Raw genomic sequence first — 144179 nt, 5'->3', positions numbered from 1 at the left:
TAGATATGCCACACAAGGATTGATATGTAGGGAAGACATCTAAAAGTAGAGCAATCCCTATGAATCCTCAATATCAAAATTTTGTGAAGAAGAAATAAAAGGACTTTTTAAGAAAGGGTTTATTAGAGTATCACATAGTCAATGGAATTGTTATGGATTATATGTTAACAAAAAAATTCAATAGATTAGAGGTGTCCCAAGATTGTTAATAAATTTCAAGACCGTGAATCAACTTCTAGGAGATGACACCTGCCCCATAGCACATTACTCCAATGTTGTGAAGAGAATTGTTGGAGAAAAGATACTTTCAAAGTTTAATTTAAAATATGGATTTTGGAAGGTAGTTGTAAAGGAAGAATAAAAATTTAAAACAACATTTAGTGTTATAGAAAGCCACTATTAGTGGAATGTTATGCCATTTGGTCTGAAGAATGTTGCTACTAAATTTCAAAAAGTTGTGGATAAGGTTTTGAAGACATAGTTTGATTGGTTGATTGTAGATATTGATGATATTCTAGTATTTTATAGTTTCGTTGAAGAACAAATGAATCATTTGAAGAAACTATTACAAGTTATTAGGGAAGTTGGCTTGGTGATTTCCAAGAAGAAGATGGATTTGTTCCAAACATCTATCAAGTTTCTCGGACATACAATTTTTAATGTCAGACTATGTTACAACAACATGTTGTTGACTTTGCATATAAATTTCCAAATAAAATCACTCACAAAACAAAACTGCAAAGATTTTAATGTAGTCTCAATTATGTAAGTCATTTATATAAAAACTTTGTTGCAGACAAAAAATATTTGAATGAAAGATTGCGAAATGATCTAATGCCTTGGTCAGAAAAAACATACTAAACTTATAAGAAATATCAAGGATAGAGTTAAAGAATTGCCAATACTTCATGTTGCGGGTAATGATTTACCTAAAATTGTAGAAACATATGTAACCAAAATTGGTTGGGGAGCTTTCTTAAAAGAAGTCCGACCAACAAAAGGGAATAAGAATGAAGAAATAATTCAACTTGCATTTGGAACATGGACAAAACTAGAAATGAATTATGTGACCATTGAAAAAGAGATTAATGCCCCATTAAATGCGCTTGACAAATTTGAAATATTTCTTATAAATCAATATTTTTTATTAACAATTGGCGTTGCAACAATGAAGAAGGTATTGCCCAAAGAAGCAAAGAAAGCAGGTGAGGAAAAATTTGCAAGATGACAAGCACTATTTGCAAATTTTCATATTTATATTGAACATATTAAAGCCAAAAAAAATCCAATCCCTAATTTTCTCAGCCATGAACATCTACGAAATCATGGTGAAGGACAAGGGAGCATGGTAATAACTTATCAAGTGAGTTAGATTCAAGCAAGCAGGGAAATTCAAAATTAGGTGAGCGTGGCCAATGTATGGTTATTATTGTGGAATGGGATAATGACAAGTAACGAGTGAAGAAAATTCCTAACAATATGGACTGGTAGAGATACAAAATGGAGTGGAAACCCATGTGGCAACTTTGCAGTACACAAATCTTAGATATGAATCTCTAATATAGTGTTTCACTAGTCCACTTAGTACTTGAAATTCGTAGAAGGTCCACATCCACATGAGAAATACCTAACATTATATATGAGAGAACAATTAAAAAAGTAGTCCAAGTTGAAAATCACTTAAGGAATGGATCCTAAGATATTATTTTCATATGGCAGCATGAATAATGGAGATGGCCTACTACATCAATACCATAACCTAGAGATACCTAGGACTCATAATGAATGGTGAGGAAGAAATCCCACTCTCCAATTCCCATGAACTGATTATGATTATAATCAATCAATTTTTTCTATGGTCGGATTTAATATACAAAGATAATCCAAGAAAGTCGCAGGGGGCAACTCATTTGGTGATCAAAGTAAAGTGAAATGTATGAAAAATGATAGATCCAAGGTTCAAATCACCCCAATTGTGACCCTGTTTACAGAGAGAAAGACAAGATGTAGACTCCCAAAGATTTACTATTAGTTAGGTGTCAATCAGGATATTGGGTTCCTTTAAGATACACAAAAAAAAATATGAGGAAAAAATATACTACATTGCTAAAAATTACGTTAATAAACACATTACCTTCCAAAATTTGTCTTCAATTCCTATTAGAATGGTGGAAAATATTTGGCCTAAATTGGAGCACAGTGGAACCGTACAATTGAAGTAGATTACGAAGCTCTTGAGGTTACAATCACAAGGATTGAACATCTACATCAACGAGACGTCATAGATGAAAGTCATGTTACATATGTCTTTATCTCTAGTCATCACGAATGGCTAGTAAAGATGAAATTATCTATACCAAATCTACAAGGAAGACCTATTATAGTGCATAAAATATTTTCTAAGATGTGGGATACATTGTAGTAATGCATTTTGATTAAGAAGAGGGGTTTGTCCTCTTCAATCAGTCTCATTTAAAGTCCGCATAACATTAATTTCCACATGATTCCTCTAGGACTTAGAGGACTCCTCTGACTAAGGGTGAGGATTGACCCACATCCTAAGAAATCTAAAACTAAAAATAAAAAAATTTGAAGAGTTTCTATAGTCTGTAATCTGCTACTTTTAGGACGAATCCTATGTACATTGTCAATATGCCATAATCTGAGGAGATATCTCATGCTTTCTTCACGATCTCTAGATAAGGAAGAAGATGTTCGTTCTCTTCACTCGATATCAGTCAATTCTAAGTTTTTATATGCTCTGCAAGTGCACCTCAAGCAATCTGTCTGCAACAGAAGCAAACTCAAAGCCAATGTAGTCTTGATTTCGATAAGCCTGCGCATGTGCAAACCTAAAGTAGTGGGATTTTTAGGAATTATTGAGTCAAGAGTCTATGATTCTATATTTCTAATATGTAACTTTATTCAAAAATAATATAAATTTTATCTTTATTGTCACTCTATTTCTGAATTTCTTCTTTACTAGAGGTTTATTGAATGTTTATATGAGGTTCACTTAGAGTTCTAAAAGAGTTCCTCGGGATTAATCTCGTGAAGGCAAGAGAGGCCATGTAGGAAGATTTTGCGTGAGGAATTGAAGAATTTGCTTGAAAGTTCGTGTAGGAGTTCATAGAAAGAAAGAACAAATTTTTCATTCAAGCTTTAGTCTTCGTCGAACGAATTCTCTAGTGTAACAAAATGGTACGTCACATATATTTATTTATATGTTTTAAAGCTTTACGTCACATACACTTGTTTTGGATTATAACATGGAATCTGTCTATTTCATAAGCATAAAATTTTCGCATGCTTCGAAATTGATTGATTTACCAGCTTAATTATGCTTGTATTTTACTATCATAAGATTATTCCAAATACAATGAACGATGAGAGTTTTCGGAGGGTGCAAAACTTTGACGCTACTTATTCAGAACATATTTGTTATAAATTATTAAGCAAAGAACAGAAAAAGGGTGAACATCTCTAGGCATACGTATTGAAAAGAATAAAGCGTAATAAAAAAATGGTAAGTAACCTTTAAACTATAATATGTAGTTTCTGTTCCAGTTTCATTGATGAAATTATTCAGTCTTCATCTAAACCCAATTTTTAACTAAAGGAATATTGTTTGAAAGAAGTAAAATTATACATGTGCACTGGAGTTTTTATCCATACCTCATTCATAAAAAACCTAAGTATTACTGTTTTCATATAACTTTAAATTCTATTTAAAATTAAAAAAATTAATTATAAAATAATTTTTAATGACAGTAACGCTAAAATTTTAATAATATAAAATTATTCAATTTGTTTAAGAGAAAAAATAATTAGTTATTAAAAAAACGAAAAGTGTAAAGATCTTGAAAAAAAATAAACCATTAAAACTAAAATAGATTATAACACAACTTAATCTTTTAATCTTTATAAGTGTCTCTTATCGGTTCTCTTATGCGCAAAACCTATCTTTCAATTGTAAGTTCCGTAGATCCATAATCTATCTTCACGTAAGCCTTCATTGCATCTTCACATATGATTTTTTTTCTATTTTAAGATAGATGGATGTTTCATAATTATACACTTTTATTTAGGAATGAAATATAGTAGCATTTAGAAATGTACTAGTATTTGTATCGTACTTGTATCATATGTGGTAAAGAAATACCATAAGACAATGGTATAAGAAATAATAGCATAGAAAAAAAAAGTCAATTTTATGCAATTTTGTTTCTTTACTCTTGTTTTTTTTTTATCATATGTTATGTTTCAAGGAGATTCCAACAAAGGATATGTTCAAAGTGAAGGTAATGTTCAAAATGAAAGATTTAGGAAAACACTCTTCATTAAAATTCTAGAACCTTTATAAGTAAATGATTTAAATCAGAGATTTTATAACAAAGTAATCTCATATCAACTTAATTCACAATGCTATGGATAATAGTTTTTGTTCATTAGAAATTGAGTTAATTTTATGAAGAAAGCTTAATAGAAAGACTTTAGTAGTAAGGGGAACATTAATAAACTCCCTCATCATTTATTATATGATGTTGTTAATTTAGTTACTTGTTGCTTCTTATCCTTATTTTACTCGTGTAAAATGTCCAAGCTATAAAAGAATGGTATTATTTGTTGTCTCTTTGGACCATTGTATTTTATCTAACTGAATCATTTCCATAGCCTCAACTAGGTGCCCATCATTCTCCTTCCATAGTGATTAAATGTCTTCAAATGCATTTCATAAATTTGGTTTAATAAATGTGGGTGGAAAACCAATATATTTGACTTTGTAGAAAGGAGTGTACATTGGTTGGGGTAAAATTGTATTGTTCTTACGATGTAATTATGTCATCTAAATCTTGAATCTTTCTCGCCACTTATGAAATTCCCCATTCTAATTATTGCTTGACCATGGTGATATTGGAATCATAATCCTTTTTTGTGAGAATAACGTTTGAGAAGTCAATGATAAGTGGCACAATTGGTTCCTCACAATTGTGAAATTCCCCATTCTAATTGTTATTTGACCATGATGATATTGGCATGATAATCCTTGTTCGTGAGAATATCATTTAAGAAGTCAATGATAAGTGGCACAATTGGTTCCTCACAATTTTGAAAGTAAGGGACAAATTCATTCACATTATGTTTGAAAACTTTATACTAAGAGTCTTGATTCATGAAATTTTGTATCCTCCTTTTGTTGTTCTAATTTGTGTCATCTCAAAAAAAATGTTCCTCCAATAATGTATGTTATTTATATCTTCGTAGTGACATTGCCATTAGGTTTGCTTGCTTGACAATAAGTAGAACTAAGTTTGTAGTTTCAATTGCAAATTTCATGCCTCCATTCCATTTTTGTTATAGAAGGCAAAGATCCCTAAAAACTATAGATGAATCCTCATCATGAAAGCTAGGAGATAGCTCATTAATCATCTATTCATCCAATGTGTCATCGTCCAACCATACCCACAATTTCTTCCAGCAAAATTTAATGCTCGCTTCTTTCTTTCTAAAGATGCAGTCAATTTAATATTTTTAATATTAGCATTAGGAGTTTCCTCCAAACTTAAATTCAGAGCCTCTGCAATGGAAGCCTACAACTATTCAGTTTCAAAGTTCCCACAAACTATAAACTAAATGAAGAAAAAAGAAGACAACTCACCTCTTTTTTGTAGGTATTGTAGATGATTTTAAGGAAGAAGGTTTTGCCCACACCCCTCTACTAGAGACACCAATTACACGAGCTCCGTGATGAGCATCTCCCAACCATCCTCATCATCATAATGTAGTGAGTGGACTATTTCTTTTAGCATTTGTATTTAATTTAATTTCATGTCAGCCTATTCTTTACTTCTAAATAGGATTTAGTTAGGCTACATTTCATATTGTACACTTGCATTGCATTGTTAGCTGTATTTCATTTTTATCTCATCAATCCTAGATTATGGTAGTTGGTTCATAACCAACGACCTTTCCATTTCAATAGTTGGGCATTTTTCCCAATAATACTATGAAGCTGACAAGGAACATTTCCCATGTCAACAAGACCATAGAAGAAAATCAAAGCCTTGAGATATGAATCTTTTGAGATAATGGATAAGGTAAGAAATATTGCTTACAGAGTACATGACCCATGTTATATGTCCATTTACTTAGTCAGATATGTATATAATATAATATAAGTTTATTAATGTCCACAAAATGACCAAACTAGGTAACGATATTGTTTATTACATGAGTGGCAATATAAAATGGGAGTTTTGTCTCACTGTCAAGGGTGAAACTCTGTCTCAGTACAACAAGGAGAAATTCAGTAATCAAGATTTGATGTAATCACAAGAAGGGTCTCTCTTTGTTAAGGAGGTAGATGATTAGGAGAAGGTAAAAATACTTTATGGCCATAATGATAAGCTTGCAATTTCTTTTGGTTATCAACAGATGCCTAGATCATATACCTAAATTACCAACAACCTTCGTGTTTGTGGTCGTTACCATAATGCCACAAAGATCATTCCAATGATCACCAAGGAGGGAATTGTTGTGAGAGATGCAAATTGTTTCCATGGTTTCTTGAATGGACTATGTTCTTGCACTGATTATTGTAACACTAACTGAAAATCAACCCATACAAAACTGCATGAATTCAAGCATATGAAATTACTTTCCTTTTGTGACTAGTATGTGTTTGACAAAGAAAAATGGACAAAGGAAAAAGTAGAGGATATTAGTAAAAGATTTGATGTGTATCAGCTTCTGTTCGATGTATCTAGGGTGCATACATAGCAAAAACATACATGGATAGTTAGTGACATTTTCATAAGACAACTCGAATTTCTACCTGACTCATTTCTTCATATTAACCATAATTTTACAAAAAATGTCAAATAGGGTTTACATTGACTGTAATATTGCCAAAAATTTGCATAATGCAGTGTTGTTGGGTCGTATGCCAGTGGTGACACATAATATGATCAAATGACACTGACATAGATGGTATTTCGGGCATAGTTATTTAAGGTTGTGTGTAGAAGATTTCTAGAGAAGCTATGCATGACAGATTATCCTTGACCTAACATAATTCATAGAAACAATACAAACTTTATCTGAGGTTGATTTATGTTGGACAATGTGATTTTTATATGACAAGGCATGCATTGGGCTTAATATTGTAAAATATCTCATAACCTTTTCCAATATAGTATAAATCAATGCCAAGGAACACTTAACATAGGGAATAATAAACATGCCTAGAAGCTAGGACATTCATATAAATTTGATGTCTAACTACCGAGAACATATGCTTGATAATCCATTTTGTCGCATTTTTCTCATTTCAATGAATTAGAACTTGCCAGAACTCTTTTGTCGAGGCCTAAAAAGAATGGGATACCTAGAAATTTAAATATCTACCTAAATTGAATATACAACCAACTGACATTATTTAATTTAGAAGCTCATTAGCATTGTTTATATGATATAGTTTTGGTCCATGGAACCTTCAAACCTTAAGGATATATGAATTATATCTAGGAATTTCATCATATTTTTTAAACACTTAGTCTCCTTTTTCTTGTGAGGAAGGGGGATCAGCTAAAAAATGAGCATGACTTAGGTCTTTGAAATTTTCCCCAAGAAATAGATATTTGTTCACATTACCTGGTCAACTTTCCAATCTAATAGGTATCCAAGAGCCTTTATTGAGAAGGGCCATGACCCAAAAAATTGGAACAAAACAACCCAATTTTAAATAAAATGGTTCATTATTATTTTTTCAAAATTACCATAATGAAAATTGTTGATTTTTAAAATAAAAATTTGTTTTTTTTTTTTTTTTTTTTTTTTTTTGTTTAAGACTTAAGATAACTGGAAACAGTAACTGAAGATCGAGACAAAATGAAAGGAATAGCGCAGCCGCTACCAAGACAGTGACCTTTAAACAGATTGAACCAAGATAGTGACCAGAGAAATAGGAGATAGCTTCCCACATAGGGGAAACCAGCAAGTGCAAAATTGAAAAAGCCCTAATTCTGAGAACTAAAAACATGAAATGGCTATGAATCTGGAAGGGATTGAGCAACTTCTTTCAGCAATTGAACAAAAACCATAAGGTGCAGACCTATTCAGTCTTCATGCAATGTTGGAGGCGATTCTTCAACAATGCGGCAGCCAAATTGGTCTGGGTCTTCAAACTCAGAGGGTTGGCCCTCTTTACTTGAAGGACCCCCACCTGCAGGAGCGCTCGGACCGGCATGGATGGTCACATCCAGAGTTGCAGAGCCGCCTTGGGCCTTTCCCTGAGTATTCACATTCTGCGAGGATTCAATCTGGTCTTCCATCCTTGGTTCCAAAGGATCTCCTGGACTGACAGCCTCCAAACCCACAGAATCCTCACACAACTCCACAGTAACAGATGTAATGAAGGAGGAGTTTCCAAGGGTGCAAGGGAAGCAGAAGCGAGCAGTATGAGAATTTGGATGGTGACAGTGCACTTCGAAGAAGAACTGCCCTCGACCCCTGCAGCGACCGCTTCTGGTCTCAGGGTATCTATCAAAACAGAAATTCGAAGCCTCTGATGAAGGGTCTGAGGTTGTGGAGGAAGGCTGGCGGGAGACTCAGCCTAGGGAGTTGCCTCCTCTGTAGCTCATCCTTGAGCGCACTCTGGGCATCTTGAAGAATGCTGGGGGAACCGAACAAACAGCCATGGAGGGGACTGAGAGGGGGCGACCGAGGGAGATGCAAAGAGGATTGTTTGAAGCATGAAAGCCCATATGAGTGTCGATGCCTTGATACTGAGACAGACAATACCCAGGACTATCTTCAACCTTGCTAAACCAGCATGTGTGCAAGGGAGGAGCAGGAAGGAATAAAAAACAGAGCATCATTACCAAAATACTAACACACTTGCAAGAGGGAGTGAGCTGCGTTATTGCAGCATTTAAGTTGATGGACTGTGACATTAATTCAATTCTCATGTGATGCTAGCTAGCACTTGTGATGAGCCACGCGCCCTTCCTCCTCGCCGCCAACGTACTGTTCTCTTGGCTATGCACCCGCATCCGGGGGTGATGAATCCTGTTGCACCAGAGAAGTGCATTCTTGTTTGAGTTGTGCATCATTTGAATCGCTTAAAGGACCTGAGAAAAATAGGAGCTGCTGATTGACTCCCTGATTAGCCAATCTGTCTGCTACCCTGTTGTCTGATCGCTAAATATGTTTGAAAGTAATGCTTCTGGAAGTCCTGAGCCATTCCTCTATTTGTTCCAATCCACTTAGAAGCCACCAACTCAAGGCAATCTTTGCTGCTGAGGTACCTGAGTGAATCCTTATGGTTGCCACTATTAAGATTTGAGAATCCCCTTCTACCTCAAGAGGGAAAAGGGTTTCCTTTTCTCCTATGCATAGACCTTTCCATAAACCTTCAAGTTCTGCTGAGTTGTTGGTATCTTTGCCAAATGACCCATGATATATGTACAGTGCTAAACCAACTTCGTTTCTGAAGACACCCCCATAGCCAGCCAGCCCAAGATTTCCCGTAGCAGCCCCATCGAAGTTCAATTTGTAAGATTGGGAAGTCGGGGGAGACCAACTGTGGTGAGAATCAGTGCTGATTGGGGGATTAGTCTTGACTCGAGCTAAGAGAGGTCCAAATTCCAATCTCTCAAGATGAGGTGTTCCTGAGGAGAGTTTGGCAGGTCCGAATCTTGCCAATGTCTTAGAGAAAGAATTTCTTGCAGATTTTGTTTGAGAAGGAGCCATAGGGTATCAAGTGGCTTGCTAAGATTGTTGAAGATTCTATTATTTCTCTCCTTCCATAAGATCCAATAGACAAAGCTTGAAATGAGGCTCCAAAGGGAGTTGAGAAGAAGGCTTTGGAAAGGATGCCGAGGCCAGTTTCTGATAGTGTCTATGATATTTCCCACACATCTGCCCATTCTTCTATTGCACTGAGCAATTCTCTCCCAAAACTGTGCTGCTAGTGGGTAGGTATCCAGGAGATGCAAGATGGTTTCTGAATTGAGATTGCAATTAGGACATCTAGAAGGTCCATTAAATCCATGCTTTTGTAGATTATCCCAAGTAAGGATTTGCTACTTGCTCAGAAGCCATAGAAAAGTGGAAACCTTAGGCCAGATACTAGGTTGCCAAATCTAATCCTTTGTTGTTTGCATGGGTTGATAGAGGAGTTGGTATGCTTCCTTGGTAGTGAACATACGTATCGTTGTGTGACCCCATCGAAGTTTGTCCTTAGAATTAGAGTATTTAATTTTCCTAAGATTTAACTCCTGATCGATCTCTTCATATGTTTCCCCCTGCCAATTTGCCTGCCAGGTGCTGGTTGATCTCCAGAGTTGAAAATCTTGTGGGGAGTGTCGCTGCCAAAACTGATGAACATGGATTTGGTTAGTTTGCTGCATCGAAGCTTGCTAGGTGGGTTTGTAGAAGAGAGAGGCTAGTTTGGGGAGTTGTTGCCAAGAGTCCTCCCAAAATCTAGTTGTAGTGCTCGAATGGATCTCCCAAAAACTGTGCACTTGAATAAAGGCAATATGTTGCTTGGCAACATTCCAGATCATCAAGCGAGGAGTTCTTGTGTTGATTCTGATGAGATCATCCCATTGACTTCCTAGCGCGTATTTGGCTTGCCAAAGATGTGCCCAGGGAGTGTGCGGTTTGGAAATCCAATTCCACCAGATACGGGCTCCCATTGTATTGTTGTTGTGAAGGGGATCCCTCAAACCTAGCCCACTAGCTGATCTCTGTAGACAGACCTCAGTCCATTTGACAAGAGCCCATTTCCTATTGAGTCCAGCAGACCCCCAAAGAAAGTTTCTTTGAAGATTGTGGATGTTCTTGAGAACCCATTTAGGAGTTGCCAATATAGAAAAAAGATAAAGGGGCATAGCTTGGAGAACGGATTTGATTAGGATGAGCCTACCAGCTATGTTGAGTGAGCGGAAGGTCCAAGAAGAGAGCTTGGTTTCTAGCTTATCAATGAGGGTTCTCCAGGAGGCGTGTTTAATAGCAGAGTCTAGCAATGGAGATCACAGATATTTAGAGGGAAGCGCAGCTATCGGGAAGACCAGAATCCTAGCAATGTTCCTCTGAGTCAGGGTGGGAGTATGGAAGAAGAAGAGCTGGGACTTGGAGGCATTGATGGATGTTCCTGAGGCTTCTGAGAAGAGATTGAGCAGGGCTTTAAAGGCGGAGGCCTCTTGAGCTGACGGGTGGCCAAAAAGCATAGTGTCGTCGACAAACTATTGATGGGAGATAGGGGGAGACCATGAAGGGAAATTCCCTTTAGAGAATGGGAGGAGATGGCAGAATGAAGGAGGCGACTGAGGCCTTCGGCCATGAGAACAAAGAGGAAAGGGGAAAGGGGGTCACCTTGTCGAATGCCACGGGAAGGACGAAAGGGAGCAGAAGGTGAGCCATTAAGCAGGATGGAGAAGCTAGGTGAAGAGATGAGGTTCATGATCCACCGAGTCCAAGTAGCGCTAAAGCCAAATGGCAGTAACATATTATGGATATAATTCCAGCTAAGTTTATCAAAAGCCTTGGAAAGATCTAGCTTAAGAATCATACCTGGATAACTTCAGAGAGAGTGGATCACTTCATTTGAGAGAATGATGTCGTCCATTATCTGGCACCCTTCGACATATCCGGTCTGCTCTGGCGAAATGAGAAGAGGGAGAAGAGGTTTAAGCCTGTTCACCAAGACTTTGGATATGAGCTTGTAAATGACGTTACAAAGTGCTATGGGTCTGTATTTGTTAGGCGCATTGGGTTCATCCACTTTAGGAATTAGCGCTATGAAGGTATAATTTAGGGAAGGAAAGATCCAGTGCATCGATCTTGATTCCTCCACTATCTCCCAGACCTCTGTGTTAACTAGCTCCCAAAACTCATGAAAGAAGTTGGCTGTAAAGCCATTAGGTCCAGGTGCTTTGCCATCCTTAAGTTGAGCCATGGCATCCTCCACTTCATATTTGGAGATGGGCTAGAGGAACATTTTGTTCTGGTCCTCCATAACAAATTTAGGAATATGCTGTGTGAGTGATCAAATGGCTTGATCCCTGCATCCTGGTGGCTCATGAAGAATATCCTGAAAGTACTCTTTGAATTCCTATTCCACTTCTTCATGCACCTCTAATCTCTCCCCTTGTCGATTATTTATGAAGGTGACGTTATTGTGCATTCTCCTTTGAATAGTAGATCTATGAAAAATTTTTGTATTTTTCTCCCCTTCCTTTAGCCAATTGATTCTAGATTTTTGTCGCCACAGAAATTCTTCTTGCTTCCTTCATGCTTCGATCTTGGTTAAGAGGATCTACTCCTGTTGCAAATATTCATCTGTTCTTCCCTCCAAGATAATTCTCTGTTGTAATGAGTTCATCTGTTGCTCCAGTTGTTTCCGATTTTCAAAGATGTTACCAAACTGAGTGTGATTCGATGATTTGAGAGCTTGTTTGATATGTTTTAGTTTTTGTTGGAGCTGGAACATCTTGGCTCCTGCAGGGGGATTGAAGGACTTCCAAGCCTCTTTTACTACTTCTTTGAATTTGGGATGAGAGAACCAAAAGGCCTCAAAGCGGAAAGGTCTATTGCACTTTATGCCCGGACGCGACCACTGAAGCATTATGGGCCAATGGTCAAAGCCCACTTGAGGCAAGATGGAAGCATGAAAGTCCCCACCTAGGTGTATGGTATTATCTGATATAAGGAAGCGGTCCAGCGTGGAAGCTATATGCTGTGGTCCCCTTCTTTTATTGGTCTAGGTATACATACCATTGGAAGTCTGAAGGTCCATTAACTGATTACTGTTGATGAAGTCTTTGAAGCCAGTGCTGTCAGCTTCTAGCTTCGATCTAGCTCTGGATTTTTCCTCCAAAGTCGTGATTATATTGAAGTCACCACCACCAATCCAAAGGGGGAAGCACCTATCTAAATTGAGAGCTGTGAGTGTGTCCAGTAGTTCCATCTTTTCTTGTAAGTCTTTTGGAAAATATACATTAGACAGATGGCCATGGGTATTGGTCCCAATTAGGTGAAAGGTTGATTGAATGAAGAAGTGTGAGGCATGAAAGTCTTGAAGGGAGAGTACCTGCGGGTTCCACAAGATTGCCAGCCCTCCAAAAGCGCCAGAAGTGTCCACTGAGACTGAGCGACATCCTGACCAAACCTTATTTAGAATCCTTTCCAGTATAGTGCTATTTCCTTTTGTCTCTTGAAGAAAGACAATTGAAGGCTTTTCTTGCTGGATCATATTTTTTAACATTCTGTGTTTTGTGGGGCTATTAAGCCCTCTCACGTTCCATGAGATGAGCTTCATGAGGAACCGTGGGGGAGAGATTTGAAGAACCTGGTCAGCTTGGGGAATCTACCAGAATCCACCAACATTTCTCTGATGATAATTGTCCTTTGCAGATCCATCTTATGCCCTCATTTCTTCGTGTCTTTCAAGATTTTCTTTCCATCCCAAGGACTGTCGGCCTGAATGCCTAGACATTTATTATGCTGTGCTCTGGCCAGAACTACTTCAAGCCTTTCGATTTCCCGGGGGGGTATTGTATTAAATTCTTTTTGTTTGCACGTTGTTTCCAGTTTGAGAATATCTAGACCTTCCAGATCTATGCTCTCTGGTTCCTCATCCATGTGGATCGGGGTATTCTGATCTTCCTCATTTATCTGTTGGTGAATGCTGAGAGCTAGAGCTGCATCGATTTCCATAGTGGAAGACTTCTGGGTGGTCTCTGGATCTATTTTCTCAGAGGAGGTAGAGGCGGGAAAGCTGGTAAGAGTTGAGGCAGATTTCAGAACTACAGATTGAAGGGGCTGGGGGGGTGAGGAAGGAGAGGGATCTGCAAGAGGGATTTCAGGGTGATCCTCCGTAGTATTTTGAGAGGTCAGAATTTCAAATCTGTTCTGGGTTTCAGGATTTTTGGAGGTACCGGGAGCTGCCAGAGTTTTCTTGGCATGCCTTCTGTGACTAGGGACCTTTATAAAACCCTCAATGTCTTTGCTTGTCTCATTAACTGGGGCTTTGGATTTAAGATTCAGAGGGCAGTCCCTGAAGAGATGGCCATGTTCATGGCATTTTGTGCAACGAAAAGGTACATGGTTGTAGTATATTGTTTCGATCCATTCATAGTCATCATGAAATAGACTTAGCGAGTCCATGAGTGCTTTAGTTAGATGCATGTGAACACAGATCCTGGCACATGAGGTGTATATCGATGTTTTGGTTTCCTCAAAAGCTTTGAAGAATACCCCCAGGCTGTTTCCTATGTCCTTTAAGGTCTCCTCGTTCCAGTATTCCAGTGGAAGAGAATACATGCGTATTCATACTAGAGCCCAACTGAAATCTTCCTTGTCTGGGTTGAACCTTTCTTTCCAGTCACATAGGTACATGCCTGAAGAGTTGAAGAAATATGGGCCTCCCTCGAAGATGCGAGTTTTGTCTTCCAAGCAGTTGAAAGTGGCGGTAAAGAAGCCTTTGGGGCCAAGCTGCAGAGTAACTTGTCCTTTAGGCTTCCATTTGGAAGCTATCCAACCATGCAAGGCCTTTTCAGTAGGCTAGAATCTAAGGAACTTGCCTATGAGTGCATGATCCCTCATATATTGGATTTCGTTGTTGATTCTATGACTGGGGAGATCTACTTTGATTCTTTCTGCAGTCTTTGGAATGCATGTTGTAGAAGACGCCTTTGGCTGTGATGTTGTGGTCTTTTGGTCATTTCCTATATCATTTGTTGCCACCGAACCTGCAACACGGTCCCCAATAGCATTTGTGGCAGGTTCAGTGTCCTTGTTGGTCCGAGGGAGGGCGCCTGGATTGATCAGAGGGTCTGTGCATTCTGTCTTATTAGAAGACAGACCGATGGATGAAGGGGGGTTGAGCCTGCCCCTCCAAAGGGTGAATCCATGGTGGAGAATTCAGCAGGAGTACTAAGTCAGGATCACCAATAGTACAGAGTAGAAAAGTGAAAGGGTTAACGCTTGAGACCTAGCACGAGAAGCATTCGATATCCATTGTCATATGTTATCCTGAAATAAAATAACAAATTGTTAGAAGACAACAAGAAGCACAATTCATATGTAATGCTTATATGGATTTTAGACATGTTTGAAATCTTTATGCCACATAAAAAATGTTTTAATACCATTTAGTAAGTTTTGTATCAAATTTCTTAAACAAACAATTATGGGCATAATATATAGAAGGGTAACACATTTCTATCTAAATTAGTAAGGGAGGATCTCTTACTAATTAAGTAAGAATAAACTTGGGCTCTAAAAATAAATCTCTTGAGACATAATGTGGAGCTTCAACATACGAAAAAAGACACTAAAATAAGAAGAAAACATTATTTGATTGAACTTTGAAGATAAACATTATCAGTAACTTGTCATTAACTTCCAAATGTGTAGAAACATCTTTTAACAAAACACTAATCATTCTTATAAACTTTCTTCAAATATTAAATTTTAGATTTTAGATTCAACAAATTTTGTCCTTTAACTAAATATGATCACCCTAAAATTTTCTCCAAATATTAAATATATTATATCCTAGCATTGAAAAAAACAAACCTTATCTAATCCTATCAAAATATTATTCAAAATCTATCAAAATTCTTGACAAAATCTATCAATACTAAAGCAACATTGTAATCAAAATTATTCACCTAATACATTTCCTCTTAACTAAGAATCAAAGTTCTAAAATGAATTCTCTCATAAAAACAAAGCCACTTTGACAGGAAATAATCACCAAGGGTTACACAATTGAAAATTGTAAGAAACATTAACTATCCATCATATGGCTTGGGAATATATTTAGCAAGACTTCTTGATCTAGGTATTTTTTCACTTATAGATGCATCATAATTGACATGAGTTACAACGCTTAAAAACCATAAAAAAACATAATCATGAAAAATGAAGACAAAGAGACATCATCACAGAAGATAATTACACAAATATTTGATTATGGAGTTCGTCCAATTTGGACTACATCTCCAGGCCTTGCTCAATAGTGGGGAGGCCTTCTTTTATCAAGTGGCATGAAAAGAGAGAAGTACAAGCATATTAAAACATAAAAATCCTCATACCTCCAATATGAAAGAAAACTGGCAAATGGAGAGCCTAACTCTAGAAACAGACAATGCCACTAACTTCCTGGTGAAAAATACTGCAAAAACGCCTATCCAAACACCCCATTTGGATAATCGGGCCTTCTGCAACCTTCTCGGAACCCCTTGAATTGTTGAGGAATGGTTTCGGCCACCTACCAGGAGTAGGTGCCATTGTCATGCTCTGCAAACCTGCTATACTCTCTGCTCTCCTCCTTTCCTCTAACTCGAATGGTCCTTTAAATAAGCTAGTGGAAAAATCCCTCAAAACCTAGGAAGTTCTAACCATAGGCCAAGTTAAGAAAAAGGGTGTTTTCCAATACAGGTTCTCGAGCCTGAATAAGGCACAGAAAAAAAGCTTTTTCAAATAGGGAAAACTCTATCGAATAGTCAAAACAGATTGTTCATTTGAAAAATCAAAATGATGGACAATACAAAGAATTGATGTTTCTCCAAACCTGACCAATTTTATAAAGAATCGGCCTTTTATATATCGGCGGATAGGCCAAGCCCAAACATCAACACTCTATGATACATGGACCCTCCACAATTATATAATATGACATATAAAATATTTCATCTGATATTCCCCATTGCAATTGCAATCAGTGGGAACCATTGTCATATAGATCAACCCATGCCTCAAAGCTCTACAATATGACTGACCCGTCGGGATTATAAAACACAACATATGAAATTTTGCATCGGGTAGTCCATCACAACTCGTAATCGATGGCTTCCATCAGTGGATATTCCAAAGTCTGCATAACACCAACCTGCTAGGTTATTGAATACAATTTATAAATATCGCATCTAGGCAGTCCTATCGCAAATCACAATCGATGATTACAGTCGGACCACTTCACAAACACAAACCCTTTTATGCGATTTTGATATGTGATACCTATCGCATCGCAATGAATTCTTGACAGGGATGATCTTAAACCTCTCCCGATTTGAAATCATGATATGTGATATCGCATTGTAGCAGAGTCCTTTCGAGGCCGATTCAAAACCTCCTCCGATCTACAATCACGATATGTGATATCACATCATAAAAAAGTCCTATCAGGGTTGATTCAGAACCTCCTCTAATCTACGATCACAATATGCAATATCAAATTGCAACAAAGTCCTAACGGGTCCGATTTACCTTTCTGTTCTTCCTCCATCCTATGATATGCGATATCACAATCGCAGTCGGGAATGCCATGGGCTGATTCTTCCTTAAGCACTCCTCCTTTATTCTGATAACTGATACGTGGGGCCCAATGCACCTACCATGTGGTGCACCCTCATTCACTGAAGCTTTTCCATGTCATATTCTTCTTGCTACCTTGATAAGTCAAAACAAAACTTTGACTTGCTCTAACTTTGTCATTTGGACTCAGATTTGAGTGTCGTTCACACCATTGGAATTAGGCCAATGAGAATTTCAATCTGATCCTGATTTCATCCAGAATTTCCCACATTCAGTTTTGAGCCTTTCTACCATTCCACTGGTACTTTACTGAAGATCCACCTGGATTAATCCTCCCCACTAAGAGAAGCTTTTGGTCCTCCAAAAGAATTCATTGATTTCCAACTATTTTGTCCTTTGTTTGCATCACAAGTTTCCTAACATTTCATCCTTCCTTCTCCTTCACCTTTGTCCTTTGGAGCCCTAAGAGATGAGATGACACTTGCATCCCCTGCAAAAGTGTAGTACAATATCTTGCAAACTACATGTTTAGCTCTATGACTAAAATGATTCAAGCATCCCATACTTTCTAGGAGTTTATAACACATACTTTGTGGTCACGTTTACATAAAAATGGAAACAATACTCCAGATATCAAGACCAGGCCAAACATCATTATTGTTTTAACAAGTGATGGAAAACATATCATCACTGCAACACATGATTTACACAAACAAGGCCAAACACTATTGCTTCTTATGCAAGTGATGGAAAACACATCCTCACTTTCATAGTTTAAAATGCAACACAGAATAAGGCCAAGTATCATTTTTGATTCAACAGGTGATGGAAAACATATCATCACTTTTACAATTTAAAATGAAATACATGAAAAAAATTAGACCATGACATTCTACCACACCTAGAAAATCCACATCTCACTTATCAACATGAATGGATCATCTCCCTGTGGCGCGTTAACTAGTTGAACAACTATTTCACCTATTTCATGCTTGGATGCTCTTTTCCTTGAAACACTACTCTAGATGGAGCCTCCAACATGTGGGTCTTTGATGACCACCTCTATCGCAATGACTACAATCAGCCTTCACCTTCTAGATCTGCTTGATCTTCTTCTTCCTCTCCTACTATTTGGAGGATCTTCTACGCCTCACCTTTTTCTGTACTATCATTCTCTTCCAACACTTAGCAAAAAAATGGTTATGAAATCCACAAAATTTTCAAGTCCTTCTATGCCATGATCTACATCCATTATTAACAATGTGATTGTAATCAAAATGAAAATTAAAATACTGATACTCGTTATAGCTTTTATGTCGGTCTCTGTTATGATCATGAGAATAATAGCTTGCCTCAGCTTTGTCTCTTCTATGCATACTACCATAGGTTGATGGTAATGTATTCCCATCATCCTCTTTCCTTGACTATTTCAAAAATGTCATGGAAGCTTCTGACATCTTTGAACATTGTCCTTGGGTGCATGCCAACCTTGCAAATTGAGGTCTTTCCTCAACCTCCAATGGCTGAGTTATTTCTTGGTTATTAACAACAAGTCCTTCCTCTTCCTTGTACCTCATCCTGGTAAGAAGTCTCATGTTTTTCCCTGAAATTGGTATCTCCACATTTCCAATAGATATTAAACTATGTGAAGATGAAATTGAAGGGATTTCAACATCTTTTACCTCCACTGTCAATTTGGAAAAATTTAATGAGGGCTTCTCATTATCTATCATTGATGGTTCAATAGATGTAATTACGCTTTTCTCAGATTCCCTCTTGACATACACAAGTCATGTTTGATAAGATGATTCCTCTACCTTGATGGGATTGACAATGCCTTGGATATTAATGCCCAAAACTTTTCCTTCATATCCCATTTTCTTCAATAGTTTGGAGCCAATTCACGTGGTATGATTTTCAAAAGTAGAGAATTCATCATCAAGAAACATGAAATAAGTCGGAGAGTGGCTTTTTACCTCACGGGAGTCATGCTGCATCTACTCCATGGCCTCGTCCTTAGCTTGCAGCTGGCATAGCAACCTCTGTTTCTCATATTCCTCTTTCTATAGAATCCTCCTTAATCTAGTGAGCTCTGCTTCAAGAATCTGGCCATTGTGCTTCAATTCTTCTAGGCACTTATACGTGGCTCACAGCTGAAGCTGCAATTGCTGCCTCTACTCATTCGCTTTTTGCAGGAGCTTTCTTAGCTTAGTGTTCTCCTCTTGAAACCTATGGTTAATTTACCCATTCGAGGAAGGTGATGATTGAAAATAATTAGAAGAGGTAGATGATATATCACTCTCTGATCCCTAAGTCTCCTCTTCTTTGCCCCTCTTAGATGATGTATACATAATATCCACCATTTTGGACATACGTAGGAAAGCCTCACTCATTCCCTTTTTATGCTCCATGCCTGCACACTTAATCATTTACACACATCTCTGTCATTTTCACACACTATGTAGTATACCTATGGGGGATAGTACGGGGTACAGAGAGAGGTACCCAAGGGTATAATATAATAATGGGATGGGCCATAGTAATAAATAAAGTGGTTAACATGTATCATATAAGGGACCACAAGTAGTTAGCAATAATGTAATAAGCCCATTGTATTAGATAGATGGCATCAAGGGAACAATGGTAATGACCCATGGTATTGTATGTATGAGGCTATATAGAGGCTAGAGACACCCCATTGAGGGAGGTCAATGATTATTGTATGGACAAGCATATGGCTTATGGAGTGTTCTCCTTCCTTAAGGAGTGAATGTATGGTGTTTCCCTACCTTAAGGGTTTGATCAATAAAGAAGCATTTCTATCTATTTCTATCTTATTTCTGGGTATGTTTTTATTGTCATATATTTGCAGGTCAGATCCATAACAAGTGGTATCAAAGCACTTTCTTGGGAAAAGTGGATTATTTCTTTTGCAGGAACTATTTGGGGCTACGAGTTTGCAGGTCAGATATGTACATTCTGGTACAAAATTTACAGAATCTCATTGCATATCTGGATTCTTGGAAAAAAATACCCAATTTGAAAAAAAATGGGCCGAATCGGGGTCCGAATGAGGGAGATATCGCTGATTTAAAAATTAGCTGTGTTGTAGACATCTTTTGGGGCCGTGAGTTTGTAGATTAGATTTGTATGTTATGGTTCAACATTTGCAGAATCTAATTGTAGATCTAGGTTCGTTGCCAAAAATTATCCAATTAAAAAAAATTCGGCCCAATTAGAGTCCGGATGAGGGAGATATCACTGATTTAAAATCAGCTCTGTTTTTTAGGAATTTTTGTGACGGCGAGACAGTTGCAGCGCGAATCTAAAATTCCAGTACCTAGATCAGTATTTCTATCACATGGGAAGATGTAAAATTGTCATTCCATTTCTGAAAACATGTCATAATAAAGATTCTGAGAAATATTAACTGAATTGTGGCCACTTTAAATTTTCGCCAATTAAGTGTTTTTTTGTGTCATCTAGCAAGATGTTTTTTTACATGAAAAGATGATAGCCCTACTATTGAAGAATTCATACAAAGTCAAAATTTCACATATGGGAAATATTGGAAATTTTTATTATTGCTTGGTTTCCAAGATGAGGGTGCCATATGGTGGAACTCACTTGACAGCAAGCAGTTGACCAAAGTTTCGGATGAAGAATTTGAAAAACTCCTTTTGGACAAATGGTCTCATGCTAGAAAACAGAGAAATGAGAGATGTAAGGGGTTGTTTTCTATTGGTATCTCATTGTTACAGGTTCATGAATGTATTCAAAAGGAGAATATCATTGTGTCTATAAATCCTAGTTGCAAGCAAAATCTTATAAATGTTAATTTGGAAAAAAAATTGCAAGTTCTAGCAAAACACATTGAAAACACATAGGTTCATAATGAGGATGTTCAAGTTTATAAAGATTTGAAGATTTCTATGGATAAGTATATATTGCATTTTAATTTTTATGCTTCAGATATGGATAGTGTGGATGTTGTTTTGGGATACCCTTGGATGGAATCTGTTGGTACTATCAATATTAACGTGCAGAAGAAATTGTTGAAGCTCTGGTATAAAAATAAGAAACTTACATTGCAGGATATTTTCATTAAGACCCAAGAAGATACTATGGAGGTAGAATCACAAAGCTCTAATGACACTGACACATCATACGATGAGCCTTTGATGGTTGACAAGAAAACACAAACATCAAACCAGGTACAAGAAAAATAGGGAGTGGTTAGGGAGGCTGAAGTAGAAAAGGTTATAGGTACTGATACATTAGATGAGGACTCAGTGGTTGAGGTAATATTGGAAGAAAAGAAACAATAGCAAGCACCACAACATGTACCAGATACCAATCAGGCTGCATTAGGTGGTGAATTAAGAAAAGATACATCGTTGGTTAAAACTTTAGCATATCATCACCCACATCACCCCGCAAGAAAATAACCAACACGTTGGCAATGATTTAGCAACAAGGACAACAACCCCCTCATGACAGATAGAGAGGGGTGACGATCCACCCACAACACAACAACACAGAAGAGCCACTAGAGTCAACTTCCATCTCAAGCAAGAAAGGCACCAGCTAGATTGAGGGTTCACATTTCTCTTGGATGGCTAAATGCATGCGCATGGTACCAGTGGACTAATCTTTTGAGTAGATATTATTATTTGTGTTCTTCTTATGTTTTGGGGATGAAAAATGTTTAAAGGCAGTGGAATGTAGTATACCTAGGCAGGATAGTATGGGGTAAAGAGGCAGGTACCCAAGGGAATAATGTAATAATGGGATGGGCCATAGTAATAAATAAAGTGGTTAACCCATATCATTTAAGGGACCACAAGTAGTTAGAAATAATGTAATAAGCCCATTGTATTAGATAGATGGTATTAAGGGAACCATGGTAATGACCCGTGGTATTGTATGTATGAGACCTATATAGAGGCTAGAGACTCCCCATTGAGGGATGTCAAGGATTATTGTATGGACAAGAATATGGCTTGTGGAGTGTTCTCGTTCCTTAAGGAGCGAATGTTTGGTGTTGCACTACCTTAAGGGTTTGATCAATAAAGAAGAATTTCTATCTATTTCTATCTTGTTATTTCTAGGGTATAATTGCATTATGATTTCCTATATTTTTAGGTCAGATATATAACACCCTCTAACAACAATTGATCGTATCTCTCCCCCATGCCTTAATACTCACCATGCCATCTTTTTAAGATGCTTGTCCTCTGAAGCTTATCTCCGATTAGCGCACTCATACAATTCACATCACTTAAGCATTACTTTGATACAACTTGATCCAACATTTTTTTCTCTTATAGATGCATCGAAATTGAAATGAGTTACAATGCTTAAAAACCATAGAAAACATAAGCATGAAAAATGAAGACAAAGAGGCATCATCACGAAAGATCATGACACAAAGATTTGAATAGAGAGTTCGTCCAATTTAGACTACATCTCTAGGCCCTGCTTGATAGTGGGGAGGCCTTCTTTTATTAAGTGGCATGAAAAGAGAGAAGTACAAGTAGATTTATACATAAACATCCTTACACCTACAATCTCAAAGATAGTTGGCAAATGGAGAGCCTTGATTTAGAAACAGACAACACCACTGAATTCCTAGTGAAAAATAGTGTAAAACACTTATCCGAACACCCCATTCGGATAATCGGACCTTATGCAACCTGCTCAAAACCTTCTGCATTGCTGAAGAATGGTTTTGGGCACCTTCTGGGAGCAGGTACCATTGTTGTGCTCTGGAAACATACACTTCTCTCTACTCTCCCCCTTTCCTCTAACTCAAATGGTCCTTTAAATAAGCTAGTGGAAAAATCCCTCAAAACATGGGTAGTTCTAACCATAGGCCAAGTTAAACAAAAGGTTGTTTTCCAATAGAGGTTCTCGAGCCCAAATAAGACACGAAAACAAACCTTTTCAGATAAGGAAAAATCTATTTATCATTCAAAAGAGACTATTCATTTGAAACCTCAAAATGGCGGAAAATATAAATAATTGACGTTTCTCCGAACTTGGTGGATTTAATAAAGAATCAGCGTTTCTCATATCGATGGACAAACCAAGACCAAACAACAACACTCTGTGATACACAGACCCATCGGACTTATAAAATAAGAAATATAACATATTGCATCTGATAGTCACCATTGCAATTGCAATCGGTGGGAACCATTAGCGTATAAACCAACCCATGCCTCAACACTTCATGATACGGTGGACCCGCTGGGATTATAAAACACAACATACGAAATTTCACATCTAGAAGTCCATTTCAACTTGCAATCGGTGGCTTCCGTCGGTGGACAAACCCAAGTCTGCATAACACGGACCAATCGGGTTTATTGAATACAATTTATAAATATTGCATCTAGGTAGTCCTATTGCAAATCGCAATCGGCGATGACAGTTGGATTGCTTTGCAAAACACAAACCCTTTTATCCGATTGCGATATGTGATATGTATCATATCACGATGAATTCTTGTTCAGTGTATGATCCAAAACCTCTCCTAATCTGTGATCACGATATGCATTATTGAATTGCAATAGAATCCTGCTGGGGCCAATTTAGAACCTCCTCCGATCTGTGATCGTGATATGCGATATCACATTGCAACAAATTCATGTCGGAGTCAATTTAGAACCTCCTCTAATCTGCGATTATGATATGCAATATCGCACTGCAAGAAAGTCCTATGAGGGCCAATTTACCTTTTTGTTCTTCCTCTGGCCTCTAATATGTGATATTGCAATCACAGCTAGGAACGCCAAGAGTTGATTCTTCCTTAAGCACTCCTCTTTTTCTTTGATAAGAGATATGCAGCACCTAGTGGACATGCCATGTGGCATGCCCTCATTCGCTGAAGGTTTTCCATGTCATCTTCTTCTTTCCACCTTGACAAGTCAAACTCAAATTTTGACTTGCTCTAACTTTGTCATCTAGACTCAGATTTGAGTGTCGTTCACACCATTGAAATCAAGGTGACGAGCACTTTGATATGATGCTAAGCTCATCCAGAATATGCCACTTTTAGTTTTGAGCCTTTCTACCATGCCACTAGTACTTTAGTGCAGATCCACCTAGATCAACTCTAGTCAAAGCGACACCAAATATAACCTCTTCCTAGAACTTCAATATATCCTCTTTGATAAAATACTAAAATTTGATAAGATGAAATGAATTAACGGAATGGCTATGAAATTCACAGTAATTTATGGGCTGGATTTAGAACAAATTTATAAGATATGTTTCACCAAATATAGCCTCTTCATAAAATTTTCATAGACCGTTTATAATTGGATCAAAATTATTTTGATAAACCCCGAGAGGAATACCATCAACACTAGGAAATTGCCTCTTTTTTAAAACCAAAACCGCCCTGCTAACATACTCCCTCTTCCAGAGAGGGAGAGTCAAACAAGGTCTTCAAATGAAAAGGCTATCATTTGGAAGAAGTGGCTCTACATGGTGGAGGATGTATGTCTTCAGCTAACAAATGCTGCCACTCTTTTGTTTTTTTTACGAAATCAGGAAATACTAATCTTGTAACATTGTCAATTTTTTTTTTTTTTTGAAATGTAAAAATGGGTAGATTCAAAAACATGCAACTATAATTTCCGCAATTTTGAACCAAATTTCAACTAAAATCAACTAAAAACTCAGCCTAAGGAAAGGGGGAAAATTACATGTTTAGACTACTGCCTATTTTATCTTGAGAGTTAATGAATTATCCGTTAGATCAAAACATTTGATAAACGTCCTTTGGTGTTAAATCTTAAGAACTAAGACAAGCTCTTACTCTCCACCTATTTCAAATATCCATTTGATGTGTCCTTAAATCAACTTTAGCTCCATAGTGGGGGTTGTCCTCAAATTCCCATTATCAAGGTTATTTTGCAAAGAACCCTACACCATATAAAACGAATTATTTTCCTTCTGTGCGTTATGCATAGAGAAACGCTTATTTCTCAGAAATGTCTAGTAAAAGTGCTGGTAGCATTAAAAACTCCATGTTATTGAGCTATAATCAGATAGAAAAGTTCATATTAGGTGTCATCACCAATTAAAATAAATTTATAACTTATATATGTCTTTATTCATGTTTCTGTTAAGGAAATCAATTTTAGATACCAATGATCTGTAATAATTAGTGTGTTTGGGAGCATCTTGAAGTACCATGCTATGTTTTTCTATAATGTCTATGGAAATATTTAACTTTTAATTTCCTCTAGATTTTTTTTTTTAGTGGAGAAATAGTCTTAATAATGATTTCGCCTAAAATTAACTTGGTCATCAATGTCTAGCTCAGACCTATCACTGACATGCTTATGATTGTAATTGTGCTGTCATAACTTCTGCAGAACATACACCCCCTACTCACCACTTATCAGCAAAATGTCACTAAATTGAATTGTGCTAAAGGTAAATAAGAGGAAGCCAGTTCAAAAAACATTTTCTTGAAATATTCTCCACCATTAAAGGATGGTGTAAACAATTATCCCATAATAATATTCATCCTAATTTTTGTGAGAAATGGATTAGAATTACCTCAAGCTGATGAAGAAAATTCACAACATAACAACTTTAAGTTAATATGAATAACATTGCAAGAAAATTTCAACCTTATTTATGTGACCAAGGCCTTAGCATCGCCTCAAACTGATGAAGCAAACTCACAACATAAAAAACTTGAAATTAATCCTAAGAAACATTTTAGAAAAAGGGCAAAAATATACACTATTTCAAGTTAAGTGAACAACAACAAATAGATGTTTCATGTTGTCCGAACTAAATAAATGAAAATAGATAGCAACCATTGTATATCATATTCATTTGTGATATACAAAGTAAATAAAATTAACAAGAAGTAGAATACATATAAGATAAATATACAATCATGAATCTTTAGGCTCCCATACATCCTAAACTATGTTACAACATAGAGCTTGAGTTGTTCTCATCCTGGGGATCTTGGAATGATTGTATGGTGCTATCAAAATAAAATGACATATTATTCTTACAACAATGGAAAAAGCATCAATAGTCTCCTAAGTCTCATATCTAGTTTTTTACATAGAAGGAATTGGAGAAACAAAATTAGGTATGGTTGTGTTGTGGCCACCAACAACCCCCCTCCTTATTTAGTATTAGCAATAACACTATGTAAGTGGAGACCCTTAGTCAAAAAATTCAAAAAATCAATTAGTGCTCATATATGTCACTCCTTAACAAATATCGCATCGCACAGAGAAAGATAGGGTATTTTCTTATGAGTTAAGATGATGAAATGCGATATTGCGACGCGAAATCCATCGCATCGCATGCATTAAGAAACACTCACATTAGAAAACCTTAAAAAATTGCTGATATGCGATATCGCATATCGCATCTCGTAAAATTGCATAGAGGACACATAATGATTAAGCGATCTGCGATCTTGCGATACTGCGATTTGCGATCTTGCGATAGCGCGATCAAGCAACCTTGTGATAGCACGACACAATGAAATTGCGGTAATGTGATACAGCGAAATGCGATACTACGATGCAGATCGTAGAAACATTCCATCACAAATTTTCCTGGCTCAATATTCAAGAAAACGTTTTCCATAAACCAAGAACTGGTTACGCGCTTTAATGATAATTAATGAATTATATGCCAGTTGTTAATAAAATATGATTTTGTGTTGTTCGAAGAGCCAGTTCACGTCAGGTGGCGTGTTTTTGCATATCCGTAGCATTTAAAGCTTTCCTATCGTTATTTATTATTATTACTCTCTCCTCACTTGTGAACTGCAGGAACGAAAAACAAAAGTTACACAAAGCAATATGCGGGAAGCTATGAGGAAAAAGGGTAGAGCTCCAATGTTAAAAGACAGAGAAAAGATGCCCTCATAAACAGATACCACATGCAACAGAGCCGCAGATTCACAGGATGCTACTGAGCCATCCATTACAGATCTTTCATATACAGCCATGGTTGAATGAGTACTGAACGATGCTGATATCAACAGGCAATTTAATGCTCAGGGTCAAGAGCTCACAAGGTCATTATTTTTACAAATTTTGAAGCTTTATACTCGATAAAGATGAAGAGGTGCAAAAGGAGAAAAATGCATCAGAGAAGCTCGGATCAAAGAACGGAGGCAGTAATCGCGCATCACTAAGAAAATTGTTCGAGAAGGATAGCCTCTAACTGCTCAGTCACCTGTAAGCCCGAAAAGTGCAAGAAAGCAATGGTAAAAAACAAACTGGAAATAGAAAGCTAAAGAAAAGGCAGAAGCAATCCAAAGGGTTAACCATGTTGAACTGAGATTATTACTGGGCATACGCGGTAAAGCCACATAGTCAGGAGATGACTCTCGAGTATATCATCGATTTTGCTGAGAAGGTGATGCCAGCTCTTACCAATTCTGTTTGCTTAGCTCAACCAAAAGCGGAAGACAGCCAGCCGACTCTACCTAGGCAAATACTGAATGCTTGCAATGTTAAGGAGCAAATGCAGAAATAGTTAGATATTTGATTTAATTTTTAGAAATAGTTTTGTTTTACTTTTGCTTAGAAAAAGGGTGGTCATTTAAACCGTATCCTGAATCTGTGTAATTAAGTTATTTAGTTAGTAGTATTTAAACCCTTCTCATGCATTTAGAGAAGGGTCCAGAAATTTATCAAAAACTTGTTCTCAGAACATGCACTTTTGCACCCTCAGAGGAGGTTTTGGTGAATCAATGGAATAGGATTTGTTGATGTTTACATTTGATATCTGCTACTGATGTTGCACTTCTGTACTCTTAGTGGATGTTAGAGCAAAGAGAGATAAATCATTGTCGCCTGAAGCTCATGAGTAGGACTAGTCATAAATGGTACTTTTATCTCTTGACCATTGCTGCTTATGTGTTAAAGTGATATACAGTTTTTAGATGTTTATGTATTATTGCATGAATCCCTGAGTTATTATTTGGCACTTTTGTACGGTGATAGCTATTTATTTATGCTTAATGTATGAATAGCTCATTATGCGATATGTTCTTCACAACTGTTTCGTCTAACTTTTTACGCGAAGTGGTTCATCCTTATTGATTTCTTTTCTCATAATAACTAAATGATCTTTATTACCAATTGTTATTTGAAATCTTTTTAGATCGCATAATAGAAGAATTACATCCTGGGTTAGTATAGACTTAGATGTTGCTGCTTATTAGATTATAATAGCATAGCATTAGATTACAATTAGAATTAGAATATCTTAATTAGGAACTGTTAGACCAGGAACATCAAATTATACACACACACACACTCATAGATTGGGAAACTGGTCCCATATCCCCAGTCAGACCTGCTATACCAAATGGATAAGGAGCTGCCAACCAAGGTTCAGACCGAGTGGGTATCCCCCTTGTTGTAGACCCGATTTTTGGGGCTTCAACATATTTGGCGCTAGAAGGAGGGCCTGAACTATGAATGGAAAGTAAATCTAAATCTGAATACCATTCTGAGACTAAATCGCCCTCACCATCTCCCCCGACTTCTCCATTACACTTAAATCCAGAGTTAGAAGTCACTCGAGTATCAACCGCTTCTACAAACCCTGACATTTCAGAGAAATCTACTATTGAACTTCCCGAAGTCGAAACTTTGATTCACAAACTTCAGCAATTTTCCGTTTCTCCTCAAAGGTCTGATAAATCTTAAGGCAACGTGACTTCGCAATATAACCCTGCTCATCCCCTGACCAGGTTAAAGAGTGAAAAATTTGGCGTTCAGCCAACCGAATTACCTCTTCCCACCAGGAAAAGAGCAAGGAAATCACCTAAAGAGTCTGACAATGAGACTCTTTCGTCAGCATCATCCATCTCAACTTCTTCACCATGAAGTCAACCATCCACTCCGCCACTTCAGATCATCGTCCATCCGTCCACTAGAACCCCCACAACTCTTCCTCAATCATCTACAATCGTAGTATCCTCATCTTCCCAGCCACAGGGATCATCTTCTGCACTTCCCAATGTTAGTAGTACAACAATGGCCTAGTCTCCATGGAATAACCCTGGGGCAGTCTTAATGCCTACACCCTTGAGTCAAATACCGGCCCATCCTGAGAAATAGCTGCCTAAATTTAATCCCGAGGCAGGCATGCTAGCAGAAGAGCACATAAACAACTTTATGCTATCCATTAATCTCAATGGGGTTACTAATGAAGATGTTGTTGTTCGACTCTTTCCTTATACTCTGTAAGGAACAACCAGATCATGGTATTTTTCATTACCCTCTGGATTTATCACTAGTTGGGATATCTTCCAGGAGCAATTCCTGACCAAGTTTGGTGATGACAGGTCTATGGAAATGTTAATCAACGACCTATCCAACCTTAGGGCTGAATCTAGAGAGCCTATCAAAGATTTCAATTTACGTTTCAATAAAATCCTAAACAAAATTCCTACTACTTCCTAGCCCAGCGAAGAAGTACAAAGTGAATGGTATATCACCACTCTACCATTAAACATAGCAATCTTCGTGGACAGGGCTAATAAAACAACCTTAGCCAAAAACATGAAAGAAGCAATAGCAGTAGAGAAATGTATAATAGCCCTGGAAAAGAAATCAGTGATAGAGGAACGTAAATCCAAGAAAGTCACCTTCAAGGAAGACTCCAAGAAGAAACAAGCAAAAGATCCATTCGATTTGGAAGGATTTTAGAATGTTCTAAAGACCATGTCCAATGAAATGGTTGACATCAAAAAGAAAGTAGCAGAAACTTCTTCAAAAAAGCCCTACAGAGCTTTTAAAATAGGCCCTTCAACGGATTCAAAGCCACCCAATGCTATTTCAAATGCTAAATCCGAAGAAGAGGAAGAGGAAATTACCACTGAAGGGCAAACTCATGAAGAAGAGGTTGTGGAATTACAAGGAATGTGGGATTTCATCCTCCCACAAGAAGAATATCAAGAAGTATTCCCAGTTAGCACACGAAGTAAAAGTCAGCTTGATCCTGCCCAAACTATCCCTAAGCCAAAGAGCGCAAGCTCTGCAATAAAGGATAAAGTCACAACAAAGAAAACAACATCTAAAGCGACTCAAACCAGCCCAGTCCAAACAGATGAATCAACTCCATCTAAAACACTGATTGTGTCGGATGAAATGGAGTACAATATTATAGAAGATATGAAAAATACTAGGGCCAACATCACCCTTTACGAACTGATCAAGTTAAAGCATCAACAAAAGATAATGATGAAAGAATTACATGTTGTGCCAGTTGCACCTTTGCCTGCCGCTGTACTTTCTCAAGCTTCTCATAACATGGGAAGACCTCTAACTAACGCAATCAATAAGATTAATCCAAATGACATCGCTCTAATTGGAGGAAGATCGAGATCTCATACTCCCCCGGTTCTCCTTACTTATGAAATTTTCAATAAAAATGTGCACAATTGTTTGGTAGACTCTGGTGCTTCATCTAATATTTTACCAAAGTCCATATGTGCCAAGTTAAACGTTCAACCACAGAAATCCGCTGTGCGCATAGTTCAGCTAGATCGATCTCAAGTCGAAGTGATTGGCAAACTAAATCAAGTAACCATAAGGCTGTCATCCAACCCAAAGGTATGTCAAGTTATTGACATTTTAGTTGCTAATATTCCAGAATTCTATGGCTTAATTCTTAGCAGGGATTGGTTAGAAAAACTTCATGGATACTTCGCAACTGATTGGTCGCACATGTGGCTGCCCTACAACAGTAAGCTGAATCAAATAAAAGTTGAACGAGAATTACACCAGAAATATATAGTAACGGAGCTAGAGGGGGAAAATGAACCAGTTGCATATAACAGTAGCGTTATTGGCAATTAAAAAGTAGATTCTTTCCTCGGCAATTTCAATGCTCATGCGTCACACTATTTAGAACACTCTATTTTGTCCCAAGTCAAAAAATTTTCTCGAACTGATAGTTAGAAATGTATCAATTTTTTAGATAGTCCTGTAAATAAATCTTTGTTTTGGAAACTATTTTTTGATCGTTCTAGATCTAACGAAGGAGCAGGAGCACGATACATTTTGATTAGTCGAGAAGGAGATAAAATCATGCTAACATGCAGACTCGAATTTGATTGCACCAACAATACAACAAAATATGAGGCTTTGGTCCAAGGGTTGTACAAAGCAATCAGGTTAGACGTCAAGTACCTTCAAGTTTTCGGAGACTCTAAGATTGTGGTTAAATAGGTACGTAACACTATACATTGCTTATCAGGTCATTTAACACATTATCAATCCTTGGTTCAAGATCTGACTAAGCATTTCATAGCATTTAATATCTCTTCAATTCCTAGACTCCAAAACGCAAGTGCAAACCTTTTGGCTAACGTAGCTTCTAAGCTTATTCCTTCAGTAGATTTTAGTCCAGATAGATTCTCAATAGAATTAATCTTTAGACCATCCATTCCTGATAACATCACAAATTGGAGAGTATTCAATGACAATCCTGATATTGTAAATTTCCTCACATCTGAAGGATCCTACTCCAATCAAATAATTGACAAAGACTAACATGATCGACAATTGCAACAAGACAGAACTAACAATGCTATACCTAAGTCGGTAGTCAAGTTAGAAGACTTGTATGATTTGAAGGATCGGTTTAAAAGGTCTACCAATTCAAAACTTCAAAGTTCAACCTTGAACTACGAATTAGTAAACCTAGGAACCGATGCCAAACCACAAAACATTAATCTAGGTCTCAGCCTAGCCCCTGAAGAAAAACTAGCGTATATTCATCTTTTGAGACAATATAAAAATGTTTTTGCCTAGAATTATGATGAGCTTAAAACATATGACACTTCCATCATCCAACATACTATTCCCATGATCGATAATGAAAAACCTGTCCAACAAAAGATGAGAAAGATCCATCCCAATTTAGAAAATCAGATAAAAATTAAGCTCAATAAGTTATTGAAAGCCAGAATAATATCTCCCGTCAGACATTCCAAATGGGTCTCCAATATGGTACCTGTTAGAAAGAAAAACGGAGGTATTAGGATTTCCATTGACTTGCGAAACCTTAACAAGGCATGTCAAAAAGATAATTTTCCTTTACCACCTATGGAACAGATATTGCAGGCAGTGATGGGCTCAGAATTAATGTCTTTCTTGGATGGATTTTCAAGATATAATCAAGTGTTGGTACATCCTAATGATCAATTGAAAACCACATTCAGAACTAAATGGGGCACATACGCATATCGAAAGATGCCATTTAGATTGATTAATGCTGGTGCCACATTTCAGAGAGCCATGGACATCGCATTCAAAGGTTTAGTCAATAAATTTGTAGTAATTTATTTGGATGATATAAGTGTGTATTCCAAGAAACGAAGCGACCATCTCAAAGATTTGAAACAAATCTTCCAACGGTGTTTAAAGTATGGAATTTCACTTAACCCAAAAAAATCTTTTTTCGCATTAAGTGAAGGGAAACTTCTAGGATTCATAGTGTCAAAATCTGGTATTCACATCGATTCCGACAGAATCAAAGAGATTTCTGAAATATCCTTACCTCATAAAAAAAAAGCCATGCAATCTTTCCTTGGTTAGATCAACTTTTAAAGAGATTCGTTCCAGATTTTTCACAAATCGTCTCTCCTTTGGAAGCCATGATTAAAAAGAACTCAAATTTTAAATGGGGCCAAGATGAACACGAAGCATTCAACCTGATCAAGCAAGCTATTATTAATGCTCCATCGTTAGCAACTCCGAATTTTTCAGAGCCTTTTATTTTATATACATTTGCCTCAGATAGGTCATATGCTGCGATTCTCACTCAAGCAAATCAAGAAAAAGCGGAAGCCCCAATTGCGTTTTTCAGTTCAAATTTACAGGGTGCTGAATTAAATTATCCAGACGTGGAGAAACAGGCTTATGCTGTTTTCAAAGCAGACAAATACTTCAGACCTTTCTTACTCAAAACCCATACTAAAATTATAGTACTGTTTCCAGCGGTAAGGAATCTTCTAGTACAGAAGGATGTGGGTGAGAAAAGGGCCAATTGGGTTACTACCTTACAGGAATATGACATTGAGATTAAACCAGCAAACATTGTAAGAGGCCAACGCTTTTGCAAAATGCTGGCTGGAGCATCGCAAATTTCTGAAATCCCATCTGCAAAGGTACAAATATGCGAGGTAAGCCTAAATGATGCAGAGTCATTATATGCTGATATCATTTATTATCTTAAGAACGGGTATGCTCCTTCACACCTCGATCATACTAAGAAAAGAGCTCTAAGGTTGAAAGCTAAACAATATCAGCTCATAAATGATATTCTTTTTAGAACAAATTATGATTCTATTCTTCTTAGGTGTCTTGAGAAATTTGAAGCTGAAAAAGTTTTGCAGGAACTCCACGATGGGCCGGCAGGCATACACTATGCTGGAGATGCTACTGCACATAAAATCTTGCGCGCAGGATATTACTAGCCCACGTTATTTAAAGACTCGCAAGTTACGTGAGGAAATGTAAAGTCTGCCAAACTACTGCTGGAAGACAAAAGAAGCCTTCCTTGCCACTACAACCGGTTAACATTGACCAACCTTTCAGTCAGTGGGGATTGGACATAATAGCTGAGATCGTTCCTCACTCTTCTAAGCAGCATAGATACATCTTCACAGTAATAGATTATTTTACTAAGTGGGTAGAAGCAGTTCCACTCAAGACGGCTAATGCTAAAAATATCATCAAGTTCATAGATCAATTTATAATCACCAAATTTTGATTGCCTTCCGCTTTAATGTTTGATAATGCATCATACTTTTCTGGAAATGCAATGACTGAATTTGCACTTAAAAGAGGATTCAAACTTAAATATTCGGCCAATTATTACCCACAAGGCAATGTGTTAGCTGAGTCCACAAATAAAAACCTAATCAGGATTATCAAAAGAACAGTTGACCAAAATCATAAAAATTGGCATAAGGCTTTGATATATGCTTTATGGGTAGATCGAATAACGCAAAAAACTTCTATCGACGCTTCTCCCTTTAATTTAGTTTATGGGAAAGAAGTGGTTCTTCCGACTCATTTAGCAATTACCTCTTTGTCTCTAGTTCAATACATTGATGAAGTACCCACTTCCTCCTTATAGCTAAGACAAATGGAGATAATCAAATTAGAAGAACAACGAGATCAGGCTAAGAAAACACATGCTCATCATCAAGCACTAGTAAAATCCTCTTTTGATTCAAACATAATGACCAGAAAAGATTTTCAGATGGGAGACTTAGTTTTAAAATGGGACAAGGCTCATGAAGAGAAAGGCAAACATACAAAATTTCAAAGAATGTGGCTTGGTCCTTTTCAAATTGTAGAAGTCATAGGTCCATCAACGTTTGTGTTATAGGATTTAGCAGGTAAAAGAGATTCTTTGTCTGTTAACAGACAAATTCTCAAGAAATATTTTCCATAGAAGATTATTCTTCTATTTTTTGTAGGGTAGTGGTTTTTCTTTTCATAATAAAACTAGTTGTGAGTAGTCACATTAGGCATCTACGAAAAAGACACCAATTCTCTTTCAGATTTTGAACTTTTCGCTTGTATAAATAGCAAATATTTTGGAAAATTGACCTTTATTATTGATAGATACAGTTAAAGACTCTAGCCTAGATATGATACTAGTTTCAACTTCAAAAAAGTTTGATGAAAACAACCTTTAGTCAAGAAATTGTTTTATCTCAGTACAATGAAAGGTATCAATAACAAAATAAAGATTCTCTGTAGAATAGTTGTTTCCAAAAACTCTATTATTGTCGTCCAGAGCTATCTTAAGGAAACAATGACTTCCTCCCTGCTAAGGAAATCACAACTTTCAGAGGAACAACCCAAGGATACACTTTATCTTGAAGAATAAGAGGTCTCATCACGAGCCGGCTTATCATAATCATAGATATTATAACTTGCTGACTTTGCCAATACTGTACACCACAACAGGGCAATGACTCAAGATTGTTGCAATTAAAATACAAGGGGTCTCATCACGAGCCAGCTTGTTCAACAAAGTTATAAATCAAGTGAATGACTGTGTCATAATTTGGCTACCAAACCAAGACATTGTTCTTTATGAATAAAAAAAAAAAATATCAAAGCAATAAGTGTGGATATGGATTTTTATTCGAAAAGTTGTAGGCTGCCTTAAGTAGGATACAGGATCATTGCTGGGTAATAGGTAACCCTGTCGAGGCTATAAATTCCTGCTGGTAGCAGAGGCTCTACCTATGACAAATGTGCATATTTAAAATTGGTTTACAGAGAAGACTTTGTTTTATCTTTACAAGACCAAGTAATGACTAATGTAAATACAAGGACTAGCCTGAGGAAGCAAATAATCAAAGTTGAAAATAGTTGAAACAAAATATCATTGACAGGATAGAGCATAATGTACTTTATCTTTCCATAATAAAGTTTAATTTTCTGAAAAATTTTCTGTTTTGGAAGTTTAGAAAATTCAATAGAAAAACAGAGATAACTGGTTCTTCCAAGTGAATCACCAATTGTTGTGGCCACCAACAACGCCCCTCCTTATTTAGTATTAGCAATAACACTATGTAAGTGGGGAACCTCAGTCAAAAAATTAAAAAAATCAATTAGTGCTCATATATGTCACTCCTTAAGAAATATCGCATCGTGCAGAGAAAGATAGGGTATTTTCTTATGAGTCAAAATGATGAAATGCGAGATTGCGATGTAAACTCCATCGCATCGCATGCATTAAGAAACACTCGTGTTGGAAAACCTTAGAAAATCACCGATATGTGATATCGCATATCGCATCTCGCAAAATTGCATAGAGGACACATAACGATTAAACGATCTGCGATCTTGCGATACTGCAATTTGCGATCTTGCGATAGCGCGATCAAGCAACCTTGCGATAGAAAAGCACGATGAAATTGCAGTAATGTGATACAGCGAAAAGCGATACTGCGATGCAGATCACAAAAACATTCCATCGCAGATTTTCCTGGCTCAATATTCAAGAAAAAGTTTTCCATAAACCAAGAACTGGTTACGTGCTTTAATGATAATTAATGAATTATATGCCAGTTGTGAATAAAATATGATTTTGTGTCATTCGAAGAGCCAGTTCATGTCAGGTGGCATGTTTTTGCATATCCGTAGCATTTAAAGCTTTCCTGTCATTATTTATTATTATTACTCTCTCCTCACTTGTGAACTGCAGGAACGAAAAACAAAAGTTACACAAAGCAATATGCACGAAGCTATGAGGAAAAAGGGTAGAGCTCCAATGTTAAAAGTTAGTGAAAAGACGCCCTCATAAACAGATACCGCATGCAACAGAGCTGCAGATTCATAGGATGCTGCTGAGCCATCCATTACAGATCTTTCATATACAGCCATGGTTGAATGAGTACTGAACAATGCTGATATCAATAGGAAATTTAATGCTTAGGGTCAAGAGCTCACAAGGTCATTATTTTTACAAATGTTGAAGCTTTATACCCAATAAGGATGAAGAGGCGCAAAAGGAGAAAAACGCATCAGAGAAGCTCGGATCAAAGAACGGAGGCAGTAATCGCGCGTGGCTGAGAAAATTGTTCGAGAAGGAAAGCCTCTAATTGCTCAGCCACCTATAAGCCTAAAAAGTGCAAGATAGCAATGGTAAAAATCAAACTGGAAATAGAAAGCTAAAGAAAAGGCAGAAGCAATCCAAAGGGTTAACCAAGTTGAACTAAGATTATTACTGGGCATACGCGGTAAAGCCACATAGTCAGGAGATGACTCTGAAGTATATCATCGATTTTGCTGAGAAGGTGGTGCCAGCTCTTACCAATTCTGTTTGCTTAGCTCAACCAAAAGAGGAAGATAGCGAGCTGACTCTACCCAGGAAAATACTGAATGCTTGCAACGTTAAGGAGCAAATGCAGAAATAGTTAGATATTAGATTTAATTTTTAGAAATAGTTTGTTTTATTTTTGCTTAGAAAAAGGGCGGTCATTTAAACCGTATCCTAAATCTGTGTAATTAAGTTATTTAGTTAGTAGTATTTAAACCCTTCTCATGCATTTAGAGAAGGGTCTAGAAATTTATCAAAAACTTGTCCTTAGAAGATGCACTTTTGCACCCTTAGAGGAGGTTTTGGTGAATGAATGGAACAGGATTTGTTGATGTTTGCATTTGATATCTGCTACTGATGTTGTACTTCTGTACTCTTAGTGGATGTTAGAGAAAAGAGAGATAAATCATTGTCGCCTGAAGCTCATGAGTAGGACTAGTCATAAATGGTACTTTAATCTCTTGACCATTGGTGCTTATGTGTTAAATTGATATACAGTTTTTAATTGTTTATGTATTATTGCATGAATTCCTGAGTTATCATTTGGCACTTTTGTACGGTGATAGCTATTTATTTATGCTTAATTTATGAATAGCTCATTATGCGATATGTTTTTCGCAACTGTTTCGCCTAACTTTTTACGTGAAGTGGTTCATCCTTATTGATTTCTTTTCTCATAATAGCTGAATGATCTTTATTGCCAGTTGTTATTTGAAATATTTTTAGATCGCATAATAGAAGAATTACATCCTCGGTTAGTATAGAATTAGATGTTGCTGCTTATTAGATTACAATAGCATAGCATTAGATTCCAATTAGAATTATAATATCTTAATTAGGAACTGTTAAACCAGGAACATCAAATTCTACATACACACACACTCATAGATTGGGAAACTGGTCTCATATCCCCAGTCAGACCCGCTATACCAAACGGATAAGGAGCTACCAACCAAGGTCTGGACCGGGTGGGTATCCCCCTTGTTGTAGACCCGATTTTCGGGGCTTCAACAGGTTGGTCAAGCAACAAATGTATTAATAGAGGTCTTCCTTAAGGAAATGGTTGAATGAGCATCCTCAAATTGCTTAACATCATCAACATTTTCCTCCACAAATACACAGGGAGGGGTAAAAGCCTCCACAAATGAGGACAAGCATGGAACTTCCTCGACATCGTTGCAAGGCACCTCCATGGAAGTGATAAAGAATGAGGTGTAAAATAATTTATTACAAACATAGCTAAATACCAAAGTTACAAGTGGATGTGGAAGGAGCAAGGGCGAATAATAGAATTTCTTGATTTAGAAGTACCCAATCATTATAATCTGGGAGCTGAACGAAGCTGACAAACTCCTAGTGTCCATATCAGGCCACATATGCCCATTTATCTCATAAGACTCCACATACACATGAAGTTCCTGCACTCACCAAATAAAAAAGGTCATCTGCATAAACAACACATCAAACTTTCTATTTATTTACCTTGCAACAATGGATATATGAGCCTCAACCAATTCCTTATCTTCTCTTATTATAACAATTCTGGTTAAAATGGAATTTCAGGAAACCAATTTCCATTTGTTAAAAAAAAAGAAAGTTGTGAGACAGAGAGAGAGTCACCCAATTCCGAAGCACAAACCATCCCACAATGAAGTACACAAAGTAAAGAGCAAGGATCATGGATCAATAACAGAATAACATAGAGAAATGGTGATAATCAACATGTCATTTGGAACTCTTGTAACATAGCCAAAATCACCAGGAGCGCAATCCTCTTCCACCTCTTCTTCAGTATTACAAAGAAACTTCCTCTTGATATGGTATATCACTAGTGACAGCAAGCGATAAAGTTCAATCCCATAGCCTACAAAAAACTTGTTAAAAGGACTATTAACATATGAAAGAAATTATACATAAAGACCTAAAGAAAAAAACCTATCTCCTTCATAGAAAACCAATAACGAATTCTTTCAGAGATTGAAAACTAGAAAATGGATTCATTAAATTGGAAGGGAAGGGAAACCCATCTTACTTGAGCGTGGAAAAACTAATGAAGAAGGTAGCATTGGGAGGAAGAGAATTTCCAAGCAACATAATGATTGATTTAGGTTGCTTTTCAATCACCTTGAGGGACTCAAACAAGGTGCCACCTAATGTAACTCCCAGGAAAACGTTGAACATAATAAAGTAAAAATACTTTCCAGAGGAAGCTCTCATTGCATGGCTTTCTGAACGAATCCATTCAGCCTTGGAGAGAATCATGATAATTGTGGCCAAGAAAGCCATAAAGACAAGCAGAGCATGTTGAGGCATGTAAGGTTCAACGATGATTTTACATGCCTTTTTATCCACAACCTATTTCAGAAAAGGAAGAAGTTTGACGAGGCTCAGGAGTAACCATTACAGTCCATTTATCAATGAATTGTGAATTCACAACCTGAGATGTAGTTGCTGCAGCAGGCTTACTGTTGAAAATTATAAAGCTTTCTGAGGTAAAGAATATGAGAAGGTTTTAAGGTTCTCATCTCTAGTGGATGGAAAATTTGTTAGAACCATTTACTTTGAGAGTTTAGAATTCTATCATATCTTAAGAGCTTGGAACAATTAGATGAATCATATAGAAAATGAGGCTTCCAAACACATTATGGCAATGCTAAAAGGGGTTGGGGTTTGACTGCAATCAAGTGGCTAGGCTAATATAAGAATTGTAGTTATAGCTGGACTTGATATCTTTCTTCTTAGGGTCTTTCAAGAAGATTACCAGATCAACCTCCATCTAAATCCTACTAATTTTGCCACAAATATATTGACAACGAAAGGACAAAAGCAACTCCATCTCAATCCTATCAATTATAATAGGAATATATTTAAAATCAACATAGATCAAGTTGTAGATTCAACCAATCATTTAACTCAAAAATACTTTTAAAGTGAACAATCATCATGAAGTATACACAGTGAATATATATTTATCGTTTATTACCATCCCATGCCCATACAATGTCTTTGAGGCCAACATTTAGATCCTAAATGTAGAACTTATTGTATTCCAGTGAATCCCCTCCGATCTTCTCAAGCTCTACCAACAAGGGAAAGGGCGTGACTTCAAAAATTTCGATGTCAATAAATAAATCCCTCTTCCGCCACTGCTCCGACCCCTACAACTTCACCTTAGAGTTTCCCCTTTTCGTCAATCCAACTGAAGAGCTTGTTGCCCTCCACATACTTCATGATGAAGTAAATCTTGGACTTGCTCGCCATGACTTCATAGAGCTGAACAATGTTGGGGTGTTGAACCAGTCTCATAATCGAGTTTTCCTATTTAATTTTCTCAATCATGCCGACCTTGAGGATATTTTCTTTATCCATGACATTAATGGTGATGCTCTCACCACTCTTTAGGTTCTTGGCATAGTAGACCTTGGTGAACATCCCTTGCCCCAGTAGGTGCCCTAATTCGTACCTCCCCATCAAAATATTGGGCTTCATCTCCATGGTTTGTGCTAACAAGAACATAGCCAAAAAAATAACAAAATTTGAGTGCCTTTTAGCTGCGCTTCAACCCTCCTCTATTTGTTGTTCCTACGAAGTTTTTGAACCGAATCCTTCATCTTCAATGTGCACTCCATTCCCGGAGTACAAAGTGCTTCTATTGATTCTTTGCCTCTACTCTTTGCATGGGATTTGTGCTAGAGCTAGGCGATCCATGACCTGCACGATTTTCGAGCTCATCTTACAACATTCTTTGTATATTCCTAATATTTTTGTGAATATATACACAATAGAGAGAATCCATAATTGACAATGCGCGATAGTGTCCAAAGCACCTAAAATTATGACCTCGCGATTTGTGTGTGGATTGAGAGATTAAGGGTTTGCTTCGACTATCCAAATGCGGTGATTGTTGCCCTGTTTGGCGAGAAAATGAAGCTTGAAGATGACATCTTTGCCTATCCCTAGAATCAAATACCGGTCTACATTGAATTCATAACTACCTTCTCCCAATCGATCGATTGAGCATTTTTCAATCGTCTAACATATAATCTTACTACGCACAATGATGAAAAGTGGTCAAGAGGGGAGTTGATTTCAAAGGGAATGCCTTACAACGTAAAAATACATGCGACTAAAAGAAAGTAATGGTATATTGTTAATATTGTCATTTAAATTGAGCAAACTTTGGAAAAATAAATATTACAATTTTTATAATTTTAGAGCATTGAAAAATAAAATTTTACATGTGTAGACTAGTTTTTATTATTAAACTTTTTTTTATGTAAAACTATTTTTGTTTTTACTCTTTTGTTTTTTATTTAGTTTTTTGTTTGTATATAATATCTATTTAATAATTTAAAGTTAGTTAATAATGATATAAAACTTCCTTTACTTCACATTTATTTATCACTATCATAATCTTAAAATGGAGTCATCATAATTGAGAAAGTGATAAAAATGTGCACAATAATATCATGACATACTAAAAGTAATAATGTAAAAAGAACAAGACTAATAGTTGGAATGAAACATAGTATCTGTCTCTACTGCTATATAATTGATTAAGGTTTTTCAGAGTGTGGAAGAGCCACAAAGAAATCTTCCTTCACACTTTGACACCTTGCGCAATGACATATCACCTAAAGAAACACCCAACACAACACATAAGACAATGAACTTTCACTTAACAAAAGCATTCATGCGGCTATTTATCCAACTAACAAATGTAACTATTATTGTGGCCAAACACAAGAACGTTATCCATATCATTTCTATGCATTAACAACTAAAACAACTCACCATGTAGTGGTAGAATCGAGGATTACCAGTTAACATTAGTGTTAATCATTACAAATAGAGCACTAATTGTACTTTAACTAAATATGATATCACGAAATCTTTGTAGTGACAAAATCTGACATGCAAACTATTAAGAAAATTGTATTTAGAACATTACAAGCATGCAAGGTAGCCATATATGGGAAAAATATATCAAGACGGAAATGTTTGCAAAGACATAGGAACCTATAGTGGCTTATGTTGACTACAATGTAGACAACTCCACACTCAACAATAAAAATTTAATTAAGGCTTATCCATACTATTAATATGTGTTCAACAAAGCAGCCTCTAATCAAGCAATCACTCTAGTGCTTAATACCATTTACTCTCACACATTACATAATGATTACTAGTTGTAAACATATCAATAAAATCATATGTATCAATATTAAAGTAGTTTCGGCGTTTTTTTGGGAATCAACGCGTAATCAACACATCGCTCAAGTCAAAAACATGCACAAGTCTTCATAGTCAGCATTTTTCATAACAAATCGAAATGATGTGTGGATCGCCTTCGCACACTTCATCCACACATTGCATCATTTATTGATAACATTTTGGTGAAATGTTACATAGACTCAATCATCCTCCCTCTGTGTACTTCATTCTCACATCACCTCATATGATGGACATGGTTTAAAAAAATGTTACATAGATTCAATCAAACTTCCATGACATAGATCAACATATATATAAAAAATTAATAAAGACTCAATTTTATGATTAACAGAACCTTCATTACCAATTATTAGCTAGTATTAAAAAAATTTAATTCATGCGTAATACTACGACTAACAAATTCTCTCTTTTTAGTAAACAGAAGCATTTATTCCCTGAATCGATAAAAAAATTAGAAACCATTCCAATGCTTAATAACATTTACTCTAGTGTATTGTGTAATGATTATTGCATGTTAACAAAACAAGAAAATTGTATTTATTGATATCATAGAATAGTTTTTTTAGCATTTATTCAGTGGATTGACGCGTAACCATGACATCGTTCGAGTGCTTAATAGTATTTAATAGTCGTAAACAAATGAAGAAGGTCTAAATGGCTTTTTAACCAGTATCCACTCTGGAAAATGGGATGGATGTGTGGAAAAGAGATATGTGTGGTAGAACTTGTGTTCCCCTCATTTAAATAGCTTTGCATACATTACCCCTCTACATATATCAACTTCCCCTTGGTAAAAATTCTATATATTTAAAAACTTAATTAAGGCTTAATCTTATGATTAATATATATCTTTTTAGAAATTATGATTAACATAGATTATGTGAATAAAATCTTATTGATTTTTTCTACTCGTTCTTTTTTCTTGGTTTTTATTTGTTCATCCTACAATTTTCCCATAAGACATAAGGAAGACACAACGCAATCATGAATAAAATGATGTTATGGCATCTTACTTGTATTAATTAATTTTCTAAAATTTAATGGTTATATTCATTTTAAATAAATATTGACTGCAGAGGTGTGGAGGGAGAGCAATGAAAGCTTCCTACACACCTCCACACTCCACAAAGAACTTACTTCATTTGAGTGTGTTGGGTCCCTATAATACTAGTGATTACCCCATTACTATTGTAGTTATACCCCTTATTTATATTGTTATGCCCCCATTGCCCCCATATTGTTATTAATGTGCCCATAGAATCCCTCTATTGTTATTTTTGTGGCTTTATATTATTATTGTTAGGTCGGCTGGATTATATTGTGACTCCTTAGACTCCTATATATAGAAAGGAGGTTTTGTCATTTGAAACATCCAAGAATTGTTCATTTATGTAATGTAAAGGAGGTTTCCCCCTCGAAGAGGCTGAATTATAAGGCGTTGATCTATCTTTTCTATCTTTTCTTGAGCTGGTTTCATAACATTTGGTATCAGAGCTTTGGATTCTAGGGTTTCGCTGCTCCAAACAGGTCATCGTAGAATTTTCGCTATAATTTTTTTTCTGTCACGTTTCAGAAGTTGTAAACAAAACCCATTTGAGAAGAAATCGCGCTGAACCTTGGGTCTGAATTTCAGAGCTTTTCGCACGATATTTTCGGAGATATGATCTGAGGAAGTTGGTCTTTTTGCAGACTCCTGAATTACACTCAAAACAGGTGACCTGGGGAAAATCATCATAAATTTCTTTCTGAGCATCGGATTGAAATTTCGTAAGAAGGTATAGAAAGAGGACGGACTGTAGTTTTTTTATATATATTTTTTAGAGTAAAAGGTTGAAACAGTGACACGTGGCACTTCATACAAGTTCGCTCTATTGAAATAGTCTATAATCCGGTCACTGCGGGAGATTTTGCATAACTCTTCCTTGAAGAATCCAATTTGGATCAGACTAGTGGCATTGGAAAGAGGACATAGAGGGCTACTATAGGTCACAATTTCATAACTGGATGATTCGAAATTACAGAGATACATCAGATTCAATATCAGGCTTCTACGAAGTAAAAAACGTTGTGTAGTTTTTTTTTTAATTTTTGCATAAGCTTGGTTTGAAGGATTTCAAAGGGCATAGTAAAGCATTATTATCGATAACTGATGCCCCAAGGAAAGAAAATGCAAACACCTAGTAAGGAACCTGAAAGCTCTAGCAGGATTCATGAAGAAGAGGAAGAAATGCTACATGATATATCAAAATTACAAGAACAAGTGCAACAAATGTCACGCTCACAAAAGCTAACGGATGCTAAGATAAATGGCGTGGAATCTAAGATAAAGGGCATGGAAGCTAAGATGGATGATCAGAAGGCAGATTTGAGGACAGATTTGAAGACAGACATGGCAGATTTGAAGACAGATTTGACAGATTTTCTACAAGAAATACTTACTAATGGTGAAAAAGTTGTAAAGGAAACTCATGATGTGAACAAAAGAAATGTTAATCATGATTCCATAGACTCTAATGTTGGATCGAAGACCCACCATATTCCAAAAATCGATATGAGGAAGTTTGATGGCAAGGATCCCGCCACATGGATATTACAGATGGAGCAGTTCTTCGATCTCAATAATGTGCAAAACACACAAAAGGTACGTATGGCAACTTTATATTTGGAACCAAATCAGTTTGTATGGTATCAATGGCTTTGCTCTTGTAAACAATTTATCACTTGGGCAATTTTTACGGAAGAATTGATAGCACATTATGAGGATACAAAAAGCAACACTTTTTTTAGCCAATTGATAAGTCTCAAACAAAAGGGTTCAATAATGGAGCACATTGAGGAGTTCCAAAAATTGAACATAAGGGTAAAAGATATTCTAGAGGAGCATAGGATTGATGTGTTCATAGGGTCTTTAAAGGATAATATCCAACATGATGTTCGACTTTGGGAACCTGATTCATTAGAGAAGGCATTCGGGTTAGCAAGAAAAATGGAAAGCAAAATTATGGCAACCAGGAAGCATACCACTCACAACTATAAAGATGGAAGTGCAGTTGCCCCTAGTCTTCCACAACCTATAAGGTTGACACCACAACAATTGGAAGAAAAAAGAGCAAAAGGGCTTTGTTATAGTTGTGATAGCAAATACACTAAAGGTCATAAGTGTGCTGAGAAGAAATTATTCTACATAGATTGTGAAGAGGAAGAAGAAAAGGAGCAAGAAAGGTCAAAAGAACAGGATATGCTCCAGGAACAAAGCCTAGATGAAGAACAAATAAATCCGACCATATCTTGTAATGCATTGGCGGGAATTACCACTCCTCAAACCATCAAGATAGAAGGACAAATCAAGAAGAAAAAGGTAATAGTGTTGATTGATTCAGGAAGCACCCACAATTTTATTCATTGTAGGGTAGCAAAAGAATTGAATTGCTTCCTATATCCAGAACTAGAGTGTCAAGTGATGATTGCAAATGGAGGAACAATAAATTGCTCTGGAAAGTGCCATAATATCAAGCTATCCATGGGAGAATATGTATTGACTAGCCAAATGCTTTCCATTCCAATGGGAGGTGCTGATGTTGTACTAGGAGTCCAATGGCTACAATCCTTGGGTACAATAGCTTTTAATTTTCAAGAACTTTTCATCAAATTTTCTACGGAAGGAAAGGAAGTTGAATTAAGGGGTATTGCAGGGAAACCAAGAAAGATAATCAGCTCTAATGGTATGACAAAGCTTCTAAAAAAGGAGCAAAGGGGTGTAATTGCACAATTATGTTCGCTAGATGTTTCCACATTAGAATCATCTATTTCTCCAGATCTCCAAAAAGTCCTGGACAATCATTCCAAGGTATTTGAGACTCCCAAAGGTCTCCCACCTATGCGTGATCATGATCATGCTATTCATCTGATTCCAGGAAGTGTTCCTCCAAACATCAGGCCGTACAGATATCCCTATGTCCAAAAAAGTGAAATTGAACGTATGGTTGCAGAAATGCTAGAGGCTGGTATAATTCAACTGAGTCAAAGTTCTTTCTCTGCTCCAGTAGTATTGGTGCACAAGAAGGATGGATCATGGCGCATGTGTCCGGATTATAGGGAGCTCAACAAGCTCACTATTAAAGATAAGTTCCCCATTCCTGTCATTGATGAATTACTGGATGAATTGCATGGATCAATTTACTTCACCAAGTTGGATCTTCGTTCAGGATATCATCAAATCAGAATGAAGATTGAAGACATTCCAAAAACGGCATTTAGAACTCATGAGGGTCATTATGAATTTTTGGTCATGCCTTTTGCCTTACCAATGCACCTTCAACATTTCAAGGTTTGATGAATTCAATTTTCAAACCATTCCTTAGAAAATTTGTGTTAGTATTTTTTGATGATATACTTATCTACAACAAGTCTTGGAAGGATCATGTTGAACATGTTGACATGGTGCTACAACTATTGGAGGAGAAACAATTATATGCAAAAAGATCCAAATGTTTTTTTGGAGTCCAGGAGGTGGAATATTTGGGTCATATTGTATCTCATGAAGGAGTTAAGGTAGACCCTAGCAAAATTAAAGCCATTAAGGAATGGAAAATCCCCACATCCATAAAGCATTTGCGAGGATTTCTTGGGTTGACAGGGTATTATCGCAAGTTTGTTAAGAATTATGGGAGAATAGCAGCACCTCTAACGACATTATTGAAGAAAGATGCATTTTCATGGACTCCGAAAGCAACAAAGGCCTTTGAACATCTTAAAGAGGCAATGTGCCAAGCACCAGTCTTAGCTACACCGGACTTCACAAAAACCTTTATTGTGGAATGTGATGCTTCAGGAAATGGAATTGGTGCTGTTCTAATGCAAGATGAAAGACCCATTGCTTTTGAAAGTCGTCCAATCAAGGGAAAGTTTTTAAGAAAAGCTATTTATGAGAAGGAAATGTTGGCAATACTCCATGCACTTAAGAAATGGCAACCCTACCTAATGGGAAGACACTTCAAGTTAAAAACGGATCATGATAGCCTTAAATACTTTTTAAAACAAAGATTATCCTCTGAAGAGCAACAAAAGTGGGTCACAAAGATGTTGGGTTATGACTTTGAAATCATCTACAAAAAAGGGAAGCAAAATGTGGTGGCAGATGCACTCTCAAGAAAGGATGAGGATGTGGAAGCATTGTTGTGTGCTATTTCTATTATCCAACTAGATTGGATAAATGAAGCAAGGGAGGAATGGAAGAATGACGAAGAAGTGTGGGAACTTATTCGAAAGCTACAACAAGATTCCAGTATGTCTGATACATTTAGCTGGAAAAATGATTCGTTATGGTACAAAGATCGCTTATACCTCTGTAAGAATTCCCAGCTAAAACAAAAGATTCTTATGGAATTGCACACTTCTCCCTTAGGAGGGCACTCAGGATTTTTAAAAACTTACCACAGGGTTAAGAAGGAATTTTTTTGGGATGGCCTTAAATCAGATATTCAAAAGTTTGTGGCAAAATGTTTGGTTTGCCAACAAAATAAAGTTGAAACAATTAAGACACCGGGTCTATTACAACCTTTATCCATTCCAAGCCAACGTTGGGAGGAGGTTTCAATGGATTTTATCATAGGTTTACCCAAGTCTGAGGGAAAGAGTGTCATCATGGTGGTAGTTGACAGACTTACCAAGTATGCACACTTTTGTGCATTATCACATCCATTTAAAGCTAGTACAGTTTCTACTGCATTTATGGAAACAATTCAAAAGCTACATGGAAACCCAAAGATTATTGTAAGTGACAGAGATCCCATTTTCACTGGAAATTTTTGGACAGAATTATTTTCTCATCTTGGTACTCAGTTAGCTCATAGCTCATCTTATCATCCTCAATCTGATGGGAAAACTGAGATAGTAAAAAAATGTTTGGAAGGATATCTTCGTTGCTTTGTATCTGATAAACAGACACAATGGGTCAAATGGTTGCCTCTGGCTGAATGGTGGTATAACACTTCCTTTCATACAGCAACAAAAATGACCCCATTTATGGCACTTTATGGGTATCAACCACCATCCATCACATCATATTTAAGAGAAAATTCTAAGGTTCAGGCAGTGGAACATCACATCGAACATCAACAACAAGTCCTCCAACTCTTAAAGGATAACCTCGTGTTGGCACAGAATAGAATGAAACAACAGGCAGATCAACATCGCAGTGAAAGAAGTTTTGATGTAGGTGATTGGGTATTCCTACGACTACAACCATATAAGCAAATGTCCCTCAAGCAAGCTAAGAAGGATAATAAATTATCACCAAAGTATTATGGTCTGTACAAGGTGTTGCAAAAGATTGGTACTATGGCATACAAATTGGAGCTTCCTGCAGCTTCTCGATTGCACCCAATTTTCTATGTTTCATGCTTAAAGAAGGTTATAGGCGACAAGCTCCCAGTTCAAACAATGTTGCCAGAACTTGACGAGGAAGGAAAAATTATATTGGAACCGGAAGCAGTTATAGAAACAAGAACTCGACAGCTACGAAATCGATCAATTTCAGAGTACCTTATCAAGTGGAAGAACTTATCCGCTGAAGATTCCACATGGGAGGATGAGAATTTTATGCAGAAATATCCAGAACTACTCAAGCATTGAGGACAACACTTTTTTGAAGGAGAGGGGCATGTTGGGTCCCTATAATACTAGTGATTACCCCATTACTATTGTAGTTATACCCCTTATTTATATTGTTATGCCCCCATTGCCCCCATATTGTTATTAATGTGCCCATAGAATCCCTCTATTGTTATTTTTGTGGCTTTATATTATTATTGTTAGGTCGGCTGGATTATATTGTGACTCCTTAGACTCCTATATATAGAAAGGAGGTTTTGTCATTTGAAACATCCAAGAATTGTTCATTTATGTAATGTAAAGGAGGTTGCCCCCTTGAAGAGGCTAAATTCTATAGCGTTGATCTATCTTTCCTATCTTTTCTTGAGCTGGTTTCATAACAGAGTGCTCAATAAAATTTAATTTGATGCATTGCGTAGCAATTACTTGCAAACATATCAAGAATATTGTACTTATCCATACTTTAAATTTGTTATTTCATAATTTATGCGACAAATCAATGTGTAATAAGCACATCATTTGAATGCTTAGTAGTATTTTCTGCTTGTAAACATGTCAAGAAGATGCACAACACTCCATAACTAATATTTGTTATAACATATTGAAATAATATGCACACCCAATTTTCACACCTCTTTCACAAATTGCCTTATTTTTTGAAAAAATTTGGTGAAATGTTACATAGATTCAATCAAGCTCTTGCAACATAGATAACCGTATATAAGAGAATAATGGATACAAAATCAAGGCATAATTCAAGTGCTTAATAACATATTAAAATAATAATTGAGTCTTAATCCTAGAATGAACAAAAGGTCCCTTCCTGGTTAATGTAAGCATTTATTCGATGAATGAACACATATTCAGGACATTGTTCCAATGTTTAATATCATTTACTTTAACACATTGTGTATTGATTACTACTTTTTTCACAATTCAAGAATATTATATCCATTCATATTATAAAATAGTATTTTCAATATTTATTCATGGAATTTATCCGTAAATATGGCTCTACAACCAATGTTTATTCTAGTAAACTGGAAGGATATGCTAAAGAGTGATATGTGTGATAGAACCTTTCTTCCCTATTTTCTAAACCTCTACAAATGTTACCCCTCCACACATATCAAATTTCCGTAACGCGAATTAGAGGATACTAAAAACTTAATTAAGGCTTAATCTTATCATTAACATATATATGTTCATATGTTAATGGAAAGTACTATCAAAATAGTAAGAGTTTGTAGCAAAGTAAGGCTATAACCATCATATCTTTAGAGCTTGTATGAATTCAAGCTTATTAAATTTTTCTAGTGGTCCTTGTTTCTTCATTCTTGTTTATTCATGATATAGAGTTGTCATTTTTTTACGTTTTTATAGTAAGAAGAAACTGTAGCATGTTCCTCTTGTTTAAAGGTTATCTAGGTCATGATGAACAAGAAAAGACATGCTAATGGAATATGGACCCTTTCTCAAAATCTAGAAATGAAATGGAGGATGAAGTTTAAGTATTTATGTTTTAGTGTTGCAAAAAGCAGCATGGCACAATAGGCATCACTCACTAAACCCATAATATTTATGATATCAAAGGAGAAATTTAGGTACATAGGAAGGAATGAAGCAATGAGTCTAATTGACATCTCTAAGAAACTTATAGAGTATATGTGCACTCTTTATCGTAAGAGAATTTATAGTATTTTTTTCATGCCCACTCAGTTATCATCTTGTTGTGAACAAGGACAAAGAAGAATTCAAGAGACCTCTACAATGAAATACAAAAAGAGGCAATTGATTCAAACTGTCACATCTTCAATGCTCAAATATAGTAGCCTTCAAAGGTAATAAATTTGAGAATGGGGTGACAACAACTCCAATATTTCTTTAGAAAAATACATTTTTGTAAAGGACTTAATGTAATATATGTGTTTACATAGGTTATGCACATATGAAGAGAGGCTTCTGCAACAATGTAATCATGATGTTCACTTTAAAAATACTACCTTATAATATGTGTATGCAGATCTCTATCTGATATAGTTTTTACTTCAACATAATCACATTAAATATAATAAATAATCAACTGTAATTTGTCAAAATTTCATGAATTGTGTTCTTTGTTTTGATTGCATGTAATATGTTAATTTTTACTAATTTTTCTATCAATATTTATGTCAATATTGAAATTTTCAATGATTATAGAAATACAAACATTATGAATTGCGTTTTTACCATTGTAATTGTTTCTATGACTATTAATGCAAATAACAAAGCATGTAGATTTATTATGCATATTCGACCTTGGAAATTTAAAAATGATAAAAACAAGTTGAGTTTTGTTACTGTATTTTTGTGAGTTGAAGGAATGTTGAAATCCATGAAAGAATGCATAAATAATTTTAGAAACATATTTATTTCAGTATCTTAAATTAATTATTTCATTAAATAAATAAATAAATAGCCTATTAAATTGTATTCTTAAATTTTGGGAAAAATCGAAAACATCTAAATAATATGTGCAAAGTGAATTTTTATTTTTTTCTTTCATCCATAGTTTTGCATCTCCGCACTCTGAAAATTGTAATGTGGGGCGTAACCATTTCATTACTAAAATAATGTTAACATAATTATAGAAGGAGATATCGTAGGAGACATAGTGAAAGGAGAGAAAAATAGGAAAGAAACAAGAAATACAAAAATTAAATTAGGGAAATATTTTAAAATTAGAGAAATATATTTTAGGAAAAACCCAGAACATTTAAATGATATGTGTAGAGTGCAAAGAAAACTTTATTCTGTTTCCTCTATAGTCCCAAATCTCTACACTCCGCAAATTGCAATGTGAGACATAACCATTTCATTATTAATATAAATTGAGCACGATAACAGAATCACAAATAGCAAGAGACATAATGAAAGGAGTAGAGAAAAATGAAAGAAACATAGAAATACACAAAGCAAATTAGGAAAATATTCTAAAACTAGGGAAATATTCTTGGTTAACAAAAAAATGGGGAAAGTAATTTGTACACTTAAAGATGAGAAATGGCTAAATCAGTGATGATCTACATTGACGTAAGGTATAGCCAACGAATTAAAAGGAGGTATATATATACATACATACATACATATATACATATACATATATATATCTATATATATATATATATATATATCTATATATATATATATATATATATATATATATATATATATATATATACACACACACACACACACACACACACATTTTACTAGTGGGAATTAAATGTAATTTATTTGAAAAGTCCAATAATATGTTATTTTGTTGTTCATGAGAGGGAATGCAGAGAACTATGCACCGACCACATTCTAGATTCTTAGCTTGATAATAAGGTAAGGTGGAACACTTATTTTCTCTAGTTTCATTTGATCATTATTGTTGTATTTTGTTTTACTTCTTTCTAACCAGGATGTTTGATTATTTTCTGTTATTATTTGGTGGTATAATGATTTAAATATTTTTTTATTTTTTTTCGATTTTGAAGGTGTGACCTGAGTAGGCAGTTCGAGGACACTGGCTTTATGATTGTGTTTTTCTATTCTGACTAGCTTCTTTTCGTTTTGTAACTTTTCTTTTGTAGTTTGTAACAATTCATTTAAATAGCTCATTTTGGTACTACATCCTAGTTCATTATAGTGTAAGACTAGGTTCATTATTTTTTCTCCTAGTTAGGTTGGTGTTTTATTTAACATAAAAGGTCTTGTTAGTTTATCCCATGCATAACATCATTGTATTCAATTATTTTTAGTTTTTTGGTGAAATACAAGATGACACATGAATGACGCAGAGTAAGGCATTGGGATAGTGAATGAAGAGAGTCAAGGCAATGTAACCTAGAGAACATTGGTCAAGGTGGGTGGTTGTGGGGGGGGGGGTTATAAATCCCAACCCTTTCAATAGACCTGATTTTGACGACCCTACATTTCATCACTCTAAGAGACATACATTGTAACAAGCACAGGTTGAATTTCCATGTAAATAAATAATGTATGGACATTATAAAAGAAAAAATCAAACCAAGGTCATGGGACATGTATTCCAAGGAAAATGAAGGGAAAAACACTACATTGGGATCCACTAGTGGTTAATTATTTATTAGCTATGGAAATTGGTATTGGAAAGAGGAAAAAGGTAATAATGGAAATTTAATTATTATAGGCCACCAAGGACATGAGGCAAAAATGCAAAAAAAATAAAGGAAAATGAAAGAAATTCCACTTCAACAGGTGGGGAAGAGGAAGAGACAAGAAAATGATAGAAATAGCAAAAGAATATGCATGTAAGGGAAAAATGAAGAAAATAGAAAAGAAAATAAAAGAAATTGGAGAGAGAACATTCTAGAGTTCTCATTAGGCAAAAGAAAGGAAAAAGAATAGAGACATTATAACACTTGGAGAACAGAAGAAAGCAAGACAAACAACACAAGAAAGTCACAATAAAGGAAAGAAAGGAGCACGAGATGAATTCATGTGGTAGCCAAGAAGAAGGTGTGAAAAAAAGTTAGTAAGGGAAAAAATAACAAAGAAAAGAGAAGCCCACACATGGATTTTTACAGGTAACAATGTCCATGTTTGATTATCTTGCTGGGATTTCAATTCATGGTTCATGCAACGGTTTATTGGTCATTTTCACTATCATTTCCATGTTATTTTCTTCAATTGATAGTGATGTATAACCTTTCCTTATGCCATTTCCTAGATAGTGACGATGTAGATCATTTCTTGATTGGTTGATCTTTCGATTACCAATAGATTTTGTGTCTTGGTTAAGGTTGTATCAATGAAATCCCAAGATTTGAGTGTGGAGATGATTTTCTCTGGGAAGACCTTAACAAGTGGGTCAATATAGGAAAATATCTCTCGGTATGATGAAGAAGTTATGAGGCATCCAAGCTTATAATGATTTTGGTGATTTCTACACCTGGTATTAGATGAAATCACTATGGCTTAAGGCTGGAGGTGGTTTTCTTGTAGATTCCCTATTTGGTTATGTTTTGGTTTATCCCAACTTATCCCAAATTCATCCTTGGAATATGGAATATGGGTGATTGGATGGGAGAAAGATTTGTTTCAGCCAAATTAATGATCAGGTGGTATGTGGAAGTCCCTAACTTCATTGGTACTATGCACATGTTAATATGCGTTATCATTTAATCAATATTAATGAACATAATTTTTGGGTTTAATGTGTTAATTATGTGATTGGTTTGTCATGGATTCATTCCGGTTAAATTTTTGTTACATGAATGGTAAATTGCTTATTATATAAAGTGCTCTTTTTATTGGTCTTTTTCATGGATGACAAGCTCTTAGATGTTTTATAAGGATGTATGAGCTAATTTGTGTTATCGCAACTAGTATGAGAGGGAAACATGTCTTCTTGATGAACATCTAATGTAGCCTAATGAAACAATGAACAAATTATGCTTTCATGCCCTACAGGTACCATAGTCACAAATTGCTTTTAAATATGACTAACATTTGTTGAAAAAGTTAGAGCAATAACAAAACATGGAATTGAGCATACATAATTCGACAGAGAGTTGACAAAGTTTTGGAAATGTCTAGGGAGTTGGCCTAAATGCTAGTGCTTAAATTCTAGAACTAAGTATGTTGTCGCATGCACAAAATGAGGAAATCTCGGCCACAACGACATAGAGGATGTGTTATGCATGCAGATGGCAGGCTTTAGCCACACTGGTTTGGGATGTGATCTAGGTTAAATGTTGGTTAATCCCAGGGAAATGATCACCAGAGAGAGTTAGGTTGATAGTAGTGTGATGATGTGTCTTTGGGTGGTTGTAGTAACTTTTAGACAAGTTGACACAATTCCCATAACTGTATCCTTCAAGTTGGGACATGCACAGTAAGTCTCACCTCATGTTTACCTTAGTAAGTATGTTAAAGTGGATAAATCTAGTGTGGGTTGTTACAAAGTGGTATCAAAGCAATTTCACAGAAGTGGACCTTTGGGTAAATGCAGGTTGTTATGTAGATCTATATGTTTATCATGCATGCATGTTAGTTATTTTATTATTATTGTTGATATATCCATGTACCTAATTTTGTTACAGTTTTTTGTTATTATATTGATTCATGTGTGAAATGATATGCTTTGATATTATTATGTATCATTTTAATCTTAATTGAACTATCCAAATGCAATGGCCTCATGTAGAGTCTCATGACTGTTTTGTTTCCAACACCATTTCCATCCATATTTCCTCTTTTCATCACTCCTATCAACTCATATAAATAGTAAAATTATATATTTTGGCATGGTAAGTTACTCAAATGTCTTATTTTTCATATTTATTAATGTGTTTTATTGTCAAGTTAAATATTGTAATAGTTACGAAATTAACAGGAACCTACAGTTGTTTAATGAATCCACATCTATCTCCATGGTTTGTCAGATTCTAGTATGCCAACCAAACAAATAAGCAAATGGGAAGATAGGGATTGATCTCCTTATGGATCTCCTCCTATTCGCCTGAGCCAAATCAGCAAAGGAATCACCCAATAGCGCAGTCAAGGAAGGAGGTCAACACATGAATGAATAGCACAACAAGAGTTCAAATCAATCACGACTCTCTATTTTACGTTCCAAATAGAAAATTGTCGAGAAGCATTAAAATTTCCATTATCATATTAGCATTTAGATTAGGATTGCTTTTAATTTTTTAAGGCATGAAAGTCTCAAAATTGTTGGGCGCAAATCCTATATATATATATATATATATATATATATATATATATATATAGATAGATATATATAGATATAGATATAGATATATAAACATAAAACAACACAACAGACATATATGTAATTTTTGAATGACAGTTTGAAGTTCCATGACTTTGTTCCTTTTTAATTGAAGACGTATTCTTATGAATATCATGCGCAGTTAACTATTGAGATAATATTTATAGACCTATTGTTTTGTAGAGAGCCCCTGCAAATAGTTGAGGTTCATTCATTTTCTTATTATCCAGTTCAGTTCATTTTATTATTTTTCCAGAATTGAATTATCGTATTTTCATTTCTTTGTAGTTATTTGTTTATATTATTTCATTTGTTTTCTTCCGATTTCAAATCATTTACATTCTTTCTAAAATAGGATTGTGTAAATAAATATCCTTCTTTTCATAAGTAATTATGTTTGTTTAGATCATATTGTTTCTGATTTTGTTTCTATTATTTCAAGTAAGGTTGTTATCGTAGTGCAGAAGACCTTAATATAGATTTCTTTATAAATTGTATCTTTGAATAGAAGAAATTATTTTTAGAGTATAAGTAATTATCTTTCTAGAAAACTAGTTTTTATATAGCTCTGTTTTTATCATTTTACATAATAACTAACAATAGTCAGTTAAAAAGGATCATGATAGCTTGTCTTGCTTTCCTTTTTGAGAGTTGATTGTATTGTGAAACTTTAGATTTCTTTAGGAACATAGCAACAAATAAAATCCTTAAAACTATCCACAATCATTATCTTAATAAACTCAAAAAGGATTCTAGCATATATAGTACACTTGCACTTCACAAGTTTACCAACTTTGGTCGATAATTTATGTAAGAAATTTAAGAACATTGAATTGAATAAACACTTTTTGTGCCATTGCTGGGGAAGTTTAAACAAAAGTCTTGATTTATTTTAAAATTAAAATTAAAGAGGATATGCATAGGGAAAGAGACTCTAGGGGTAGATTTGTAGGTGGATGAAAGAGATTAATTCCATCAGTATCACTCACACCACCACAACCTCGTAGTGACACAACAATCACACAAACTCGAATTCCATCCATAGCGGGCGAACATAGACTTCCTAAGGTATTAATATCTAAAATCCAACCTAAAGATTCACCAACTTCATCAACATAAGTTGTAATCGAAGAAGATCCCACATCCCCAACAACAGGAATATTTTTTCGATCTTCAACTAGAGAACAACTTCTTGCTCAAGAGTTGTACATTCCTATAGAATTATGGGAAGAAGAAAACTACTTCAAACCATTGATAGAAGATCAAAGGAACTAGAAGAGATTGAAAACCCAATCTTAGAACTAGAGTGAAAACCCTATATTAGTTCTGAAGAATATACAATGGCTGGAGAAGTGGAAGGATAGGTACATAATTTGAATGGTGAACAACCTATAATTGGAGTAGGAAGAGGAGGTGGAAGACAAGTAAAAGGAGGTGGAAGAGATGGAGGAAGAGGAAGACGAGAGAATATAAATCCAGAACATTTTGGATTTCCAATCTTCAATGAAGATACAACTATAAAAATGAAAAATATCTCACCCTTTATCCTTCCAAACTTTCATGGATTAAGAAGCAAAGACCCTTAGACATTTCTCTTTGAATTTTAAGTCTTGTGTATATCATATGATTATCTACATGATTCTCAAAATTTAAAATTATTCCTTGGAACCCTTAAGGATGAAGAATTGAAATGTTTTATGGGTTCAGGAATAAACTCCATAAGAACATGGGAACAAATGAAAATTGAATTCTTAGAGAAATATAAGGATTATTGTATGCCCCATAACATTAAATATGTATTCTTTAAAATGACACAAAAAGATGAATATTTTCTTACAATGTAAAAAGGGAAAAGATGAATAGTCTAGATGAGGAAACTTTGAAATATCTCTTATTAAAATCAATTAGACATGAATAGATTGATATTCTCAATCTAATGGGTAAGGGAGGCATTTCTCAATTATCACTAGAAGAAATTTGTGAGTTTTTCATACAGATCTCAAGAGTCAAAGCAAGAACTAGAAAAATCCAAGATATCCTCTTCTATCAAGGATTAACAAATCTGCAGCTGGGATAGTGAGTAGAGGATAATTAGGAAATTTTCTTGATAACTTTAAAACATATATTTTAGGGAGTCTTAGTGAAAAAATTGACACCCTTAAAATAAAAAACAAGCAAAAAGTTGAAAATGTTGCATTGTCCATTTTCTGTCCTAAGTGCGAAAAGAAACATACCTTAAGAGAATGTCCTCTTGATTTAAAAAGTATAGAAACTTGTGTTATTTTTTAGAAAAATCAAAATATAAAAGAATGTCGCTCAATACCAGGTCATAAAGTTGTTTATCGAGAAGAATGATTCCCAAATAAGGTAGACCCTCTCTATTTTATTTCTAAAAGAGCTTAGTCGAATCCACAGCCAAATATAGCTCAAGGTTTAAATCCTCAACCATTTTCACAATCTTCACAAAGAAATTGGAATGCCCCAATGTCTTGGAAATCTTGGCCACAACCTTGGTCACAAGGATTGCAAAATCCTTATGGAAAATTCCCTCGATATCCTCAATATCCACAATTTCAACAATCATATCCTACTTTTCCTACACAATATTATCCTCAACCTATTCAACAAAATCAACCTCACAATGTGAATCCACAAATTTCATTACCATTTCCTCAAAGACGAAATCAATTTCCTGCTCAACCACTTCCAAATCCAAATAATAATAAAAATTCACAACTAGTTTACAATATGGAAGGACAAAGTTTTCAAACCTACATGATAACTCCACTAGATGTAAATAATGTTCAACTTAGATGTTGTGGAATATTAGAAAAAAATTCCCCCCCCCCAGTTGTTATTCATGAAAGTGAAAAAGAAAAGATCCCCGAAGAAAAAAGTCTGTTAATAATAAAAAAGAAAAAACTCAAAAATAAGTTATTCCAACACATCCAAATAACTCAACTCCTATTATTGAACAACCTTCAGTAATTACTTCAAAACCTCCCTTCCCTGAAAGATTGAAAATTGATGAATGAATATAGAAACAAAGTTTATTACCTAATTATGACATGTTAGATGAACTAAAAAATATTTGCATAAAGATTCCTTTGCTTCAACCTATTAAGGAAATACCAATTCTCGCAAAGGAAATTAGGGACTCGAGCATAAAAAAACCTAGAAGAAAGAGAAAAGAAATCAAAAGAATCAAACTTGTTGGAAAAATTGCAGATAACATGATGGGTAAAATAAAAATTCAAAAATATATTGATCAAGGAAGTCCCGTTGTGAAAACACACATCAATGGTATAGAGATCCCAAATAGATTGATTGATCTAGGAGCAACCATAAATATCATGAGAAAACAAATTGTGAATCAATTAAAACGTTCTAATCTTCAATATACACCTACACTATTACAATTGGAAGATGTATTTATAATCAAACATTATGCTGTATTATAATACATATATGTATCCTTAGATTCTTGGGAATATCCTGTTGATTTTATGATTTTAACACCCAAGAATAACTTAGGATGGAATCCATTGATTTTGGGAAGACCATGGCTAGCTACAGCCGATGGTTTCATAATTTTTAGATCTAGTGATATGATCATTTCTTATGGAAGTACAACAAAGAAATTCACACTATATCCACTAGCAAAAACAATAGTAGAGGTTGAAAATGGTTAGGTCCCTATACTAGTAGTTTAACCCCTTATTGTTATTAGTGTAACCCCGTTATTATATTGTTCTGTCCACGTAGTCCACATATTGTTATTATTGTACCCCATAGAAGCCCACTATTGTTACTATTGTGCCCTTACATTATTACTGTTATGTTGGCTCTAATTATATTATGACCCCTTAGACTCCTATATATAGAAAGGAGGCCTTGTCATTTGTATCATCCAAGAATTATTCATTTGTGTAATGTAAAGGATGTTTCCCCCTCGAAGAAGCTTATTTCTAATGCGTTGATCTATATTTTCTATCTTTTTGTGAGATGGTTTCATAACATTTGGTATCAGAGCTTTGGATTCTATGATTTTGCTGCTCCAAACAGGTCATCGTGGAATTTTTGTTATACCCTTTTTTTAGCAATATTGTAGAAGCTAAAAAACCCATTTGAGGCCAATTCTCACTAAACCTCGGGTCTGAATTTCATATCTTGTCTTGCTATATTTTTGGAGATATGATTTGAGAGATTTAGGGTTTTTCCAAGCTCTAGAACTCCATATAAAACAGGACAACGTGGAATTTTTGGTATAATTGTTTTTCAACGAAGTTTTAGACTCTGAAATTAAAACACATTTGAGCCAAAAACTTGCTGAAGCTTGAATACTAATTTCAGATCTTGTTTCGCTATATCTTTGGAGATATAATCCAGGACATTTACGGTTTCTATAGGCTCCCGAATTACATCCCAAATAGGTGACCTTGGGACAATCATCATAACATTCCTTCTCGACATCAAATTGATGCTTCGTAAGAAATTACAGAAAGAGGATGACCTGTAGATTTATTTGTATCAGTTTCACGTTAGAAGGTTGAAACATGACACATGGCACTTCATCCAAGTTCACTCTTTTGAAAAGGTATATAATCATATCATCTTAGGAGATCGTACATAAATCTTTCTTAGAGAATCAAATTGCAATCAGACTATTGGCATTGGAAAAGGGATGTAGAGGGCTACAACAAGTCATAATTTCAGAAGTGGGAGATCCAAAATTACAGAGTTACATTTGTTTCAAGATTGAGCTCCTAAAATCAAGAAAAGGTGATATGAGGAAGGTTTATAGCAATGATCTGGTAAATTGGATACTACAGATGGAGCAATATATCGATCTACATGAGGTGAAACTATTACAAAAGGTATTTATTGCATCTCTATATTTAGAACAGGATCAATTTTCATGGTATGAAGGTCTTTATTCTCGTAAACCACTTGTCATGTGGTGAGTTTTCAAGGAGAAAATGATAGCACATTATGAGAATACAAAGAGAACACCTTCTTTAGCCAATTGATAAATCTCAAACAAAAGGGTTCAAAGGCAGAACAGATTGAGGAATTTCAAAAATTGAATATAAGGGTAAATGATATATTCAAGAGAAGCAAAGGGTTGATGTCTTCATAGGGACTTTAAAGGATAACATTCAACATGAGGTTCGTCTTTGGGAACCTGATTCATTAGAGAAGGCATACATGTTGCCAAGAAAAGTGGAAAGCAAAATTATGGCAACAAGGAAGTCTACTACTTATAACTATAAATATGGAAGTGCTCTTTCTCCTAGCCTTCCACAACCTACAAGGTTAAAACCACAACAATTGGAAGAAAAAAGAGCAAAAGGAATTTGTTACAATTGTGATATAACATACATTAAATGTCATGAGTCTGCGGAGAAGAAATTATTTTACATAGATTGTGAAGAGAAGGAAGAAAAGGATCAAGAAACATAAAAAAAAGACGATATACACTAGGAACCAACCCTAGAGAAAGAAGAAACGAATCCGACCATATCTTTTACTACATCGGCAGAAACTACCACTCCTAAAACTCTCAAGATAGAAGGATATATCAAGAAGAAGAAGGTTCAAGTACTGAAATATCAAGAAGAAAAGGATCAAGAAATGTCAAAAGAAGAGTATATACACCAGGAACCAACCCCAGAGAAAGAATAAATGAATCTGACCATATCTTGTAATGCATTGGAAGGAATTACCACTCTTCAAACTCTCAAGATAGAAGGCCATATCAAGAAGAAAAAGGTATTAGTGTTGATTGATTCAGGTAGTACCCATAATTTTATTCATTGTAAGATAGCCAAGGAATTGAATTGCTTCCTATATCCAGCACCAAAGTGTCAAGTGATGGTTACAAGTGGAGGAACCATATATTTCTCTTGAATGTGCCATAATATCAAGCTATCTATGGGATAATATGTATTGAATATTCAAATGATTTCCATTCCAATGGGTGGTGTTGATGTTTCCCTAGAAGTCCAATGGCTACCATCCTTGGGTACAAGAGATTTTAATTTTCAAGAACCTTTCATGAAATTTTCTTCGGAAGGAAAGGAAGTTGAATTAAGGGGTATCACAAGGAAACCAACAATGATAATCAGCTCTAACGGAATGAAAAATCTTCTAAAGAAAGAAAAATGAAGCATAATTGCACAATTATGTTTACTAGAGGTTCCCACTTCGAAATCATCTATTTCTCTAGATCTCCAAAAAGTCTTGGACAGTCATTGCAAGGTATTTGAGACTCCCAAATGCCTCCCATTGATTTGTGATCACAATCATTCTATTCATTCGATTCTAGAAAGCGTTCCTCCAAATGTTAGGCTTTACTGATATCCTTATGCCCAAAAGAGTGAAATTGAATGTATGGTTGCATAAATGCTAGAGGCTGGTATAATTAAACCTAGTCAATCTCCTTTCTTTGCTCCAACAATATTGGTGCACAAGAAGGATGGGTCATGGCACATGTGTCCCGGTTATAGAGAGTTCAACAAACTCACTATTAAAGGTAAATTTCACATTCCTATCATTGATGAATTATTGGATGAATTCCATAGGTTAATTTACTTCACCAAGTTGGATCATCCTTCAGGATATCATCAAATAATAATTCATTATGAAAATAACATTATTGAAGAAAAATCCATTTTCATGGACCCTAGAAGCAAAGAAGGCCTTTGAACATATTAAAAAGGGAATGTGCCAAGCACTAGTCTTAGCTATGCCAAACTTCACAAAAACCTTTGTTCTGGAATGTGATGCCTCGAGAAATGGAATTGGTGATTTTTTAATGCAAGAAGAAAGAACCGTTACTTTTGAAAGGCATGCAATCAAAAGAAAGTATTTACACAAAACTATTTATGAGAAGGAAATGTTGGCAAGACTACATGCACTTGAGAAATGGTGACCTTACTTAATGAGAAGACCCAAGTTCAAACAATATTGCTATAACTTGACGAGGAAGGAAAAATCATATTGGAACCTGAAGTAGTCATAGAAACAAGAACTCGATAGCTATGAAACCAATCAATTTCAGAGTATCTCATCAGGTGGAAGAACTTACCCGCTGAAGATTCCACATGGAAGGATAAAATTTTTATACAGAAGCATCTAGAACTACTCAAGAGTTGAGGACAACACTTTTGAAGCAGAGGGGCATGTTAGGTCCCTATACTACTAGTATAACCCCTTATTGTTATTAGTGTAACCCCCTTATTATATTGTTGTGCCCATGTAGTCCCAATATTGTTATTATTGTGCCCCATAGAAGCCCACTATTGTTATTATTGTGCCCTTACATTATTATTGTTATGTTGGTTGTGATTATATTATGACCCCTTAGACTCCTATATATAGAAAGGAGGTATTTTCATTTGTATCATCCAAGAATTGTTCATTTGTGTAATGTAAAGGATGTTCCCCCTCGAGAGGCTTATTTCTAAGGAGTTGATCCATCTTTTCTATCTTTTTGTGAGTTGGTTTCATAAAAAAATGAAGAATGGATAAATGATGACTTCGATATAAGACCAATCTTTGCTACTTCAAAAATAGATGAAGAAGATAAAAATTTAAATTGAATGGAAAATAATGAATCTTCATTATATTGTGAATCTAGTCAGAGTTTTCAGAACAATACAATATTGAATATTTATCATCTTGTCGACTATCCCTGCACTCTATGGAAAAATTTGGCAATTCTACAATTGAATTATTCCGAGGAAAAACTTTGAATATCAATAATAATTTGGAAGAATTTCAAAAGAAATAATTAATCAAGATGTTACAAGAACATTCATTTTCTTATGCGTGGGAATATACTAACATGAAAGGAATTGATCCTAATACTTGTAAACATCATATCTACATTGAAGAAAATGCCAAACTAGTTCCACAAAGTGAGAGAAGAATGAATCCAAATTTAAGGGAGATTGTTAAGGAAGAAATGCGAAAATTGTTGAATGTTAATTTCATCTATCGAATATTATACAGTCAGTGGGTTTCACCCTTAATAATTTTCCCTAAAAATAATGCAAAATGGAGAGTATTTATTGACTATAGAGAATTGAATAAAGCCACTTTGAAAGATGACCTTCATAGATCAACTTTTAGATACATTGGCAGGAAAGAAATATTTTTCATTTTTAGATGGTTTTAGTGGGTATAACCAAATCCAAGTAGCCTGAGAAGACCAAGATAAAACCACCTTTACCTACCCATGGGGAACTTATGCTTACCGAGTACTTCCCTTTGGATTATGTAATGCTCCTGCAACATTCCAAAGAGCAGTATTAGGAATTTTTTTTTATCTAATTCATGATTTTGTGGAAGTATATATGGAAAATTTTACAGTTTATGGAAATTCTTTTAGGGAAGCTCTTGAAAATTTGAAAAAATTTCTCAGTAAATGTAAAGAGGAAAATCTCCCATTAAGCCATGAAAAATGTTTTATGATGCTTACTGAGGGAATTGTTCTAGGAGACCATATTTCAAGAAATGGAATTAGAGTGGACACATCTAAAGTAGAAGTTATTTCTAAATTATCAATTCCAACCTGTCAACAAGATGTTAGATGTTTTCTTTGTTTCATTGGTTATTATAGAAAATTTAAAGAAAAATTTACAAAAATTGCATCTCCACTTTTCAGGCTACTCATGAAACACTATGAATTCAATTGGCATTCTGATTGCCAAAAGGCCTTTGAGTCATTTAAAGAGAAAATCTCTGAAGCACCCATTCTGAGAGGACCAAATTGGAAATTACATTTTCATATCTCAACTAATACTTCAGATACAACCTTAGGTGTTGTACTGCGATGAAAAGAATTAACTCCATATTCCATTTATTACACGAGTAAAAATTTGACTCTTGTAGAGTTAAATTATACGATCACAGAAAATGAGTTTTTAGCTATTGTTCATGCCATCAATATGTTCATACATTATATTACTAGCTATGAAACTTTTGTACATAATGATCATTCTACAATTAGATACTTACTGAATAAATCAAACACTAATGGCAGAATCACTAGGTGGTTATTATTGCTACAAGAGTTTTATATTACTATTCTAGATCAATTTGGAAAACAAAACATAGTTGCTGAATTCTTATCAAGGATTCAAAATGATAACAATGATATGCCTGTAGAAGATAATTTTCCAGACGAATATATTTTTGTGGTATCTACTAAATATCCATGGTTTGCATATATTGCTAACTATTTGACTACAGGAAATTACCGTCATACCTGTCTCCTCGAGAGAAAACGAAGGTAATTCAAATTAGTGCATCTTATTCAATAATAAATGAAGAATTGTATAAAACAAGTCCAGATCTGATAATCCAAAGTTGTGTAAGAGAAGATGAAGTACCAGGCATATTAAAATTTTGTCATGATGAGCCATGTGGAGGACACTTCACTGACAAAATAACTCTTTACAAAGTCCTCCTCTTGCGGTACTATTGGCCTTCCATTTTTAAGGATGACAGAGAGTATGTTAAGAGAAGTGATAGTTGTTAAAGGATGGGTAAACTTGTTCCTTTTGATGAGATGCATCTACAACCTTAAGTACTTATTAAGCCTTTTTCAAAATGGGCTCCGGATTTTTTGGGTCCAACCAATCCACCTTAAAAAAAAAAAAGGGTACATTCTTATTTGCACTGATTATGTTACAAAATGGGTAGAAGCCAAAGTACTTCTTTTTGCTATTGAAAATGTTGTAGTTTCATTTCTTTTCCAGGATATCTTTACTCATTTTTTTGTTCCAAGAGAAATTATAATAGATCAAGGTACCAATTTACATCAAAGTTGCTAAAGAAGATAATTGATGAATAAAAAATCAAATATAAAAAATATACTCCATATCATCCTTAAGAAAATGGACAAGTGGAGTTCACAAATAAAGTCATTGAAGCAATTCTCACCAAAACTCTACGCTTGCATAGAAGAGATTGGGTAGAAAAGCTTCCAAAAGCTTTATGGGCACACCATACCACATCAAGAAATACTACAGGACATACTCCTTATCAACTTGTCTATGGAAAGCAAGTCTTGTTTCCTATTGAGTTTCAAGTCAAAACTTTCAAGACAACAGTCAAATTGGGCCTTGATCTTTTAGAAGCACAAAAACAAAGAATGGAGTAACTAAATGAACTCGATGGAATAAGGCAAGATGAAATCCAAAGAACTAATCTAATTCAATAATAGAGATCTAGATGGCATGACAAATATATCAAAGAAAGAAAATTCCAGCTAGGAATTGGGCATTACTGTTTGATCCAAAGTTCAAAGATTTCTAAGGGAAATTTCAAACTCATTGCCTTGGACATTATGAGACTGAAACACTCTTTAACAATGGCGCAGTCAGAATTAGAACTATTGATGAAGAAAGGATCACTTTTCTTGTGAATGGTCATCAACTGAGAATATATCATATGCCATTAAGCATGGAAGAATTTATAAAAAATTTGCAATATAATATTGGATTAAAGTTGGGGCAGAAGGATTTTCCTAGAAGCAGAGGAAGATTCAAGGGTTTCTACACCAACTTTCATCACACCTCCTTACATTCCAGGCACAAAAACACCTGAAATGTATCTTGTACAATAAGAAATCTATTATTATATTGAGTCTCTAGGGAAAAGAGATGTGGAAAAAACATCAGCTCCAAATCAAGAAGAATTCCAATTTAGTAAACCACAAGAACCTCTAGTAGTAAATTTTTTAAACAAAAAAGAAAAATCGAGTTGGAGACATTGAACATGTACGTTCAAAAGTGGAATAGAACCCTAAAGGCATAAAGTGAAATCCAAGTTTCTAAGAGTGACAATATCCTTTTACACCTAAGTCTGTGGTACAAGAAAAACAACAAGCTGAAACAGAAAAATTGAGCTTTCAGGTCATAAACTTGAAGTAAAATATTCTCATGAAAAATACAAGGATGGAAATGGGTGGAAAGAAAGGGAAAAAGATGAAGTGGGATGTACTTGCACACGTTTCAAAAGAAATGCAATAATTAAATAGGATACATCAGTTTTGTGTTTCTCATAAGGACATTCAAAGACCTCAGCATGGGGGAAAGTAGCGTCTCATGATTGTTTTGTCTTTTACACCATTTTCATCCATTTTCCCTCTTTTCGTCGTTGTTATCAACTCAAATATAGAGTAAAATTATAGGTTTTGACATGGTAAGGTACTCTAATGTATTATTTTTCATATTTATTAATGTGCCTTATTGCTAAGTTAAATATTGTAATAGCTATGGAATTAACATGAATCTGCAATTGTTTTATGATTCCACAGCAATCTCCATTGTTTGTCGGATTCTAGTACGCAAACCAAGAAAAGAAGCACATGGGAAGATAGGGATTGATATCCTCATGGATATCCTCCTATTCACCTTAGCCAAATCAGGAAAGGAATCGCCCAATGGTGCAGTCAAGGACAAAGGTCAATGCGTGGATGAACAAAGCAATGAACATTCAAATCAATCATGATTGTATGATTTTATTTCTAAATATAAAATCGTCGAGAAGATTTGAAATTTTCATTATGGAAGTAGAATTTAGATTATGATTTATTTTAAGTTTTTAAGGCACGAAAGTCTCAAAATAGTTGGGCGTGAATTCTATATGTATATCTCTGTAAATCGAAAACAACACACATAGAGATATATGTAACTTTTAATTGACAATTTGAAGTTCCATGAATCTGTTCCTTTTTAATTGAAGAATTATTCTTATGAATATCTTGCGCAGTGTGATGTTGAGATAAGAGTTATAAACCTGTTGTTTTATGGAGTGACCCTGCAGATAGTCAAGGTTCATTCATTTGCTTATTATCCAATTATGTTCATTTCTATATTTTTATAGAATTGCATTATCGTAGTTTCATTTCTTTGTAATTATTTGTTTACAGTCTCTCATTTTTTTTCAGCCGATTTCAAATAATTTACATGCTTTCTAGAATAGGACTCTGTACATAAATCATGTTCTTTTCATAAGTAATTATATTTGTTTAGATCGTATTCTTTTTGCTTTTGTTTTTATTATTTCAAGTAAGATTTCTTATTGCAGTGCACAAGATCTTAATATAGATTGTTTTATAAATTTTATCTTTGAATAGAAGTAACTTGTTGTAGAGTAGAAGTAATTATCTTTCTAGAACATTAGTTTTTAGATAGCTTTGTTTTTATCATTCTACATAATAACTAACAATACTCAGTTAAAGAATATCATGATAGCATGTCTTACTTTCGTTTTCAGGAGTTGATTGTATTGTGAATCTTTAGTTTTCATTAGGAACATAGGAACAAATAAAATACTTAAAACCATACACAATCATTATTCTAATAAAATGAAAAATTCTTCTAGCATATATAGTGCACTTGCACTTCAAAATTTTACCAAGTCCGGTCGATAATTATGTAAGCAATTTATGAACTTTGAATTAACTAAACACCTCACTAGAAGTAAATTGAGGTAATTTTTTTATTATACCTTTTATTTGATTTATCTAACATTGGTATGTCACATGAAATAGAAGGCCAAGAGATGAAGAGCATAATGATTGAGTACAGTTCATATGACTCTCGGTACAAGCCAGAAGAGAAATCAGCGGGATGGGACAAATCAGTTCAGCACCAGAAGGGGACTCTATTGATATAGGGGATACATTAAGAAGTATGGGGGTAGTGATGTGAATTTTCAAAGTTGATAATGAATGGTTGATTGAAGCCCGAGAAAGGCTTGGAAAAGCCTAACAAAAACCAGTTGATGTTAATGTAGTTATCCTGCAAAGCTTTTTAGATCTACAAAAGAAGGCACAACTAGAGACCATTCATGGTAACAGACAAAAAGAAAATACTACGCGTGGATTTTATTCTATCTCTACTTCTAGGAAACATCACAGCCATTATCATTATAGGAGGAATGATAAGGGTTATCTTCTAGACAAATTCAAGAAATTCAATCCTCCTAATTTTGATGGTGAGATGACCAAATCAAAAGATGCAAAATGATGACTACTTGGAATGAAGGAAATTTCCATACTTCATGATTACTCACAGAATATGAAATCCGAGATAAGTACTTTTAATCTCAAAGGAAAAGTAGCTATTTGGTCCAAATGTGTCAAGAGTGTTATAGGAATCGAGGAAGAGAAGTTGACTTGGAAAGAGTTTGAAAGACTCTTACAAAAGAAGTACTTGTCTGAGAGGTATTATGATGGAAAGTCTAAGTAGTTCAATGAGCTCAAGATGGATTCCACGTCAGATGAATAATATACAACCATATTTGTAGAGATATTGAGATACATGCCATATGTCAAGGATGAGAAAGAAAATATATGAAGGTTCCTAAGTGGATTTCCATAATCATTCAAAGACTCGATTGAGTTTGATTAGCCCCAGTCATTGGAGGAAGCCATCAGAAATTTGAACCAATTTTATGAATTGTCAGAGTGTAAGATTGAGTTTGAGCATGACTAGAAGGGTAATCAGAATACAAAGAAAAATTGTCAAAAAGGCGAGGAATATCTCAAGATGCAAGTGAGAAGGAAAACATGGCTCCTCATTAGAAGTCCAATGCAGCTAAGAAAGGACGTGGGTCTCAGCTTGTGGAGCAATAGAGTAAAGGAAGTGGAAGAAAACCTTTGAAGTTTTGGAATTGTGGTGGAGACCATCAGAAGAGGGATTGGCCATGATATGAGGGGTGCTATACCTCACTTTTATAGTGCATAGGAGATGCAGATAGATGGGGATATAGGTCTAAGAAATCCCTGGACCTATGCTACGATTGTTAACACATGGAAAGACCACGAAGAATCCATCATCAAGATGGAATGCAAGATTTGTGATCAAGTTGTTTCTATTTTGATTGATCAAGGATCAAATTATAGGCATGTTAATCTTAAGCTACTGGACCAATGCCATTTTCATAAGGAATTTCATGCACAATTTTGGTTGGTGTAGTTAGCTATAGGGACTAAGAGAAGAGTTCTTCATTGGGTGAAGTCTTTTCCATTTGAGCTGAATGGCATGCCTACAAAAATAAACCCAAATTTTCTTCCTTTGGGTGCATATACCATGATTTTAGTCATGGATTGTTTGTTTATTCATAGGACCAAGGTAAATTGCTATGACAAGGCCATTGAGTGCTTGGATGAGCATGGACAAAAGAGAGTCTTGCAGGTACATAAGAATACTACCTCATTAAGGATGGTTACAACCATGAAAGCTAAGAGAATACACAAAAAGGTATGTTTATTGTTTTTCATATATGTTTCCAGTGACAAAGGGTTGGATGATGATGATAGGGAAGTCCTTGAGGAGGTATCCTATTTTACAATAGTTTTAGGATGTATTTCCTGAAAACATTCCAAAATTTCCCCCTCATATGGAGTGTATTTCTTTATTGAGTTGATACATGGAGCAACACCAGCATGTAAGGAACCATAGAAGATTAGAACTCTTGAGTTGGTGGAATTTAAGCTGTAGCTTAAAGATATGCTTGATAAGGGATACATAAGGCCAAGTACATCTCCCTGTGGATCATGAGTGTTATTTGTAAAGAAGAAGGATGGTACTCTTATATTGTGCATTGATTATAGGAAACTGAATAATTTTAACATAAAAAATAAGTATCCATTGCCTTAGATTGACGATTTATTTAATCAACTAATGGGATCTGCAGTATTTTCAAAGATGGATATGAGATCAGGATATCGCCAATTGTTCATCAAAGAAGAAGACATCTATAGGACTTCATTTCGTATGCATGCTTTTCTATGATATCGACTATTGATGAATTTTATTGAGGATAATGAAATAAATCTTCTTTACTTATTGCTCAATAGTCTCAAAAAGATGTCAAGGAATGTCCAAAGTAAAATTCAGTTTATAGAAAACAACATGTATCGCCATGGTCTCATTAAAATCCTTGTTGAATTCCATATTAAGAATGTGGGTCATAATTGGGAAAGCTTTTTGGTGAGGAACCATTTTAAAGAAGATAACCAAGAACAAGCAAGCATCAGTAAGGCTAAGAGAGGGAGAAAAAGAAAAATTGAAGAACCAGTAGAACAAGAACAACCAAGCAACAGTAAGACTAAGAGAGGGAGGAAAGAAAAATTGAAGGTTCAACAGAACAAGGAAAACAACAGAAAGAGGAGCAGTTAGAGGATGACATTCCTCTTGTAGAAATTTTAGAGAATATGAACAAGAAGGATGTTAGAAGAAAGAAAGCCAGCCAAAAGATAGAGAGCACACCCAAAAAAGACAAACCTAAGATAGAAAGAAAGAAGGAAAAATTCAAAATCCTCTTACAACAAGCATAAGAAGTACCACCTGACTCAACCCAACAACAAAAGAACCGCCTATAAAAAGTATGGAGAATATCGACCTAGAAGTAAAGGAAGATTCAAGGGTTTCTCCACCAACTTTCATCACACCTCCTCAGACTCCAGGCCGCAAAACACCTGAAATGTATCTTGTACAACAAGAAATATATGATTATATTGAGTCTCTGGGGAAAAGAGATGTAGAAAAAACATCAGCTTCAAATCAAGAAGAAGTCCATTTTAGTAAACCACAAGAACCTCAAGTAGTAAATGTTTTAAAGCAAGAAATTTTCAAGCTGGAGACACTAAACAGGTACATTCAAAAGGATAATCAAACCCTAAAGGTGTAGAGTGAATTCCACGTGCCTAAGAGTGACAATCTCCTTTTACACCTAAGTCTATGCTATGAGAAGAAGAAGAACCTAAAACAGAAAAACAGAGCTCGCAAGTCATAGACCTAAATTACAATATTCTCATGAAAAAGCTAAGGATGGCAGTTGGTGGAAAGAAAGCGAAAAAGATGAAGTTGGATGTACTTGAAAAAGTTTCAAAAGATATTCAATAATTAAATAGGAGACACCATTTTTGTGTTTTTCATGAGGACATGCAAACACCTCGCCATGGGGAATGTAGAGTCTCATGAATTTTTTGTTTTTTACACCATTTCCATCCATTTTCCCTCTTTTCATCATTGTTATCAACTCAAATAAATAATAAAAATATAGATTTTGACATGGTAAGGTAGTCAGACATATTATTTTTCTTATTTATTAATGTGCCTTATTGCTAAGTTAAATAATTTAATAGCTACAGAATTAACACAAATCTGCAGTTGTTTTATGATTTTGTAGCTATCTCCATTGTTTTCTGGATTCTAGTATGCCAACCAAGAAAAGAAGCACATGGGAATATAGGGCTTGATCTACTCATGGATCTCCTCCTATTCATCTGAGGCAAATCAGGAAAGGAATCACCCAGTGGCACAATCAAGGAAGCATGCCAACGCATGGATGAAGAAAGCAGTGAGCCTTCAAATCAATCATGAATATCTGATTTTATTTCTAAATAGAAAATTTTCGAGAAGAGTTTAAATTTCCATTATCAAATTAACATTTAGATTAGGATTTCTTTTAATTTTTTAATGCATGAAAGTCTCAAAACTCTTGGGCGTGAAATCTATATGTATATATATGTAAAAAGAAAAAAACACACGCAGACATATATGTAATTTTTAATTGATAGATTGAAGTCCCATGAATCTGTTCCTTTTTAATTGAAGTCGTATTCTTATGAATATCATGCACAGTTAGATATTGAGATAAGAGTTATAAACCTATTGTCTTGTGGAGGGACCTTGCAGATAGTTGAGGTTCATTGATTTTCTTATTATCTAGTTCAGTTCATTTCATTATTTTTCTAAAATTCCATTATCATAGTTTCATTTCTTTGTAATTATTTGTTTACATCCTTTCATTTATTTTCTATCGATTTCAAATCATTTACATGCTTTCCAAAATAGGACTTTGTACATAAATCACATTCTTTTCATAACTAATTATGTTTGTTTAGATCGTATTCTTTTTGCTTTTGTTTTTATCATTTCAAGTCAGATTGTTTATTACAGTGCATAAGATCTCAATATAGATTTCTTTATAAATTTTATCTTTGAATAGAAGTAATTATTTTTAGAGTATAAGTAATTATCGTTCTAGAACATTAGTTTTTAGATAGGTCTGTTTTTATCATTTTACATAATAACTAACAATAGTCAGTTAAAGAGGATCATGATAGGTTGTCTTACTTTCCTTTTCAAGAGTTGATTGTATTCTGAATCATTATTTTTCATTAGGAACATAGGAACAAATAAGATACTTAAAACCATACACAATCATTATCTTAATAAACTCAAAAATCCTTCTATCATATATAGTGCACTTGCACTTCACAAGTTTACCAAGTCCAGTCGATAATTATGTAAGAAATTTAAGAACATTTAATTGACTAAACACCTCACGAGAAGTAAGTTGAGGTAGTTTTTTTATTATACCCTTTATTTTATTTATCTAACATTGGTATGTTGCAAGAAATAGAAGGCCAAGGGATGAAGAGAATAATGGTTGGGTACAGTTCATATGATTCCCCGTACAGGCTAGAAGAGAAATCAGTGGGATGGGAGAAATCAGTTGAGCACCACGGGGAAGGAAACTCTATTGATATAGGGGATACATTAAGAATTATGGGGGTATTGATCCGAATTTTCAAAGTTGATAATGAATGGTTGATTGAAGCCCGGGAAAGGATTGGAAAAGCTTAACAAAAACTAGTTGATTTTAATGTAGTTATCCTGCAAAGCTTTTTAGATCTACAAAAGCAGCCACAGCTAGAGACCATTCATGATGATAGAGAGGAAGAAAATACTAAATGGTTAAATGGAATTTAGTCTCAGAAAAGGTATAGGATGGACCATGATGATACAGTAGAGAGTGTCATATCTTTGGGTACATCTAAGAAGAGGGCTAGTACGCATGGATTTTATTTTATCTCTATTTATAGGAGACATCACAACCATCACCATTATAGGAGGAGTGATAAGGGCTATTTTCCAGAGGAATTCAAGAAATTCAAGCCTCCTACTTTTGATGGTGAGATGACCAAACCAAAATATGCAAAATCATGACTACCTGGAATGAGGAAATTTTCCATACTTAATGATTACTCAGAGAATATGAAATCCAAGATAACTACTTTCAATCTCAAAGGAAAAGTAGATATTTGGTCAAAATATGTCAAGAGTGTTAGAGGAATCATGGAAGAGAAGTTGAGTTGGAAATAATTTGAAAGACTCTTAAAAAATAAGTACCTATTTAATAGGTATTATGGTGGAAAGTCTAGATAATTCAATTAGCTCAGGATGGGTTGCATGCCAGATGAATAAAATACAACCATATTTGTAGAGCTATTGAGATACATGCCATATGTCAAGGATGAGAAAGAAAATATCGAAAGGTTCATAAGTGGATTGCCATAATCATTCAAAGACTAGATTGAGTTTGATGAGCCTCAGTCATTTGAGGAAGCCATCAAAAAGTTGAGGCAATGTTATCAATAGTAAAAATGCAAGCTTGAGTTCAAGCATGACTGGAAGTGTAATCAGAATACTAAATAAAAATGGTTCAAGAAGGGAGGTAGATCTCAAGATGCAAGTGAGAAGGAAAATATGGCTCCTCATTAGAAGTCCAGTGTAGCTGAGAAAGGACATGGGTCTCATCTTGTGGAGAATAGAGTAAAGGAAGTGGAATAAAACCTTTGAAGCGTCGGAATTGTGGTGGAGACCATCAGAAGAGGGATTAGCCATCATATCAGGGGTGCTACACCTCACTTTTATAGTGCTCAAGAGGTGCAGACAAATGGGGATATAGGTCTGAGCAATCCCTGGACCTTTGTTATAGTTGTTAATACACAGGAAGACCACCAAGAATCCATCATCATTATGGAATGTGAGATTTGTGATCAAGTTGTTTCTATTTTTATTGATCAAAGATCAAATTATAGGCATGTTAATCCTAAACTAGTGGATTAATGTAATTTGGATAAGGAAGTGCATGCAGAATTTTGGTTGGTGTAGTTAGCTACATGGACTAAGAGAACAATTCTTCATTGGGTGAAGCCTTTTGCATTTGAGCTTAATGGCATGCCTACAAAAAGAAACCTGAATTTTCTTCCTTTGGGTGCATATAACATGATTTTGGGCATGGATTGGCTGTTTATTCATAGGACGAAGGTAGATTGCTATGACAAGGCCATTGAGTGCCTAGATGAGCATGGTAAGAGAGAGTCTTGTAGGGACATAAGAATACTACATCATTGAGGATGGTTACATCCTTGCAAGCTAAGAGAATACACAAAAAGTGATGCTTATTGTTTTCCATATATGTTTCCAGTGAAAAAGGGTTGGATGATGAGGATAGGGAAGTAATTGAGGAGGTATCCTATTTTACAACAGTTTTAGGATGTATTTCCTGAAAACATTCTAGATTTTCCCCCTCATAGGGAGGTTGATTTCTTTACTGAGTTAATACTTGGAGAAACAACAACATATAAGGCACCATACAAGATGAGCACTCTTGAGTTGGTGAAATTTAAGTTGTAGCTTAAAGCTATGCTTGATAAGGGATACTTAAGGCCAAGTATATCTCTTGTGGATCATGGGTTTTGTTTGCAAAGAAGAAGGATGGTACTCTTAGATTGTGCTTTGATTACAAGAAACTGAATAGTTTTACCATCAAAAATAAGTATCCATTACCTCACATTTCCGATTTATTTGATCAACTAATGGGAGTTGCAATATTTTCAAATATGGACCCGAGATCAAGATATCACCAAGTGTGCATCAAAGAAGAAGACATTTATAAGACTTCATTTCATACAACATATGGGAACTATGAGTTTGTGTTGGTTCCTTTTGGTCTTACTAATGATCTATCCACCTTGATGTGTATGATGAACAATGTGTCTCCTCCTTTCCTCGATAATTTTGTGATAATTTTTTTTGATATATTGGTATTTTCAAAGAATGAGGAAGAGCATGTTGAGAATCAAATATTCAGATTCTTGAGAGAGAATCAATTGTATGTCAGACTCCACAAGTGTAAGTTCTTTCAGACTTAGATTCATTACGTGGGACACATTTTTCGAAGGGAGGGATAAAGTTGGATCCAAATAAGATTAAGGCTATCATGGAGTCACCAACTTTGAAGAATTTGAACGAGGTTAGATCATTAATGTGACTAGAAAGATATTACAAGAGGTTCATCAAGAACTTATCCAAGATTGGCTATCTGATCACATATTTGCGGAGGAAAGGAAATAATTTTGAATGTACTAATGAGTGTGTATCAAACTTTGATCAGTTGAAGAAATTTCTTACCAATGCTTTATTTTTCAGGATTGCAAATCTCGACAAGGAATTTTCGGTTTGTACAAATTACTCCAATGAAGGACTGGGTGGAGTCATAATGCAGGAAGGGCAAGTGGTTTTCTATGAACCGTAGGAGCTAAATGAGCATGAGAAAAATTATGTGACTCCTGATCTTGAGTTGGAAGCTATCATTCAAGCATTGAATATGTGGAGACATTATCTCCTTTCCATAATGTTCATTTTCATGATTTATTATAATGGACTGAGGTGGTTGTTTGACCAAGCCAATTTGAATGCACAATGAGCTATATTATTGGCTACTTTCAGATAGTTTGACTTTGAAATTTACTACAACAAAGGAAACAAAAATCGGGTTATGGATTCTCTCAGTAGAAGAGTACAGGTGAATCATATTTGAGTAGTGAGCGCTTATGTGACATATTTGAATGATAAAATGTTTCATGAAGGGTGGCATAATGAGAGGTACCAGTCATTGAAGCAGAGATTTCGATATCAAGGATGAGGATTATCAACTCATAGCACATGGCTTGGTTGTATTTAGGAGCAAGATCTTTATGCCCGATAGTACTGAATTCAAGAAGCTTATTTGGAGATAGTTTCATGTCAAGACATATACATGCCATCCAGGATACCAGAAGACTTTTATAGTCATTAAAAAGTTCTACTATTGGCCTAATTTGAAGAAAGAGGTGACTAAGTTTGTTCCTAAGTGGTTGGAATGTCAAAAAGTGAAATATGAATGCAAGCATTTAATTGTTTTGTTACATCCTATTCTAGTTCCAGAATGGAAATTGGAGGTTTTTTCGATGGATTTCATTATAGGATTTCCAAGGAAATTAAGGAAGCATGAATCCATCATTTTTTTGGTTGAAAAGTTGATAAAGGTAGCTCACTTGATTACAGTAAATTCTACTAATTCAGCTAGTGAAGTTGCTCAAATATTCATTAAGGAGATAGTGAGGTTGCATGAAGTTTCCAAGAGGATTATGTCAAATAGAGATGCAAAGTTTTCTTCTATGTTTTGGAAGGAGTTTCTTGTAATATTGATGATAGAGCTAGCCTTCAGTACAACTTATCGTCTAGATGTAGATGGGAAAATAGAGAGAACTAATGTGATCCTTGAGGATATTTTAAGGATGTATGGCATGCATCAACAAAAGAAGTGGGATGATTATCTTCCATTGTTGGGATTTTCTTATAATAATGGGTATTATAAACCCTTTAAGATGAGTCCATTTGTTGTTCTCTATAGGAGGAGCTCGAATGCTTCTATCAATTAGAGTGATCTAGTGAGCAAGGTTTTGATTGGACCTGATATGTTGAGAGAGATGGGGAAAAAGGTGTAGGTTATCAAAAACAATTTGAAGTCAACTCATGACATGTAGAAGAGCTATGTGTAACATCATAGATCATTCAAAGAGTTTCAAGTTGGAGAGCATGCGCACTTCCCTATGAATCCCATGAAGAGCTCCTTGAGGATTGGATCACGTTCCAAGTTGGCACCTCATTATTGTGGACCCCTTGAAATCCTTGAAATGATTGGACCAATGGCCTATAGGGTTGCTTTGCCTCTATTAGTGAAAATCAATGATGTTTTTCATGTGTCTCTACTTAAATATATGTATAGGATGCTAATCATGTGATGTCTTTGTCTCTATTGCAAGTGGAACCAAAAGGATAGTTCGAGCTAAAACCTCAATGCAACCTCCAACATAAGAAGCTCATGCTCTAGAATCAGGAAATAGAGCAAGTTAAAGTGTAGTGGAAACACTTTGGGCCTAAGGAAGCTACATTGGACATGGTGGATCAGATGTGGGCATCATATCCTTCTTTATTTGTTGGTTGAATAAAATTTAATTAGGTATATAAATACACACATGCACACACATATATGTCATTGTAGATATTGTATCTAGTTCTGTTTATAAAGCACCAATAAGAAGCATGTTTGTCATGATTTCAATAGTTTTGCCTTGCCATAAGAGTCATAAAACACCTAGGATGGTTGTCCCCCAAGGGGGGGGGTTTGTAACAATCCTGGGTTTAATTTGCATTTAAAGAAATAATGTATGGAAAATATAAAATAAAAAAGACCAAATGAAGGTCATGGGATGCATATTCCAAGATGAGTTAAGGGAAAAAAATTACAATGGGATCCACTTGTGGTGAATTAATTATTGGCTAAGAAAATTGGCATTAGCAAGAGGAAAAAAGAAATAATGGAAAATTATTTATTACGAGCTAGCAAGAATACGAAGAAAAAATGCAAACGAAATAAAGGGAAATGAAAGAAATTACACTTAAGTAGGAGGGGTGGAAGAAGAGACAAGAAAAGAATAAAATAGTAAAAGAATATGAATGCAAGGGAAAAATGAAGAAAAAAAAAGAAAAGAAAAAAAAATAGGAGAGAGAACATTCTAGCATTCTCTTTGGGGAAATGAAAGGAAAAAGAAGAGATAATCTACATCACTTGGAGAACAAATGCAACACTTGGAGAGAGGTAAGAAACACAAGAAAGAGACAAACAAGGAAACAAAGAAGTGCAAGAGGAATTTGTGTGGAAGCCAAGAAGAAAGCGCGAACAAAAATTAGCAATGATGAAAAGAATAGAGAAAAGGGTAGTTGGCAGTAGAATTTTTGTAGGTCATAATGTGCATTTTTAATTATCTTGCTATGATTTGAATACATGGTTCATGTAGTGTCTTTTATTCATTTTTGTTATCATTGGCATGGGGTTTTCCTGGATTGATAGAAATGTATAGCCTTTCCTTATGGCATTTCCAAGATAGCCTTGCCTTATGGGTTCCTTGTTTGCCTGGGCTTTATATTTACAATGCATTTTGGATCCAAGTTGAGGTGGTCTTAGAAAAATCACAAGGGTTGGTGCTAGAGATGGTTCTTTCCAGGAATCCCCTGATAGGTGGGTGGAGACAGGAAAACTCCTTTGTGTATGGTGAATAAATTCTGAGGCATCCAAGCTTGTATTGGTTTTGGTGATTTATGGACCTAGTATTAGATGAAATCACTATGACTTGAGGGTGGACGTGGTTTTCCTCTAGATTCCTTGTTTGGTTATGTTTTGGTTTATCCCACATGATCCTAGATTCAAGCTTGGAATATGACATGAGAGCGATTAGCTAAATGAAATATTTGGTTCAGCCTAATCTATGGTCAGGTGGTACATGGAATTACCTACCTTGGTTGGAAATATGCATATGTTAATATTTATTATTCTTTAATGAAGATCAATGAGCACACATTTTGGGTTTAATGTGATAATTATGTGAATGGTTTGTCATGGATTCATTATGGTTAAATTCTTATTACATGTATGGTATATTTCTTATTATATAAAGTGATCTTGTTATTGATTTTCCTCATGGTTAATAGGCTTTTATATGCTATATATGGATATATGAGCTAAGTTGTGCTATTGTAGCTAGTATGAGGGAGAAACAAGTATTCTTGATGAAAATTTGATGTGAACTAATGAAACAATGAATGAATTATGCATTCATGACCTACAAGTACCATAGTCACAAAGTGTTTGTAAATATGACTAACTTGTGTTAGGAAACTTTGAGAAAGAATATAGCCTTGAACATAACATACAAACTTCTACAAGTGGTTGACAAAGTTCTGGAAAAGTTTGGGTATTTGGCATGAATACTAGCCTTCAAATTATGAAACTATGTCTATGGTTGCATGTACAAAATGAAGAAATCTTGTCCCCGACCACATTGAGGATGGGTTATGCATGTCACCAGAGGCTCTAGTTGCATTGGCATGTCTGCATGCATGCGACTTGATTGCGATCTAGGTTAAAGATTGGTCAAGTTGAGGGAAATGATCACAGAGGGAAGTTAGGTTGATGGCACTATCATCATCTATCTTTTGATGGTTGTAGTATGTTTTGGACAAGTGGACACCATTTCCACAAATGAATCTTGGAAGTTGGGTCATGCATAGTAACTCTAAGGTCATGTTTACCTTGGTAAGTATGTTAATGTGGGTATATGTGGGGTGGGTTGTTACATACATGACGACCAAAATATCATCATCTTATTCATGAATGATCTCTAGCACAAGTAATGGAATATGTAATATAGATTAGGGAATCTGCAAAGGGTTGAATGGCATATATAGTACAAACTAAATCACTTTGAAGGAAGATTGGTTGACATGGATAAACATGTACGTTGTGTGTTCCAACCTTCATCATCACCAATTTTAGGACCAGAGAATCATTTTCAGTAAGTACCCATAAGATTTAATATCTCCTCATTATGTAGTAATCTTAAAAGTTTTCTGGATATATGTTTATTTTCCTTTTTTGGAAGTGAATCAATTTTTTACAATTTGAGATGTTTCTTTGCTAATTAGATTCTCGCCAATAAATCTGATACGAGTGAGATTGGTAAGATTGTGTGAAGCTATTTTCAATAATGTAATTTTTGTGCATAAGCTGATAATTATTTTCATTTCCAAACACATCCAGTGGTGTCAAGTGTTCGAGGTTTCCATTTTCCTACTATGGCATCCACATATTCATTTTTATTACTTACATTTCTTTCTGTTTAAGATTCGATGATATTATTATTTTGTTTCTTTAGGACAAGGTATCCAATCTGCATGTCCTATAATTCGATTCTAGTATTTAATATCTTATGATTTATTATTTATTGATCTTTAGCGATTGCTTGGATGCATTAAAATGATTTTTATTAATCATATTACACAACACCATGATCAAATGTCGGGTTTTCCCCTAAGGTTTAGAGATAAATCCAATCCTTTTGATGAATTGCAAGGAGTGCTAAAATGCACGAATTAACGGATAAATTATTTTTAAAATATGTTTAGTTTACTATCTTAAATCAATTTATTTAATTAAACAAATAAATAGTTTGATACTTTTTATTATTAAATTTTGGGAAACAAAAAAAACATCTAAATGACATATGCGGAGTTCAAAGGAAGATTTTATTGTTCTTCCTCCACACTCCCACACGTCTGCACTCTGCAACTTGTAATGTGATGCATGGTCATTTTATTACTAAAATAATCTGAGCATAATTATAAAATCATATATTATAGGAGACGCAATGAAAGGAGTGGAAAATAGGTTCTAAACAGAGACAAAAAGGTAGCTTTGTACAATTTTATCTAGTTTTATATCATATTTCCACAAGGCCACATAACACAAATTTTCATGTTCATTGGAATTATAGAATTGGAGGAAATTATTACTTGTGCCATAGAAGAATCAAACCCCGTGACTCTCTGCGAAGATAAAGTAATTTCTATATATCTTTTACCAATAAAAACATTGTTGCAGAACAAGAAAATATGTTTATTAGATAACATAAAAATTGATGATTTGAGGTGTCCATAAATAAGTGTATGGAAGGGTAATATATGTGAAGCATGAGAAATTGGTTGACTTTATGTGACATTTTGTCGAAATGTTTCTACAAAACAGGAAAATATGTATGTCAAATACGCTAAAATACAATGCTTTACAATGTCGAAAATAAATGTGCAGAGGGAGATCCTATACAGACCTACAAATGTGGGAGAATAAAGGATCTATTGAATATATCCCTTCTGTGTGTATCATTTCAATCAATTAGAATTGATACTAGCTGTGAAGCCAGATGAATCAATTAACATTACACAATGTTTCAGAGTAAATTCTATTAATTATTCAAATGATGACCTGTTTACGCCAAAAATAACTAATTAATTAGTTAATACTTAGCTTCCAAGAATGTATGCAGAAGCATGGAACATTTTCAAATAAAATTTCTTTTCCTTTATCCAGACACACATTTTCCTACATAACACTTCTTTCTCAAATGAATTAAAATGAGACTTCATTTAATATAACTGTTTGATTGACAAATGTGATATCACAAATGCACTTAATATGAAAGTAACCCGAACATTTCATGATCCAAACATCAATACATCCAAATTTATAATTAATTGATTCATATATACTATCCAAAAACATATGGAGAGATACACGAAATTGCAGAAGAATGATTCTATTCCTTGTTGTACACAACCATTTTCCCACTTGTCACTTCTTCCTCACACACACTACTAAGTCAAATTCACAAATTAGTTGATCAATTCATTTCCTAGAAAATGCTTAAAACTTAAGCACTTCATTTTAATGTTCAATACATTTCACATAAGGTACCTTCAATGCATTACTACATGAGGGAGATTTATGTTGATGGTTCAATAGTTTAATTCTCCCTATGTGAGGATTAATACACAAAGCCTCCTTTCCTAGAATCATCAGACATTGAAAAGGTAAAATATTTACGACATTGATAATACAGAGTCAATAAGCATGCCGAAAAATAGGTTTTGATTCCCCATAATAGTATATATTGATTTTGGACTAGTTGACCTCATGTTGATCATCCCAAAATTAGGATGAAATCTATTTCCCTAAACAATCCTTCAACATCCACATTATCAATATCAAATAGTCCATATTGTTGTTGAGATATATTCTTAGGAATGTAAACTTCTACTAAGGTACATAGGAAATCTAATCTATGAGCATAATAACCACTGCTTTGGTGTGCAGAGAAAATTTGTGCGGGAAGTGTAGCAAAAAGTGTGTGTAGGAATGTGTAGAGAGAAAGGGATAGAAATTGCTTTGCACACCATTTATCGTTACACTAAAATCTTTGCTATGTATGTGGAAAGGGGGTAAGTTTTATGTTACTTCCTCCAAACCCCTGTCGCACACTAAGAATATAAAGACTATACTAAAATTAAAAAATTATAAACATCGTTAATAATTTTAAAATGCTAGTTTTTATCCTAATGTGAGTTGATACAAACCATATTGATTCAAGATAAAAAATTGGCTCAGAGAGATAGTTAATTTTCTACACATATTCTTCATTCGATATACACACAACGTAAAATTTTCATTCCCCAAACTTTAACAATATAGAACTGCTAATTAATTGATTTATGTGTAGCATTGTTTAGAACAGAAGTATGCAGAAGAATTGTACAGAGGGAGAATGTATGCGAAAGTGTGGAATGTTGTGAAACAAATTTTGTGTTTCCTTCTCTTCATGCCCATTCTCCCACAAAATAATTCTTCCTCAAAAATATTAAAAAGACACTTCAATTAATATTCAATAATAGGTGTTTAATTCACAAATGTGAAATCATTGACATAATTAGTATTCGAGAAATGTCAATACCAAGGTTGACTCTCTCTATTTTTATAGTAAAACATTATTTGGTAGTGAAACAAGCTAACAATGTACATATTATTGAGCAATCAAACAATTTCTTGAATATGCATTGATTAATTGAATAAAATATAAAAATACTTGTATTTATTGACAAGGGAGTTTTACTTAATAGTAGGGTAAAGCTAGATTGAACTTTGGGTTTGAAATAACACTGCCATCAACAAGTACTAACCAAATGCAATAATTTCAATGTTTAAATGTCACTATATTGTTACATAAATAAAAAATAGAATGAGAATTAATATTAATAAAACAATATGTTTATATTGATTTATAAAGCTTTCCAAACACAACAATCATGAGTGAAAACTCTATGAATTGGACTATCTCGATTGTGATTTTAAGAAAACTAGATATGGTTTATAGTAACCAATATCAGAACAATATTTTCGAATTGCAGATCATGATAATCAGTACTATCTAGATTGATGATCATCAATGGTTAATGAATACCATTAAAATCAACAATAATAAAATGTCCTTTCACAAATTTTATGTTAGTTTGTGATTTATATTACTTACGGTCTCAGATGCATTATATGTAGTCATGTTGGATCTGAACTAGTTTCTAAAAGCTCTAGGAAAGTGATTGTCTTTGGTTATTCTAAAACTTTTGAGCATTATCAACATTTGATTTATCATATGTATTGTTTTATGAATTTCCTAAATATTCTTGTAGGCCCGTTAGCATTGAACTCATTTCCAAAATCTCTAGATAAGTGATTTGTGTCATTGGTTTTGAAACTGAAAAATGTTATTGGGATTTTGTTTATCAATTGTCTTTTTTTTTTTTGAATTTTCTAAGTCTTGTTGTTATCATTGTTGTTGAAAATATTTTTCCAATGAAATGACTTTTGAAATTGTTTTTGTTTTAAGAAAAAAATACTTTAAATGGAAAGTCTATCATGAATTTGAACAATACTATCAATCTTCTTGGTGTTATTAATTTGGCATTGCACTATAATCTATCATCATCATTCTATAGGATTAGTAAGCTGAATGAAAAAGGATGGGAGGGTTAGGGAGGGAGGAATTTTTTGTAAAACAAAATACCATGCTTTACCTATTACTCAATACTAATAATGAGACAAATGGTTGATAAAAGCAAAGGTAGAAGCATGTGTTGGATCGTTGGCACTACCTGGATAGATAGCAGTAGGAAGTGAATGTGTTGGTAGTGATGACAACATTCAAGCCAGGATATGTGTTGGATAGTTGACATGGTCTGATGGTTCGTGGAAGAAAGTGTGTTGGCATTGATGTCAATTAGATGAGCGTTGAGGCTAGTGGTAGTAGATGATGTCGGCATTGATGTGCTCGATGTTTCAAGCTCAGGCGGAGTCCCATGGTTGTTGCAGTCTACTATACATAATCATCGTAGTCTCAGGATTATAGGAGAAGGCATAAAATGATGACTATGATGATTGGGAGACTCAGGATTTAGAGGAATTTTTTCATGAGGAACCTTTCTCAAATTCTCATGGAAATGATATAGTTACAAGTTCTTGGTAATATCTTTCAAGTGGTATGTTGTTATCCACAAATGGCCCACTCTTTCAAAATTTGTTAACTATCAAATGAAGGACCAAGAAGTCATTAGGAGTAGTCCCCGAAACCTCAGAACCCCAGAAGGTAGGAAGCCTTGAAGGTTATTTAAAAAAGGCTATGAGATTATAGTGAGCAGGGGAAGTCGTAAGCCTATAACCTTGGAAGGTCGAAATCCTGGAAGGTCGAAGCCAAGAGGTTTATTTAAAAGGTGTTACAATATCGCAGTAATCTTGGGTTATGGGAACAAATCATAGAAGGTCGGAATACTAGAGGGGTGGAAGCCTAGAGGTTCAGAATCCCAGAAGGTTAGAACCTCATAAATTCTTCTTAAAATAATTAATTTGGATCACCAACATTGAGGGCTTCGAGAATTAGAGTTGGAAAAAGTTTAGAGGCACATTAAAATATTTATAAAGGAGATTGATTGAAAAACCAAGGATTGGGGGACCCTTTCTCTCACCTTCAATAGGATAGGTGGCAATATATTATGGGCCAGAGATGATATTAGAATCACATAATCTTGGACATGTGACGATAAATTTTTGTGTTTTTAGTTACCCAAAAGGCCCATATATGGGTCACACATGGACCTCTCATAGGTGGACATGTGGCATGGATGACATCAACATCATGTCCACTTAGCACTGAGCATTTCTCAAAGGTCAGAAACCTCATAACTAATTGTTAATTCAAAATGGAATGTTGGGGTTGTGGGGACTAGGAAACAATAGCAAAGAAAACCCATATGTTTATTTAAAATGGGTTATAGGATAGCAAGGAGTTGGGCTAGAAGGGGACAATAATTGACAGGCCATCAACTAACAAAACCCGTAACAAAACATATCCTTGAAACATATTTAATGAATATCCATTCATTCCAATGGGAACAATAAGTAGAGACCAGTGTAAGGTAAAAGAGGTTGACAAATGGAATGTAGGCAAAGCGTAGATTATCCAAAACTAGAGTGCAAAGGAAATGGTGGAAGTCACCAATTGTCCTCACATGTGGGCCATATCTGAAATCTTGAAGCTCGTAATTCATTTGAAATTCAATTTATAAAAATCTACGAGCACCAAAGAATCAGGACTCAAACTCAGGCGACATATTCATATGAGGCGGTGCCCTATGAACGTGTTCTACAATGGATTTGCATTGTTTTTGTCACCAAGGGTGTGGAAGATTAACAAAGGAAATTTAGCCTTCATAGGGTAGTAGGAAGTTCTAGCACCTTGAGGAGTTGTCGTAGTTCATAACACCTTATCTTATGAAGGAGAAGAAGTATAGGAGCCATGGGAGAGGTTCTAAGGCACAAGTGGGCTAGTTCGGAAGCTCAGAAGCTCATAAGATGTATGGAATACATCTTACAAAAGGTTATAAGTACCAAGACTTCTGGGATTCAACTCATATAAGGACATATGTTCATAGGATGTATGGACAGAAAATGAATAACTATGCATAGAGGGTTGGTCTCTCGAATAATGGCGACTACAAAGATCACTGAGTCAAGGAAGATGTTATGTACGCACAGTTTGAATGCATAGACATGAGTAATTAAGTTAATGGAAACTCCACAAAATGAAGACTGCAAGGGCCATTATTTGGAGAGTTAGAATTTTACTCCAAAAAAATCATGCTTGATCTCCCTCACACGCATCCTTGAATAAAATGAAGAATATATCCTTAGGGACAAGAGATTTTATCACATAAATAACACAACCATTTTGGAGAACATTCTAAGCACTACGATAAAATTAATAAGTGTAGGGAGCCTTTCAAGAGTGTATATATTGACTAAGAATTTATTTTGAGTATGGGAGACACTCAGATGGCCATTCTCTACATTAATTGTAATGGATTTGCAGTTGTTGAATCTAGAAAATGCTAAGCATCCCATGCCTAGTGTTTAATGTTGTTGTGATGAATGTGTAATTAGATGCAACATCAGGCTGAAGAGCCATGATGAAAGTATGATTTCAGTTCGAATGGAGGAAAATAAAGACAACATCATTCCCTCTGCAATAGAGGAACAAAATCCAGGGTTTCCATTGAGAATGTGGGGAAAGAAACAATTTTTCCAAAGAGTTGTGTGGAGAGCTATGTCTGAGGGCTACTGAGAAGAGTTTGAGTGTGATGCCAAGAATAGGCTAAGTGTGCCTGTGATGTAGAGAAGAGGGTGAGATTTCTTATGAAAAGGAAAGAGGCTAAGAGTGGTTGAGTAGAAGAAGAAGGCCAAGAGAAAAGAGCCTTGTGTGAGTGTAGGCTACTGCAAAGTGATCAAGGCATATAGTGCAGTGTGGTTTGCATAGAGGAAAGGATGTAGAGGATAATATAGTTGATATTAGGCAAAACAATTGCCATCTACAAATGACATTATTTCATTATTGAGTGTGGTTTGGATCCTGCATACAAGAAGTTGGTGCTTCCATATCTAGTGGGTTTCTGTAGAAAGATTAGGGTTTGGTTCCTCCTACATGTTGGTGATTGGATGAATCCAAGGAGCTACAAGTTCTTTCTTGAAATAAATCCATGATGTTAGTTCTTCTGGTAAGATGATCAGGCTTTTACAAAAGGAGGGAGTTGGTGCTTCTTGCTAGTGGGTGCTATAAAGCAAAGGGATTTGGTGCTTCCTATGAGTGGTGGCTCACAAACAAATTGATGTATTAGAGTATGTTCTCTTATTTACCTCATAATAAAAAACTAGCTTTGGTGGTTGTTCTCTCGGAAGGGTTTCCACATTAAGCCTCTACTCTCATGTGTTTTCTACTCAATATGTGTATGCATGTATTGCGTGTTATGGTTCTTGTTATGATTGGTTAATGGTTTCTCAATCAATGATTGTCAAGTTTGAATCTTAAACATAAATTAGCAGAAAAGTAAGAATTATCCTTAATACTAATTCACTTCCCTTCTCAGTATTAATATTCTTTCCAACAATTGGTATCAGAGTTTGTTCCTTCAGGAAAAGTTCAATCGCTCGAAGGTAGATTAGATGGAAATAATGGCTAATCAAGTTTGGATAACACGAGAGGGAGTTCCATATTTGAATTGATCAAAACTATGAGCTATGGTGGATTAGAATGAGATCTTGTTTAACGATAATCAATGAAGATATTTGGCTATCTATAGAATATGGAGAAAAGAATGAGTATAATGAAAAATCAAAGGATATTATCATGAAAGGGATTTCTAGGCTAGATGTTGATAAAGTGAGCCATTGTAAGATAGAAAACGAAATGTTGGATAGACTGCAATGTCTATATGGAGGAAAACGAATCGTAGCAACAAAGGAGATTGATGAACCTTTTTTCTCAAGAAGTGATCTTGAATCTATGAAGGCTTTTCACAATGAAAAGAAGAGAAGGAAGAAGAAGAAGAAGGAATCCTAGAGGAAATATTCTCAAAGGATTGAATAGCCTTCTTCTAGTGAGCAAGTTGATGGTCATCACTCTCAATAGGATGATGGAGATGTAGAAGGAATTCCATGCTTCTCAGGAGGTATGTTATTGCTCTGTAATAAATATAAAGAAATAGGCTAATCATTATCTAGATATTCATGTGAATCACTTGAAAATAGAGATAACCATGCATCGTGTAGTAGTAATAAAGGTAGACCTACTTTAATCACAATAGAAAATGAGGGATCCTCTAAAGAACAACCTATTACATCTCAAGAAGAGAACATGAATATCCCTAGAAGTGGTGAATATGGAATACTTCTCATGCCTATGGAAGGTTCCATGGACACAAAGAGGAATTTATATCTCTATGGTGGTTTAGGTAGCACTTCTGATAGTGAAGAAAATGATCTAGATGAAAGGTTCTACTTTAGAAAGGAGTTTCTTTCTTCTCTAAAAGAGATGAAGGACCTACCAAAGGAAAATCTCAAGCAAGAGGAGAAACATAAAATTTATGAGTTTGAGAATGAAAACTTGAGAAAAAAAAAGTATAGACTTAAATGCTCAACAAGAAGAGATTAGTAGGATGGATGAGATGATAACCACTCAGTTGAATGCAAGATAATCCCTTTTTGAGAGACTACAAGATGAAGTAGTCTCATCGAGACAAGACTTGGAAAAGTGAAATAAAGAGTTGTCTCAATACTAGAAGCTTGAGGAGATCATAAAAGCTTTGAATAAGATGTTCATTAATTAGAGATACCCTATCATCAAGGTTGGTTTGGGTTTCAAAGAAGAACCAAGCTCCACGAAGGAAAAATCTAAAGGGTCAATCACTCATGTAAGGGTAGTTGGATGTTCCAACAACATCAAAGGAAAAAAGAAAAAACAAGGGAACTTGAGGAAGCAAAAAAATTCAAAGAAGCAACACTCAGAAAAGCAGTGGGATAGATTCAAGTAGCAACAATGAAGAATGCAAGGAAATAATTCAAATTGTCGTGAAAGGAGCATGAAGAACTAGCAGAGATCCTTTCCCCCTCAAGGAAAAAGCCCTTATAAAACCTTATCTTCAATAATCAAAAGCCTTTTCATGGTTATTCTTTCTCTTGCATTAGTTTTGGACATAAAGCAATAGATTGTAGATGTAATACAAGAAAACAAGATGTGTTAGGTAGTAGCAACCCAACAATGCACAAACTGGCCAAGAGAAAGCATGTTCGCTACAATAGGAGTTTTGAAAAGAAGGTTATGAGGAATAGTAACTCCTCCGTCCAATTCCTATGTTATGTCAAATGATACAATTATGCCAATCTTGGGCACAATGCAACATCATGCAAACATGAGAGGTTGAGGCATGCATTCTAGTTGATGCAATAGGATGTAGTAGCTCGCGGTTTGAATACAAAAAGGAAAAATATAACTAAGGAAGTTGAGTGTATCATTAGTGCTTTGTATCATATGATCAATAAGAGGAGGGAAAGAGATCTAAAGGGAAACAAGAAGAATGATTTGCATATATCTATGATGGTCCCTTCTATAAGCATCAGTTACCTCCAACATAAATTGTGAGGAAGAAAGGGTAGCAACAGCCAAACCACTTCTCTCATGCAAACAAAGAAAAGAGGAAGCAAAGGATTTGGGTGAATAAAGCGGAGGTGAAGGAAAAGTCTCCTCTGGCCATGCACAACAAATAGAAAGCTCAAACATTGGAAAGGACGTAACTTGAGGATAATGCCTTTGTTTGGGCTCGACGAAAGAAGGATTGGAAGAAGAAGGAGGACAATATACTATGTGCAAATAGATCCTCTACTTTGCTTCATTAAAAGAAGAGAATAGCCTCAAGTGGAGCTCAATAATTGAGATGTAGGAAAGGGAAGAAGAATTAATTAAAGTGCATCTGAATGATTAAAGGTATAATTGAGACCCCTTGTTGATTACAATAATCAATTTGTCTATTTAAAATATATCAACATCGAAAGAGAAAGAAGAGTGAAATGTCATGGTTTTAGGATATGTATACAACAACATTTTATGTTGTGGGAGAAGATGAGTTGCAACAGAAGTGTTGAATGGAAAAATTCCCACAATCAAGTCAAGTACAAAGGATATGCCCCCACAGAGATGTAAGGAGGCTGATGCAGGAGATCATAGAGCATTGGCTCAGGGGGACCCGCTTTAGTAGCAGTAGTAGGAATCATTTTTTATCCTCATGAAGAAATATTGAATAGGAAATTAAAGGTTTCCATCTTGGATGAAAGACCCTTATTTAACTTGATTTTTGAATTTGATTTTGCCTATCAGCCCTTTGTTTCTAAAACACAATTTGTAGAAGCTATGAATGACCCTTAGATTTTTATTGGTATCGTTAGGAAAATTAGTGGTCTAGGTTCACATGGAATAGCCTTTTGTGCAAATGGGAATTTCCTTCTGAAAGGAAGTATTAGAGTTTCTTCATACAATATCCAATTTGTATCAATTTATGGGTGTAGTTGGTATTATTTAAGCAATAGTCCATATTTGAAGTAGCCTGATCTCAAGGGGAGCATAGTTGATTAATGAATATGCTAAGGAGAAGTGAGCACATCCCTAACAGTAGTAGACGTAGTGAAGAGAAAGCCAAAATTCATCATTAATGGATGTCATTGTTAGTAGTAGTAATACCATGATGAGTTTTAATTGGTGTCAGTTTCCTTTGACTCACATAAAAGATGCATTGGTAGAGAGAGTATATAACCCCCATCCTAAGGCATTCAAAATAGGAGGATTATTCAAAGTAGAGGAAATATATGTTTAGGGGGATCATATAATATATGTAAAATTCATAGAGAAACAACAACTACAAGAGAACTGAGCTTCGATGACAAACTTCTAATGCCCCAACAAGGAGATATCAGCCCTTGAAGAGAAGTCTGTAGACAGACATAGAATGCACATCAACATCCAAATACCCAGTTTGAGATTGAGAGGGAAAGGAGAAGCATCTTGTATCCCTTTGGCATTAATGTAAAAGGGTTAGAGAATGTCATTAAAGAAGTTGTGATGGCCCATGCAGAGGAGAGAATTACATTGGTGGCACATGCAAAGAGAAGTATGGAAGTAGCCTGAGGATTGGCCATCAATGTGGATAATTGATTAGGCATAGCCATAAGTGTCAAAGGGGATATTGTTTGATAGCTGGCACTGCCTATATGGCTAGTGAGTGTTTGGCATTGATGAAAACATTCAATTAAGGAGACGTGTTAGATGGTTGTCATGATCTAATGGCTAGTGGTAGCAAGTGTGTTTCCATTGATGCCAACAAGATGAGAAATGAGGCTAGTGGTAACAAATAATGTCAACATTAATGTGCTTGATGTGTCAAGATTAGGGGGAGTACCATGGTTGTTGCAGTCTCTTGTAGATACCACCAGCAGTCTCTAAGGCAGAGGAATTACATATATAGACCAGCGCTATCCGGTTTAGTAGGGTTATGCGCTGCGCTATCTGTTTTGCGTGCTTAAGCAAGTGATTCAGTTTCAAAAGTGGAAATTCCAAGCACGGATTCAGTTGATTCAGCAAAAGATCCAATCCCACCAGACGCAGATCATCATAGTAGCAGGCTCATTGGAGAATCCATAAAATGATGACCATGATGGCTAGGAGGCTCAAGATTTGGAGGCATTTATGCATTAAGAGTCTTTCTCGAATTCTCATGGAAATGATATAGTTGAAAGTGTCTAGTGAGATCTTTCTAATGTTATATTGAAGTCCACAAATGGCCCCCTAGTTCAAAATGTAGTAACTATCAAAGTACACATGTTGAAGTCCTTAGGCGTAGTCCATGGGACCCCAAAAAATCAAAAGGTAGGAAGCCCGAAAGCTTATTTAAAAAAGGCTATGACATTAAAATGAGTGAGGGAAGTGGGAAGCCCGTGACTTCAAAAGTTTGGAATCCAAGAAGGTCAGAGCCTGAAGGTTTATTTAAAAGGTGTTATAGGATCATAGTAAGTCGGGGTCACATGAACAAATTCTGGAAGGTCAAAATCCCATAGGGAAAGAAGCCCAAAGGGTTAGAATACTGAAAGGTCATAACCCCATAACTTTTGGTTGAAATAATTACTTAAGAGTGTTTGGATTGAGTACTTTATGCGTTAGAGTTGGTGGTAAGTCACGGGAACACTAAACTATTTATAAATGAGATCACTTGCAAAACCAATGATCAAGGGACCCTTTCTCTCTCCTTCAACAAGACAAATGGCAACATATTATTGGTCAAAGATGACATCACCATGACATATTTTTGGACATATGGGAAGTAGTTTAGGTGTTTAAGGGACCATATATGGGTGATACATATACCTCCCATAGGTGGACATGTGGCATGGATGACATAAAAATGGCGTCACCCTAGAAATGAGCATACCCTAGAGGTCAGAAACCCCATAACACATTGTTAATTCAAAAAGGAGAGTTGGGGTTGCATTCTTAATGAAGAGCCAGGCGTTCCATTGGGACCAACAGGTAGAGGCCAGTGTAGGGTGTAGTAAGTTGACAAGTGGAATGTATGCCAAGCCTAGATTCTCCAATAACATAGTGCAAAGGAAAAGAAGGCAGTTGCCAACAATCCACATAGATGGTCCATACTCAGAAGCCTCAAAGATTGTAAGTCATTTGAAAGTCAATTTAGAAAAACTTACAGGCACCAGGGCATCTGAGCTCTAGCTCAGGTCACATATCCATATGAAGTGGGGCCCTATGAACGTGTTTTGTGATGGTTTTTCATTATTATGGTGACCAACGGTGCAAAAGATTAATAAAGGAAAGTTAGAATTTGTAAGGAAGTAGGGAGATCTAGTGCCTAAAGGCCTAGTCGTAGGTCATGCCACCAAGTCCTATGAAGGAGAATAAATAGAGGTTCTAGGGGAGAGGCGATATGGCACAAGTGGGCCAGGATTGAACCCAAGAAGCTCGTAAGATGTATGAAATACATTTTATAAAAGGTTATGGGTACTAGGGATTCCAAGATCCAACACATATAAGGACATATGCACAGAAAATATATTTGTCGATAGTCGAGTAAATGTGCACAAAAGAGTTGATGTTTGCAATAATAGGGACTCTAAAGAACATTGAGTCGAGGAAGTTGTTATGTACGCATAGTTTGAATGCGCATATAAGAGTAATGAAGTTAATGGCGATAAAGAGAATGAAGACTAAAAGGACCATGATTCAAAGAGGAAATAGTTGACTCTAGAGAAATCATGATTTAGCTCCATTGCATGCTTCATTGAATTAAATGAAGAAAATAATCCTCAAGGACAAGAGATTTCATCACAGAAAGAACAAAATTGTGTTGGCATACATTCTAAGCATTGTGATGAAATTAATAACCTTGGGGAGACTTCATGGAGTCTGTAGGTTGAAATATACTTTATTCCCAGTATGGGAGACACTCGGGTCATCATTCTATGCATTAATTATAATGTAATTATAGTTGTCAAATGTAGAAAATGATTTGGATCCAATGTTTAGTTTGTAATGTTGTTGCATTGATTGTGTAATCAGACACAACATTAGGATGAAGATCCATGCTGAGAGTACGGTTCCAGGAATAATCAAGGAAAACAAAGAAGACATCTTTCCCTATGTAGTAGTGGAGAAAAAACCAGAATTGTTATTGAGAAAGATGGGAAAGAAAAACTATTGCTAGAGAGCTATGTGGAGAGCTACTGAGAAAAGGTTCAGTGTGCTTATGTTGTAGAGAAAAGGCTGAGTGTGCATATGCTACAAAGAATAGGTTGAGAGTTCCAATCTAGAGGAAATAGGCTGAGGGTGCCTTTGTAGAGGAAATAGGCTGAGAGTGTCTAAGTAGAAGAAGAAGGTCGAGACTAGAGAGCCTTGTGTTAGTCTAGGTTGCTGCAAAGTGAGCAGAGGACAAAGTATAGCATGGACTAAGTAAAGGAAAGGTTGCAGAGGAGAAGGATGTTGATATTACATAGAGAAACTTCCATCTATAGAGGACATTAGTTCCCTATTAAGTGTGGCTTGGATATTGTATACAAGAAGTTGGTTCTTCAAATGGTGCTTCTGGTAAGTTGATCGGTTGTCTACAAGAAGGATTTGGTGCTTCCTGCTAAGGGGTGCTAGTAAATAATGAAATAGAGTTGGTGCTACCTATGAGTGGTGGATCAAAAGCAATGTGATGTAATAGAGTAGGTGATCTTATTTAAATCATAATAAAAAATAAGGTTTGGTGTCGTTTCTCCCAAAAGGGTTTCCATGGTAAACCTTTGTGTCTTGTGTGTTTGATGTTCATGATGTGCATGCTTGTATTGGGTGATATGGCTATTGTTATGATTGCTTAATGGTTTCTCACACAATGATTGCCTAGTTGGAATGTTAAACATAAATTGGAAGTATAGTAAGAACTAGCCATAATACTGATTCACACCCACCCAGTATTAACATTGTTTCTGTTGTCCCTTAAGAAACCAATTTCTTGGCTATACAAAAATTGTGCTTAAGGCATTAGTGTTTATTTTTTATGTCGCTTAGTTGTCACTTAATTGTATGTTGTATTCTCAAATGAAGGACCTGAGAGACCTGGTTTTTAACCCTCAGTACTTAGGTGAAATGAAAGTCCCATAATGTCATTTGATTAATGAATATGAATGTTGAATGACGAATTCTAAGAGAAGTCAGAGACAATATGTTGTTTTACACAGAAACTACTATTTGTAACTTAGAAGAATTGTAGAGGTAGTAACTTGAAGTATAGGAGTGCTCTTTCAAGGAATTTTAACTTCATTTACATAAACAAATAATGACTTGTTTCCTCATTACCATACTTAAAAGAAGAAGACATATGATGACACATAACAGAGTAGTCACAAAATCATACCCATTAATGTGTGGAAAACTTTTGGTTCTTTCATTAATCAACAGTTTTATCAAGAATATCGTGGCCTAGTCTCCAGTTTCATCAAAATTTGAACCCTTTCTCTGTAAATTTTCCACTTTTTATACATTATGAGATAGTTGGTAATCACCAAAAATGTCAAACTTCTTAACTATCTCCTAATTGTCTAAAGTAAAAATAATTGTAGAATATTACATTAGAGGGTAAAAGACACCTCATTCTCAAGAAAAGAATAATAGGAAGTAACAAAAATTAGAAAATTGATGATGGTTGCTCATTGTTCGGCTATGGCTTCGATATTGATGAAGTTTCTCTGTAGCTGTTCTGATAATAATTAAATTGTTTTAACACAACACACTACATTTTAGCAAAACTCCGTGCGTGTACTTGGGCCCATGTATGCATCAGAAATGTTCTGATTGGATAAAACACAAGGAAACCTGACCAATCACTATTGTCGGAAACCAAAGGAATAAAGCCCAAATTCATTACATATCGGATCCACTTGAGCTATAAACCCACATGCACATTTGAGCGTGATCGCCATCCGATCACCCATTCAAACGATGGTTCGATCCTTTGAAACTCAACAAGACATTAAACTTGTTAAACAAAACCTTATTGTGTCTACTTTTTCAACAAGCCTTTGACTTCCTCACAAACGTGACAGGAAATAAAGCTGCAGTTAAAAGGCTTATCGAGTCCGATTTGAAAAATATACCTGTGCACTTTTCAACACGACATTCATCGAATTTGCTGCCTGCAAGTGGACAACCCTGATCAACTGAGGTTTTAACTCAAATTTATAATTTATTGCATCCGATTTTGAATTAACCCTCGTTCTTGTTAACCATGCGATTACCATCGGATATGTTTCCTTCCAATTGGACGACTCATATCTTCTTGCGGGTTTCTCCCATTCAAAAGCCATTAATAATATAAAATAAGTCATTTCTTTCAAATTTCTAAATTTCCTCTTATTTCCACTGTAACATAATATTTGATTTTTTTCCATTTTTGCAATAAAACTAAAAATAAAATTAAAAGGAAAATGGATGCTACAACATCTGTCTCCACCTAGGGATAGTGCTTTTGACACAGAAGCACTAGGAACCACCAATCAGTGCCTTCACCTTGAGCATGGAGTCATATATTGCTTAACCAATTAAAATTCTATGGAATTTTTACAATGAATTCACTCCAGTATCTACAATGACGGGTTGTTTGTGCTTTAGAACAGGAAGTAATGTTTGAGGTTGTTAACTCTTCCATGTTCTTCAACTTTTGATGGATAAAAATAGGTTGGGAAGTGTTGATTTTGGTTTCAAAGGAGCTCGCAGCAGTTCATTTGATCCTTCCTCCTTCATTTGCATTATTCCATTATAACTCCCGCTACCTCTATTTCCTCCTTCCCTTTCATTCTCCTTATTCTCCTAACTCCATTATTTCTGTTTTCTTCTATAAACCTTATAAACCTCATTTAAACCCTTTTCCCTTGGGTCCCGGGCGCAAGGTTAACCCACCAAACTATGGTCATATAACCCCCAGTGCTAACGTCTTAACCCTTCATAACTGCGCACATACACAAAAGTGTTACCGCCGAGACCCTTCCCTGTCACATCAAGCAATAAGCACGTACTGTAATACCTAGACCATCCGATCATTTCCTGCAGATCTGGCGGTGTTCGCAGCTCCCGCCCTGCGAATCTATATGCACATTAGCCCATGGGGAAGGCAGTTTCCCATCGAACCTACCTACCATGTGTTGTTGTTAGACTAGATCGCGCCCCCGCATATGGAGACCACTCACCTCTGATAAGCGGTGTGGGGAAACTGCTTACTGCCATCTCGTACAACCCCTCGCTTGTTGACATCCGCACAGCTCCTGCTCTTGATAGCCGTCTGATTAGTCCCGTCATGATCTGACGGCCCGCATCTGTCTTCTCCTATTTAGCTCCCTCCGATCCATTCTTCATCGTTCATCTATAGGATCCGACGGCTGTTGTTTATTCCCGTCCCGCCCATACATCCTCCATGATGTTTTCCCACCATTTCCCTATATCATTCACCAGAAGGGTGAAGCGATCACTCACCGAATACTCTATGCAGTTAATACTTCACCCATTGCATTCAAGATACAGCACGGCCAGGGTAGGAGAGTTTTGCCTCGAGCAGTTGAATTCATTTACCAGTTATGGAGTTTTTGTCCCATACGGTACTCTACCTACTCAAGAAGCAAATCATAGTACCAGAAAGGCTGATTTTGTTCATTAAAACACACAGTTTTCAGCAAGGACCCATATCTAATTGTAAATGTGGTTGGTGGTCAGTTATGACCCCTCCACACATAGAACAATAGAGAAATTCTGTAAATAGACTCCATATATACCCAGAAGGAAGATGTAATGGGGGTTGATGAATGTTATCTGGATGTAAAGTTCAACTTCTGGAGACTGTAACTATTGTGATACCTGTAGCTTCTGGTCTTCATTTTTAGCTAATACAAGCTTCTTTTGCTATTAATTGCTCACTTTCCACTTCTTCTTCTTTGTTCCAGGTTGTGCCTGTTATGCATTCTTCATGTTCTCTTGATGTTTAGCATTAGAGGGGTTGTCATCCCACCTCTGTGTTAGAATCTAGTATGTATCATTGAATTTGTATGCAGGTTTTTGTTATTTTAATGCCAGAGAGCTGTCATCCTGTCTGTGCATTAGGAAATATATTTGCAGACCTCCTTACTAGTTGCAGCTGGCCATCACAGGGTCCTGTGCATCTGCTGGTGTGATTAGTATTCTCCATCTTCACATTTTCCTTAAACTGTGAGTAAATGGTGGTCTAAGGCCTTGTAGTCTGGGGGTGTTCACCCATGTCTAGGTTTAATCATAGTAGAAGTGGTTATTTGGCTTGAATATGCATCATTTCTTCCATTCATCTACCTATTTTCCAACATTTTGTTGAGTTTGTAATGTTCCTAAGCATCTCTTATATACAACCTAGGAGAGTTTCTTGGGGTGATAACATTAATTGGCGCAGTTGCCGGGGAGAGGAGAATTGAAGCTCAACTTCAATGGGAGAACAACATAGTTCTAGATTTTGATGATAGACAAGGTCTAGACACAATTTGGTTGTAATCATCTATTTGGCGACTCCACTGGAGGAAGACCAATTTTTGGCGACTCCACATTGAAGTTCTGGGTCAGTTTGTGAGACATACTCGAAGAAATCCTCAGAAATCACCAGCTAAACCAGTGCCTGACCCTAAGAGGACTCTCAAATCGAAGAAAGAATCACAGAAAGGGTCATCAGGATCAGGTAAGCCTAAGAAACCTCATGCATCTCTGAAAGATAAAGCTATAGCTGAAGATTTACAGTTTAAAGATTTAGAGCCCAGCATTGTTAATAAGGAAATTTCTTGAGAGATTAATGCAGCCCCTTGTTCAGTTAGTTCCCCTTTGAATCTCAGTCCAAAGAAAGCTTTCAATACAGTCCAAAACATCCCTTTGTCTCTGCCATCCATCAAATTACTTCCTACCATTCAATCTGCCAGTATCCTTCCACATATCCCAATCATGGCAGGCCAGCAAGCACCTACGAAGATAGAAAGAATTGTTGCTGCTAGATATGGACCTTTGGTCTTGCCAGTTCCTCTAAATCCCATGCCTTTGGGATAATATCAAAAATATATGCCTAAGTTCACTAGCACAGAGGGAGTAACAGCAAAAGAACACCTAGAAGCTTTTTACAGTTACGTTGATAACTTAGATATAAGTGAAAATGATGTATGGATGAGAGTTTTTGTTCAGAGCCTTGATGGAGAGGCTAGGAAGTGGTTCAGAGAATTACCCTAGAGATCTGTTACAGATATTGAAGCCTTAGATGATGTATTTTTGAAGCACTGGGGAGATAAAAAGGACTTGATGTATTATCATACTGAGTTTGGTAACCTGAAGAGGGAAAATGGGGAATCATTGCCTAATTTCAATAAAAGATTCAATCGTATGTATAGTAAGATACTAGATGAGGTAAAGCCTACCCCCACCTCTAACAAACTCACTTATGCCAATGCTTTTGACTCTAATTTCTTCCTATTGTTGAGAGAAAGGAGATGTGCTACTCTGGCAGACATGCAGGATGTAGCACTAGAGGTGGAATCTAATATCATGGCTGCAGAAAAGCTCAAAATTCAAGCTGACAGAAGGAGATAGAGAGGTCAGGCTTATACTTCCTCTGCATCATCTTCAGAGCCTAAATTAGAAAAAATGACCAAGCTGATATAGTCATTGGCTACTGAAATTTCTAAGCTAAAGGTTGAGCAAAATTCAGGAAAAACAAGGCAACATAACACATTTTCTCCAAGAAATCCCAATCCATTCAGAAGAGCAAATGAATAGTTACAAATTATTCAAAGGCGTGAAGAATCAAAAGAAGAACAGAAAGTTAAAGCTCCATTTTAGAATTTAGTCATAGAGGAGGAACAATTTGAAGATGAGGATGAGATTCACTGCATGGAAGATAAGGGCAACGCTGCATTTTTTACTTTGGATGCTTATGAAAAATCATTGCTGTAAGAACTAGATAGTCAAGAATGGGACAGAGAAGCTGTTCTACAAACTGAACAGTAGTAGAGATATAACCTGAGGTCAAATGCAAGAAATGTCAAGGAGAATCCTGCCCAAAAGGATGTTGTCCAAACAGAGTCACAGAATATCAGAAAGAGAAGACCAGCAGCTGACCCAGTCATCCTCGAAGCTCTAGTTCAAGAGGTAAAAGGTTCTGATAAGTTTTCTTCTTCTTTCAGCTTTGAGTCAGAAGTTTAGAAATTGAAAATATATGCGCCTCTGGTAGAGTTGGTGAAGAGTGAAGTATTTAGAAGGCCTATCCTCGAAGCCCTTGAGCTAGAAACCACACAAGTCTCCACTGACTTTGTCAATTTGCAAGATGACAAACCTACCATTGTGCTCAGCCCCATGATTGAACCTGCTGATAATAATTCTCCATCTTTTTATGTTTCATTAACCATTCATGACAAAATCCTCCACAATTTCCTGCTAGACACAGGGGCTAGCCACAATCTAATGCCTAAAATTGTCATGGAAGAGTTAGGCCTTGACATCACCAGACCCTATCGTGATTTATTCTCTTTTGATTCAAAGAAGGTGAAATGCCTAGGATTGATTAAATATCTGGCCATTACCTTAACTCAGCTGCCCATGAAGAGTATGATGATGGATATCGTGGTAGCAGATGTCCCTCCTAAGTTTGGCATGCTGCTGTCCAGAGGATGGATTAAGAGACTATGTGGGACATTACGGAATGATCTATCTTATGCCACTATCCCAGTTTTTGGAGGAGAAAGCAGGAGATTATACAGAGAAGCACAATTGGCATATATCATTAATGATGAGAAGAATCTTACCAATAATCCCATATATTTAGTGGGCCCTGACTTTGGAACATGTATTCTCCAAATAGAAGAATCTCAGAAGGCTTCAATGCAGATCAGGGAACCAATAGTTCAGGCCGAAGAAGAGTATGGAAGTCAGGTTTCGGAGATGTTCTTTGATGGAGCATGTTCCAGGGAGACTGCAGGAGCAGGGGTGGTGCTAGTATCTCCACAACAAGAAAGCATTCAACTGTCTTTTAAGCTGGCTTTTCAAGTCACAAAAAATATAGCAGAATATGAAGCTCTGCTATTGGGCCTTAATGCAGCAAAAGACAAAGGAATCAAGAATCTGAAGGTATTTGGAGATGTTGATTTAATCATTCAGCAAGTAAATAAAACATTTCAGGCAAAGCATCCAAGGTTGAAAGCATACAGAGATGAGGTATGGAGAATTAGAGATTCTTTTGGTTAGTTCTATATTTCATACATTCCTAGAGCCCAAAATCATCTTGCTAATTCCCTTGTTGTGTCTGCTAATCTATTTATTCCTTCCATGCCTCCCAGACTAGTTTATGAAGTCCAAATAAAGTATAGACCATCCTTGCCTGACAATGTCCAACATTGGAAAGTTTTTGAAGATGATGATGAGATTAATAGGTTTCTGAAAGTCATTGATGAGTTTTCTAAAATGCAAATTGACCAAGAAAATGAAGCCTTGGAAGAAAGCCCCAAGTCCCAGCTTAGAAATAAAATTGGTAAAAATAGCATTGTCCATCCTCCCAGCAATCATATTCCTAAGGGTCTAATTCCTCTTGAAAGACTGTGTGACCAAAATGATGTGCCTTACAAGGCTGCCCAAAAATAGGATCAATTTGTAGTCTGTAAGCATGATATAGGAGGTCTAGGTCAGTGTAGATATGTAAATTTGTCCACTCATTTTTCTACTGACCAATGTTCTAAATACTGCAAATTAATGAAGCAATTTGCTGATGTGTTTGCTTGGGAATATAGTGATCTGAAAACGTATGATAAGGACATAATCCAGCATAAAATTCCCCTAGAGAAAGACACCATTCCTTTCAAACAGAAGCTAAGACCAATAAATCCTATGCTTATTCCTCAAATTGCAAAATAAATTAAAAATTTACTGGCTGCCAAGATCATAGTCCCTCTCAGATATTCAAAATGGGTAGCCAATTTGGTGGTGGCGAGGAAGAAAAGTGGAGAAATCAAAATGTGTGTTGATTTCCGAAACTTAAATAAGTGCTCTAAGAAAGACAATTATCCTCTACCCAAAATGGAGCATCTACTGCAGAAGGTCGAGCAAGAGCCAAAGTAATGTCTTTCTTGGATGGTTTTTCAGACTTCAATCAGATTGTTGTATATCTAGATGACCAAGAGAAGACTGGATTTACCACTCCTTGGGGCACTTTTATGTATGCCAAGATGTCTTTTGGATTGATGAATGGTGGAGCTACCTTTCAGAGAGCTATGGATATAGCATTTGTGGGAGAGAAGGATAACTTTGTTCTTATCTACCTTGATGATATAATAGTATACTCCAGCAGCCATCAAAATCATCTACAACGTTTGAAAAAAGTGTTTCTGAAATGCAGAAGGTTTGGAATTTCAGTCAATCCCAAGAAATCACAATTTTCTTTAGAAGAAGGCAAGATGTTAGGACATATTGTTTCTGCTGCAGGTGTCCGAATTGATCTAGAAAGAGTAAAAGCAGTGCAGACATTGTCTGTCCCTAGATCGAAGAAAGATATCCAATCCTTTTTGGGAAAAATTAATTTTGTAAGGAGGTTTATTCCAAAATTTGCAGAACTGGTGAATCATATTACCTCCATGTTGAAGAAAGGATCAGAGGTTAGATGGACTGATGCAACAAGAAAATCATTTGAGTCTATTAGACAAGCCATTATGGAGGCTCCCACATTAATAAGTCTAGATTACGTCAAGGAGTTTCATATATTTTCATTTGCCTCTAAAAACACCATTGCAGCAGTTTTATTGCAAGCAGATGAAGAAGGTTTAGAACATCCAGTAGCATTTTTCAACAAAAACTTGAGGGATGTTGAACTGAGGTATGATATTATTGAAAAAAAGGCATATGCTCTTATCAAATCCTTGAAGGCTTTCAGAGTTTACATTCTGCATTCCAAGATAATTGCATATGTGCCCTCTGCTGTAATTAAAGATGTCTTAACACAACCTAATGTTGATGGAAGAAGGGAAAAATGAATTTCAAAGATGATAGAATTTAATATAGAATTGAAGCCCACCAAGCTCGTCAGAGGTCAGGGTCTTACCAAGTTGTTAGCTGAAGAAAATTGCAGATCTTTAGATATTGATGTCTTGTGCACAATTGCAAAAAATGGTCAGGAAGAAGAAGAAAAAATAGCTGAACCACAGAGAAGGTAGTTAGTGGCCGAGAATCTAGCTTCTTGTGATTGGTATTCTGCAATAATTAATTTCTTGTTGAATCTAGATATCCGTTCAGGATTTACTCAAAGTCACGCGAGAACTATAAAGCTTAGGGCAGCTAAATATTGCATTAATGAAAATTTGCTCTACTTGAGGGATCCATCTGGAGTGCTTTTGAGGTGTCTGGACAAAGAACAGTCAAAAGAAGTCATGCATCAATTTCATTCCAGCATGTGTGGAGGGCACCATAATTCGAAAACCACTTCTCATAAGATTCTCAGAGCTGGATATTACTGGCCCTCTGTATTTTCCGATGTATTTTTGTTTGTTAAATCTTGTGATAGGTGCCAAATATTTGAAGGAAAACAACAGTTGAAGTCCCTGCCCTTAAAACCAATATTTGCAAAAGGACCTTTTCAGTAGTGGGGCTTGGATTTCATTGGAGAAATCAATCCACACTCCAGTGGCCAGCATAGATGAATATTAGTAGCCACTAATTATTTTACCAAGTGGATTGAAGCAGTCCCTACCAGGAAGGCTTATCATAATGTGGTCATGAAGTTTTTGACAGAAAATATCCTTAGCAGATTTGGTTGTCCACACAAATTAATCATATATAATGCAGCAGCTTTCAGGACAAAATAATTGGTGGAAATGTGTGATTCAATGGGGATTAAACTTGTTCATTCCACCTCATATTATCCTCAAGGAAATGGTCTGGAAGAATCCTCTAATAAAAGTCTGATAAGGATAATTAAGAAGCTGCTGGAAGACAATAAAAGGAATTGGGATTCCAAGCTCAAGTATGCACTGTGGGCTGACAGAGTGACCATTAAGAAATCCATAGTTAATTCTCCTTTTAAGCTGGTATATGGCACTAAAGTTGTATTCCCAATTCAGCTAACTCTCCCTGTCGCAAAATTCCTTCAAATAGAACAAAAAGAGGAAGAAGAAATGGCAGAGAGGATCACTAATTTTAGCAGAGGTACATCAGATTAGAGAACCGCTGGTTGAAAAGGCTGCAACACATCAGAAGAAGATCAAAGATGCTTTTGTCAGGAAGACAAAGACAGATAATTTTCAGGTTGGGGACTTGGTTTTGAAGTGGGATGCATTAAAAGAAAAGAAAGGCAATCATGGGAAGTTTGATGCTTTCTGGATAGGGCCTTCATCATTTCACAGATTCAAGGGAACAACACCTTCATACTGAAAAGTATGGGAGGAGAGGCAGTTTTTGATGGCCCAGTTAATGGGCGTTTTCTAAAAAATTATGTTATTTAAGGTCTTTCATGTTCAAAGTTGTAAATATTTTGTTTTATCAGTTTTGTGTAGGCAAAATAGACTCCATGCCCAATGGAACACTAGGAATTTTTGGTTAATATGTTTTCAACTGGAAAGGCATTGATCTACAAGTTCTTGAGACCTCATAGGGAGGATCTCATCCCCGGAAGGAGTCAGTGTTAGCTATGCCATGTTCTTCAACTTTTGATGGATAAAAATAGGTTGGGAAATGCTGATTTTGGTTGCAAAGGAGCTCGCAGTAGTTCATTTGATCCTTCCTCCTTCATTTACATTATTCCCTTATAACTCCTGCTACCTCCGTTTCCTCCTTCCCTTTCATTCTCCTTATTCTCCTAACTCCATTATTTCTGTTTTCTTCTATAAACCCTATAAACCCCATTTAAACCCTTTTCCCTTGGGTCCCGGGTGCAAGGTTAACCCACCAAACTGTGGTCATATAACCCCCGGTGCTAAGGTCTTAACCCTTCGTAACTATGTGGATATGCAAAAGTGCTACCACTGAGACCCTTCCCTGTCACATCAAGCAATAAGCACGTGCTATAATACCTAGACCATCTGATCATTTCTTGTGCATCTGACAGTGTTCGCAGCACCTGCCCTACGAATCTGCACGCACGTAGCCCGTGGGGAAGGTGGTTTCCCGCTGGACCTACCTACCACGTGTCGTCGTTAGACTAGATTGCGCCCTCGCATACGGAAACCGCTCACCACTGATAAGCAGTGCAGGTAAACCTCTTACCACCATCCCATACGACCCCTCGCTTGTTAACATCCACACAGCTCTCACTCCCGATAGCCGTTCGATTAGTCCCGCCGCGATCCGACGGCCTGCATCTGTCTTCTCCTATTTAGCTCCCTCTGATCCATTCTTCATTGTTCATCTGCAGGGTCCGACGACTGATGTTTATTCCCGTCCCACCCATACATCCTCCATGATGTTTTCACACCATTGCCCTGTATCATTCATCCAAAGGATGAAGTGATCACTCACTAAATACTCTGTGCAGTTAATACTTCACCTACTACACTCAAGAGATAGCACAGCCAGGGAAGGAGAGTACTACCTCGAGCAGTTGAATTCATTTACCAGTTATGGAGTTTTTTTCCCATACGATACTCCGCCTGCTCAAGAAGGACATCAGAGTACCAAAAAGGCCAATTTTTCTCATTAAAACACACAGTTTGCAGCAAAGACCCATATCTAATTGTAAATGTGGTTGGTGGTCAGTTATGACCCCTCCACGCATAGAACAGTAGAGCAATTTTGTAAAAAAACTCCATATATACCTAGAAGGAAGAGGTAATGGGGGTTGATGAATGTTATCTGGATGTAAAGTTCAACTTCTGGAGACTATAACTACTGTGATACCTGTAGCTTCTGGTCTTCATTTTTAGCTAATACAAGCTTCTTTTGTTGTTAATTACTCACTTTCCACTTCTTCTTCTTTGTTCCAAGCTGTGCCTGTTATGCATTCTTCATGTGCTCTTGATTTTTAGCATTAGAGGGGTTGTCATCCCACCTCTCTGTTAGAATCTAGTATGTATCATTGAATTTGTATGCAGGTTTCTATTATTTTAATGCCAGAGAGCTGTCATCCTATCTGTGCATTAGGAAATAGATTTGCAGACCTCCTTACTGGTTGCAGCTAGCCATCACAGGGTCCCATGCATCTGCTGGTGTGATCAGTATTCTCCATCTTCACATTTTCCTTAAACTGTGAGTAATTGGTCGTCTAAAGCTTTGTAGTCTGGGTTCACCCATGTCTGGGGTTAAGCATAGTAGAAGTGGTTATTTGGCTTGAATATGCATCATTTCTTCCATTCATCCACCTATTTTCCAACATTTTGTTGAGTTTGTAATGTTCCCGAGCATCTCTGATATACAACCTAAGAGAGTTTCTTGGGGTGATAATAGAGGTACTACCCATTGACAGGTAGCTATAAAGATTCACCATCGATATTTACCTGGAAGAATGTATTATTTGTTTTTGCTTCTATAATTCTGAATGGGCCATACCAGAGAGGATCAAACTTCCCATGTTTACCCTTCTCTTCTCTTCTAGTATCCCACCTTAATACCAGGTCTCCAACTTTAAAATCAATTTCTCTAGCCTTTCTGTCAAAATAACCCTTCATCTTTGGTTGATACATAATCAACTTGTCTCTTACCTTATCCCCGCTCTTACTCATATCCACTACCTTATGCATCCTTCTTATCAGAGCATTGGGTTCTTCTTTTTCCTCCAGAATCATTGCAATCACAATCTTCACAAGCTGACTTGGGAATAGAGCTTGAGTCCCATACACTAACTCAAAAGGAGATTTTCCTGTAGACCTACTTGTAGTTACTCTGACAGCCCATAGAGAAAACATTAATTTAATATCCCAGTCTTTTTGATTCTCTGAAATAGTTTCCTTAAGGATTTTAATCAATGTTTTGTTAGTGGATTCAGCCAATCCATTTCCCTATGGATGATAAGTTGTTGAATGAGATAAAATAACATTACACTTTTGACAAAAACCAACAAACTTACTTGGACTGAAGACTTGAGCATTATCTTTTATGATTTTGATAGGGCATCCAAATATGCAGAAAATATTTTCCTCTAAGAACTTCATCACCACCTGGTCATTTTCCCTTTTAGTGGGTATAGCTTCTACCCACTTGGTGAAATAATCAATAGCTGTAAGAACCCACTTGTGTTGTCCACTTGAAGATGGGTTAATCTCTCCAACAAAATCTAGTACCCATTGTCTGAGTGGTTCTTCTATGAAGACTAGGATCAAAGGAAAGGGAGGTAACCTCTTCTTCTCAGCAAAAAGCTGACACTTTTGACAGATTCTGACAAACTTATATGTATCACCAAATAGAGCAGGCCAATAGAACCCTGCCTGGAGGATTTTATGTGCAGTAGCATTCCAACTATAATGTCCTCCACATAACTTCTCATGATAATATTTAATGGTCTCTGTAAATTCATCCTCTGTTAAACATAATAGCAAAATTCCTATAGGATCTTTCCAATACAATCTACCCTCAACAATCACATATGGTTGTGCTTTGATCATTAATGCTCTGTACTTTGTTCTATCCAAAGATTGAGGACAAGAGAGAAAACACAAATAATGGACTATGTGCTTCTACCATTTTCAACATAAAACCTATACCTGATCCTCATACCTGGATTTGATTTTCCTTCACCTTCCTCAATTACCTCCTCATTTGCAGGTGTTAGCAAGTTGATTCCCAATGCCTGAAAATTTGACTCTATTAACATCTTTTCCAATCCTTGCCCTTTCACCAACTTTGTGGGATTTATGTCCAAGTCATACTCTTGGATCTTTGCTATCCATTTCCCTCTTTTACTTTCCACATCACTCCAGACTAAGACGTCCTTCACTCCAGCATTTGGAACATAAGCAATGATTTGTGACTGCAGTACATAAGTCTTGAAGGCCTTTAGGGATTTTACCAAGGAATATACATGTTTTTCAAGAATATTATACTTTAGTTCAGCATATTTGAGAATCTTGCTAAAGAAAGCAACTTCCTGCTCCTTTTCTTCATCATTCATATGTAACAAAACAACATCTATTGAATTAAGTGATGAAAATGATAAAACTTGAAAAGGCTTTTGATAATTAGGGCTAATTAGAACTGGAGTTCCTTGTAATGCTTCTTTAATAATGGAGAATGACACTTTGGCTTCCTTGGTCCAATGCACTTCATTCCCTTTCTTCAACATATTAGTAATTTCTTTTACAATTTCAACATAATTAGACACAAACCTCCTTAAGAAGTCTCTTTTTCCAAGAAATTTCTGAATGTCCTTCTTACTCCTGGGCAGGGGTATTTTCTACACAGATTTCACTCTTGTTGGATCTATCTTCACCTCATTTTTAGAAACAACGTGCCCTAGTGGTTTGCCCCCTTCCAGAGAAAAAATAGTCTTCTTAGGATTCAAGGAAAGCCCAAATAATCTACATTTCTAAAAAGTCCTTTTAAGATGGTCCAAATGCTCCTCATCAGACTTAGAGAAAACAGTGATGTCATCCAACTATATCACTACAAACTTATCACCCACAAAATTAATGTCCATAGCCCTCTGAGATATAGAGCCTTCATTAATCAACCCAAAAGGAATCTAGCATACATAAATGTTCCCCAAGGAGTTGTGAATGCAATCTTCTCCTGATCTTCTTTATCCACAGCGACCTAGTTATACCCAGAAAACCCATCTAGCATTGACATCCTGAATGATCTGGTTACCTTCTGTAGTACATGACCCATTTTAGGTAAAGAATAATTATCTTTCAAGGAAACCCTATTCATATTTCTAAAGTCCACACATAGCCTTATCTCTCCATTCTTCTTCCTTATAGGCACTAAATTGGCCACCCAGTCAGAGTACCTAAGTGAAACTATTATTTTGGCATTAAGAAACGTTTTGACTTCTTTCTCAATCAATGGTAAAAGCAGATGATTTATCTATCTTAGTTTCTGCTTGAATGGTTTAATCCCCTCTTTCAAGGGAATATTTTGCTGAATAATATTTACATCGTATGTTTTAAGATCCTCATAGGACCAAGAAAAAACATAAACATAGTCCTTGATAAGCTTAAGGTATCTCTCCTAATAATTAAGTGGAACTCCATTAAATAATTTGACTAACCTACGCTCCTTCTGGGTTCCAACATTATGATCTTGAATCTTCTCATCCTGTGGAATTTTCTCTAAACTAATAGCTACATCATTGGAATTAAAAATCCCTTCAAGAGGGAAAAGTCCCCTTGGAAGAGTATTATCTTTCAATTGAATAATATATTGATCAACTATAGAATTTTTCAACCACTTACTTCTGCACCTTTTGTTGCTTCATCTTCATCTTGATCAATCTCTATGCCCTAAAAATCTTCAATCATTATCAAGAATTCCTTAATCTGCTAATCATCTTCAAAAAACTTCCAGTGCTATATATTTTCAGGAACAGAAGGCCTATACCTTGTTTCAATTTCATATCTTAGCTTTGGATTAATAGGAGGATTAAAAGTACTAGCAGCCACAGTCAAAGAGTCTGCTAATCTGTTTCCGTCTCTTGCAATGAACTGAATGTTGAAAGCTTCGAATAAGTTCTCAACCAAATCCCACACTTCATTTATGTATTCCCTAAGCCTTGGGTGTTTTTCCTGGCAGTGGTTATTTATTTTCTTTATAATCAACTCTGAATCTCCAAAGACAAAAATTGACTGTACTTCCATTTATTTTGGTGTTTGCAGAGAAATGATCAAGGATTCATATTCTACCACATTATTTGTTGCCTCAAACTCCAATTTAAAATAAAAAGGGAACATATTATCTCTAGGTGCAATTAGAAGGAAACCAACATGTGTTGCTTCTTTAGAATAGGCTCCATCAAAGAAGCACTTCCAAAACCCTTCCATTTGCAACTCTGTATTCACATTGGCTTAAGTGAGCTTCCTCTGGTTATCTTCAGCCAACTCTGCATTGTGATGCAGCACGAAGCAAGAAAAGTCATCTTTCTCTTGGATATATACAGGTGAATTACTTGCTCCGTTTTTTGTGATTTTTTTACAAATATAGTTTCTCTGTAAAACCTCCTTTCTTCTCCACCAAAAACTGGTATAACAACATATGTAAATTATAGTTTCAAAACACCACCCAATTTAGCCGCCCATGACCTAGATAGCAAGATTCCAAACCTAGTAGGGATATATGCTAAAACTACATCCATTACCAAGCTTCTAGCTGGGATCTGGGCTACTGACACCACCATATCTTTAATGACCTCCAGACACTTGAATTTATTTGAATCAAAATAATACAAGTCTCTGTAAGATTTAGTAACTTGTAGGTTTAGTTGTTTCATCATTGATAATGGCATAAGGTTATTTGAAGGTCCTCGATCAAACATACAAGTGTGAAAGAGGAAATTATGAATCAGTAGAGAAATGTAGAAAGGAGGTGTTGAAGAATCTACCCCCTCCACATGTGGACCAAAAACCACTACTGGTTTATCTTCTTGCAGATTCACGGTGTCATTTATATTCACATTCTAAGGTATATTAATAAACTCAGCAATATTCCTTTGATAAACTGGTGTTATGACCAACTCTGTGAGGGGCACTTGAATTCTGATTTTCTCTGATTCCTTAGTGAGACTAAACACATGAAACTATTTAGTACTTCTTTCATTTTCATCTTTGTGCAATGGAAACAAGTTTCTTTTAAAGGAATTTTATTACTTTTGTCTTGAGAAGACTCACCTTGAAGCATTTAAGTCTTGCTATTTGTATTATGTTGCTGCTTTCCTTTATTCAATTTCTTTGCAGGTTGTGGTTCTTGTGGAGTTTCCTTCTATAAGGGAGATGGAACTTGTTTCTCACCTTCATATTCTTGACTTCTAGATATTTTCCTTGATCTGAAGTCATATTTCTTATGTAATTATTCCTGCATAAAATTAGAAAACTTCTTCTAATACTCATCAATTTCATCCTCATAATAGATGGCATTTGTTTCAGCATATTCATATTCTTCTCCCTCAACACCTAGTTCATCTTCATCTATTGCATACAATGTGGAAATATGATCGTCATGGTCCCTGGAATGCTCTAATACTTCATTAGGATCTGCCTCTAAATACAATGGTGCTTGAATCTAATCTTGATCTTTCTTCTCCTTCTGCAAGATTTGCAGAGGCTGTCTTCTATATTGAGGATTAAAATTTATGTTCTGTAGTGCATTCCTATGAGAATTCTTACTCTCCAACTCTAATTTAATCAATTTATTTGAAAATTTTTAATTACATTACTCATATCCTCTAATGTTTGACTTTGAGAGGATTCCACTTTAGCCTTTCCCTTGTCTTGGATAGGTTGTGACTCTGGTGCTTTACCTGTCGCCACCAGATTTGCTTCTGTCTCTAAGGCATCAATTTGGATCTGATCAAGGGTTTCAGATCTTCTCTCCCTCAATGTGAATCCAAAACTTGACTCAAAAGCCCTTGCAAAAGTTATTTTTGCACCAAGAGGAGGGGGCTTAATCTCCATGGAAGACTATTGTACAATTTATTAAACCTTCTGATGAATTCAACAACACTTTCATCATATTTCTTCGTAATTACATTAAACTCTATGAGTGAATACCCATGGTCTCTTTTCTCTCCCCATCTCTTGGTGAATAGGCACTCCATCTCTTCCCATGTTGTAATAGAGTTATTAGGAAGCCCTTTAAACCATTTTCTTACTTCTCCATCCAAGGGTTGCACAAAAAGTCTTAGAACAACATCTAGATGTTCAACATTTAGATTCTCTTCAAAATTACAAAATACTTCTATATGATTCTTTGTTTTTTGTTCATCCTCCCTTGTGAAACGAAGAAGAATCTTCAAGTACTCTTGAGCCATTTGATTCAATTGTTGTGGCAATTGAATAGGTGCATACTTATTCATCAAGAATGCAGGTGCTTCCATGTTTGCTTCTGAGCTTACTGAACCTTGATCACTAGTAGCTGTGGAACCTGACTGAGGGGTAAATCGAGTATGAGAAGTTGGCAGTGTATTTATAGGTTCAGGCTGACTAACTATAGCAGATACTAAAAAAGAAACAAACTCTAGAGACTGTTCTTCACAGTTGGGTTCTTGAAATGAATTGGATGTGAAAGGTCACTCTTGGTCAATAAATGATAAATACTTGGATGAAAAATGAGTTGAAATGTTGTAAGGTGTAGATAGTCTAGGACTTGGTGTAAGTGGAGTTTTTGGCCTTCCAACCCTCTTGGAAACTAGCCTCTCAAGGTCTAAAATGGCTTGAACTTTCTGTTGTGAGGTATCTGACCTTGTATGGGGCCTCTTTGGGGCCAGAGTTATTATTTTTGTTCAATACAGCCACATATTTCCTCCTCACTGAACAACCAAAGGAAAATATTAAAAATTCAAGGAAAATTGTTCTTGTCTTCTCTCCCCGACAACGACGCCAATTAATGTTGTCCCTTAAGAAACCAATTTCTTGGCTATGTAGAAATTGTGCTTAAGACATTAATGTTTATTGTTTATGTCACTTAGCTGTCACTTAATTTTATGTTGTATTCTCAAATGAAGGACTTGAAAGACCTGGTTTTTAACCCTCAATACTTAGCTAACATCAAAGTCTCAGAATGTCATTTCATTGCTGAATATAAATGTTAAATGAAGAATGCTAAGAGAAGTTAGAGACAATATGTTATTTTACACAAAAACTATTAGTTGTAACTTAGTATAATTGTAGAGGTACGAACTTGAAGTATAGGAGCGCTCTTTTAAGGAATTTTAACTTCATTTACATAAGAAAATAAAGACCTGTTGCTTAATTACCATACTTAAAAGAAGAAGTTATATGATGATAGATAACAGAGCAGTCACAAAATCATACCCAACAATGTGTGGAAAACTTCTGATTCTTTCATTAATCAGCAGTTTTATCAAGAATACTATGGCCTAGTCTCCAGGTTCTTTAAAATTCGAACCCTCTCTCTGTAAATTTTCATCTTTTTATACATTATGAGACAGTTGGTAATCACCAAAACTATCAAACTGCTTAACTATCTCCTAAATATCTAAAGTAAAAATCACTACAGAATATTACATTAGAGGGTAAAAGACACCTCATTCTCAAGAAAACAAAATAACAGGAAGTAACAAAAATTAGAAAAATGATGATGGTTTCTCATTGCTCGGCTGTGGCTTGGCTACTGATGAAGTTTCTCTGTAGATGTTCTGATAATAGTTAAATTGTTTTAAAATAACACACTACATTTTAACAAAAAAAATTTGCATGAACTTGGGCCCAAGTATGCATCGGAAATGTTCTGATGGTCTAAATGTAAGGAAACCTGACCAATCATTGTTGCCAGAAACCAAAGGAATAAAGTCCCAATCCATTACATATCGGGTCCACCTGAGTTGTAAACCCACACGCACATTTGAGCGTGATCACCGTCTGATCACCCATTCAACGGATGGTCCGATCCTTCGGAACTCAACACGACTTTAAACCTGTTAAACAAAACCTTATCACGTCTGCTTTTTCAACAAGCCTTTGACTTCCTCACAGACCCGATCGGAAATAAAACTGTAGTTAAAAGGCTTATCAAGTTCGATTTTAAAAATAAAACCCATGCACTTTTCAATGTGATATTCGTTGGATCTGTTGCCTGCAAGCGGACGACCTTGATCAACTGAGGTATTAACTCAAATTTATAATTTATCACGTCCGATTTTGAATTCACCCTTGCTCTTGTTAACTGCATGATTACCATCAGATCTGTTGCCTTCGAAGTGGAAAGCTCACATCTTCTCACAGGTTTCTCACATTCAAAAGCCATTAATAATATAAAATAAGTCATTTCTTTCAAATTTTCGCATTTCCTCTTATTTCTGCTATAATATAATATTTGATTTTTTTTTTCATTTTTGCTATAAAACTAAAAATAAAATTAAAAGGAAAATGGATACTACAATAGTTTCCAACAGCACGCACAAAGAGTTACATGTAGTCAGCCAAAATAGCTTATTGCTTAGCCAATATATCTTAATGCTTAGCCAAAACATCTTAACACTAATGAATAACATTTTGGAACTTTAACAAATTCTTCGATGGCTAGAAGGTCAACTAAACCAAGAATGAAAACAAAAGATCTCTTTCAAAACATGAATGGAGCAATTATACCTCCATTCTCACAAAAAAAATAGTAGAAGTGCCAACTTTAGGGAGCTATTGTTAATCAATAAATAATTGGTTACCAAATTTTGCTACTTTCTTAGCTAATTTTGAAATTCAGTTTATGGTAAAGACTATTTATTGCAATTTTTTCATCACAGTAAAGAAAATACTTTTTAAAAACATAGAGTATAATAGCCTAATAATGGTGCATCAACTATGGTCTAATCATGTTCATGGAAAATAAATTTTGTAAATTATTCCAAACTAGACCATTAGACCCATGTGAATGCCGCGTGGGAAAGCATTTTCTTTCATTTTTTAATCTAGGCAAATTTTAAAATTTCAAATAGATGGATATTCTTCTCTCATTTAGGGAAAGTTGCATGCTAAGAATCACAAACAAATTTATAGCATTCTTTCCTTTAGGAAAAGTTACATCCTAGCATTAACTTGTCTTATTTCTTTGTTTAAAAGGACATGTGCAATGGAAAATTCTATGATTGTTTGAATATTGACTTACTAATCATAGAATTTCCAGATTTGATAAATCAATAAAAAATGTAAAAAATCACTTTAAAAATAAGTAGACAATACATAACACAATGAACTAGATACAAATTACTATGAACATTAGAGTATATATAATGTTAATAAATAACATGGTAGAAAACATGAAACTCAAACAAACAAATTCATTGAATATTTCTTTATACAATGTTAATAGCTAGACATCAGGTAACCATAAGATGAAATCAGATCCCAACCATCCAACAAACCAAAAAATCTTTATGGCAATGGTCAAATTCGTTGAGAAAAAGTAGAATGTGGTGTTAAGATTGGAACTGCGGAGATGTAGAGGTGTGGAAGTGGAGAAGCCCCCTTGCCCATTGCCAATAGTCAATGGGAATTCAGTGTTATTAGTTGTTGGTAATATGGATATCTACACATTTTTTTGAACACTTCTTAATTTTGACAACTAGAAAATAATAAAATATCTAGAATATTTTCAATAGATTGCATGATAATGTGACTAAAGGGAACCACACCATCATCTCCTCATTAATGCAAACAAAGGGAATAGTCATTATCTACACAAAATTATATTTTGATGGTGTATGGTAAATGTTATGTGTGAACATATTTTCTTTCTTTTTCTAATCTAATCAAATTGTACAATTGCAAACATATGTATCTTGTTCTCCCCTTTAGGAAAAGTTACATGCTAACATTTACAAATAGACATATAACATTATTTACTTTAGGAAAGGTTACATGCTAGTGTTAACTTTTCTTAATGCTTTATTTAAGAAGTCATGTGAGATGCCAAAGTCTATGGAAACATGAACAATGTGCTAAGGAAAAGTGTTTTCTAATATTGTTTTACTAATTATAGAATTTTTAAATTTGATAAATCAATAAAACGTGGTAAGAAATTGCATTACAAAATAGAAAACATGCCATAAGACAGTGAACTAACAACACATTATATGTTGTGAATGTTAAATCATACATGATGATAAACAAAAGAAATGATTGAAATACATATTTATACAGTGTTAATGGCTATATTTTAACTAAACACAAGATGAAATCAGAACTCAACCATACAAAAAACTGGAAAAGTTCTCTGGAAACGGTCAAATTGTATATGAAAAATCATTCTATATACAAAAAGGGATAGCCATTGTATACACAAAATCATGTTTTGATGGTTTATTGTAAATGTGCCATGGATATCCAAACTTGAAAACAAATCAATAATAGTTGATTTTCCTGCATTTTATTGTTCTTAGGAAAATTTTCATAGATCAAGGAATACTCTTTCCAATTCCATGCCTCTCATAACACAATATCTTGTAGTCTTTTTGTTTGCATGTGTGATATAATTTAATTGGTGGAAATAATCAAAGCAACAATTTTCCATGCAAATGGTAGATAGGACCATAGTTCCATCCATAGTTTTAGGAGTTGTAATTGGACCACTGCATTTCGTACATATAGTCTCAAATGGATTTGTATATGTACTAGTTACCATCATAGGTCCTTACAAGTGCTACAAAATTTATATAGAAAACTAAGACTTAGCAACCTGAAATCAAATCTCTCTCTCTCTCTCTCTCTCTCTCTCTCTCTCTCTCTCTCTCTCTCTCTCTCTATATATATATATATATATATATATATATATATATATATATATATATATATATATATATATATATATATATAGAGAGAGAGAGAGAGAGAGAGAGAGAGAGAGAGAGAGAGAGAGAGAGAGAGAGTTTACTCTACATACTCCACTCATTGATGAAAATATTTCTTGTTTTTTAACTATAATTTTTAGCAAGATGAGTCGAAAAACATCTTCCTGCTATTGTATTTGGATTGAAAGATATGTTGGAAGAAGTTTTACATGCACTTGAACCTGTCACATATGCATTATTTGTAAAATAATACATATTAACTGCATAAGACATGAACAATAATTTTATATCATTGAAACATTCAAAAAAATATAATCTTATTGTTTCCATGTACTGATCTTCATTGCTATTTTTGATTTCTAATACATATTGCATCCATGCTTGTGTTGAGCATATGGAAATGGCACCAATTTTGCGAACTGGAAATGAATCTTGATTATGGCACAAATTTACAATCATCATATTTGAAAAGAAATGGTACTCTGTGAAACATTAATTTTTTTATACAATGCTAAAGCTATTTAGTGAAATAGTTCTCATTATCGCCATTATCATATTTATGCTTTGGAATTATTTCAAATTTCGAATAGAACCACCAACATTTGTCATAAGTTTGTCATCATGTTGTTCAATAAACTGTGTTCACACAAGAAATGTTATTGTCATTCAACCTTCTTATCTATCAAATATGAACAAAGTATTGGTCTTACCTTATTTGCCTTGTCTAAAAAAGTTCAATACGTAACTAACACAACACCATGTAAAATGTTTCATGTTATGTTGTTATTGATATATTTGATTAACAATGGCATATAATCAATCATTTTTAGTATTCATGAGCACTAAATTGAAATTAATTCAAAAACAAAAATAAGGAATATGATATACAATTAGCTAAACTTTGACAAAACTACCTTTTCGTCTTTGTTTCTTACTTTTTTTATACTCTCGTATTTTCTCCTACAATATATAGATTTTTTAAAATTGGTCATTGCCATCTCTACTTCTTCGTCCTTGATTATCATCACATCATGGATAATATATTTTTTTGAGACCAGTTGAGAATCTAATATTTCTTGCGTGTTGACAAATATTGGACTCAAATCGCTTCTTAAAAGGACATTATAATTGACACTAACTAGGACTTGGGTTATGAAGACAAAACCTGATATCGCAAAGTCATTTCTAATGTATATTCTAATATCATGTTCAAAGTTACTAAATAGAATCTTATTTCTATGCATATAAGTAAAATACTAAATATATTTTAGTTTCATTAATTTCTAGTTTATAGTTTCTTGTTACATATATTAAAATAAAAAATTAACAAACATATAATTGCACAAATGTTTTATAGAAATATTCAAGGTACCTATTGTCGTGTAGTTGCTCTCCTAAATTCGAATGTCTAAGTGTAACATGTTTCCCAAAATATGAAAAATCCTGATTTTTAGTTAGATTATATAAAAAAAAATATAGCAAAAAAATAAAGAATTGGATAATGTAATAATCAAATGGTTATAAATAGAACTAAAACGTACCTTTTAGAAAAGTTATCATTTTCTTTAGATATATATGTTCTACTTGTGTTCATCTTCCTTGATTCGAAGATATGAATTATATCAAATAATCGAAATAAGAAAAAAATTAGGTTTTAATTTCATAGCACAAAATTATCCAGATTTAAATCGGAATGCAAGGAATTACAGATATAACCATAAATACAAATATGCAATAGAAATAAAACTTCAATTCGTTAAAATCAAATACTGAAATATGCTTACAAATAGAATGGAAATAAGATTAGCTCGGGCAATGGTAGCTTATCTCTGAGAAGAGATGTGGTGGCTACATGGCTCAGAACTGTGTTGCAATGAGGCTCAAAGGCCTATTTATTACTGAGAAATAATGGAAAGCCCTAAACATCTAGAAACCTAACCCTAGGAGATGAAGTGCCAAAACTGTGGGCCCCGTTTGGGTAAATTGGTACATCAAATTCTCGAGGTCGTAACTTTGGCATACAATCTTCGCTTGGCTATCATAATACCTTATTTCGAAGATCTCAAAGATAAGGCCAAAACCAAACCAACAAGCTAATTTGAAATGTTTCTAGTCTCTTCGTTTTCTCTGAAAACATCATTTAGGGCGTCAAAATGGATCCAGAAGTTCAGGACCCGAAAAAATGCCAAAAATAGTAAATTGTACTATAATTAAGGAAACCGAAAAACTCAAAGAGACAGTGTTGGGGGTCTAGGTGGAATAAACAAGTGGCCACCAATATCCACCAGGATCATTCCTCCCCCCCTTAGGAGGCAATGATCCCCATTTTGTTGACTTCCTCCATGAGATGAGGAAACTTCTACTCAACTTGGTCCCTGGTGAAGGAGTTGGCTTGCTTTGACAACTCAATATAGTTGGATCCTTTGTTGTTGGGTGTTCTTGATCTGTGTGTCCATGATTCGATCAGTTCTGGCTTGTTCCATGAAATCTTGATTTAACTCTCTAGGTGTGAGCTATTCTGCAATGTCTGATGTGTCTAGCAATGGTGAGAAGTATGGTCGAAGGCGGTCCACATTGAACACTCGGTGTAGGCTAAGGAACTGGGGAATGCTGAGCTCAAATGCATTATCTCCCACCGCCTTGGTAATGGTGTAAGGACCATATCGGAGTGGTCTGAGTTTCTGATAGGCTCTGGTAAGGCGTTCCTTTTTCAAATGCAACCAAACTTCGTCACCCACCTGAAACTTGTGTGGCACCTTATGTTGATCATGTCGTTGCTTGTACTTGGCATTTGATTTCTCCACAATGTCGTGGACCTGCTGGTGGATATGTTGGATGTGCTCAATGAATTTTTTCACCTTATCAGCTTCAGACTGGACATGAGCCGAATCGGCATGAGTAGCTACAAATGGCATGGCAACATCAATGGGACATAGTGGCTGGAATCCCAAGCCCACCTGAAAGGGGTTATGGCCAGTCGAGCTATGGAGAGCCTAGATATAGCTGTGTTGGACATAAGAGAGGCTCTCATCCCATGTGCGAGGATGCTTTGAGTTGTACATGCATAGAATGTGTATGATCATCCTATTGATGACCTCTTTCTGGCCATTAGTTTGGGGATGGAAAGTTGTGGACTTAGTGAGCTTGGTGTCCAGCATCAACCAGAGACAAACCAAAATGTACTAAGGAACTTGCTGTCCTGATCTCAGATGATAGATTGTGGGATCCCAAAGTGTACCGACACTCATTCAAAGAAGAGTCTAGCAGTGGCTTCCACTGTGATATTCTTCTTGCAGGCTCCCATAATGGCCATCATCGAGAATCTGTCGATGACTACAAAAACATAGTCATTGCCATTCTTAGAAGAAGGAAGGCCCACCATGTAATCCATGGAAATGGATTACCAAGGTCGACTAGGGATAGGCAGCGGAGTATAAATGCCTTGCTTCTTGATGGTTGGTTTGGAAATGACGCAGGCAGTGCAAGATCTGATGTACTTCCCGACATCTTGTCAAAGATTTGGCTAATATAAATAATTCTGCAGTATTGCCACCATTTTCTCGACCCTGAAATGCCCAATGGCCCAACTATAGTGTGCTTCACAAATCATCTTGGCACGATCTCTTGAAGGAACAAAAATGTGTCCCAGGTGGCATAATAGGGCATCTTGGAGGTGAAAATATGGAACTTTCTAACCCTCCAAGAGCATCTGGTATGTGTGGCCAAATTCTATGTCACTTTCATAGAGAAGTGGCCAATAAAAGGTCCCGTGCCCACAAGAGTTGAGCATGGTGCTTAGCACCATGATCGGTGGTTGGCTGAAGAAATCTGCAACGTTATTGGTGCTACCCTTCTTATACTTGATATTTAAATGGAACTGTTGCAGGTATGTGGACCACTTCTAATGGCGATAATTCTACAACTTCCCTTGTGTTTGTATTAACTGCAGGGGTTGGTGGTCTATGTGGATTACCATTTCCTTCCCCAAAATGTAATGCTTCCATTATCGATAGGCCTACATAATGGAATACATATCTTTGCCATAAGTGGGATACTTCCGCACTGTGTTTGAAAGTGTCTCACTGTAATATGCCAATGGATGCCCCTATTTTCAGTAAGGACTACCCCAATAGCATAGTCATAGGCATCTGTCTTGATCTGAAATGGTTGTTTCAAGTCTGGTAATGTGAGAACTAGTGTAGAGCAGACATGATGTTTCAACTCTGTGAATGTCTTCTATTGAGATTTAGACCAAAATAATTTTGCTTTTGTTCCTCCCTTGGTGACTTGACTCAAGGGCCACATGATATGAGAGAATCCCAACACGAACGTGTGGTAGAAATTGGCAAGACCCAGAAAGTTGTAGAGCTTTATCAAAGTGGTTGGCGTTGGCTAATCCTAGATGGCTTTGATCTTGGCTGGATCCTCATGCACCCCTCGTTCATCAATAACATATCCTAGATACTGAACCTAGGTCATGCCAATAGTGAATTTCTGCAAATTTGCACATAGATTGTGTTGTCACAGTGTTTGGAGAACCTGTTGGATGTGGTGTAGGTGCTCTCACCAACTCTGGCTAAAGATTAGGATGTCATCTAAGTATACCACTACAAATGAGTTGGTGAATGACTACAAGATATCATCCATCAGCCTCAAGAAGGTTGCGGGAGCATTTGTCAACCCAAAGGCATAACCAACCATTCGAAAAGGACCTCCTTGGCTTTGAAGGTAGTCTTCCACACATCAGAGGGTTCGATTGGTACCTGGTGATATCCTGACTTCAATTCGATCATGCTAAAATATTTTTCCCCCTTCAGTTGGTCTAGAAGGTCATCAATTCATGGGATCAGATACCTATTCTAGATAGAGACCTTGTGTTAGTTTCAGTCTTTCCAGCCATCCTCCAGTTATCAAACATGCTCTTACAAAGCGATTTTAAGGTGTCAAGGTCAAATTTTATCATTTCAGTGAGTCTTCAAGTAAAATTTAGTAACTAGGCATTAGGTCTAGGGTTTGCTTTCACTCCTTTCAAATTTGTCCAAATGTCGGTCCATGTCACCATTCATCTGAGTCTACCATCATTCAGAGGGTTGTCATCATCATGTCAGGTTCTAATGAGTCATTTTACACCTTGTTCATGCTTCAGTTGTGCCTGGGTAAGGTCCATTTCCGTCTCCTAGGGTTTTGGAGGTAATTTCTCTTGGACGGTAAAATCATCGAAAAAACTTGTATCCTGATGTTCATACAGCTTCCCCTATCCTTAATGTACCTTATTAAACATTTCCCATCAAAGAGATCCCTCAAATTCCTCATTTTCACACAAACCCTAGTTTCTTGCTACAACCCCTATTTTCTAGGCTAGGCTTGTGTTTCACCCTTTTGGACCCCTTCCCCTCACTCAATTTCAGATATTACACTTTCCCCTACTTCCTTCCATCCCTCCCCACCTAGCAAAATTTCCTCAAGAATTTAGAAGCCCCCTATCCCCTTCATTTCGCTTCATTTCGACAAATCCCCTGTTCCACACATCAGTTAGATTTTACTCAAATGATGTTTCTGAGCAATAAAAGATGAATTTAGAAAAAAATCTTTCACTTTTTACACAGGTGTCATGGTTTTAGAGAAATGTTAAAAATACAATTGCCTCGGGAGAATTGATGCACCTCCATAGTGACCTTGGGAAAATCAAGTTTTCTCCTAGCTTGGTTTGCCAAATGACTTGTTTGATGATTCAAGTGATAACTAGACAGAAAGAGATTTCGAATGAGCTATCATGAGCTCAATTTGGAGTTGAGGAAGGCATTCAAAAGTTGACTGTAACAGCACTCTGCCTTGAGGCAACCTCATTTGGAACATTTTGACTAGTCTTGTGAGATTTGATTTTTTACAAGTAAAATGAACTCTAAATTGAAAATTCCTAACTGGGTTGGAAAGTAGACTCAAAGGCCTTTCCAAAGAGCTATATTGCACCCAATTTGGACACCAGGAAGCCCTCCAAAAGGCTCCTGCAAAAATGCGCGGCGCACTAGGGAGGTGCGGCACACTGGGCTAAAAGGCCTGAAATTCATTGATATTTGTCCAAATTTCCATTTATTTGCGTGGATTTGCTAGGTAGGGTCGACATCTTAATGTGTCATCCATTTTTTTGCTGAGTGATGGTGGTTTATTGATGATAATGATTGAAACAAAAACTTGAAACCCTACCTCTAAAGTGCCTCAAAGGAAGATTGCTGTGGGTTCCAAAATATTTGTTTTTCTACCAAGGTCACTCCTCCTTCCCCATTTCTCCCTTGTTTCATCATTTTCTTCCCCCCCACTAAGCTCATCAATCCTATATTTTCTTTCCTACATTCAAATCCCAAACCCCAAAACCCTAGCCCTTACAAAAAATCTCCTAACCCTATACATAAAACCCCTCAAACCCTCCTCCTTTCCCTGATAAAATTTATCCTAATATCCCCTAATCCCTTACTGTTTTCCACTTCCTAACAATCTCTTGCTGCATTTTTCCCCTTGGTGGCAGAATCCAACTACGTTATAAAAGAGCAATACACAATTTCATCACTAGCACTCATTTCTCCAAGGCAGTTTATATAGCAGCAATTATGTCATCTAATCCTTCATATGAATATGAAGAGGAGACCCAAAGTGACTCACTTGCAGAGGGACATGCACCCAGGAGGCTTTAAAGAGGTGGTAGACATATCATTACTTGTCCCAGAACTTGGTGTGCAAAACGAGAATCAAGGTGAAGAGAGCATTAAAGAGGCAAAGGGAGCTCGATCATCTTCAGATATTGGCCAAAGCCTCTTAAGCCTAACATAACACTTGATAAGGAAGCTCCAGCCCAAATTTCAAGAAATTTGGGGCATTTTTGGTATTTTTGTAAATTTTTGTGCAAAAAACAGGGTTTTTCTCCCTGTGCGCCGCGCCACATTGCGCGCGTTTACGATAGGAGGCTCAAAATGCAAAAAAGTTTATAGTTTTGGATTTTTCATGAAAAATTATGACTTTTGGTGCATGTCCAGGAAGTTTCGGCAAGTTTTGAGTCCTCAGGAGGTCAAAAACACCCTAAAAATGACCTCTCTGCCCCTAATTCCACACACAGAAAGTAGTCTTGGGAGATTGAGTTTTTCGAGGGGAAAATGGGCACCAAATTCAGAAATTTTATTTGGGTTGGAATGTAGAGAGGTAGGGCTTTCCAAAAAGAACACTTGTGCTCAATTTGGACTTCAGAAAGTGCCTCAAAATCAGCACCAAAGTGGCGTGACACATACAAAAATTGGCGCGGCACACAGAGGTTTTTTGCCCAATTTTTCACCTTCTAGCTCAGAAATTCAACCAGTTTGACTAGTTTTGCTTTGTGATGTAATTTTTGACTTATCTTGATGTAATTGAGTAAACATGATGTAATTTTGGAACTTAGTTACTTGTTCTAGAAGATTCATTCTCTAAAAGGTGAGTATTTAATGAATGAATCAGTTTCCTACCTTATAGAGGCAAGTTGTTTTAACTGCCTAGATTTTAGTGCTTTGTTTAGAATTGGTTGAAACAACTCCTAGAAGGATAAGCTTGACCCCTAGAGGCAAGGGAATAGGTTGGATTCTCTATATTATGTAATTTCTAAGTCATTTTCAGGGTTGTACTCTTGGGAAAAGTTTGACACTCTATTGTACATTCACTTCTGCATTTTTGGCTAAGGAAAGACCAGGGTTTTGCAGCACTGTTTGGGATCCATGTGGCTTTATGTTTTGATGGTGTGTTTCTCTGAGTAATTGTAAGTTTATCTAGTGTTATGTGTATCATTTTCATGCTTTCTTCTTCTGAATTTGAACAAATGAGGAATTAAGGTAGAATCCATAACTGTTATGCTCTGCCTTTGAATTTGTTTAAATTTTCATGTTTTCATCTGTTTAAGGAGAATTCTTGAGACTCTCTTGCTCTCCTTAGCTCCTCACCTACCTAATCTATCCATCTCACTCACTTTAAAGCATCAAAACAATCACCTTCCTTGCCCCAATCAGACCTCTGCAAAAACTGTGCCTCATCCCCGAGCCCAAATTTGCCTTTCCCATTATTTCAACAAAACCCTAAAAAACTCAAATCAAATCCTTTGCACTTAATACCTAGCCTAAAATCAGTTGCTAAATCAGTCATCTCCAGCCCCATTGAGTATCTTTCGCTGAGATTGACCCGGAGAGAGCCCTCTCCTGTCCTCGTAGGGCTAGCTACGAGGCTGAGCGTGGTTTGATGTGGACCTAGAACCTTGTCTTTTTAGCCTGAGACAAATCTAGGCTCTAACACCTTGTTCAATGCTCGATAGTGAATATAGAGTATCCAAGTCCCATCCTTCTTCTGTACCAACATGATCAGGCTCCCACAGGGTGATGAAATTGGATGGATGTGACCTTTCTACAACGGCTCCTGAATCTGCCTCTTGATTTCGTCGTTCTCCAGAAGAGAGTGCCGATATATTGGTCCATTATGTAGTAGTGCACCTAGGATTAGATCGATGGAGTGCTTGACCGAACAATGCAGAGGCACCCCTGTGGGGGAGGTGAATATGTCCTCATACTCCTCCACAGCCTTGTCCATCAGTTGTTGTCATGTGGAGGGATCCTGTCTGGAGGTCATGGCCATCGTCTTCTTCTTTCCCTGAGGGCGTATCATCATGAAGAGAAATTTCCTGATTTTGGAAATGATCTTACTACATTGTTTTGCAGTAACCAAAGAGATGGTGGTGGGCGGTGCTACCTCCGATATCCTGTACAACTTATTTCCCAAAGTAACAATAACAACACAAGGCCTTAACTCATACACAACATGTCACTTCCATAGGTATGGTTGGCCTAACAATGAATCACAAACATCAAAGGGAGCAACGTCACATAATACCTCATTCGTGACGGGCTTCATGTTGTATGGAAAGCGACACTGCTAGCTCACGCGAAGATCCCGTCCTTGGTGAAGCCACCCAATGGTGTATGGTGGTGGATGTGTGGTGGTCAGTAAGCCCAGCTCTTCATGGCCTCTATCGAAATGAGGTTCTTTTGACTCCTGCTGTCGATAATGAACTGTATCGAGGAACCCTTTACCCACATCTGGGAGTGAAAGAGGCACTCCTTCTTCAATTCAATTCAATTGTTCCACTTTTCCCATTAATTCCTTTATTGCTCAATTCAAGTGTTTTAAACCCTATCTGGGATTGGGTCTTCTGTTGCTTGTTATTATTCTTATTAAAATTCTCATTTTGGTTATTTTTACCAAAAAATTTAAATAAAATTTATAACCTTTACTTTCCGGTACAAATCTATCTTTTTCTTATTTGGAAAAAACTTTGAAATTTTAGTTGTTTGAAAAAATATTCATTTCTTGATAGATTCATCCATTGTTTTTGGGTTATCACACTCAATTTTTTCTTCGAATGAAAGGGGAAGGAAACTAATAAAATGTTTAAACTTAGCTTTATCTTCACAAATATAGGCAACATAAAGCAATAGATGGGTAAATTTTGCAACCAGTTCATCCATGGTCATCTCACCCAGCTTCAACTCAAGAAATTTATTTATTCTATCATCATAATATCTCTCTGTCAAATAATTTTCCTTCAAATATTTTGGAAATCATCCCACCTCACAGTATTCTCCTTTATGTTATTTGTTGTCCTTATCTTTTTCCACCAAAATGATGGATCTCCTTATAGTTGATAAGTGGCTAGTCTAGCTTTCAAATTGCTAGGATACTCATACACCTCAAATACTTACTTATATTCAATAACCACACTTCCAATGCTTCCTTTCATTCATCATCAATGTTTGTAGGTCTAATGTTTTTTTAAATCTCATCATAATTCTACCCTTTGTTTCTTCTCCTAGTAAGGTAACTTTAGCAGTTTTTTTTGTTCATTTACATCTTCATCTTCATGTCTAACAGTTTCACTCTCTTCCATGTTGTCACGACTTTTCCATTTGAAGGACTCCTATGTATCCTCCTCTACATATGGTCCTCTTGTCCTTAGATTTGGTTTTGCACTTAACTTCTTAATGAGTCTTTCTTTCTCAACACTTGGTTTCAACAACTTTTCATTGTCTTCCATAATACTCTAGTTTTAGGCATTTTTCTATTTCCAGTAGTTTTATTGTGGGAGGTGATGCTTCATGTCCTAGCTACACCCAAATTCCCCCCTATCAAAAGGCTTTGCAGATGCTTCTACCATCACTCTCCTTTTGTTTGGTTCTTATTTTTTTGTAAAACAAGCATTTATTATTTTGTTAAATTCTACTTGTGGGTTAGACCCTAAGCCTTAATGTTGTAACCTGTAGCTCTGATAGCGCATGTAATGTGCCCCAATTTCACTCCAAAAGAAATTTTTTCTGATATTAATTTACCCCATTACTTGATATATAATGATATTTTAGTGCATTTTCCATCTAGTATTTAGTGTGAATTTACATACATAACATGAATTTTTATTCTATTGTAAAAATGTCTCTCCTCACTTATGTTTCCACCTTATGCTATAAGGAGTTGGATTCACACTAATGTCTTGTTAATTCTAGTAAGGATCATAATAATCTTATCGATCCCTCATAGTTCTATAAAAGTGTTATGTAAACATTAAATGTGGAACCCATAACCTTGACAATATAAAAGATGGCCTTGTCATTAAGCACCATCTCACTTTTACCCTTAGGACTTATATTATTTGACTATACGTTATTTCTTTGATTTCATTCTAGAATCCATGTTATCATACCCACGCATCAACACGTCATGTGAACGTGGTCGTCTGGTTCTCCAGTTGTTCTCGACCTTGTATCATTCATGTGAGGGGTCAGTGATAGACTTATGATATATTTTTGGTGATCCAATGCTAGATTCATCGCTTTGATGTGTTTTTGCAGGGTAGACTACCCTTAATCTAATTCATTTCAACTATTAGTTTTGGTATCCAACTACTGTGTGATTATTGAGAAGGAATTTGACCTTATCCCCTCTGGTTTCTCCATAATCATTTCATTAGTGGCTCTACAGTATTCCCATCCTACAGATTATCTCCCCCAGCCATTAGAGTTTTGATAACAATTGGTAGTATACTGACAAGTAGGTGACTGAGACTTGATTAGACTGGTTTCTTTTTATTTTCTTCTTTTTCCCTTCATGATTCATCGGTATGTAGAAAATTTTTTCAGACTGACCCTTTTGTTGGTTACTCCTTTGCAATTTTTAGGCCTTCACCCTTTTTTTGGGTACTCCTTTGCAGTTTTTAAGCCCTGAGCTATTGTGTCAGTGGCATCCAGAATTCCAGGTTTTTTGTCCCTTCAAAATGCATTAGTTCTTGGCAATGTCTAATCGAATTCTTTTCAAGTCTATTCAAATTTGAATTTAGTCTAGCGACAAATGAAAATTGAAGGGTTCCATATCAGGTAACCTAGAATGGTCTTATCTGTCCCCTTTCTTTTTTATTTTGTTTCACCTTGAGGGTTATGCTATATTTTTTCTCATTTTCTTTTGTTTTATTTTTTTCTTGTGCAAACCTGGTGCACTATGTGTTCTTTGTTAATAGCCCCTATTAAGTATTTCAATATCTAGAGTTGTTATACCATACATGTTACTTATTGTTTTCTCTTCACTCATTATTACGCTTGCTAATAACCCCTATTAAGTATTTCAATATCTAGAGTGGTTATAACATACATGTTACTTATTTTTTTCTCTTCAATCATTATTATGCTCGGAGTTCTTATAAATATTTTTGAATCATTTATTTCTATTTTTAATTCCTATGTTATTCTTTGATAAGGGTTTTTTGGCGAGGGTTCTGGTCTAGATACTTCCTTACGGTTTCTATAGGGGCAATAGTAAATAGGCTTTGTCGTACAACTCAAGCCTATAATCTTGATCGTGAGTTGGTTCTCCTAGCAAAAGGTAAGGGATTTACCTACACTAACTCTTTCTATGCAAAGGTTATAGCTAAGAGTATTTCTCAAGATTAAAATTTATTTCCTTCCCTTGGTTTAATTGCTAGAACTGTGTCATTTTCTGATGGCCCTTCTCTTTCTACATGTGATAGTGGGCCCTCTCCTTGGAAATATATTACTCTATTTATTTTGTTTAAATGTAAATACAATGTGTATCATTTATTTTATAATTTTCTTTTAAATTTACTAACATAATTCTATGTTGGTTTTTCAACTTGTAATTATGTTGCTTTTTCAACATGTATCCATAAACCCCCATTGTGAGGCTTCTCAGCATTCCTTCTCAAATTATCTCTTTTTTGGTAAGAGACCCTTTACTCCTCCTCAAAACCTCTCTTATTATAGGTTAGACATACATAGAGACGTTCTTGCTAAATGAGGAAGAAGAGATGATGAGTTACCTTAGGCTTCCCTTTGAACAATTATATTTTTGTATCTTGAAATTATGCCTATGCTACTCGTTTAAGTCCTTATCTAATGTCACAATGTTATTGATCAAATATTGGATTTATAAATTATTAACACATTTTCAAGTTTTTCATTTACCTTGTTTTCATTCTCTATTGTCACTATTTGTATTTATAGGTCAACATTGTAGCACCTTGCTTGCAATTGCTCTATGGTTTATATTTCCACTATCATAGTTTAACACACATATAAGTTGACTTTCTTAGTTTTACTTATAAGATTTAGCCCTCTGTTCAGAACTAAGCCAACGTGTTGGAAATAATACTGAGAGGGGGGGGGTGAATTAGTATTATTAAATCAATAAAACTTTTTCATTTCCATATTAGGATTCATATACGCTACTTCAGTTAAGGCAAACTGCGTGTATACGCAACTGTGTGTAATGCAACAAGCATATATCCAGTAAACTTATGATTCAATTAGTTGATCCTTAATGAGTGCATTAGAACATTATTAACCATATGACCAGTAAATAGGAGAAGTAGAATAGAATAGATCATCACACACAAGAAGCACACATGAACACCATGATGTAAGGTGGAAACCCAATGTGGGTGAAAATCACCTACTAGAAGTTGTCTCAATCTTCTTTTTAATAAGAAACTTCTTTTACAATGTTTTTGTACTGGTGAAGTCTTATACCAGTACACAGGCTTCTACCTGCAAAAGGCTACAACCTTCTCTCATTCTCCAGACTCTCCTGGAAGGGAGCTACAACCCCGTTAGCTCTTGTACTAGCCGATCCATTTACAAGTATATAGGTGCCGGCCTACTGAAATGCTCCAACCTTTACTCATTTTCCAGCTACTACTGGAAGGGAGCTATCACCCGGTTAGCTCTTTTACTAGTTGATGTACTAGTGCATAGGTGTCGACCTACAGAAGGCTACAACCTTCTCTTTCTTCCTCCAGGTACCATGTTTCATAAATTTTCATATTGGATACTCATGGACCACAACATCATAATCTGAAGGCCACTTTTCATCTAATTTTCATAATGGACCTATCAATATCATTGAAGCACACAATCAATCAACACTAGCATCATCAATCTTTGAATCACCCAATACTGAATCACTGAAACCCTGTCAACAAAATCCAGTCACTAGAACACAGAGCAGAACACTGAATTCTACAACAATTTTCAGAACCAACTGTATCATCAAAAATCATGCATAAGAGTGCATACGCTACTTGGAAGTGTCGAACCAGCGTGTATACGCAAGTTCACCAAGGCTAACCAGCGTATATGTCATTAATAACTTCGCTCGACTTCCTGACTTCAGACACACCTAGATCATTACATATACAAAGATAATATGTATGTTAGTAACCAGATCTAGTTCATCAGATCACATAAAGATAGGTCATTCTGATCCTAATCCATTATAGATCTCATCCATCAATATTGAAGCTAAACATAATCAACCAATCTGAATATGCAGAATACTGACACCAGTAAACAGTCATAATAACTCATCAACAACCAGAAACACCTATAACTTCAACCATCATAGCTCATATGGTATACGCTACTTAGATGCATCTAACCTGTGTATGCATGCTCTTTTATCATAGTCAACCAGCGTATACATCTATAAATATTCATTCATGATTTGCAGCTCTTCCAAACTTGAGTTATACCCAGATCATAACATTTACAGACCATTACAAGCGTCAACATACAGATCTAGACTAAACAAGATCAAACAGTATAGAGATGATTCATTCCAAGCCATTAGATCCTGATCTATCCTTAGTTCTTGTTCCCCATCAACCGTTGAGATTCCTCCTTAGCTTAGATCAAGCAATACATCATGAACCCATAACCTGCATATTGGATCTCATACTTCATAAGATATTCAAGACATTCTCAATACATTTGCCTAATGATATTCTTCTCCTTTTATAGTCTTAGGCCTTACTCAATACCATGGTCCAAAACCATTGAGAACCAATACTAGGGACCCAATACCTGGGTTCAACACTTCAGATGCAATACCAAGGACCAAAACCATAGGTCTAAATACCATGGACCCAAAAATAAGCTTTCCCACATGTACGCGTTTTTCCGTGCATGAAAGTGCGTGCATATGCATACGCGACTTTTGATCAGCAATCCCGCGTGTATATATGCCTTTGTATATAGTGAACCTGCGTGTATACCCTACTTCGTATATAGCGAACCTATGTATATACTCGACTTGGTACATAGTGAACCTACATATAACCTGCATACGTACACGACTTGGTATATAGTGAACCTGCGTATATACTTTTCTTTCTTCATTCTTTGTAGTCTGATCATCAATTCTTTGCTACTGACCTATTGCACTATGATCTGTCATCTGTGTGAGTTGCCATCAAGGACAACACTTGTATCGTAATGCCAACAATCTCCCCCTTTGGACTTTATGGCAAAGCTAGCTTGTCTTTTTGAGAACTCTCATCTGATTCCTTTGAGCTGTCCGCAATCCCATGTATTCTGTCACATCTGATATCTCTTCTGTAGATTCATCTAGTAATATATAAGTGAGTTGTTCTTCTACGAGTGGGTTTCCATCAAGTACAACACATGCATCATAATTCGAACAATCTCCCCCTTTGGACTTGATGGCAACAACACCAAATCACTCTCCCCCTTGGACATCAAGGGCAAAGGGCAGACCAAGATATTCTCTTTCCTTGATAAACATTCCACTGTCCATACTCCCCCTGAGTACCTGCTAAAATCTCTAAATGAGCTGCCCCTTTGTATATGCCAAGGTGTACCAATCTGTTCATGCTCCCTCTGAGTACATGCTGAAATCTCTGCTCTGCTAAGGTGTGTTGTTCATGCTCCCCCTAACTGTAAACAAGGTCTGCAAAAAGATGTTCTACAAGAAGAGCATGAATCTATCATAAATGATCTTCCTATCACCAAGGACTCATACATACATCCATCTCCCAACCCGGTGGGGATATACCAATATTGACTCATCCACCCAACCAAGTGGGGATAAGCTAGATACTAAATGTTTGTACTTGATTGAAATATTACATCATCCTTCCCATGCATAGTGGGGGTACAAATTACATCATGTGACCAAAAGGGATTCATCAAATGACTACAATAGATAGAGACAAAGTATTACATCATGAGTATTGATATGACATTTATAACGGAGACCAACAACAACAATCCTCAGCAACAACAACAACCCTCAGCAACAGCAACAATCCTCAGCAACAGCAACAATCCTCAGCAACAACAACAATCCTCACCAACAACAACAATCCTCATCCACATGAGCGCCAAGAACTATAGGAATCCTACATCATAATTGTATTATATGATCTTTATGCATATGATGACAGTAGCATATGAGTGACTCATCATCAAGTGATGAAGATGTGTATTCAAGCTTTGTACTTCTCCTTATCCTTATGAAGATCACCATGTAAGCACCATATATGCATCATCAACCACAAATCAACTATGTAACCCCAAGAATCATATGAGATTTTGTCATGGACAACTCATAACCATATCATAGCAAGATATATCATTTAGCCATATAAGCATCATCACCAAGGACTACTAACCATAATGCCAACAATGCATTATTAAAAGCATATGCTCCCCCTGAACCTGTGCCATCTTGCTTACTGTCAGATCTGATCATGCATATATCAGCAAGAAGTATCAAGGCATCATCATCATTAATTTAGGATCAAAACACTTACAAGTGTCAAGACATTTCCACACATCATCAACAAATTGTAACCATTGTCAAACATAGAAAATAATGGATTCAATCATATCCGACCCTTTTTCCTGAGCCTATCCCTACTGCGTTTTCTCAAACTAACATATATGTGACTGTGCAGTAACTAACTCACATATATACGCGACTTCCCTTTATGAAACTTGCGTATGAGATTTAGGACACTGAATTTTTACACTTTCAACTCCCTCTGAGTTTGCTATGTCTGTATATTATGCTGTGCCACATCTTTTTGACTGTACTTCCTTCTTCTTCTATATCTTCAAGTGTGATGATGTTTTCTCCCTTTGGTATGGTTCTCGTACTTTGTTCCTGCATTCCTTTGCTATATGTCCAAGCTTGTTACATGCATAACATCTTACATGTTTCATATTCCTTCTGTAGCAATCAATAGCTCTATGACCAAACATATTGCAAGAAAAGAAATATCCCTTAAAGTACCTGGAATGTGATGATGTTTCTGTGTGATGGTCTTGAACCATTCTTCTTTTGCATCTGGCTGCAAGATGTCCAAGATTATGACATACATAACATTCAAAATTATTCATTAGAGGAGTAAAAGATTTTCTTTGAAGAATTTCTTTCATTGGTTGTTGATGGGATTGACCTCTCATCTCTTTGTTGAGTATTTCAGATTGTGCATTAGAGTTCCTTCTCTTATTTTGTGAACTAGATTCACCTTCAACAGATTCATGAAAACCAAGACCAATTTTGATAGTAGGAGACCTTTGACTGCTAAGAATATCATCCAAGATCTTAGTACTATCTTGAAATCATAAGAGCTTATCCTTTTCTTCTAAGTTATCTTTTAGAATATTTACCTCAACCTGATGTTGCTCTTCTTTTTCGCGATACTGCTTCTTCATGTTTTCTTCAACTTTTCTTCCTTCTTCCAACTGATGTCTTAATTCAAGGACTTCATTTTCTTGTTTTTCAAGAGCTTGGAGTAGTTATTTATTCTGCTTATTTGATTCTTCAAGATCTTCCTTTAGCGAGAGGATCGTAGCTTCAAGACTTTCATAGTAACTGGATCTATCTCTGAGTTTCTTGATTGTTGTGCTCCTTTCATTGACTTCATTTCTTAATGATGTCATTTCATCCTGCAACTTTTGACATTGATCTTCCTTGTTCTTACATAATTTCCTTACCTTCTTTCCTTCCTCTAGTTGAGCTTTTAGTTTGGTAGCTTCTTCTTTGAAGTCACATTCCCTTTTGTTCAACAGATCTTGTTGATCTCTAATTTTGTTTGTAAGCCTCTTAAATTATGCCTCTATTTGATATCTTTCTTTCTTACCCATAAGAGCAAATTCAATTGTTTCACTATCACTTTCATCATCCTCAAATGGATAGATGAGTGTATCACCAGAGGATAACAAATTCATACTTGATAGTTCTTTTTCTTGTTCATCTTCATTCTGAAGTGATTCTAAATCTGAGGTGCTTCTTCCACATATTCCCCAATCGATTCTCCCACTGTCATAGCTCTTCTGAGATGTCTTCTTCTTCTTAGGCACCTTCTTCTTAAGCTTCTTTCCCACTGATCTACGGATCTCCTTCAAGCGATCAAGCTTCTACCAAAGGACCTGCTTTGATACCAATTGTTGGAAATAATACTGAGGGGCGGGGTCAATCTGTATTATTAAATCAATAAAACTTTGTCATTTCCATATTAGGATTCATATACGCTACTTTAGTTAAGGTAAACCGCGTGTATATGCAACTCTGTGTAATGCAACAAGCGTATATCCAGTAAACTTATGATTCAGTTAGTTGATCCTTAATGAGTGCATCAGAACATTATTAACCATATGGCCAGTAAACAGGAGTAGTAAAATAGAATAGATCATCATACACATGAACACCATGATGTAAGGTGGAAACCCAATGTGGGTGAAAACCACCTACTGCAAGTCGTCTCAATCTTATTTTTAATAAGAAACTTCTTTTACAATGGTTTTGTACTGGTGCATTCTTATACTAGTATGCAGGCTTCTACCTGCAGAAGGCTACAACCTTCTCTCGTTCTCCAAACTCTCCTGGAAGGGAGCTACAACCCCCTTAGGTCTTGTACTAGTCGATCCATTTACTAGTACATAGGTGTTGGCCTACTGAAATGCTCCAACCTTTACTCGTTTTCTAGCTACTACTGGAAGGGAGCTATCACCCCCTTAGCTCTTGTACTAGCTGATGTACTAGTACGTAGGTGCCGACCTGCAAAAGGCTACAACCTTCTCTTTCTTCCTCCAGGTACCACGTTTCATAAATTTTCAGACTGGATACTCATGGACCACAACATCATAATCTCAAGGCCACTTTTCATCTAATTTTCATACTTGACCTATCAATATCATTGAAGCACACAATCAATCAAAACTAGCATCATTAATCTCTGAATCACCCAATACTGAATCACTGAAACCCTGTCAACAAAATGTAGTCACCAGAACATAGAGCAGAACACTGAACTCTACAACAATTTTCAGAACCAACTATATCATCAAAAATCATGCATCAGAGTTCATACACTACTTGGAAGTGTCGAAGGAGCGTGTATATGCAACTTCACCAAGGTTAACCAATGTATTGTATTAATAACTTCGCTCCACTTCCTGACTTCAGACATACCCAGATCATTACATATACAAAGATAATATGTATGTTAGCAACCAGATCTAGTTCATTAGATCACATAAATATAGGTCATTCTGATCCTGATCCATTATAGATCTCATCCATCAATACTGAAGCTAAACATAATCAACCAATCTAAATATGGAGAATACTGACACCAGTAAATAGTCATCAGAACTCATCAACAACCAAAAACACCTATAACTTCAACCATCATAGCTCATATGGTATACGCTACTTAGATGCATCTAACCTGCGTATGCACACTCTTTTATCATAGTCAACTAGCGTATACATCTGTAAATATTCATTCATGATTTGCATCTATTCCAAACTTGAGTTATACCCAGATCATACCATTTATAGAACATTACATGCGTTAGTATACAGATCTAGACTAAACAAGATCAAACCGTATAGGGATGATTCTTTCCTAGCCATTAGATCCTGATCTATCCTTAGATCTTGTTCTCCATCAACCATTGAGATTCCTACTTAGCTTAGATCAAGCAATGCATCATGAACCCATAACCTGCATATTGGATCTCATACTTCATCAGATATTCAAGACTTTCTCAATACATTTGCCTAATGATCTTCTTTTCCTTTTATAGTCTTAGGCCTTACTCAATACCATGGTCCAAAACCATTGAGAACCAATATTAGGGACCCAATACCTGGGTTCAACACTTATGACACAATACCAAGGACAAAAACCATAGATATAAATACCACGGACCCAAAAATAAGCTTTCCCACATGTACACTCTTTTTTGTGTATGAAAGTGCATGCATACACATACACGACTTTTGATCAGCAATCCCGCGTGTATATGCACCTTTGTATATAGTGAACCTACGTGTATACCCTACTTGGTATATAGCAAAGCTGCTTATATACACGACTTGGTACATATTGAACCTGCGTATAAACTGCATATGTACGCGACTTGGTATATAGTGAACCTGCGTATATACTTTTCTTTCTTCATTCCTTGTAGTCTAATCATCAATTCTTTGCTACTGCTGCACTATGATCTGTCATCTGTGTGAGTTTCCATCAAGGACAACACTTGTATCATAATGCCAACAATCTCCCCCTTTGGACTTGATGGCAAAGCTAACTTGTCATACTGAGAATTGTCATCTGATTCCTTTGAGCTATCCTACATCCCATGTATTATGTCACATCTGATATCTCTTCTGTAGATTCATCTAGTTATATATAAGTGAGTTTTTCTTCTACGAGTGGGTTTCCATCAAGTACAACACATGCATCATAATTCCAACACAACGTAGAACCTAGAGACTTAGGATGCTAATACATTATGTCCTGATGTACGCACTCTATGACAACTTCCTATATTTCCACTTGAGACAGATCCTATGCATATTATTCATGAAATTTTCTTTCGAATGAAATTGTACAATATGTTATTTTTTACTAATGAGTTTGTATGTCTCAAGGATTGTTTACTTCTCATATAATGTTATAATTATGGATGTTATAATTATAGTACATTTGAAGTTTGCCTCATGAACCATAAAATTCTCTTTCACTTTCATAACTCTTCTTGCTTGGAAATGGTTTGTATTTTTCTAAAAGAACGCTTCTTTAAATTTTCTACATGTTTATTTGGGGCCAAACCTATCTCATTTATACTTAGATATTAACACGGTTAAAGGCGACCTAGGTTGAACATTATTATTAGTCCCTGCCTCCGGCAATGCAGGGACTCTAGCGATCGATACGATGTTGACCAGACATTAATCGGTCCTTTGACCAAAAAAATTTGTGCGCTATCAAAATTTAACCAAAGTTTATCCTTGGAAATTTCGGTGTAAGAAACTTATAACCAAACTTGTGAATTCAAGGTCTTATTACAAGCTTCACGTGCCCCGATGTTATTTCAACCGGGACAAGTTATTTTATCGTAAGTTTTTCAAAATGAATGTTTTGCACAGGTAAACTATTTTATGCAAATTTTTTAAGCCTCCACTTCCAGTGGAAAGCGAGCTGCCATCTACCATTTCGTCTCGGCACCTGTCACCTCTTCTACACTCCTGTCTCCTCTTCATTCCACCACTCTTCTACCTATCACCTATTCTATGCTCCCACCTCCTCCATTCCCTATTTCATTCCATCCTCCATCCCCATTTCATTCTTACCTCCTCTTTTACCTAGGAAGCCAGGTACCATTGGAGGCCTTGCTCTACGCATTCGCCAGTTACTGTTGCCCTGGCCCTGGCCCTCACTTGTTGCAAGTGCTGCAAGTACAGTACACAGGGATTCATAGCTACGGACTCATCTATAGAAGAAGCATTGGATTTCTATAGACTCACCTATAGAATAAGCGTTGAAAGGTATTTTCAAATTCCAAATATGAGTGATTATTCAATCTACTGTAAAATAGTTACAGTAAAAATAGAACAAAAACAGAAATACAAACCTTGTTTCCAGCAAATTTGGCCACATTTTTTCTGTACCATGGAACAGAAGGAAAAGGGAACCCGCTGGCCATAATCAAATACCTGCGGGTTGGAAGAACAAACTGTGACCACTCCTCTATTATTACTCTTCGTACATGTCATCATCAACCGAGAGCAGGCGCCCGTTGTTCCTGCCAGGAGAAAAGTCATGAAATAACAGTCGTCGAGTCGCATTCTCTGATGAAGTAAAGGGAAAGTTAGCAGAACAAAATACCAGTCATTAAATATACAGATCCTGCAACAGCGTCTTTCGCTTACAAATTTTTGCTTTTTACAGTTTGTTATAAGTTTATTGTTTCTTGATTCAGTAAACAGATTGGCAGTTTAAAGCTCTAAGATTTTATGCTTGCCTGCAGCTTCTTTCTCAGTCAATGGTCATGTATTTTATAGATTCCATACCGCATCATATCTTTTATCTTATGTAAAGCTGATTACCATATTATTTTCTGTCAAAATGCATATAGAGGGTTTGCTTGATTAGATTCATGACTATGGCGATTCTTTAAAGCTTATCACTAGCTTTTATATTTTTAAAGGTTCTGTTTCTTGATGCGTATGATAACAGTCAGAAAAGGTAAGGAAAAGGAGGAAAATTTCCATTTACCTAATTAATGAAAGAATGAGTGAATGGAGAAACATCTTGAAAGCAGAGCCCCTACAAAAGTAAGGCAGAAGCAACAGCAGCGAATTGTTTCCCTTTAGCAGGTTGTTCCCACCTGCATTTCATAAAACTCTTCATTAAGAACAAATAAAAATCAACAAAATAGTAATAAAATCCAAAAATTCAATTAGACTAGGGTTTCATCTTCACGATTCGTATGCGTCCCAGAAGCATCGAAATCAAGGTCTAAACCACAGATTGAGGAAACAAATCAAACAACATCTAGGATTCTTGCAATAAAACAAGTGGCAAAACCAGACCACAGGAAGAAGCAGATATAAAGAAAAAGAAGTCGTTGTCCCTCATGTTATACTTCTCAGATTTAGTTGGTTCGAAGTTTATTCCAAGTTTATTCCAAGATCTTACAAAAACTACCACTGAGCATCATATCATTCTCTGCCTTAGCTGCTGCTTCCATTATGGGATAAACTACTTACTCTGTTATCGAAGAAGTGTTTGTCCTCGCGGGTAAATCTTTGCGACTGGATTCTGAATGCTCTGCAAAATGTTGTTGCAGCAGAACAAGTGATTGATTTTGTAGATCAAGCATAATTGAATCAACGAATACCATAGTCAAATTTACATTTCAAAGTTCCCGTAAAATTGATGGGAAGAATAATATGAAACCACTAGGAAAGTATTAACAAAGCTGGTATAAAAAACCACCTGAAAGAGGCACGTAGGTTACATGATATGGACACCATGGTAGGTTGCATGCTATGGATGCCAGGTAGAGTGCACACATGGTGCATGCATGCCAAGCATGCTACCCAAAATGTTGTTTCACTTTTTTGTCCAAGAGACTCTTTTACCTTTCTAATATTTTATTTCAATTATTAACATTTAAATTTTATTTTATTTCAATTATTAATATTTAATATTTTATTTAAATAAATAAGTAAATATATTAAAAGATGTAAATTTATATTAAAATAATATATATAAACAAGTATAATGTATCATGGTTGGGTGTGTTATCTTGATTGACGCTTCCATGAAATTAAGCCTATCCAACCTTGACAAAAACAAGAAAATAGAAATCTAACAGGTCCGTGGCTTCTGTAGTTGTGTATTCTAAATTATTAAGCTACATTTTACAGTATTTTCATTTTATAGTAGTCTGTGTACATACTTGATGACAGGCACAATTTCTTCAGCCTGTTCATTTATATAATGGATGACAAGCTCTTGGAAAGCATCTTTAGATTGTCTACCAAACACACTGATGCATGCCTCTCTCACCTGCTCAGATACGTATTGCCTAATTAATGCTTCATTTTCATCCCCTACACAAGGATCACAGTTCTTCAACAACCACATTGCCAAGTTGAAATTTCGAAAGTTCGAGGGATCAATGCTTTGAATGGCCACCATAAGCTTTAAAGGATGGCAGCTATTGAAGATGATGGGAGCGAAGTGTTTGGTTAATGAAAGACGACAGCAGCCAAAAACCATTAAAACTCTCTCCGGTAGGGACTACCACTACGACATTGGCTCCCTTGTTTTTATGACCATTACTAATGAGAACCCTTGAAGATTTTAATCCCTTAACATTAAGTGCACACATGATTGAGTTTTACATATAATAAATATAAAAAATACTACACATGATTGAGTTTTACATATAATAAATATAAAAAATACTTTGATAAGAAGAGTTGCTCTATGGTATTTCTATCCAATGTTTTCTACTTACTTTCTTTTATTATGCCACATGCATATCATAATTAATGTACAAGTTATAATTAATGTACATTAACTCGTGCATTCTTACTTTTAAAGGTTTTTAATTTATCTTTTTATCGTTCTATAACTATATAGCCACCATTTTTATTTTTTTATTGTTCTATAACTACATAGCCACCATTTTTATTTTTTTATCGTTCTATAACTATATAGCCACCATTTTCATTTTTTATTGTTATATAATTACATAGCCACCATTTTTATTTTTTTATCGTTCTATAACTATATAGCCACCATTTTCATTTTTTTATTGTTATATAATTACATAGCCACCATTTTTATTTTTTTATTATTCTATAACTACATAGCCACCATTTTTTTTATTGTTCCATAACTACATAGCCACGGTTTATAAAAAAAGGGTAGATTATATTTATACACAAAATGGTAGATTATATTTTCCTGGATTAGGTACTATACTTATTAATTAACTTGCATTCCATACCATTGTTAGAATTTAATGTAAGACTTCTATTATCTCATAGTTCATAATAACTTGTTCATAATCTTTAATTACAATAATATACCATCATGTCTTTCCTTTTGGAAATGTAGAAGCAATTTGTTTGTTAGTATATGCATATTTTAATAACTTTTTAATAAGGTTTAATTACAATAATATACTATCATGTTTTTTTTAGAAATGTTGAAGAAATTCGTTTGTTGGTATATATATAGTTTAGTATGTAAGCAACTACTTTCTTTATTGCACTTTTCTCTATTAAATAGAATTTAAAATATCTTTAAAATACAACCATTTACTTATCTTACTATACATGTACCTTTTAAAATACAATCATTTACTTATATTATTATACATATACCTTTGGAAATTCTACATGATTATTACTATACATATACCTTGGAAATACTACAAGAAAATGCATGTTCTTCCCAACAAATGAGTTGCATACCTAACAACTCAGAGCTCAGACTTCCTGCTTCCATCCCTCTTGTCTCAACAATCCCTAATTTTTTTTCACTTTGTTGTATTTTTTATTTATTATTCCTTTCCCAACACATTTTTCCTACCAGCTTCCCGTGAGACAACCCCTAATTTTTTTCACTTTATTGTATTTATTATTTCTTATTATTCCTTTCCCAACAGACTTTTCCTAGCAACTTCCCCCTTTTAAGGTGTGCCCACCCTTTTTTATTTACCTAAAAATTTTTCAAAATAGGAGAGTAAATTATTTTGTATTATTTATTAATCATATTTTTTTATTTAACTAGGATTATTTCAAATTTTTCTAGATAGGAAAGTAAATTATTTTGTAATATTTATTAATCGTATTTTTTTATTTACTTATAAATTTTTAAAAATTTTCAAAATAGGAAAGAAAATTATTTGGTAATATTTATTAATCCTATTTTTTTATTTAACTAGGAATTTTTCAAATTTTTCAAAATAGGTGAGAGAATTATTTTGTAATATTTATTAATCATATTTTGGAATTTTGGAATTCAATATGAAATTTAATATAAGTGTATAATGTTATGTATAATGGACTCATTATTTCTCAATGTTTTGAAAGTGAAAAACTATTAAGTCTAAATCATCGATAATTTCATATTTTTTAATAAGCGTATAATGATCTAGTATAAGTGTATAATGATAGGTATAACGATCCATTATTTCTCAATATTTTCAAAATGGAAAAACTATTAAATTTAAATAATCTATAATTTCTTATTTTTTTAAAAATGAAAACCATGCTTATTGAAAAAATACAGATTACTAATAATATAAGATGATCATAATTTTTTTTTTAAAGAATAGAAACCATGCTTATTGAAATACAAATTATTAATAATATATCTATTTTATTGATATAACATCATCAATATTATTATCAAAGAGATTTAGAACAGTGGGTGAAGGAGCACGCTGTTAAGGCACTCCGTAAGAAAAGGTCACTTTTTCTAGTTTCTCTGATAGCAAAAAATCCAGCATGGCTCAGGCTGGGTGTGATCCGCGGGTGATTTTGACGGCTTACACGCCCTTGAGTCATGGCCTCTCAACCACAGGGTAAGAGTGATTTTCAGGATTCGCCCACTTATCAACCAAAAAAAACATGATCAATATTATTAATAAAATTAGTAATATTAAATTTATAAAATCAATATGAATATTATATTTTTATTAATATTATTAAAAATAATAATTATAACATTAATATCAAAAAGTGATTAGTGTTTTTTTTTTAAAGATTGAGAATGGATTTATCGGTGGATGAAACATTGATGGTCTTCACGCTCTCCACATGATTCGATTTTACATATGAGAAACCTGATGTGATATTAGTAATATTATTTTTATTAAAATCAATATGAATATTATATTTTTATTAATATTATTCAAAATAATAATTATAAAATTATTAATCTTAGAAAGTGATTAGTGTTTTTTTTTTTTTAAATATTGAGAATGGATTTATTGGTGGATGAAACATTGATGGTCTTCACGTTCTCCACATGATTCGATTTTAGGTATGAGAAACCTTACGTTAGAATTTATTGCTCACCACTTAATCCTTACATCAATGGAAAGATCCCTCAGAGTCTAAGATAAAAGAATAAATCATTTGTTGCCTCTAGAAAGAGCGTGACATTTAATATACTTAAAGTTTAAAATCAACTACATAAATTAACAACAAAATGGCACTTTCATATTCACTAAATGGATTTCAAAATACGGTATCCTTAAAAACCAAAACCAATTTAAAACATGGTTAATTTTTTTAATACAAATTGGCCACACATCATTCGATTTTACATATGACCAACCTTAGGTTAGATATATTGCTCTCCACTTATCCATACATCAATGGAAAGATCCCTCAGGGTCTAAGATAAAAGAATAACCCACGGTGGATCATTTGTTACCTCTAGAAAGCACATGAAATTTAATATATTTAAAGTTTAAAATCAACTACATAAATTAACAATAAAATGGCACTTTCATGTCCACTAAATGATTTTAAAACACGGTATCCTTAAAAATCAAAACCAATCTAAGACATAGTTAATGTTTTTAATACAACTTGGCCCAAATTTTAGAGTTCAACCTTCTATAATAGATAACTATCACTAAAAATAACTGGTTTCATAGTGTAAAAACATAGCTAAATTATCACAAAAGACAAGCGCAATGCAAGAAAATTGTTACCAATATAATGAAAACTGTAAAATGAAAACAAAAATTTTATCTCAACAAACTACTACTTTTGCAAAAGAAACTTGAAAAAATACTTGTAAAGAGAAATGTGTTGATGTTGCCTTTGATTTTTCATCTGTTAAACATTCCAATATTTTTAGGCCATGGAATTAAAAACTAAATCATGATTATTGAAAGTCTTAAATTTCCAATAAAGTCTAACCATGAATATAAAGATCAAATAGTAGGAACTCAAGAAACTTTAAAATTCTCATGTTTTTCAATCATAAAATAAATAAATAAAAAATTATTATGAACAAAAAAATTCTTAAAATTTCCACATTTTCAGCCATGGCATTATAAATCTAATATTTTCACTAAAAAAGAGTTAAAACCCAATACCTAAATGAAAGAGTAATTGTATAGAGAGCAATTTTTCTTTTAATTACTAAAAATATAGCTCATTATAAATCTTAGGCTAACAAAACTTCTAGTAATGGTATAAAAAGCCATTTTTTTTAAATACTAAAAATATGGCTCATTATAAATCTTAGGTTAATAAATTTACCAATTTTAAGAGAGACACTAAAATCGCAATTTTATTATCTATGGCTTATAAAATCATAATTAGAGTATAGAAAATTATAGAATCATCATTACTGTATAGAAAATAATAAAAGAAATATTTTAAAAAATGATGTAACATAATATTTTAATTAAAATTTTAAACTTTTAATTTTTTAATAAAAATCCAAATATATATTTAAAAAAACATTTTTTTTAATTAACAAAAAAAATAAAACAAAATTTGTAAATTATCTTTCAAAATAAATTGTCCAACCAGGTAGCTCAATTGGTAATCAAAGTAATGTAAAATCTATAAAACTTAAGAGATCAAAGGTTCAAATTGTGTTTACCAAGAGTAAAATATGTAGCCCTGTTTACCATGAG

At 35.5% G+C, this 144179-nt stretch overlaps 1 pseudogene; it reads right to left on the bottom strand.

Moving 5' to 3' along the window:
* Nucleotides 1-38219: 38219 nt before the first annotated feature.
* On the bottom strand, nucleotides 38220-97214 carry LOC149192486 (CSC1-like protein ERD4; annotated as a pseudogene).
* Between the last annotated feature and the right edge of the window lie 46965 nt (nucleotides 97215-144179).

Source organism: Pinus tabuliformis, chromosome 2_2, assembly GCF_031772625.1.
Source record: "Pinus tabuliformis cultivar Carrire ecotype Pingquan chromosome 2_2, CPIR1, whole genome shotgun sequence".
NCBI classification, from domain to species: Eukaryota; Viridiplantae; Streptophyta; class Pinopsida; order Pinales; family Pinaceae; genus Pinus; species Pinus tabuliformis.
The sequence above is the reverse complement of the archived record's forward strand: the minus strand, read 5'-3'. Positions and strand labels throughout refer to the sequence as shown.